Raw genomic sequence first — 144179 nt, forward strand, 5'->3', positions numbered from 1 at the left:
ACGAGCGTCTACCAAGGAAGGAAGGAGCAACGCAGTGACTGAAACACGACCGACCGCTAGCCGCTATATTTGCAGCGCGCGCAGTAGAGGGAGAGCAGTACGGGAGGGAGAGCGCGCATGCGCAAGCAGCGCGCGCCCTTCCACGCCCCACCGCACTGCTATCACGCACATGCTACGCCGAGACCGCGAAGGAGCGAACGGGATGACTACGACGCATGCGAGCGCCAGCTGCTGTTGAGAGAGGGAAGGGAAGGAGAGGCGCACCTGTTGCGGACGCGAAGCTGTTGACACCGTCCGACGCAGGAAGAGGCGAGGCTAAGAAATGCTCTGCATTTAAAAGGATGCTGGTGTGAAGCCGCGCGCCTTACCGGGAACAACTTGTCCCAAGTAACAAGCGTTGTCGGCAGACGTAAACGAAAAATGGTGATGGTGCCAACGAACCTTTGTAGAAAACGCACCGCCTTGTTTATCGTGAAGTCGATATATGCTATGATCTCCTCCCTAAACGTGTGCCTTCCCGCAGTTATCGACCACTGAATTCTCCCTTTCTCTCGACTGCATACCTTTTTCCATCCTTCCCGTTTGTGCGAAGTGTATACATGCAAGAATAACTTGTTATTTATTTTTGTGGTAATGAGGCTGGATGAACTTTATTTCCTATCGGCGTGTGCTCGCAACCGGATTAGTTCAGCCGGAGGACGGACAGCACGCTGGACAATAGCCTTTATTGCAGAGGTAGTTTGTGAAGCAACAACTTTACACTGTGGAACACACACCTAGTGACTAATATTGTCTTGTGGTTAATATCTAAAGCGTGCTGTATTCATAATAGTATAGTAGAAGCGTGATAGTGCTTGCTGTGAGTAGTTCGCAGCGCTATCGGTAACCCATCCTTAACACTGGCAACTGAGAGTAGTACCTACGAATATACAGAAATGGAATTTTATCAACGAGCGATATTTACAGGTATAAATGGCATTTTATAGCACCTCACCAGCTTAGGGATATACGGGATGCTGACGACAGATATGCCCATCGTGTGGATGTTAGATTGGTCACATCGCGTGACGTCACCAGACGATCAGTCTCACGGCTATCACTCACGACGATCAGTCTCAGTGGCTATGCTGTCAATATTAATCCCGAGCCCCCCACTACGGCGCGCCTCACCGACTTCGTTGAAGCGGCGTGTTAAACCCTACAATAAACCAATCAAAGCAAACCGAGCTTTCAGCGAAGACATAACCGTGGAATAGTGACAAAATTTCGTGAAAACTTATGTGATAAGACGCTATATAGTTGGCTTTATTTTAGCTATTTCAGCTTATAATATATGCCTTTCTTGATTTCTTTGAGACCGGTGTTATTCCTTTGTGCCTTGTTATAGTTAAATCACCCACTGTTGGTGCCGGATTAAGTCCCGGTGGAAAACTTAGTGCGGTGGCTCAGTGGCTAAGGCGTTGCGCTGCTCTTCCCAAGGCCGCTGGTTGAATTCGCGGCGGCGGCGGTCGTATATCTGATAGAAGAAGAAAACAAACAAGCCTTGTGCCGAGATTTCGACGCACGTTAAAGATGATAAAGGAGTCAAAATTTTTCCAGGGGCTTCAACTACGAGATGTCTCGTAACTAACGAGTAACCTCGGGGTACTAATTATAAGAAATTTATATTCTTGTCCTTTTGGTGGAAACCTGCTATTGTGTAATGAGGCAAGTTGCTGGCACGGGTGGAGACCGTGTCAGCCGAGCATGCTGCCACCGACTGGGCAAAGAGCAAACTTCATCGCGCAGGCACGGCACCTGCTGAAAACAAGTGTCCTTTATTTCGTATCCGACTTCGTGTTATTGCTGTTTTCCAAACCTCTGTTGTCGTAGCGCCACATTACAGGTTCAGCGGAGTCCTGGAATCTTGCTCCCTCAGTCGTACCTTCCGGGTGGCAGCGGTGACGTATTTGACTGGACGCCTGATGAGCACGGCTGATAGCGGAAGGCTAAGAGCCATGGGGGTATCGGAAAATGAACCTAATAAAGCGGTGGCGTTAAAAATGGTGTCATTTTTTACTGCAAAGAAATATATGTCCCCCCCTCAGCCCTCCTCCAACCCCCCCGCCCGCCCTCGGTTTTCGTTACGGTGCAGGCGATTTACTCGGCGACCTTTTGAGGCTATTCCGCGTCGCCGGCAAACCATTTTTCACAATGGCTATCACAAAGGTTATTGTCCTCGCAACCAGCGATGCCTCTTTCACAAATTGCGCACTCGTCGGACAGCGTCCGTAGCGCCGTTATCGGACGGTTGCGGAGGGTCACCAGCAGCGCGAAGTGTGTTTAAACACCAGAAGCCGCCGCCACCGCCACAGCCGAGAATGTAGGAGGGGCCGTTGCCATGATAGAGGTATTTACCATGGGCCCTATTCTGGACTGCACAAATTCACTGTGAATTTGCAATCTTTTTTGCATAACAAGGTAACAATCAGTGACGTGATGCACATAAAGCTATGATGATATGTAGTGTAATTTCAGGCGTCACAAAGAAAAATCCCTACCAAGATATAAAATATTGCGCATAAAAATCATAAAAACCCTTGCCATGTATTATAAAAATTTTAAATTAAGACGAAAGCTGTGGCTGTCAAGGGAAACACATTCCTTCAGGTCAATAATGTCGTCAACAACACCAGGCGATCAAGTACCTTCTGTCGCGATGACACTTTCTGAGTCAGCTTTTTTAATAAAGAAGTTTGGTGTTTGGGGGAGACGAGTGGGAGGATAGCAAACGAGAGAAAACACCCAAATACCGTTGAGAGTGAGACTTGATTGGTTAAGTGTGTTTCAGTATTTTGGTGTTTCATTATAGTGAAATATTTGGAATCGTATGCCTTGATATGCATGCAAATTTCAACGCCACTACATTAAAAGAAGTCAGCGGCGTAACAAACATGTTTCGGCCGCTCATAGGTATGGTGCTGTACTCCTTCTTAATGGTCGATGAGTGTATTCTCTTACCTCTGACCGTTCCCTTTTCGCGATTTTCCAGTAACCATTGTGGCAATAATGAAAGCCTTGTTTCAGCACGTGCATATGTCCTCAGATATTAAGAGCGCTTTTCAGTAGTCTAAATGGTCTATGAAGAAATGCATTAGTTTTTGAAATAACTCATTTGGTCCTATTAAGAACGTTTTCGCTTTAAAAAAATGTCACAGGGACCGCGCGGCGTGGCATGGTATTACGAATTCTGGAAAGGTAAAAGGCAAGAAAGCGAGCCACTATATCCGCGTTCCGTGCCAGACACCTCGCACTATCCTCCCAGATAGCCTTTTCACCACCACCGAGGCAAGACAATTTTGTTTGGTGCTACCTATACCATACATCTTCGTAATGGGAATGCAGGGAACGGTCCGGCATATGCCTGTTACCGAGGCATCGATCACTGGCAGTCACACTTCGTAACCGCCGACCCTATGGCGATGGAGCACAGATACCAGGAAAACAGCTGATGCGAGATAGCCGTCATGGCAATGTTTCTTTTGCGTCTTCTTTAATTTTAATATGCGAGAAAGCTTCGCAATGCGTCCATGAACTATGGGGAGAGAGTCTTTCCTTTCAATTACCTAAGTGTTGTTGGCATTTAAATATGGTATTCTGGGTACTTATTTCCGTAGCTTCTCTACGGAAAAGAGTGATGCGCAGTTTTACCGCTAAACAAAGAAGACATGCTTGCTATCTGTGTTGGTTCGTCGCTGCGAGCGAACTGCTCGTCTTTTCCAACAGCTGGAAGCGGGCGACTGGTTGTGGGTGCTTTAACTTGCCAATGCGAGTATTGTTTTGTTTCGCCCTAACGTTCTGGAAACGTTGGAGGGATGTCGGTCAATTTTTTACAAACACAGTAAGTGCCCACCCAGATATCTAAAGTTTGCTTTCCCAGATAAAGTGAGTGTCGCATATAAGCAACAAACACAAATAACAAAACTGTGGCAGTTTCATCTGTAATAAGACTTGGCAAAACACGAAAGTGAAACGGGCAGCGAAATCTGCTGGGAAAGGAGCATGATTTGTAGGTCGGCGGCTGCCTAGTGGGTGTGCTTGGCGAGTGAAGTCTTGTTGGCGGGTCGGTTCGGCAGAAGTCAGGCTATGGTCTTGCTCCGTAACGTGTGAGGGAGACGGTCACTTTGCGACGAGCTCAGCTTGTGGAACGCGAGAGGCGGAGTTGCTGGGTTGCACTGTGAACGCGCGAACGGGTTCCGCTTCCTGCTGGCGTTTCTTTTCGCACCAAATCAGTCACATTCGCGTCATTCGCCAATCGGCGCCGTTGCCTTTTTGCGGCGCGTAATGCAGTAGTTGTCTCACACGGGGCAACGCAGCCATCGCACTGAGACACGATGCAGCTTACACTGCTTGATCGGTGCGCCAATGCGGTGCTTGTTAGCGTCATGATGCTCTACTTTACTTAACCTCAGCCTTGATGGCAGCACCAGCCGCGTCTATGAAGCATTTCCTGCCGTTTCTCCGGTGTTCGTTGTACTGGCTGCATTTGCGTTACGGATATGAAGTGAGTGAAAAGTTGGTGTTTCCGAAAATTAAAACACTTTCGTGTTAAATAGAACACAAGAAATTGCGAAAGAGATAAAAAACACACAAACAACAAAAAAGTAAAAAAATACAACAAAAAGCTGAAGGATGGATTACCCAAAAAAGAAGAAAAACTTTTACTCAGGTAACAAAAAAATGAACTGATGATTACTTTATACCCTTTGGGCCCTATTCTCGACTGCGAAAATTCACAGCGATTTCCGCATGTTTTTCGCGTAAGCTAAAAGTAAGCAACCAGTGACGTGATACACGTCAAAAATGCCTTTCATTTCAGAAAGTTTAATCGAAGTACTCTTCGGTTTAATCGAGAAAAAAAAAATTTATATTGATCGCCAACTGTGGCCTTAAACGGCGCAGATTAAGCCCCCTTCACTGCAGCGACGGTTCCTGCGCGGAGGCGTAGATATTCGTCCGCACCGCAGTTCGCGTGCGTCTTCAGTTTTCGCTTTAAAGAAGCCTGGCTGGGTGGTACTGGACATCGGAAGACTGTTATCGGCTGGTAACGAGATGCTGGTGCTCCTAAATGAATTCCGAAACGCTGCGTCCATGTACGGGATAGAAATCTAGTAGGAAATGGTCTGCCAGCAAGCCTTAGTGCATTTAGTAGGCTACAGTTTTCATCGTTGTCGCCGACGTGGGTTTTTTGGCACTTGAAAAGTTAAGGTGGCATAGTTGGACGTGAGTTCAGCATTGATAGTTGTTAGCGGTTATAGTAAACAGTGCTGAAAGGTACCTTTAACAGGAATTGTCGACTGAAACCATCTTTGGAGTTCATTTCACCTCATTTCATTTCTTTCATCCTTAAGAGCCCGAGGACATTACATAAGGGAGGGCAAGGGTCGAGATACAGTGCAATGTTCAAAATAACGCGCACAGAAGCAAAAGAAAACACACAGAATCCAGGATCGAATACACAAAGATACTAGAAGAAAAAACATGAATGTTGTGTCGAAATTATAGAAAAATACACTTTTGCCTCTTAAGAACAGTTGCTCTTTGTTTCTCATCCATTTCTCCCTGACCTAAATCCCGGCCGCCGACAAGCCCGAAGCCAAGCACATGAGAATATTTATGGAAAAAGAACAGATTTCGCCTATACGGATACTAGTACCTACCCTAATGGTCAACACGAAGTATCCGCAGTCACCACAAAGGGCCCCCTCAATACCTGTGCATCAATCAAGACATCATCATCCTGGGTTGCGAGGAGCTAGCTATCGCCCTAACCCTCATACACACGAAGTACCCAATCATTATCATGGATTCCCAAGCTGCCTGCCGAAGCTTCTTAGCCGAGGGTGGCCCCTTCTACTTTAAAGCGACTTTTACCACATTTACCCTGCCGGAAAGGTAATATCATCTAGACTCCTGGCCATTCCTCCCTGACCACTTTGCTCATCAGCAAGCCTGCGCCCTTTCTCTCCAGGCTTCCGAAGAGACCACATCGTCAATCCCGCTCGTAACGTATCAAGACATCGCGCAATATTACCGGTCCGACAGACAACACTTCCCTCTCCCTTACCCTGCACTATCCAAGGTAGAAGAATCGCTGCTCCGCAGACTACAAACCAATACCTTTCCTCACCCCGTTCTCCTGCATCGTATGTTTCGAACTCAATACTCTGCTGTATGCAAGTTTTGTTCACAACCCGGAACTCTAGCTCATATTATAATACAGTGTGTGCGCAATCCCCAACTTCCACCTCTCCGATCCCCTCTTCCCACCCCTGAGCTGTGGGAGAACCTGGTGACGAGCGACCATCGGGACGTCCAGTAGCTCCTGGCATCCAGAGCGAAGGCTCTCTGCTCACTTGATAAATTCCTGGACTAGGGAACCACTCCCACTTTAGAATAGAACGCTCGAATAAATGTTCTCTCTCTCTCTCTCTCTCTCTCTCTCTCTCTCTCTCTCTCTCTCTCTCTCTCTCTCTCTCTCTCTCTCTCTCTCTCTCTCTCTCTCTCTCTCTCTCTCTCTCTCTCTCTCTCTCTTTCTCTCCTGGCACCGAGCGCCGGGGTATTTCTTTGATGATCGTTTCCGACATCGTAAAAAGTTTATGGGGTGAAATATTTGTCCATGGAAGCGTCTCTGAAGACTGGCACTGGCTGGAAATCAATCAAAGTGGCCACCAGCTCCGCCGCAAGCCATCCTTCCACGTGCTAAAAAAGTTTCACTCAGACGAAAATTAAAGTGGTTTTCGTGGTAGCTCACGTTAGAAAATTATGCTTGTTCTGACACCGTCATAATACCCCGTCTAAACATTAGTTATTTTTTTCAGTAGCTAGAGAATTTGTTTTCCAAATCGTTTAACTCGGCAGCTTCGGATGTACCGATGCCCGCAACCGTCTGATCAAGACAGTCCGAAAGGATGGCATGCAATCTTACCATAATATCCCTAATGACTTCTGAATGGTAGTATTCCACGAAGGGGTGTATATTGGTTTGTGGATTTACCCAGTGGTACGACTTGGGGGGTATTGCGCGAGTACGCAATAATTATCGGCGAACTTTGAAGGACAGGTAATGTCCAAAAAGTTTAGGCTGCTTTTTAGTTCTTTCTGTTTCTTTTCTTATTCTTACTTATGATGTGGTGCATTTTGAAGTCTTGACAAGCGTGTAAAAACTTCTCTGAATATTTGTTAGGGCTTCCTATCATTTGTTCTTGTTTGAAACAAACATTGCTATGTAGTGCTCAACATAAAAGTCCTAAATTGCGTGCATATATATTGTGCTCTCCAAAGTTCGCCGAGAGGCGTTTTTACGGGACACGCCGAGAGTGGTTGCCCCCGCAGTCTTTATTGGCGATGTTGCATACAATTGCTGACTTCAGTTCTTTGCAGTTTACCTGAAGACTGTGATATGAAGCATGAGCTTGAAGTTTTGGTACGTCATGCACACGAAAAGTGCAAAAACAACAGTATGCTGCAAAGAAGTTGTCCGCGCCCTATTGATCATTTTTATTTGTTATGATATGCCTCTTGGCATAAAATATATTTCAGGCGCACGTATGCACACGTCCCGCAAAGGATGGCAAGAAAAGAGCGATGGGTGTGTTCCAGCGCCACGGCTGGAGGTATGTTTTGTGTCCCAGGATGGAGGGTTTTGCATTTAAGGTGTCGACTTCTCGCTGAGTCTTGGAAGGACAAATCTGTAATAGATGAATCGCCTCCGCTTGTTCTGCATGAACTGTGCAGAAAGCGTAGGTGTCAAAAAACTGGGCATGGTAGTGTGAGGGCGACCCCTGGGTCATACAAGATAAAAGAGCTACTGGAGCGCGGAGTCTGCCAAGCAAAACCTTTTCCCAGCGAACAACTGTCCTGGCGATGCCTGTTCCACACGCGGGGATGAGCGCACGTGGAGCGCGCCTGAGACCTTGCTTCCGTTAAAGAAAGTTTTCTAGTGCACCTGACGTCAGCAACGCAGCAGCTCGATGCCCCCAGGGGCAATGGTTGAGGGTAGTGATCTTTATACGCTGAATCGTATTTCGCCGACGACACAGCAGCCTGAGAGGGAACGTTTGCGTGTATAGTAGGTTGTGGATGTCCCTTAAAATAGTGGAGCTCTTGCATACCTGACGCATATTTCATATCACTGCCTTGTAGTCCGTATAAAGATGCGGTGTGGAACCCACTGTGACGCGCCGGAGGGCCGACGTCCCGACCTCTTGGCTATCCCGGATAAACAGCTACAAAATAATAACACCCATCGTCTGCGGCACCACGGAAGGCCTGAATATGCGTTTGGAGTCGCTCCTACCTAGCAGGCACCATAGTTATAAACCACCAAACCTTGCGGCATGTCAACATGCCGCAAGGATGTACGGGCGGCCGTCTCAGCATAAAAATTATTTTCTTTTTTAAACTAAAAATACTCCGATTACACTTTTTGAAAGAAATTCCATCTGTGCGCCCTTTCAAATGAGCCTAAACCTGTATTTTTACATCCTTCACCGCACGTTGCGAAAAAGTGTTCGAACGAGGAATTTCGCAATTTCTTTAAAGTAAATGCCTTTAGTAAGATGAAACTTCCTACTTGCAGGGTTTTATTACTTTTTCACCGCTTAGCGTCAACTATATAAGAAAGTGTGTAGGTGCGTGGTTTATACAAACGGTGTCACAACATTACAAAACCTGTAAAAGGTGCTCTGAAACGCTGCTTTGCTTCACCGGAAAGCCAATTTTCAGACGCACTAGCAACTCTCCGTGAACTGTGTTGTATTGAACAGTTGTGTTTATGTAATCTAGATGGCGCTAGGCAAGCGCCTTGTGACGTCAGCTGGCACAAGGATTGTATATACTCATCACGGACTAATAAAAATTCAGTGTTGTTCGGGGCACGGCGACTGCGGTTTACTTCGAGGTGCCTCCGGCGTAGTCGGCAGGGCATGCAAGGCGATACAACAGTTGGCGACGAGTGGTGAAGTAACCGAACACGGGGAGCTATGAGCCTGCACCAACCGCCCGAATTCCTGCCGACGCCGGGGAAACCGGCAATTCCTTGGACGCAGTGGCATCGCGTTTTCAAGAATTATCTCCTAGCATCGGGGAGTGACGCCCACACTCCTCCGCGCCGGAAAGCTTTGTTGCTTCACTGTCTGGGTGTGGAAGGACAACGCGTTTACTACGCATTACCGGAGCAGAAGCCGTCGACGCCGCCTGCAGCGGAAAAGGAAGAAAGCAGCACCAGCGACGAGTACGAGGCTGCGGTGGCTGCATTGGACGCCTATTTCACGGCCAAAACGAACGTCGTCGTGGAGCGGCATCGGTTCGGACAACGCACACAACGGCCCGGGGAGACCGCCGCAGCGTTCGTCACGGCGTTGCGTGAGCTGTCATTGAGTTGCGCCTTCGGTGAGCAAGTTGACGATTTTATTCGTGACCAACTTGTAGCGAAAACGTGCAACCATGTTCTTCGGGAACGCCTACTTCTAGAGGGCACTTCACTGACGCTCGAACGTGCGCTGGCTATTGCAAACAATATCGAAGAAGCTACGAAATACTCACTTGAGCTGCAGTCATCGGCTGCGAGCATCCAAAAGGTGGAAAAACGTCAGACGCCATGCCGTACAGAATCACGATTACCGCTGCCGGAGCAGCACAAGTCTTGCTTTCGTTGCGGGTCTTCACGGCATTTCGCAGATTCCAAGTCATGCAAGGCGCGGGATAAAACATGCAGTAAATGCGGCAAACGAGGACATTTTCAGCGTGTCTGTAGGAGCGGCATGCCAGACGAGCGGGCCCTCGCTGTCCGAGAAGTCGATACCTGCAGTACAGCCGGCGACCTCAACGTGTTGCTTCTCGCCCGGCAGAGCAATGCAGGAATACACACAGAAGTCGTCGTGCTCGATGTACCCATAAGTTTTCTCGTAGAAACGGGCTCTGAGGTCTCGATTCTGTCGACCACCACGTATTCAAGGGTGAAATGCCCTCCTATGCAGCCGACATCAGCGTCGCTTTACGATTTTTCTCGCCGCAGAATAAGCACAGAGGGCTGTTTCACGGCGCCAGTCATCTTCCAGGGTCGGCATGCCGAGATACTCTTCTATGTCGACAAGGGAGGTACCGACATCCTCGGCATCGACGCCATCGAAGCACTGCGCCTGCATATCGACGGTATGTCATTGCAATGCACTCACATCGCGCAAGCGCCACAAGGCCTTGATCCTGAACTGTTTTGCCAATTTTCGCATTTGTTCGATGGGAAGTTGGGACTGGCAACAAAGTTTGTTCACAAGGTCAAGATAAGAGAAGGGATCACGCCTGTCGCTGCTAAGTTACGACGATTGCCATTTTCGGTGCGAGATCCGGTACGCGAAGAGCTGCAGCGCCTTGAGCAAGATGATGTCATAGAAAAGGTTGATGTGTCTGAATGGATATCGCCAATCGTAGCAGTTAAAAAGAAAAACGGCAGGATAAGGATTTGTGTCGATCTGCGCGAACCGAACAAAGCGGTTGTTGTTGATAAATTTCCACTGCCGCACACGGAAGAACTACTGCACAAACTGCACGATGCAAGCTACTTTTCCAAGATTGATTTAGCAGCCGCATACCACCAAGTACTGCTGAGCCCTGAAAGCAGGGAATTGACTACCTTCATAACCGATAGTGGACTGTACAGATTCAAACGCGTCTGTTTCGGCCTTGCATCGGCACCGTCAGCTTTCCAGAAAATGATGGTCACTATTTTGCAGAACTGCGAAAACACTTTGTGCTACATCGACGATGTCATTGTGTATGGAAGCACACAAGAGGAACACTTCAAGAATGTAAAACACGTTTTGCATTTGATTTCAAAGTCGGGACTGAAGCTGAATGACAAATGCATTTTCAATGTACAAGAAATAGACTTCCTTGGTCACAGGATCAGTTCCAACGGGATACGCCCCTTGCAAAGCAACATCGACGCTATCAAGGCTGCGCCAGCACCAAGAGATAGCAGTACCCTGCGCTCATTTTTGGGCATGGTAGGCTATTACGCAAAGTTTGTGCCTGATTATGCGGTGCTTGTCGAGCCTCTTCGCGAGTTGCTACGGAAGAATGCCCCATTCACTTGGAATGATGCGAGACAAGCTTGTTTTGAGCAGCTAAGAAGTTCCTTGGCCGCAGGATGTTTACAGCTATTCGATCCTGCAGGTGACATTATTGTCACTACGGATGCCTCATCCTTTGGTTTAGGAGCAGTGTTGCAACAGAAAAGAGGCGATGACCTTGCAACAATTGCTTTTGCTTCTCGCAGGCTTACACCACAGGAACAAAAGTACTCCGTTGGGGAACTAGAAGCCCTTGCTTGCTTGTGGGCTTGTGAACATTGGAGAGTATACCTTTGGGGTCGCCCATTCACACTACGTACGGACCACCAGGCTCTGGTCACACTCCTGAGTACAAAGGGAGTAGGTCGTCGTCCATTCCGAATTGCAAGGTGGCATGCCAGTCTCCTGGCATACAACTTTACGATTGAATTCCAGAAGGGCGATAAGAATACGGTGGCTGATGCTCTTTCAAGGATGCCCCTCCCGGGTTCTGTGGAGGAGGACGAGAGCGGGGAGAGCGTTTGTGTGGTCTCAACATGCGTTACTCATGCGGAGTTTGTCACTCTAACCATGCAGGACCCGCTGCTTCAACAGGTCAAAAATTGGGCGACTTCGACATGGCCTGCAGTGAAGATGTTGCCTGCCGAGGCAATTCCGTTCTACCGGGTACGGACTGAGCTCTCAGTCGTTGGAGACCTCCTGCTGCGAGGAGACAAGTTCGTCGTACCTTCGTCCCTCGTATCGCGGCTTCTTGACGCAGCCCACGAGTCCCATCCAGGAATAACAAGGACAAAGCAACGACTGCGTGAACAATACTGGTGGCCTGGTCTGTGCAAGCAAGTAGAGCAATTGATTGCATCTTGCGGGGTATGCCAATCAGTTTACAAGTCTGCAAAACCGTCGACTCCACCTCTGCAGCCAGTTGCATTCCCAACCGCACCATGGCAGAAGCTAGGGATCGATATTGTGGGCCCTTTTTCCAATGTGCCTGCAGATTGTCGCTTTGCCATCACGGCCATCGATTACTTCAGCAAGTGGCCGGAGGTTTGTTTTTCGGCGAAAGTGACTGCTGCAACAGTCATCTGCTTTCTGCGAAGCATCTTCAGCAGGGAAGGATATCCAGACGAGATCGTAACAGACCATGGTCATAAGTTTACAGCCTCCGAGTTCGACAGTTTTCTCAAGGAACGCGGCATCACACATGCGTATTCAGCAGTCTACCACCCGCAGGCTAACGGCCAGGTGGAAAGGTTCAATCGGGTACTCAAAGAGTACATTCAAGTCTGCACACAAGAACGTCGGCCTTTGAAGGAAGCTATCACCGAGTACCTGGGAGTCTACCGTTTCACGCCGCATGCCACCACAGGAGTAAAGCCTTCCGTACTTCTTCATGGCCGTCATCCCAGAACAAAACTTGATCTTGTGGGAGCGCCAGGCAAACAGTTTTTCCAAGACCCGCAGGCTGCGATGAAATCCGTCCGCAGCAGAGTAGCACAGAAGCAACAAGCAAGTAAGACCTACACTGATCGTCGACGAGCTGCGAAGCATTCTCCGCTAGCAGCAGGTCAACTGGTTCGAGTAAAGTTGCCAGGTCACGTGCCTAAGGGCGCTTTAAGCTACTCAAGCCCATTCACCATTGTTGACCAATGCGGCCAAGACAATTACAAGCTTGACGATGGCCGCACCTGGAATCGGAATCGGCTGGTACCCTGCCCTCGACCAGTTACACCACCTCCAGTTGCAAGAACCTCTTCGCCTGAACCAGTAACACCGCTTGGCGAGCCTCAGCAGGAAAACCAGGAACAACCGGTACAGCCATCTGTTCCGACACCAGTTGAAATTGACGTTCCAGAACTGAGGCGGTCGACAAGGCAAAGAAGAGCACCATCGTGGTTTAAAGACTATCAGTAACATTAAGTGCTTAGTAGTTCCAGTTGTTTACTTGTTAGTGACTCTTTTTGAGGGGGGCAAATGTTGTATTGAACAGTTGTGTTTATGTAATCTAGATGGCGCTAGGCAAGCGCCTTGTGACGTCAGCTGGCACAAGCATTGTATATACTCATCACGGACTAATAAAAATTCAGTGTTGTTCGGGGCACGGCGACTGCGGTTTACTTCGAGGTGCCTCCGGCGTAGTCGGCAGGGCATGCAAGGCGATACCACAAACTGTAGCGAAGAAAACCACTTCCTTTTGTATCCTCTGGATATGCTTCACTGTGCTCTTTTTATTATTTTATTTTTCCGAAATGTTTTTGCAACTTAGGTTTTTATAACCAGCGCAACATCCAAATTGCTGTAACAGACCTATGAAGCATTGTTTGTCCTATATCGCTGTGAGAAGGAATCGCGTAGTGTAGTCATAAACCCTTGATATTTACAGTGTAAGCGGAGATGGTTGAGTGAATTCTCTGATACGTTTGGCGTAGAATGACCCAGGTGTAGAGATGTTGACTAAGGATGCGATGAATGTATGACAAATGTAGCATTTCTTGTGCTAGATTACCTGACGAAACAACGTAGAACCCGTGTTTAATTTACAAATATTTCAGCAATGCGTCCGCAGAATATGAATTAGAACGAGGCGTTCTTTTGCGAGTGATGATCTTTAACCAATACATTCTCTTCAGTAGAAACAACATACAGTGTATGTTGCAACCTATCCGCGTCTGCCACATATTGTATCCTGCATAACCACTCGCTTAAAAACGTTTTTGGCTACAAAACAATAAAATTATTAAGTATTTGATACTAATACCTTATACTAAAGTTAGTAAAATATACCTTTTATTTATATAAAATATCTGGACGTTAACGTAAAACTATTGGCAGGGCTGCTCACGCCTGTGCGTTTAGGCGTTCCTGTAAGATCCCGTCTTTCAGATAAATGGTGGTGCTTTTGACAAACTGCAACAATTTTTTTTTTCAGAAAGAGCAAGGCACACGGAGGCTGAAGGTCACATGCTCCTTGTACATCGGTCAGCTGATGCGCAACGATGTATCTTGGTAAGACATGACGCTCAATTGTACCAAATACGTGGTGTTTTGATGTAAATGACTGGTAATTTGTAAGTAAACGTAGATAGTCTTGGTACTAGAATACAACCACATAATAAATATCTCCAGTGGTTTTCTATGATGAACGTTAATGGCAACCCAAAAGTGAGACACGACTTCTGCCTTCAAGTAAACGTTTGCACAACTGAGGGCACCGCCGATAATTGATTATTCGCAACTATCCTCGATCTCTTAATCCAAAAGAAAGAATGATAGAAGGAGCTCGCCAAGAGTGACAAAGATACTAAGGAATTTTCCTCAGCCATCGACATTTCAACATGCGGCAGACGTGATAACAAACGATTGATTTCCAATTGTAGCAACGGCATTTCACCCTACACACATAACTTGCTAGTCTGAATGAACGCATCATCTCGAGCGCTAGTTCTGGTGAGATATATAGCGTTTCCTTATTACGCAGGTTTGTTTTCTGTCTACAGGCTTCTCAGTTCTAAAACAGGTCATCCAAAATGAAAAAAATGCTTTGCCGTCCCAATAACCGGAATACAAATATTATCATCATATTAAAAATAACACATACATTAAGGAAAATGGTAGAGCAGTGGCCGCTCCCCAGCCACTTTGCAGCGGTTTTGCAAGACGACACGGAATGTTTAACTTCATGTGGCTAAGAAAGCAGATAAGCACAGGGAAACGTGACGTTCACAAGCGCTGCCTTTCAACGAGATCTATTTGAAAGACGTGAATTTTAGCACGCAAAGCGGGGATTATCCTGCACAACAAACAAAACAACCAAGCAAAGGTATGTCACATGCACTCACAAAATGGATAGCCGTAAGACGTGCGTTCCAAGAGAGGCAGTAGGAGAATTTGACAATAGTGGAAGCTTGCCCACTTTCAGATAGCCCATCTTTCTCTAACATACACTCATTGATGGTGAGCTCACGCAATGGTTATCCTGGCCTCTACTTATCAGCCGGCTCCATAATTTTATCCTGTTTTCTGATTGGCGTGGCGAGCAATGACGGTACAGCAATCAAAGAGGGTGGTTATTTGCAATCGTGGAAATAAATGCCCAAGTGGCCTGTGACAACCTCGTTTATGCATTAGTCCTCGTGCAACATGTTTTCAGGCACGATACTATTTGCTCACATCGACAATTCAGATAAACAGCCTAAGAAGGCTTCCCATACGTGGCACGAAGGAATTTTCGTGCTTCTTCTCGCACATCGGCTGACGTGGAGCTTCGCGTTCATTTATTCGACTCAGGCTTATCAATTCTAAGTTGGTGAAAAAAAAAAACATTTAACACAGCAATTACATATTTTGTTAGAGTCTGTTGGAGGGGTAACAAACGTACGGCATCACTGCAAGCCATTGTTTCTTCACATGTCTCAAACGCCATTCTAAACAATCTGTCAACCTCTAACGGCGTGCTTGACCTTCCTGAGAAGGTACTCAGTAAGAGCGAGGACCACCTTTTCCGGGAACTCCGCTTTGCGAAGGCGCTGCACCTGATGCAAGAAGCTTTAGTGAATCTTATGGGGGAGGACATTTCCAGCATTTCATTAACCCTACATTGCCACACCCGTTTTACCAAGCACGAATGCTCCCACGGGAAGGGTATCCATTGATTACAGGGACGTGTACAGTAGCACCAACCAACACCGTACCCCATTAAAAAGAGGTTCTTTTCTAAAAACTTTAGCATGCTTGTTTGAGTCAGTTTGTGGGTAACTTAAACTTATTGAAGCAAGATAACAAATTTTGTTAGGGCATTACGTATATGAGCGGCAAATGTTTTTGCGTCGCACGTGATGGACACCAGAACATTTTTTCAAGCCACTGACCGCAGCCACCGCCACCGAACTTGGCTTCGGTTAGTATTTGCCCTGTAGTCCTGTGTCGTCCTATTGCTTGAATGCGAACCAGCAATCAAACAAGAAGCATTTATTAGCGATGGCCCATTATACGTGACGACTGTTCAAATTACCTTACTGTGGCGCGACTTTTATACAGGGTTTCAATAATTCCATCATTTTATATTTACACCTGAAATGCGTCTTTCAGGATTTCACTGGACCTGATTTATTTACAAAAGCTAGTTCTTTCAAACTGAGAAACGTTGCATTTTATACGTACGGCGCTTCACCGTAGGCGTTAAACGATATTTTATAAGCTTGCTGGCAAATTCCCTGTTCAGATGCTCCTCGGAAATGTAGAAAATAGGTTCGTTTCCTCGCGGTAGGCATGTTATACGGCTATTTTGATTCCAGACAACAACGTTGGTGTCTTGTCATTCCGAATGTGAATAGAAAATCTATTCGAGATTTTTCCAGGTGCAGTGTCCCCGCGCTCTCATATTCAGTTTGGCAGCAGGGAACTTGTGGTTAGCCCAAGACAATGCTCTCCTGACAATGTGGACGTTGCGAACTTTCAACTCTAGACCTTCTAGGTAGCCAATGTTCTCTTCTTCATACTTCAGGTGATATGCCGTAAACGACACGTCATAGCGCGTCATAAACGACGCGTCACTGACTGAGTTAAAAATTAGAAAATATGCTTTGCATCACCTTAAACTTTCGACAAATTTAATCAGGCTAAGCCATTTCGATATAGGGTACATTCCTGACGCATATACAATGGTCGGCTTTTAAACCCGCAAGTTCCTTGCCCTTTAAAAACTATATATCCTGGTATTTCCTTTACACCGTTAACGTGTTCCTTGGTCATTATATACTAAACATTGTTGTTGCTGCTAGCTTCCCTCTTGCCTGTTTCTTGAAATTGTGACACAGATCACCCACATACAGATGACGAAGCATGTCCAATTATGTCCAACGATCCGCAGCTATTGCGTTTGTTCACATCTGTTTTGGATGCCGTCTCGTTGTACAGTTTATAAAAAGATGTAAGGCAGTGCGATGTCAGAGCGATTGTTTTATTTGCATACAAAGGACTTAAAAGCTCGACCGAACTGGGCGGTGCATATGAGTTGTCAAGACAAAACCATCATTCGTTCTACGTCAAGCAGCTCGTTCAATTGCGTACCTTCTCCTCAGAGTTTAACGTCAGGGCTAAGCGAAGCAAGTTAGACAATCGTGGCTTCCCAAGCTCCACTTCTTCTCAGGTGTAACATGGCTTATTAGCAAATCTCACGCCCTTCATTATAAGTTTGACTTATGTCCTTAAAAATTAAGGGTGGCTTTGTTGAATTGATTTACAGAACCACAAACCTTGAATTCCATATAAATCTGTATATTCAAACGAAAAAATACTTAGAAATTTAGTACTCCAGTTCTTTGTTGGCTTGTGATGTTGGCTGATCGAATTGTTCAGCGTCACAGTCACGCTAAAAGTGAAACAAAATAAAATCACTTGCAAGTTCCTTGTTCAGTTCGTAAACGTTATTATGACCCAAATGCTTAAGAGAGAAATCATAAACCTTTTTTTAGCATACACACATATGGCTCACTTAATTGTGGCTTCGTGGCCATTTCGCTTTAAAAATGAAACTGCCAGCAGTTTTAATGATTTACTATACCAAGGGCAGAAATGATAGACGTAAATAGCATATTGAATTGCATGTAATGCATTGCCACAGGCATTGAAGGAAGCATCGGGGGATTCTGTTGGTTCTTTAGCGTTCTCCTTAAAGAGGCCCTGCAACACTTTCAATAAACGCTTTCACTCTTTCCTTAGTGTGTGGAAGCACTGCGAAAGCTACACTTATCGCAAGCACGGAGAGACACTGCGTGATTTGGTGTTTGCACCAGGTGCGCCTTTCCTTTCTGCTTTGTTGTTCTTGGTGTATTTTTAAATTTGCTATTAAAAAGCTTTCATTGCTGCAACAAAAAGAGACGAGCCAACAGCCGCTACATGGCCCCAATGACGTATTTCAGGCCATCGAAGAACGTCAAGAGCGGGAATGAAAATAAATATCTCTTGAGCGAGTTTCAAGTTATCTGATGGGCATAGAACAGTTATTTTTGGCTGAGGAACTTTGCGACCCCCTAATCAAAGTCGTCATTTGTTGGGCACGTACGTTCTGCAAGCATTGAAGTTTTCAAAACAGTTGGAAAAAGTGTTGAAGGTTCCCTTTAAATGAGATATCTCTTACCTTCGTAAACGTAAAGAAGTTAAAAGCTGAGCAGCGAAGCGTCTTTTGTACCTTTACCGAATTTGCTACATTCTTGTTAGCCGCGGAGCGGTTTAGGCTGGAACTCTGTCCGTGCGGATAGTTAACACAAAACTACCGTGATTGGCGAGGTACAGAGGTGGTAAATGGTAGGCCGGTAAGTATGAGAGAAACTGTAGAGGAATCTAATAGGCCACGACCAGCTGTAGGGATCGCGCGCCCCAAGACGAAAATGGGGTTTCGAAACTGAAACGGGAATCAAAACTGAGAACTCTAGGCCATGAAACCGCTAACTTAACCACTGGGGAATCAGAAAGGCCCGAGGGCACGGGGCACGAAGAGCCAGATAATAGCCACATGTTCAGCCAACTGGAAATAAAAAAAAAAAAGTTCTGTTCGCTCGGTGTGCGGACCACCTACAAAGAAAGAAGGCCGAGACGAAAATTTCCACAAGTAATGGGCTCGCCGCTCTCTTCCACCGTTCAGACTCTTACTCTCGCCTCTTCTTCCCACAGTGGTTATTGCAATAAAAACATGTGCCAATTTCAATATCGTTTGCGGCCTTCTCACAAATCGTGGACACTCGCAAGGGAGAGCGCGCAACTGGCCCTATTGTTTAACGCATTTCTTTTGTTTAATTTCACAAAAAATTTGGAAGCTTCTCACGTTTGGCCCAAAGACTGGACAAACAGCGAAGCTATCGTCCCTACCGACATTATTCCTGGTTCTACAAAGCTTATGCGTACATAGGCTCGAAAACTCGGCCACGTTTTTCCTTGGTTATGCGTCAATAATCAGTCAACCTTTCTATATGGTGTCCTCGTTAGCCCCTGAAAAAGCAATGGACACTCTTTCATTGAAGTATGTACGATGTACACCCGCCTACAGGCTTTGCGGTGCAGCTCCGCGAGGAGCGGAAGGCGGTGCGGCGCGAGTGTTTTCTCAAATTGTGTCTACTCCTTTGGCAGCCGCGGTTCACCTTCTGTGGTGTGTCACGCGGGACGCTAATTGGGAGATTGATTAACGTTATTGCTTCTCAGTATTTTGTCTACTGCTTTGAAAATTTACTCTTCTCTTTGCTCCGTCAAAACTGCACGTGTCGTAGAATCAATTGATAGATCGAGTCACCCCGCCACGGGTTACCAAAGCCGCGTATCAGTTTTATTGCTCCAATGACGTGCGGCCACACGAGTGCTGCCCTAGCGGGGTGAGGCAAAGCTACAAAAAAGGAACGGTGCCTCCGCGCGCGATTATGTCATACCTTGGCGGGGAGTTCCTGCATACGACCACCGGCCCAACCACCAGCATAATTAGCAGTGCTGGTAAAAAGGTATAATGTGTATTCGTAATATAGGTGCATCTCTTCTATGGGTCACGTACTGAAATCCTGCGGAAAACACGCCTGCGTTTATTAGGCGCTAAGTGGAGTGAGTGTGTAGGAGCAATGGCATGGTTCAAGTTTTTTAATGATTCTCGGTAGTTTTACTGTTTGTTCAGTAGTTGTTTCAACTTTTTCCCGCTCGCCCTGAGCCAGGGACTGGCCGTTGACCGGGCGGTCAGGAAGGCACAGATGCAGGCACGCAGGCAGGCTAAAATGTTCGTGTTAGGGTAAACTAAGAAAGGTTATCGTCTTTAAAAACGAAACAGTCGAAGTAGCAGCTATTTGCAATGCTGAAAACAGGTCCCCATCTACCAGTGCTTATCCAGTAACATAAACATTGGTAGCTCCAGCTAGTGTGTGCGACAGCACTGTCTCGAAAATTTCGGCCTGTAATAATCCAGCATATAAGGTGAAATACTAGAAACATATCTCTGCTCACGTACTTTAAAGACAAAAGGTTGCTGATGCTTACTAAGAATTCTATACTGCTGAACTATGTTTTCTTCCCTTTCTTGGCTATGAGTTGCTGCTTTTTGGCGCCAAAAACTTTGACCAGACTCCTTTCTTCTAGTTACATGACGTCACCTTTCGGTTCAACACTCCACGCACTCTCCTACAACTTATAGGCTTCAATTTCATCATTTTTTGAATTTTTGTAAAGTGCGAACATTGGCCGCTCCAGTCTCTCGATTTATGGAAAATCGGTTAGTGTGTAAGGATAACTAGATGACAACAGCATCTTGTGTTCGCGTTCATCGATATCAACGTATATCACATCTCTTGCAAGAGATTTTAAACTTACAAGGGCATCCAAAATCGAGGCAGTACGTTACCACACAGGTTGGAACTGGTTTCTCACGAACATAAATCATGCTGCGAACGCTAAGAACACATGTTTATCTCTAAAACTAGTTCGATGGAGCTTACGTAACTCACTTCTGCTCTACGTTTTTATTTAGTAAGGTACAAAGCTTCTCATACCTTTTTTTTTGTTGTGTTTGCTTACAAACACTAAAGTTCAAAATGCAATACCTGCCAAGTTTTTAGGGGCGTAAGTGATCCCCAGGTGGTGAAAAGTAATCCCGATTCGTTCACTACTGATCGCCTCTTAGCCCATGGTGTAGCTTCGGCGAGCTAAATCCCCCAAAACCATATATACGAAATACATTTAAGGGGCGTAGACAATTTACTCGGAGTAATTCCATTGTCACCGTGAAGGTCACTCAGAATGTTTCAAGAGAGTTTCTCTTTTAACTAGACGGTGTTCTTAGGCGCAATATTCAATTGTTCCGTGCCTGCAAGCCGTCCACTTTCAGCCGTACTCATCGAAACTCCTCGGAAATGCGTCACTGCTGACAACAAGACGCAATGACTGAGACAGTCAAAGGCGAGGCGGGGGCAGGCGGTGGTCTTGCCCTCTTTTCTCACATTCGGCCTTTGGAAAGCATAAATGATAAATGCAGGAACTCCATTCCACAACAATCCCCGGGGCGTCGATGAAACGCTGTCGCTTCGTACCTTCTAATACCGGAACGTAGAGGTCATGATTAGGAGAAGACAGCGCGGTTTACACACGGACACAGGGAAGAGTACTTGACACACACGAGCGCTGAACCAACAGTTTTAATGAAAAAAAAAGACCCACCTATTTATACACACAGTAGTCGCGCTTATCTGGATTTTACACATGGCGCATGCGCAGAACGTCCAATTCGTTCGTAGTAAGGGCTAGTGACGGTGAACTACGGCATGCTTGCCCAAGCCTGTGGATTAATTCAGCTTCAATAATCTCCGGTGTGATACGGTCTGAGCATTTTTTTACGACAGCAGTTCTATCAAGGAACGGCACACGTCCGCGCGTGTGGCAGTGCTGCGCTAAATATCCATCGATCACGTTCTTTTTCTTTTCGAGTGCGTTGTTTACCTTATTTGCATGTTCCCTTAACCTGCCGTTCAGACAACTTCTGGTTTGCCCTACGTAAAATCTGTTGCATCGAAGTGGAATTTTGTAAACGACCTCTCCCATGCATTCAACATATGCCTTCCTGTGCTTCGTGTTACAGTGCCTTCCCCGCACGGCCTCTGGGTAGCTCAATCTGCATAGCTTCTGCAGCTTGTTTGGGGCGGAGAAAACGACCTTCACATTTGAGCGCTGGGCCATTTTCCTCATGGTATGGGAAAGTTGGATCATGTAGGGGATCACCGCAACCTACTGCCTGCCCTCCATAGGATCAGCACGAGGCTGAGTTTTCCCACGCAGTCCTCCGAGTAACCCCTGTGCAACGGAGGAGAGCACAGGTGAGCACGCATGTACAGGGACATCTTGACTGCCCAAGTGTTGTGTCGAACTGGTTCATCAAGTACCCAGCGCCAACTTCGTGAGTACCACCGACTCGCTGACCAGAGCACCGAGTTCCTGTGGCAACGCGTCTTCAAACAATTAAGAACTTTACCCGTTGTGAGAAAGAGCGTCCAGAAGCATTCCGTGTACACAGCGGACGGTGTCACCTTGCCAGAACAAGTTGCCGATGTGCTTTCCCGGGGACCAAAGTTTGCTGTAGAACCCAAGAAATCGGCTCCCGAGTTACTGTCACTAGTCCGAAGTGGTTGCCGTCACGTCAATGAGGAAGTTGTTGGAAACTTTGCATCAGAAGGCGTTGATGTACTCATTCGATGTAAACCAGCCGGTTGTGAGCTTCCTGTGAAGCGAGTAGCTTCATATTTCTTGGGGCAGTCGTTGCGTGTCTTACCGGTGGACAAAGAAGGAGGCTTTGCAGTGTTTCCTTCGGATGCGTACAAATCTAAAGCACGAGAGGCGGTGACGTCTGTATTGGCTCCCCACCCAGATGTTTCCCTGGTAAAACTAAACACTCAGGAAACAACCTGTGCAATACGCTAAGTCTTGCAAGTGTTGTAAAAGTGTTGGATATATGCAAAGATGACTTTTAAGGTTGTTTTTTCAGTGCGAAGACCGACTAGGTCAGAGTACCTTTTAGAACCATTGTGTCTGAAACTGGAACATGGGAACGATGCCTAGCGAAGTATTTACAAACTAATCTTAATCGTTTAGCCCTTGACGACCGTTTTATAGTACGCAACTCGGACGAAAGTTTAGAGTTTATTAACACAATCTGTGACAAAGGTTCATATCAGGCCTTCTCTGTCGACATCAAAGATTTATTTTATTCCTTACCCGGTGACGCTTTGCTCCACTGCGTAGAAGAAAGCATTGACAGATTTGGTTCCGTTCCCTTCCAGAATGCGTGTTGTGTCCCGGTTGATGGTTTTTTAGAACTACTGTTCTTTTACCTAAAGTCTACGTATGTGCAGTTCGAGGGAGTGCCTCATCTCCAAAAGCAAGCAGTTTGAATAGGGTGTTGCACAGCTCCTGTGTTAAGCGATTTATTTTTAGCGTCTTGTGACAGAAACCTCTCGGCAGGACTAGAGGCAAGCAATGCCATGCGGGTGTTTCGATACATGGATGATTTCCTGATTGTCGTCAATTGTGAGGCTGATGCCGTGGAACGCGAGTGTGCGAATGTCCTGACTGTGTTTCGAGAGGGTTTTCATCCACTTGACCTGACGTACGAACTTCCGGTGGGGGGGCAATTGCGCTTTTTAGATATCCGGATTGCATTTGACAATGATGGTGTCTGCTGGTGCTAAGAACCACGCGCCAAGAAACCCCTTCTACCATACAACTCCGCCCATTCGAAGATTGTGAAAGGGGAAAAGTCACTCTGTGCTTCAAGAATGCCCTTGAAAAGTCATGTCCGCACCTCACTGCCGCCAGCTTCTACGGCCAGGTGGAACGCCTGCAAAGCGCTGGCTACCCGGCGCCGGTGCTCACCTCCGTTGCAGAGGGGTTACTCGGAGGAATGCATGTGAAAACTCAGCCTCGTGCTGATCCTATGGAGGGCAGGCAGAAGGTTGCGGTGATCCCCTACATGCACCAACTTTCCCATAACTTGAGGAAAATGGCCCAGCGCTCAAATGTGAAGGTCGTTTTCTTCACCCCAAACAAGATGTTGAAGCTGTGCAGATTGAGCGACCCGGAGGCCGTGCGGGGAAGGTACTGCAACACGAAGCACAGGAAGGCATAGGTTGAATGCGTGGAAGTGGTCGTTTACAAAATTCCACTCCGCTGCAACAGATTTTACGTAGGCCAAACCGGAAGATGTCTGAACGACAGGTTAAGGGAACATGCAAATAAGGTAAACAACGCACTCGAAAACAAAATAAAAGTGATCGATGGAGATTTAGCGCAGCACTGCCACACGTGCGGACGTGTGCCGTTCCTTGATAGAACTGCTGTCGTAAAGAAATGCTCTGACCGTATCACACGGGAGATTACTGAAGCTAAATTAATCCAGAGGCTTGGGGAAGCATGCCTTAGTTCACCACCACTAGCCCTTACTACGAATGAATTGGACTTTCTGAGCATGCGCCGTGTATAAAAATCCAGATAAGCGTGACTAGTGTGTGTATATATAGGTGTGTCTTTTTTTCACTAAAACTGTTGGTTCAGCGCTCGTGTGTGTAGAGTATTCTTCCCTGTGTCCATGTGTAAACCGCGCTGTCTTCTCCTAATTATGTTAAACCAGCACGCCCAGACAGCCACGTTAGTGCATTCCATTCGTAGAGGTCACTTGACGTGGGTTTCAACACCGGGCTTTATAAATGAAATATAGTGTGGAACATTCGTGTATTTACTTGATATTAGATGTGAAGCATCTTATGGTTGGCGCTAAGTCCCTCGCTTGTTGTTGTTGCGCAGTCCACGCCCGCATTGCGCATGCTGCATGCTCTGCTTGCTGAACGCCCGGTGGTGTGTTACCCTTTAGTGGGTCCTGGAGCGACAGTGTTGAGGGTGTCTTCCTGGGCCGGCACGAGACGAGCACGCTTCCCATTTAAGGGCTCCAGGAGCTTCAGTGTTGGCGGTGTCTTCCTGGGCTGGCACGAGACGAGCACGCTTACGCACCTTCGACATTTCATCGTCGTCCGCGGCGGCGTGCGTCGCGTGTCTCGGCAGGCCGTGATTACAAGCAGCCCACGACCACCCACGGAACCTAAATCAACCTCGTCTTCAGCTACATTAGGGTTGATCCACTACAACAGCCCTTGACTATACATTTCAGAGCCCGTAAGACGGTCGCAACCAAAGAAGAACGCCAACCACAGCTCGAAGTCAGCTACGTTGAACATGATCATGATAATGCCTTAATAAAGACAAACTCATACCACGTACAACGTCTCTCTCTCTCTGTCTCTCCTTTTAATGCCTCTCCCCTCTAACACCCCCCCCCCCTCCAATAAAACTACACCATCTTCCGGTAGGATGCTTATAGTCGAGTATTTTCCCTCCCTTGTTGCTGCGCGGTCCACACCTCCACTGCGCCTCCATTCTCCTCCTCACAGCCGTATAAACCAGGGGTGCGCACAGGCGCTGCGCGCTACTCCACTGCGCATGCGAGTCTCTCCTCCATTCTCCTCCCTCACCCTACCGACGCGTCTCCTTACTCTAAACCCACACACAAATTCTACTCATACTACTTCAACTCTACTTACAAACCAACCAACCCGCACTGCTGCTTCGCATCCTCCTCAGGGTTTCCCCCAAGAGAAGATGGTGAATTTTTTTTTCGATGTCTCTTGTGCAATAAATCGTTCTCCCATTTGTGCATTCGATAAGTCAATAAAGGCTACTTTACAATTCCTTCGTGTGTAACACAGAACAACCTCTTCTGTGACCTAATTTTTCGACACAAGATGTAGAATGTACAGGCGCACTACACCAACGTTCAAGATGAACCACACCAACAAAGCGAACTCTACCTGACCTCTGGTGCTCACTTGATACGGTCTATGCTGTAGGTATGCAAGAATGGTTACCAATACCATAAAAAAACTTATTTTTCTTTTATATATTTGCTGAACGTATTTGATGTTAATACAGTATATGATCACATATTTTACGTTACACAAACATTTTAGGAGGGCCTAGGCCACGAACGTTCGTAGGGATCACTTCATGTTCTTATAAAATATTAACGAAAGGCATTCTGTGCGGTAGTTGATTATTATTATCAGTATTGTCGCACACGTGTTGAAAAGAGTTTGTGCTGTCGATCGGTTGTTTGACAATACAGGCAAAAACCATAACGTAGTGAAACATTCAGAGTCTGGCAAATATGACAGAAAGCCAGTTTTGTGAGAATTCGAGAGATTATTCTGTTGTGCTTACTGAAAATACATGCTTCGGAAAACTGACGGTGAAGGTGTTTACATCCAGCCCCTCGGGCACTTCCGTGATACGGAAATGAGAAGCTATCCTCTCCACAACAAAAATGGAGGACAAGAACGTGGTGTTGCAGCAGCCGAGGGGCGGAGAGGGTGCAGAATAACGTCACTAAAAACATTGGGTATAGAGGTTACTCGCGCTATGCAACCGCAGGCAGGCAGACAGGGTACGGTGCACCAGCCGAGGAAACGACGGGAAGAGGGCGCAGGCTGTTGTGGAAAACGCATAATTAACTGGTCCCACTTTAAAACATAAATAACTCAATGCGTAAAAAAAATTTTACATTTTTTTAATTGCAATTAAACAAAACATGTGTTTTTTAAAAAAAACGCTGTAAATGTGTAATTGTAAACTTTGTTTTGTTTTTGTTGTTACCTCTAAATTTTTTTTATTCAACATTTTTTTTAAGTTTGCGTTTTAAGTATATTTTGAAACAATGTAAAATGTATAGAATTTCAATTTTTATGTCTTGGTTTATCTATTATCATACGCCTCACCAGTTTTGAAATTATGGAAATGATATGTGGTATCATAATACATTTTCTTATCACTAATGAGGTGTAAATGTGTTCAACGGAAGTCAGGTTACCTGCGCATTATACAAAAATGGATGCTGCTGTGAAGCCGCGCACCTTACCAGGAACAACTTGTCCCACTAACAAGCGTTGTCGGCCGACGTAAACGAAAAATGGTGATCATGCCAACGAACTCTGTAGAAAACCCACCGCCTTTTTTAACGTGAAGTCGATATATGCTATGCACTTCACCGTATACGCGTGCCTTCCCGTAGTTATCGACCGCTCAATTCTACCTTTCTGTCGACTGCCTACGTTTTTCTATCCTCGCCTGTGCGAAGTATATACATGCAAGAATAATTTGTTATTTTTGTATGTTAATGAAGCTGGATGAATTTTATTTTCTATCGGCGTCTGCTCGCAACCGGATTAGTTCAGCGGGAGGACGGAGAGCCCGCATGACAATAGCCTTTATAGCATAGGTAGTTTGTGAAGCAACAACTTTGCACTGTGGAGCACACACCTAGTGACTAATATTCTCTTGTGATTAATATCTAAAGAGTGCTGCATTCATAATAGTATAGTAGAAGCGTGATAGACAGCGCTTGCTGTGGATAGTTCACAACGCAATCGGTGACCCATCTATAACAGTGGCAACAGAGTCTAGTACCTACGAAGATACAGAAATAGAATTTTATCAACGAGCGATATTTATAGGTGTAAAATGGCATTTTATAGCGCCTCACCAGCATAGCGATATTCGGAATCCCCAAGACAGACATGCCCATCATGTGGAGGTTGGATTGGTCACATCACGTGACGTCACCAGACAATCAGTCTCACGGAAGCGCTCACACGAAGGATAATGCGGGTATGCGACAGCGCGGACGCACAGTGAGTACTCCTTACGCGTGGACTGTCTACGCCGCTGCTGAGCACGAGGTCGCGGGTTCGATTCCCGGCCGCGGCGGCCGCTTTTCTGATGGAGGCGAAATGCAAAAACGCCCGTGTGTACGAGATTTCGCCGCACGATAAAGATCCCCAGGTGGTCAAAATTAATCCGGAGCCCTCCACTACGGCGCGCCTCATCGTCTGCGTTGCGTCGGCGCGATAAACCCCACAATCAATCAATCAATCAATGGACTGTGTGCGCGCTTTGAAAAGCCCAACACGTTTCAGGGCAGTCGCAAACGCGGGGGCGGACCGAAAGCATCGTTACTCGGATGTTACGAAGCGCTGCCGTACCGTTGCCAGAGCTCGACCAGGATGAGACATGTACAAGCTAAGGTACGGGCTTTCAAATGACGTATATATGCAGAAACGAAGTAGGGCCATGTTTTCTGTTTCTGAGTTTCATGAGCTTCTGCTTCCTTCGATGTTGCTTCAACACGTCTTCATCGTGCGTTCCTCGGCTGTCCGACGTACCTCTTTGCGTGGCGAGATTGCGTTAGTTGTCAATTTGGTGTAGCTGCTAGGGAGGCAGTGCAGTTGGCGAACACTGCCGTCAGTGATTCCCACTCAAACTGCTGTGGAACCCGACTGCGAAAATTCTGTAACGCTGTGAATAAGGGCACATCTCCCCGCGAGCGGGACTCGAGTAAATGCGTCGCATAGGGGGTGGGTGTATTGCGTTAACGTTTAGTGTTTGGGGAGTTGGTGTTAGTGAATGCGTTGTATCAGCAGCTTTTTGACGTAGTTTGAATGAGTCAAGGATATAAGGCTCGTTCGTAGCCTTTCATTCTGTGTCGGTTTTGTGGCGCAGTGGGAAGAGCACCATGTACCTCGCGTTCCGCCCACAGGTAGTGAATGCGTTGTATCAGCAGCTTCTTGACGTAGTTTGAATGAGTCAAGGATATAAGGCGCGTTCGTAGCCTTCCATTCTGTGTCGGCTTTGTGGCGCAGTGAGTAGAGCACCATGTACCTCGCGTTCAGCCCGCAGGGTCGTGGGATGGAAACGAGGCGCCGGTAAGTATTATTTTTTTATATAGTGTAGGGGGAGGGCTGCGGACCGGTTGTTGAGAGCGAGGAGGGTAGCGTGATGCGGGAGAGGAGGAGTGGGGGAGAGGGCGCTCCTGGAACGGCTGTTGCGGACGCCGAGGCACGCCAACGCCGGGTGACATCGTGAGTTAAAGAAATGCTCTGCATTTAAAACCGCGCCGTGACGAGCATGCGTCCCGCGGGAAAAGAGACTAGAATCAAACAGAAAATGCCACCACAGGAAGCGTAGTTGCGATCTCAATACTCCTGCTGGTCAGACAAGAAATGCATTGTGGTTCTATGCCAGGTTTTGCGTTAGGAAAAAAAAACTGCTTGTTGCGGTTTTCTTTCGCCATAATAGCGAACGAAAAAGAAGCTGAGCGTTCTCACCCCGTGGCATCCGCCGTTCGTTATCTAATGTCCCCATTCGTTGACTTTGCATCACGTTGCAAGCATTTCGCTGTCCGTAGCAGTGATTCACTCCACTGTGTGAATCGGTAATCGCAATGAAAAGAGGAGCTGCCCTTGTTCACTAAGATTACCTTGAGTTCCCAGGAGTTCGTTTGCTGGACTTATGCAGGTACCTAAACTAGTGCTTGATGTCATTGCTTGAAAGCAACGTGTAGTACTTTAAGGTGTTTTTGATTGTCAAAACGACAAAACAATGTTCTTCCTTTTCAGAGTATTTTTTGTAAGGAACAGGAGCAGCAGCTCGGCAAGAATGGGTGTCCGGAAGAGTTCAAATTACTGTAAAGGTGAAAACAAAAGTGAACCCTTCGGATCTTAACTTTTGTTTCACGCTACTATGCTCATAGGAATCAAAAGTGCCGCAAGCGTCCCATCCTGCGTAGCGTGGGCGGTGGGCCCACAAAAAAAAAAAGCATTAACAGACGATAATTTACCCACTTAGGCATTGGTGTACCTCTACGGCGACTGATAATGACATAATAATCGCAATATTAGGCATCTCTATACTTTATGAACTGAAATATTGCTGTCGCGTTCGTCTTTGCATTGTTACGCTGAAGCATGGTTAAATTTATATGCAGATTCATGAATGCGCCCTGAATAATCGAATGTATCTGGAAGACCGACCAAAACATGGCGCTGCAAATGCCTTTCTTCCTGTTATGTATTATTTGTCTGTTCGCGCGTTCACATTTATGTCTTTGTATTCTTGTCCTTCTTACTTTGCGTACAAGTTTTAGAGCCCGAAAGCGAGAATAACCCCGGACAAAGCTTAGCCTTTATTTCTTGCTTGTGGGCTTCTGTATTTTTTTCACACGTTGTTCAGGAAAGAAGAATTTGTCGGGTCCGCATTTCCACTCAGTTACATTGTTTTTTTTTTAGAACCTTTCAATAAGCTACTTACATTGTACTCATATGACCGCGACGACGCCGAACATTATTTATTTGTGGCTTTCTATTTTATGTGCTAAAACATTAAAAAGCAATCTTGCCATCGATACGTCCAATTATTAAGAGGGTATTTCAACTTGTACAAAAAATAGAAACTACACATGGCACGCAATCAGAATAAACCACTAAGCCAAATGGGCATGCTCTTGCGTATATTTTAGCAGGAGTACTGGAGGGTGTAGAGCACCTTTGCGTGGAAGCTTTGCGCCACAAGTAGCGGCAAGCTTGAGGCTTTCGTCATTAAAATTTATAGCGCCAGCTCTCTACAAAAAAAAGCAAGATTCGTTATAATTGAAGATTCGAACAAAGTTATCACTAGAAACACCTGGGGTAGCACCCCTAAAGAAGAGGCATATAAAGTTGCGGCGAAGCAGCAATAGGTAGCCTGAAATTCCTAGTCTCCTTTTCACCGCAGAGTCTTCACGAAGCAAAACATTAGTTTTTTTTCTTTTTTTTTTGCTTCTGGCATTCTCAGGTTTGTCCCAGGTGATAGTCATTTTTTACCGTCTATTCAAGGTCCTGGCAAAGTGAACCTTAGATAAAGATTTGGAGCCTTTTCCGTTGGGAGAAAAGCTAACCTTCGCAATCCCGTCAGGGCCGCTGTAGCATGAGAAACATACCTCAGTGGCGTAAACATGAAAGTAAGTGGCGGCGTATAATAAAGATGCCTCTTTTATTGCAGAGTGGTTGAAAAAGGTTCAAGATTTGAGCACCGATAAGAACCAACAGCACAAAGTAAACATCAAAGGGCGCCTTCACAGCGCCTCAAATTAGCGTTTTTGTGAAGACCAACCGTATTTGATTCGCCCAGTTGAGTGCCGCAGTTGGCACAGAACGGAATAACTTCTCTTCGCTGGGTACACTTCTACAACAGAGCCTGACATTTTAGAATGACGGATACTTTTTTTGGTTGCTGCTATCTGTAAAAAATATCCTTTCGTTCAGCATGATTGCTGAAACATTTTTCTCCTTTCCATTTGGCTTTTAAAATGCCGAGGGTTTGTGTAGGAGTAAATGAAAAAATTATATCCTTGCCCTCAATTGTTTAGTTTCTAGGGAAAATAGCAATGAACGCTTAAAGGGAACTCGTGAGAACGCCAGTTCTTGTGGTACTCGTTCTGGGGTTCCTGTCTTCTTATCTACGTGATATCGTCTGATACGCTCGGTATAAATAGCCCTTATTTTCCTCTTAATTAGTTTCAGGCAACCTTTTAATAAAACAATTTAGAGGCCTACCCCCCTTTGAAAATGGAAGGCAGCGCAGATGCAGCTGTGGTGGGTTCTGGTATGAAGGAATTTTGCTATGGCTATGGTGATTTGCTTATAATAATTATTACTTAACGTCCGTGTTTCAAGCGGGCAAGTTCTTTTTCGTCCGGAAGGTATTCGCAGCTTCTCGACGAAGTTCATTGTGAGGCGGCGCGCGCGGCGGCTTCATGCTGCGCCGAGTGGCTTTCTGTTGCTTTTGAGTCCATTCCCGCGTCTAAGTGCGCTGACTCTCCATCAATTCCTGTCTCCATTCCTCCGAGCGAAAAAAAAAACAGGTACTTACCATAAACATCATACTTCCAACTGATGATAAAGCAGTTGCAGCTTTATCAGCATTGCAACTACTTTATCAACAGTGCAACTTAAAGCCATTCCGCAACTACTAAAGACGCATCAGCGGGGACGCGGAGGTGAAACTTCTAAAAGCGGCGTCGACGGTGGCGAGGAGTATCGGACAGTCCGTGCCGAAAAATCGTGACCTGCGCAATAGAAACCCAGTATCCCAGCCATATGCGCCATCGCAGTAAAGGGTGGCCTTGACTTTTTGGCACCAAAGTATTTTTCGCCGAACAAATCCACCCAAAGCTGAATGTACTTTTTGAACTAGACAGAAAACAATTTTGGACAGTGAAACGGAGATACAATGCATTTTAACATCACTCGTTTTAAATCCTAAAGGAGAAGATAATACTCTTTAAAGCTCATCCAAAGGTATGTGTATGGGAGCAATGATTTCTATTTGAGCGACAGTCACACTGAATGGGAAGGCTGTTGCGTATATTACAAGGTTGCCCGATGTATTAAAAGCTGGTTAATGGGAACTTCAGAAATTCGTATTTATAGATAATTCATTCTCTACGATTCAGAGCGGTACATCTTTATATAGTATTCGGTGTAAAGAGCCCATAATTCGGTGTAAAGAGCGATCATGACGTCCTACATACCACTTTTTCTTGCTGTATACAACAGGGTAAAAAAATAAGGAAAACCTTAACCCTCTATGATGAAGGCGATTGCGAAGGCTACACTCGCGAACTCTCGGCTTTTCCCGACACCTTCATCCCAAGCTCTCGTCAGCGCTCTGTTGAATCGAACTGGCAAATGTTCAAGTCCGAGATGGTGCGACTAATGAAACTCTACATCCCCAGTCATAGCGTTACCGAGAGGCCTCAGTCACCGTGGTTTAACAACACACTAAAGCGACAAAATAACAAAAAGAAGCGCTTGTTTCGATCAGCAAAAAAGGCTGGATCTGAAATCGCATGGGATAAATACTACAAAGCTACAAAAGAGTATAATACGCTGACCACGAATGCCAAAGAAAAATTCTTTTCCACTACCCTGCCTGCCATGCTAGAAAATGACCCAAGCATTTCTGGAAAACATTTACCCTAATCATCTCAACCTAATTTCTTTGCTCAACAACTCTGGCAACAGCGTCTCAGAAGTGAATTGTGCTGACGTTCTGAACAATTCTTTCTGTGCCGTTTTCAACCACGAGCTTGCTAATAATCTTCCGGACGCGCCTTACCTTTCACATACCCCGATGCAAAGTATTATATTCGATCCTCATGGCATCGCTAAAGTAATTGACTCATTATAGAACCCGTCTTCAATAGGAATTGATGTCATCAATGCAAAAATCTTAAAGAACACTAACGACATAAGCAGCATCCTTTTATCACACATATTGCAACAGTCACTTAACACAGGCTCTGTCCCAGAAGACTGGCGTATCGGGAAGATTACTCCGGTGTTCAAGAAAGGCGACCGGTCATCACCTAACAACTATCGCCACATTTCCAATACCAGCGTATCTTCTAAAATAATGGAACATGTATTGTACTCCCATATAGTTTTCTTTATATCATCTGTGAACTTTTTCCATCCAAATCAGCACGGTCTTCGTAAAAGTTTATCTTGTGACACCCAGCTTGCCCTTTTCACGATTTCCATACTTAGCTGGACTGAAACGTTCCCGTTGATGCACTATTCTTGGACTTTGAGAAGGCCTTCGATAAAGTACCTCACGCCCGGCTCCTACTCAAACTTTCCCGTTTAAACCTACATCCGGATGTTCCTAATTGGATACGAAATTTTTTAACCACCGAAAGCAGTTTATTCATGTAAATTCGCACTCTTCCTGCTTATCCCCTGTACTATCTGGGGTTCCCCAAGGAACAGTGGTCGGCCCATTATTATTACTAATTTACATTAATGATCTGCCGCTTACTGTCTCATCTAATATCCGTCTTTTCGCTGATGATTGCGTAATTTACCGTCCCATACTAACCTCAGACGATACCGCTACCCTTCAACAAGACGTGTTTAATATCCAGGAATGGTGGCTGAAATGGCTAATGAAAATTACCGTTAGCAAGTGCTCATTAGTTTCCTTCAACCGACGTCGCAATTATACCAATTCCACGTATGCCTGTAATAACGCCGCAATTGTTGCCACTGACGCATTCAAGTACCTAGGTATTATCATTTCCCATGATCTAACTTGGACCCATCATATCACCTACATTACTAATTCTGCTAACCATGCCCTCGTCTTCTTGCGTAGAAATCTGTCCTCTGCTCCGACTGCAATTAAATTACTAGCTTACAAAACATTTGTCTTGCCGAAATTAGAGTACGCCAGGGCTGTCCTTGACCCGCATCAAGCTAACCTTTCGCACTCCATCGAATCCATTCAAAATCATGCCGCGCGCTTCATTCCATCACTATACTCTTTCCGTTCCCGCATCTCAGCATTGAAACGTCAGCTCCACCTGCCGTCATTGGAATGCCGCCGCCAAATATCTCGTCTCTACCTTTATCACCGGTTTTTTTACTCTCTCCCCCGCAATAACCAGATCATAGTTCCAGCGCACCATATCTCGCACCATTCTCACCCCAACGCCGTGTATGTCCCACGCACCCGGAACACAACTTTTCAACGTTCATTTTTTATCTTCACAGCGCACGAATCGAACGACCTTTCAGCCAACATTGCCGTTATTACCAGTAACGCCAAATTCAAGAGATCCATTGAAAATGCTTATCTTGACTGATCGTTTTCTTTGTATTTGTTGTCATGCTGCTGATGTGTTTCCCCCCCCCCTCCTCATGCAATACCACCCCGGGGGGCCTTTGAGGTACAAACAAACAAACAAACAAACAAACAAACAAATAAATAAACAAACAAACAAATAAATAAATAAATAAATAAATAATTAAATAAATAAAAAAATAAATAAATAAATAAAAATAAATAAATAAATAAATTCCAACGTGTTTCAGCTCCTTACGTATAATGCAACTACCCTCCCCCACGAACCCGGCGTCGGAAGCTCGGGGCCGGGGGTACGCCTAAAGGAAAGCAACCGCTTCCCACACAAGGGGGTCGTCGCCTCTAGAACTAGGGGCAAACTGGAGAGAGAAAGTAAAATTGGGCAAAAGCAATGAAAACACCCTTTACCGATGCTTTAGCAGACAACTTCTTTGCGTACTACGGCGGTGTTGCCGCGAGTGCAGTGCCTTGTTGTGCACTGACCGGTGAGAAGATCACTTCCTACATCATAAACGCCAAACCTTTCGCAGCCAGTGGCAACGACGGAAAGGGGGACGACGCAGCCGCAGTATGGCGGTACGCTGGAATGCCGTGATCTGATGGAATACCGCCGGTGTCTTCTGTAGTTTTTCAATACGTCAAAAAGGAGGCCTTCCGCCATATCCGCTGCTTCAGCGGAAATTGCTTTCCGGTGCTTCTAATGGCAAAAGGTGGGTGGCAATCATTAAGTTTTCAAAAATAAATCATTGACATGTCTTAATGCTTTCCTGTCACCTTGTAATGTTGGTATTATTGACTTTCTTTAGCTCTAACTTGAATAAATTCGAACGGAGACGGCATTCCCTATGGATTCGACGTAACGAGGTCTCATTATTGTCGAATTTGAAACTACTCGTTGCGCCACAATAAAAACCCGTTTAGAGAATTGTTTATGCACAATAGCAAATTGGCCAAATCCTTCAAAAAGCTTATTAATGCGGGAACAATTTATGCTTCTGTCAATGACAATATTAGCGCTTACTCTGCACTTCGCTACATCAGCGGTACTGTAGTGGTCATATCATCTTCATGCATCGCAATATTCGAGGATGGAAGAAATAATTGACATTTTCGATCATTTAAACACTTGTTCAATGTGAAAGACGAAGCTTTATTTGTACGGCTGAAAAATGCTCGTTAAGGGGAGTTTTCTCCATGATTTCAGAAGGATAGATCAGTTCTTAAAACAACCTTTAGCCTTGTGAGACATCGAAATATATAAACGATCCTTGCAAGTGCTGCATGATTGGCTGCATTTCGAAGACAGGAGTCATTGTTGTCCTACCTCAACAGAAAAATGTTGGTCTGCCTGTTATTCTCTACTTCTGTCTGTCACCCAGTGCAGCTGTCCGGTCAAATATCAGAAAATTCTTGAACTACACATAGACAGGAAAAAAACTGCACAAGCCACTGTAAGGAAACACAGAAATAGGCTGAACAAAGAACTAAAAAAGGCAAACGCATCGTATTTTGAAAATATATTCTCGAATGTACCCCTGCGAGTTGCGTGTCAAGTATCATTTCCCAAATAAATTCTTGGAAATTATAACCAAACGTTACAGATGTAAGCGCAATCTGCCAATTTGGAACATATTACTATAGACACCAAAAACATATCTGCTCTTGCGTTAGCCGAAGGTTTTAGCACACATTTGGTAAACAAGGTCGATCTCTAAGATAAAACTACGATGTGCCTGTTAGCCATTCTTCCAATGAATATAATTTCCTTCAACCTACAAGGAAAGTAGAAATTTGCCAAGAATTTAATAGTCTGAAACAAAGTTCTTCCAAAGATATGACCACTATCCAATTAAAGCCAATTAAATGTTATTACTCTCGTTGCTCCTTACCTCTTAGATAAATTTAACCTCATTCTAGGGCCTGGTTATGTTCTAGATTCCATGAAAATAGCGAAGGTTTTCGTAGTCACGATAGAAATAACTACCATGCATGTTCTTACCTTTATTTGTTTTTGGAAATAACTTGACAAAAATATTTTACTACGTATAAACCACTTTCTGCCTAACTCTTTAGAGTAACAGAAAGACATAAATGGTTCGATATTGTAAAGTCCACGTAGAGAGCGCTTTTAACCAAGAAAGAACTGATCATGGCAGAAAAATGTTTAAAGCAGAGACATTGTTCTTCGTAGATTTATGTATCCAGATTGCTTGAACCATAACATATTGCCAAAAACATTACATGCGAATGCTGTTTGTAGTGCTGCAAATACTCTGTTCCAATCCTACCTCTGTAATCGGATGCAATCTGTTCGCATTGATAGTTGAGCTTCCTCGCTGAACATCATACGTTCTTGCATACCACAGCGGAATGTTTCAGGAACGTTTCTATTTAATGTTTACGTCAGTGACCTTGTGGTTCTGTTCAAAGTTCAACAGTTATAGAATGTTTGTGTAGATGTTATTCACTATAGCAAACATATTTCATGTTTTTTGAATGAGGATAGAAAATGGGCAGAAGTGCAGAATAGGTGCGCGTAGGAGAGATAAGGGTAGGGGTCGCCACGTATGGATCGCGGGTCGCATCCGTGCCGCACGGGTATATATAACGCTTCTGGCAGGAAGTCAGTATTCCCTCCGTCTCTTGTCACTTCCTTTGATAGGCGAACATGCCAATTCGGACCTCAAGTGGGATTAGACTGAAAGAAAGAAGCATCGCCTGCAGTTGGCATTGTCGCCCATCTTTGTACAGCCACATTACAGCCACTTATTGTCAGGAAATCCAAATTCACCGAATGTTCTTCACTTTGGCTGAACGCATAGATCTGACGTCTAGTCCTCACCGTGTGGGCTTCACGCAAGCCGACCCTCCGCCTCAAAAGTGCGCCAACCCCGATTACATTCGAAACGAAAGAGACGAGGGTGAGCATACCAATAATCGAATTAAAGGCAAGACGAATATTTATACAATTAAACTAGCTTGTTACTGTTCATATCTTCTGTGCAGTCCGACACGCTGTTGCGAGCCTACGATAAGAACTATATCAGCAGAGCGCGCAAACATTCGCAAACCGATGGTTTAAAGTGGATGTATCTATGCATTATTGGTGACGCCGTTGGCGGCGCATACCACACTCAACCTTAAACTTCGCTTTCAAAGGCGCAATAAACGCTTCAAGAAAAATGAACGGTTTCCTTCGTCGAAATGGCACCTGGCCATTTTGTGCTATAAAGTGAACCTGTTTCTGTATGCACTTTTTCCTCCTTCAAGCACCCCACGTCTTATCTTTTCGGGCCGCCGGTTTCTTTTCGTTCATTTTTCTCTTGATCTTCCTCGAACAGCACTAATAATTGATTGATTGATGGATTGATTGATTGACTGATTTATTTATTTATTTATTTATTTATTTATATTTATTTATTTATTTTTTATTGATTGATTGATTGATTGATTGATTGATTGATTGATTGATTGATTGATTGATTGATTGATTCATTCATTCATTCATTCATTCATTCATTGAGAGATCTAAAGCACCAACGCGACACAGACTTTGAAGCACGCTGTAGTGGAAAGCTCCGGAATACGTTTCACCACCTGGGGATCCTTAACGTGCGAATTAACGTTTTTGCTTTTCGCCCCCATCAGAAAAGCTGCCGCCGCGGCAGAGAATCAAACCTGGAGCAGCCGAATGGGAGCTCTCAGCTCTGCTGTGTTATGGGCTCGCTTTCGCTCGCATGATGTGGAGCCTATAAGAGCTATTTTGACACATTGTTCTTCGATTTGTGATTGTAAAACAAATCATATGTGTACCCTGAACAGAAAACTTGAAATTTTAGTTACGTAATCACGTTTTGAGTCAGATGTGCTTCACGATTTGTTTGCGCTGAGAACCTGGCACATGCACGATGAAGTCCACCAGTTTTATTAGTTTGGAATATTTGTGCCTATATATACTTTGTTTAGGCGATTTGTTTCAACTTTTGACATAAAAGATGGAAAGAGGGATAGACCGGTAAACAGACCAAAAGTTTTGTGCTCAATTAACCCCAGGAGCACTGTTGTCTGTCAAAATTTTCTGCGCAAAGGTATGTTTTGGCAAATGTGCGGAAGAGCGCACAACTAGTCAGCATGCGTGAAACGCGTCCAGAAAAGCCTCTCTTAGAGATTTGATTCATTGAAATGAGTTCCACAGTGCTAGTGTATTTTACGAAACCTTTTTGTGAAACAAAAGAAGGAATGCCACGCCGCAACTGCTGCTAATCTTGCCCACTTGTACAGTGGCTTTCTCTATTCAGTTCTTTTGCCCCCTTTTTCTGGTTTAGTTCGCTATATGTCGGAAACGAGAATCGACGACTAAATAAAAATATTTCTTAAGAATGGTGCAATTCCGCAAGTCAGGGGTCGGAAATGTATTGAGGGGCGAGTTGCATGAAGCCGACATGGCAAAGGCGGGAAGGCAAATCGCGGGGGGGGGGGGGGATGGAGGAGGGGAGGGGCTTGGGTGGACTGGCACAAAGAAACTAAGTGGAAATATTATCTGCCTAAGTGTGAAGATAGGCTGAAATACCAACTGAAAGCGATCTTGTTTTGTTCCTGTATAACCTCATTTGATGTTAGACAGCACCCCACGTCCGCCTGCCATGTGAGCCTTAACTTAGATAGGGAGTGACAATGGCAGGGGGCTTTTAGTTAAGGGTCCGTGCGGTACTTTCCCATGCACCGCAGGTTGCTGCCATCTTGTCTAAGGGGTACATGCTGGTTACAGAAGGAACAGATGATTCACATTACTACTTGCAGTTTTTCCCACGACGCATGCCTCCTTTACGAAAGTCCTTATTGTAAGCAACGTCCCTTCACCTTGGTTTCTCGGGTATGCTAATTCCGAGAGGCTTCGTAATAACGAAAGCTAGTGCTTCTAACGGGTGCATCCCAGTTCCGGCGAATACCTGAGCAGATGACTGATGGTCAGTATATCATTTATTTCGAAATCTCTTGAAGTTATGAACGACCTAAGATGCCGAAAGAAAAGCGTCACTGCGCCTGCATTGGGCCGTTGGTTTGGGAAAGAAAGACATCTTAAAGTGGCTATGAAGACAAGAAAGAACTGTGGTCAGTTTGAAAGAAGTAGACATTGCAAAACGACTCAGCTGCATATTTAAATGAAAGGTGTTGTTTAACCACAAAAACGCAAAAAAATAATGAAGAACTTTACATTTCCCTCCACAGCTGTCCAATATGGGCACTAGGGGCGGAATAGAGGCCAGCGATAAAAACACTGTTGTCCGTGTGACAATTTCGCCTTACCTTTTAACTGGTACGGCAAAACAGAAATAGAGGCCCCACTTCAATAACGCAGTCGTTATCCTTGGAGGGTGGTTTATTTGGCGGCCGCCAAAACGCAGAAAGAAGATTAAGTAACGTAATATATAATCACCGGAATGTGTCTATTGAGTTGCCGCCACAGCTCCAACTGTTGTCTTTATATATCAATTATTTATTTAATGTTTTATATAAAGTGAGTATCCCAGATATAGAGTAAAAGGAAGCTCTTGATGAACCAAACTTGTGTTTCGTCTTGATGGCCCCTTCAAGTTTGTTAAAATATTTATAGGGCTTCCCGAAGGTCCCAGGTACTCGGTGAATGAATACTTCGAAGCTTCCCCTTTGAAATGTTCACGCGCTGCCTGCGAACATATGGGCTGTGCGATTCTCAAGCTTTTGCTTTGAAATGTGCACGCAAGGTTCTCCTCCAATAAATACATAACTAAGTTTGTCTGTTTTAAGCGGAATATGTATACGCCTAAGTTTTCATAATTAGCGTGCGCGGATAGATAGGCGTTGACGGGAAAATATTTCGTGCCCAGACGCCATAGCGTTTTTCATTTCTTCATGCACGGCTCTAGGTCACAAGTTCTTCACGGCGTTTTTCCTAGCTATCCTGAACGGCTTCCGGAACGACACTTTAGGCTGTGCCTTCCGTGTCTATGGAAGAGCACATTACAAGTTGCCGGTTATGCGTCTCAGGATCGAGATCTTACCCTCCGATCTGTAGTGGCGCCCGACCCATCCCACGGCGCAAGGTCATCCAGAGACAGTCTCCTTAATAATACCGATATTACGGAACATTACCGCCTCTGCCGCCGAAAGATAGCACCCCGCGCCCGGGACTCACGACAGCCCAAAAGCAAGACTGCAGGCTCATAAAAACACATACCAACACCCAACCCGCCTGCACCTAATCTACCCAACACAAGTCCCATCCCCGAACTGCACCCTCTGCACAGCCCCAGCCACCCTATCCCACATTCTGTGGGCCTGCCCCCAAAACCCCTATCCCCGAATCACCACAGCTGAGCAGTGGAGAGAAGCACTGGCATCCCATGACAGGGTGGTACAGACCTCCCTGATCGCAGGGGCCGCCTCGGTCGTCGTTGGGCTGATAACAACGACCACCAACTTCTCACGCTAAAGACTAGCTCAGTTTAATAAAGTTTTGTCTCTCTCTCTCTCCGCGATGGGCGGGCAAGGTGAGGGAGAGTGCAACCACAAACAGGCTACTCCCTCTCACCAATGACATGCCCGTTATGCTGAAGGGAGATTTCCTCGTGGAAGCGGGAAGTGTGGAGTCATCCTGACTGCGATCCTACCTGATCAAGCGGTTTGGGTTAATATGTTACACAGACGAATTATAGCCCCGGCATGGCGGAGGCATAAACATCCCCTGATTGTCAGCTAGATCGAAACTCAAGTTCTTCCAAGTGCCGGTCAGCTTTTTGCTACGAAGTTTGCTGAATCAAAAATTACAAAAAGTGCCGCGTTTTATCATTACAAAGACTGCGCCCGAAGTCACCCGTTATGCTGCGTCCAACAAGTGATAGGGAACTGAATTTTGGCGTATTTTCATTTGTAGCATCCGCTTTCACTTCTAAGGCATGTGTTGTACTTGGGGGGGGGGGGGGAGGCGCGAGGGGGGGGGGGGGGGGGCATTCATTTCCTTGTCTAGGTGCAACATTTCTGATTTGATGTAATTAATTTGGCCCCAGCACTGTAATCGGGCATGGCCAGCGAGTGTGCAAGCATTGCCGATACTCGCCTGGTATTGCTCGGCTTCACAGCCTCGCGTCACCGCTCATATCAGGGCAGGGCAGGATTGTTGCTAAGAAGCGGAGAAAGTCCAATCAGAAGAGCTTTGGGGGCAATGGAATGGGTTTGAAATGTAGTGAAGGCGATATACTTTATGAAGTAGTTTTTAGAGGGCGCGCTTTGCTTCATCATAAGGGCTCTATAGTTGCTCAGAGAGATTAGGATGGCCCAATATGGAGTAAGATTAGAACGTTAATTTACCGGGTCAACAAACCTCCAGCACACATTTGTAAAGAATCAAGGAAGAACCAAAATCATTAAGCCTTATTCATACGCCTTTCACTATAAAGTGTGAAGCCTGGCTACATTATGGTCCCCATGCTGTTGTTTTTGCACTTGAAAAGAAATATATTCCGAGTTCTTCCTCATATTATTTGCGGTAGAGCCAACATAAGCTGAAGTACTGTTTCTTCATCAGTTTACTTTCGAAGAGTCGGTTGTTGGGTGAATTTGTTTTTCCAATATTTCCATCACTGCAGCATCATGACTAAAGGTTTTAGTATGGCACACATTTTCGTATGTTGATATCGTGACACCATTTTATTCCATTTATGTGCGGGGGCTGCAATTAAATATTTTCTCTATAAATCACCCACCCAAAAAATTTGCATATGTTGAAACATTTCTTTTCCGGAATATGAAACCTCGGTTATAATTTCGCCTTTCAAATGTTTCACTAGCCTACAATAAGGTTTAGGGGAATATTCATAGACCAGCGAGACTCAAATCTAACAACAGAATAAAGTGATTTAAAAGATTCTGACGGGACGTGTTTTTAACATGAAACGGTAATGTGGCATCCTATTCGTCACCACAAAATTCAGAGCCTAATCGGTTAACAACTTCCCAAACTCAACATGATTTCTGGATACCTTTGGAGACAACTTTGACTTCAACCCATGCTCAATTTATTTCGTGCAGCCTAGTATGAAGTGTTTCATAGAAACCTTCATTTTCTCTGCGACTCAGATCACCTCAACCACCTTGAACAACTACAACGTGGAGAGCGATGCAGTCGTCGTTTAACGCAAAACTATGGCCGACGAGTGGATGACCAGAATGATACTTCGAACAAATGAAACCTTATACCAGAAACCATGGGTGCCCAGAAAGAGAGAAAGTTCCAAAGCAGTGATTCACGTCGCTGTATTATTCGCTTGGGCTTTCATTGCGAAGAGACCGTTTCAACACTACTCATACACTCATTCTGTGCTGTGCCGTGGGTGCAGCCAGGATGACATTGAAAGGTGCAGCCAGGATGAAAGGTGCAGCCAGGATGACATTGAAAGGTGCAGCCAGGATGAAAGGTGCAGCCAGGATGAAAGGTGCAGCCAGGATGAAACGTTCAGCCAGGATGACATTGGAGGTTCAGCTCCCATGTGTACCGTGTTGCAGAGCGTTCGGGGACCCGACTTCAAACGCGCGCGCGGACAAGGGCCAGGTTGGCAAGCCCTTAACGGAACGAATAGGCGGGCACGTCGGTATGGGGGCTGCCTGTAAGCATAAAATGAGCAACCCTAGTGGAACGAATGCGCACATTCCAAATCGGGTCCTGTCAAACACAGTACACAGGGTACGCACGGCATGCTCAAACGCTCCATTGTCGCTCCACGAGGTAGTGGATGAGCTGCAGCGGTAAGGGTTGCAACCGTTTCTCCTTTGTTCGGTTGCTTTCGGGCGCTGGTTTTCTGCAAATGGCCGTTAATTTAAAATATAACCTTAAAAAATAGGTAATTGTTGAAGAAAGTGGTTATTATTTTAAATTCATATTTGTATTGTCTTTTTTGTGATGCGGTTGCTTGGGACTTCACGAGCATCACTGTAGATATCGGGTATGGCGGAGATGGTCGATTTTATTGGATGTACAAAAGGAGACAATTTGAAGCACATTAGTTTTTACCAGAAAAAAAACGACTCTGTTTATTCTGTTGTGTAATTCGGATATGCCGTTTGATTATCCAAATTGTGGCACAATATGAACAACGGGTAAACGGCATAATACGTCAACGCTCTGCATCCATATTATTACCCCACAGCTAGAACTAACAACTGAGAATAATTAATAGCCCCTACAACGAAACCGCGTAGCATCCCTACGAGACAATATGAGATATACAAGAAAATTCCGTTTCCTCCTGTCGTTTTAATCTATATGTAAAATCCACCAGTTAAATTCCGTACAAAGAGCAGAGGCCACTGGAACCTTTCCTACATAAGTGCTCTTCGATATACACAGAACTAAGAAACTCCGTTTCGAAATACCGCATCGCCATGAGCACCGCCTTCCGAGACTTCCGGAATGTGGCGTTACCTAGTACGAAGACCACTCTTAGCATTGGAGGGAATGGCCGCAAGCGCCAACCGACAGATCTAAAGAGGCATTCGCGATGTGCACCGCTTTATTATGTGCCAGCGTTGCTTTTGCTTGACTCTTACGGACACCTCCAAGGATCATGTACCCAATTTAGAGTTTTTATTCACGGCAAAATGAGGTTTGACCGGTCATAATGGCGCTGATTGTCACAGAATTTGTATGTTTCGCTTCAGTACTATGCGTTGTGCGGCACGCCAAGTGGGCTATTGTATAACTAAATTTGTATCGCTATGTTTCTAGAAAAACAAACATTTTTCATTTAAAACATTGCTTACACAGCTACATTGCTGCCTTTACCATATTAATAAAGCTTGCTGCCCACAAACGTTATGGTGTTTGAATAAATTGAAGTAATGCATTATGCGTCGGTCTGTAAAACACACCCCAGTTCCAAAGAAAGAATTCTCGTTATCATTAGTCATCACTTCCGTGTCTACGTACGCCGAAAAGCTTGTTTAAGGCCTCAGATTTAATTTAACGCCTCTCTGTATGCAACAGTTCAATGGTGAGTAGCACAGATGACCACCTAAGCAGCACGCGTATGCTAGCGACGAACAAAATTTCTCTAGTATGCCAGGAAGTACATCAAAAGAAAAAAATTACCCCACCTTCCCGCGAGGGTAACTATGTGGAGATGCGACGCATCTTGGGGGTTCACTTGGTGTTTCCGTTGGGTTGATTCTCTAATTGCGGGAAACGTGTGAGGAACGCGTATGATGTATTCCTTATTTAACACGCGGCGTAACGTTAACGATGACGGCCTTGTAGTCGCTGAAGTGTGCGCGCTCGCCTTCGCGGGTAGCGTCCGGAGCAGACTTGCGTTGACGGTGTTTAGCCGAAGCTTCGACCTGCCTACCGGCATGAGGCTTCGCTGCCCGCCGTTTACGTTGAGCAGCGGCTTCGGTCTGACGAACAGTACTTGGATCAGCAGCTCGGCGTTGGCGTTTAGCAGCGGCTTCACGTTGATGAAGTTTAGCATCGGCCGTTCGCTTCTCGCGTACGGCAGCGGCCTCACGCTGACGAAGTTCAGCACCGGCCGCTCGCTTCCACCGTTTGCGTTCGGTATCACGTTTACGAAGTTCGGAATCGGCTGCTCGCTTCAATCCTTTGCGTTCAGCATCACGTTCACGATGCTTCGCAGCCTTGTCTTCAGTGGTGCTAGCATTCCTGTTATCACAGTGATCGGTGCTTGTTACGGTTGCGCGGGCGATAGCAGAATTGTTAGGCTCCATTCAACGCATCGATGGAAATCAGAACGCCGGTGCTGGAACGACCGCGGCTATGACGCAACGTGGCGCGGCTATGACGCAACACAATCCACCACAATCCACTTTAATTCAATCCAATCCAATCCAAATCCAATCCAAGCCAAGCCAATCGAATCCAATCCAATGCCCCTCGCGAGAGAGTGTTCGCTATCGGAGAGGAGAGGGGGTGAGCGGCGGAGAGCGCAGCTCGCGCGGCGAGGAGAATGGGGAAGTGGTGTGGACGGACAACAACAACGCCGTATGGAGGGACAAGGCGAGTGAATGAGATGCAGTCGCATTTAAAAATCCCGCCTTTACTACCCACAACGGTAATAACTACACAATATTAAATTAATAAGGATGGTGAAACAGCACTTCACTTCTACATCGAGTGTCCGAAGCTTCACGGCCCGCAGTTGGCAAAAAAAAATTAATGTAAACTTATTACTACGAGGTTTACGTAAACCACTGAATCTCCTGGTAATATTAGTTCCCTCCAATCAGAATTTAGGACTGGAGCTGCACATAATTTGCACGCTAAGTGAGCTAATTTTTTTTCTGTACATTCAACAGAGCAACTTGTATATTTCGAGCTTGCAGCCGCGAGTAGCAACGCCTCCCAGCGGTGGAACGCCGAGCGTAGGAAAAAATGCTGTTCGCGCTTTTGCGATAGATGACACGACAATTCTGCAACATCAGACCGACAGGACCAGACAGCTGATCAAGAGGTACGGAAATTCGGTCGGGAAAGTTGGGGTAAACACAACAGTTGAAAAGCAGGTAAAAGCAGCAGAGACGACCAATTGGGTGCAGATAATGTAAGAAGAAAAAACCTTGGAGACTTATAGAACAGAGAAAGTAGAAAACAGGAAGGAAGGTTTCTATGGCAATACGCGAGGCAGTGCATTGCTTTTTGAAGCACGGGCGGTGTGTCTAAAAAAACTGGCATGCACGGCTAACTACAGGCAACAAGACGAAACTTGTGCATGCTGCAGCAGAGATCGGGAAACAATAGTGCATAATGTGATACACCGCACAAAGGTACGACCTCGACGGGGCAAAAGGGAAGCGACGTTGACGGAGGCTTTGTGATTTGGCGTGAGGGGAGCCTCAACTTCGGAGCCATAGAAGTGACGAAGAGGAGGCAGGAGTGGTGGTGGAAGAAAAGTAGGGAAGGAAGTGGGACGTAGGATGAGTAATATATAGAAATAGGATCAGAAGGGGGCCGCTAAACAGGAGTGCGAGGGCAGGAAGGGGGGGGGGGGGGCGATGGGAGTTTAAAATTGGGGGGGGGTGGAAGGGGATAACCCATTAAGTTAGAGAAGGGCAAACAAGTAGCATAGCTCAGACAAGTCGGTTGGTGACAACCGACATCCCGATAAAAAGGGAGGGCCTCCAATCATCATCATCATCAGTGAAAGTGTACACTGTAAGCCAGTTTTTCTATGCATGGGGCTGGTAGGGATCTCCGCTATTCCTATATCACGTAACTCGGCCTTGCACGACATCCTGTTCGTACAACACAACGCGAAAATGCAGTTACGATGGATTCGGGCTCATGCTGGGATTTCAGAGCACTCCCCTTGGACGCAATCCCGAGAGCTGGCTTCCTCGACAAAATCGCTCTCTGTCCTGTCAGCATGAGCCGTGTGCACTCAGCGAAGATTTCGAAAAGCTATAAAGACAACCAAAAGTCCTTTTTTTCTACTCAGCATGTTTCAACCAACAACAAAGCAGCACACATAGTTTCTTAATGATAAACAAATGTTACCCTAACCCCGGTGAGCACAAACTGCTTTCGGACACGAAAAAACGTCGCTGTATCACCAATGCTAAGATTTATGCGCCCATGCCGACCCTTAATCACGCAGTCACCTACCATATTTGCCGCCAATTTCTGCTTCCTCATACAGGTTCTCACTTACCTCGAACTCAATGCACCTTCAAAGAGGCTTTGAGGATAAGCCTGACTTTCCATGGCGCATTACTTCAATCTAAATAACGTTGCTCTCCTAATTCGGAAACAGTTCCCTGGGCTACGAAAATTTCAACTCACCGCCGTAGCAGTACCAATTCAGGCAACCTTGCGCATTCGGAAGACAATCAGGGCCGTCGTACGTACTACGCGATCTCAACAAAAATACACTTCTGCAAAGGACATGCTAGTAAGTTGAAAGCGTATCAAGGCGCAGGTGGAGCGGCGGTGTAGCAGCAGCCCAGCAACACATTTGATGTGAAAACAAAATATGCAAACTATTTATTCACGGGCAGCCTATAGATCGTACTCGAAGATGACAGCGCAACGTGGGACCTTCTGGTCACGACGAGTGGGTCTCAAAGCTGCAGGTGTAGTATCAGCTTTTGTGAAAACAAGCTATATTTCTATATGGATCTTTTTTTTTGCTCCGTACGCACAGAACGGTAATTTATACACAGCAATTTAGCGCCGTTTAGGCTCAAGTCAATATTGCCGCGAACCATACATTGGGTTTGTTTATTTGTGTTTTGCTTTTACCGCCCGGCTGTGCCGGTCTGCGTTATCTCTGCGCCAAGGGAAGCGCGTGTTCCATTCTTTCTTTCTGTGCCGCATGTGTCATCTGTTGTGATAGGGAGAGCATTCCGATTTAACGTGAACAGCCCAGAATAATCTTCTTGGATCTACTATGTTCTCGATGCGAATCGACGTTTCGAGAACCACGCGCGCCGAAAGATAAAAAGCCTGCAGTGCGGACGCCGGGGCATTCGATTCGACGACACTCGCCTGTGCAAGTCAGTTTGTTGACCGCTGCTTCGCCGCCTCTGTATTCTTTTGAGTTGATAGGGGAGCAGAAGTTCGCTCCAATAAACGCGTTTCTCATTCAAGACAACTGCATCGTCCTTGTCTTCGCGACATCTGGTAGAGGTGCTGGGTACTAAGCCTTTATGCTCTCTACGTCATCTCGAAGCCGCCAAGCCAGTCCAACCAGAGAAAGCCCCCGACTGCAAGGATTGCTACCCGAGTTCGGTCTTCTGCCAGAAGGGCCCAAGAGAAGGAACGCTGCAACCAACACCATGGTGCAAGAAACAACGTCGCCAATCATCCTGCAGCAGCCCCGAGAACCGCCATCGATCCGGGGAGCCCCCGCTGAAGACCCCGAAGAATGGTTGGAGAAGCTGGAGCGCGTCCGCATCTTGAACAGGTGGAACGACGAAGAAACTTTCCGGCATGTCTTCTTTTACTTAGAAGCTGCTGCTCGAACTTGGTTTCGAGAACCATGAGAGCTCTTTGACCGACTGGACTCAATTCAAGAGGGAGTTCCTTAAGACCTTTACTACCGTGGTGAGAAAAGAGCGAGCTGCGCTTTTGCTTGAAACTCGAACGCAGCACCCCAACGAAGGAGTCGTGATTTTCGTTGAGGAGATGAAGCGACTTTTTCGTCGTGCAGACCCTGAAATGACCGAGGAAAAGAAGCTCAGGTTTCTAATGTGAGGAGTGAAGGAAGAGCGTTTTGCTTGTCTAGTCCGTAACCCTCCGAAGACAGTGGCGGAATTCGCGTCTGAGGCGGCCGCGATGGAGAAGACGCTAGAAATTCGAACGAGGCAGTACGACTGCCCTGTCAACGCGCTGTTCTCGGAGACCATCGGTGCCGCAAATGGAAGCTCCGATACATTGCGAGAGACCATCCGAGCAGTGGTCAGGGAGGAGCTTCGGAAGCTTTTTCCAACGACGCCGCAACCTCAAGTGGCTTCCTTGACCGACGTAATCCGAGAAGAAGTCCAAAACGCACTGGGAACTTCTACGCCGTTGGAAGCACCCCGCGAACCACAAGCCATGACCTACTCCTCGGCTGTTCGTCAACCCCGCGCTGCTCCAACCAGTCGTCAAGAGGCCGAGCCATACCGCCGTCCAACGCCGCCCGCCCGACGCCCTGTAGACCAATACCAGACGCCAAGGAAGACCGACGTGTGGCGAACGCCCGATAATCGCCCGCTGTGCTACCACTGCGGAGAGGCCGACCACATCTACCGTCGCTGTCCCTACAAGAGGCTCGGTTTGCGAGGGTTCTCCGTCGACGCCCCACGCCCCCGATACGGCCAGCGCACTGCTGAGATCGAAGAATACCTCTCCAACACCAACCGAGGACCAGCCCGCTTCAACCGCTCACCGTCGCCCTACCCGTCTCAGTCACCGAACCGCCGCAGCACTGCTGACTTCTCACGTGGAAGGTCTCCCAGCCCACGTGGGGGAAACTAAAAGCAGCAACTTCGGGAGGTAAAGTTGCACAACAGCGGAAAAATGAAAACCCTCCAACGACGCAGCGACTCGCTGAAGACCATCATTCACGACATGCCCTCATCCCGACGACCCGACCTAGCCCTAACGAGACTCCTGAACACGACGACAGCTACACGGCGCGACGCGTACCCGACCTGACCGAGACGTCCGTTGAGAAGACGACGACAACGACGATGCACACTGCCCGACCGTCAACACGTACAAGCAGAGATACGACGCCCCGACGAACCCGGAACTCGAGGAAGACTGCATCTGACGTCAAGGTGTCCATCGACGGCTTTGACGTAGTCGCCCTCGTAGACACGGGAGCTGACTATTCGGTAATGAGCGGACCATTTGCCTCTAAACTGAAGAAAGTTATGACCAGATGGGACGGTCCGCACATACGCACAGCAGGAGGCCACCTCGTGACGCCAAGTGGAACGTGCACATCGCGCGTCACCATAGACGGCACAACGTACCCTGCGGCGTTCGTCAATCTGCCTAGCTGATCCCGCGACGTAATTCTTGGAATGGACTTTTTGATGGACAACGGTGCAATAATCGATCTGCAGACTAAGTCAATAACTTTTTCCCCCAATCACTCCATGACGCCGGAACCGAACCCCGAACGACGGGCTGCTGTAAGGATTGCCGATGATCATGTCACCCTGCCACACCGCGCAAGCTTGATGGTCGCAGTCTAATGTGAAGATGCTGCTCCTGACGTCGACGCTATCGTAGACACTGATCAAAGGGTGCTTCTCGACCGTGGTGTGTCGGTCGCAAGAGGCATTGCGCGCTTCAAGGAACACCAATCCCACATTCTGGTTACTAATTTCACCAAGGAGTACCAGCATTTAAACAAGGGCGCGGCAATTGCATTCCTCGAAGAAGCGCAAGAAGCAAGTGACGTAATCGCGGTCGCCGACTTTGAACGCACACCCGTAGAAACCTTCAAGCTCCCGCAGCCCTTCGACGTGAATCCGGCGCTACCGCAAGAACAACGGAACAAATTATTGGCTTTGCTGCGTCGCTATAGCGAATGTTTTTCGTCGAGCGCAAAACTACGTCAGACCTCTCTAGCGAAGCACCGAATAATAACCGAAGACGGAGCCCGACCTACCCGACAGTCACCGTACCGCGTCTCTTCACACGAACGGGAAGCCATCCGGACTCAAGTCGACGACATGCTCAGCGACGACATTATACAGCCATCGAAAAGCCCCTGGGCTGCGCCCGTCGTACTCGTAAAGAAAAAAGACGGCACATAAGGTTTTGTGTTGACTACCGGCGACTGAACAAACTCACGAAAAAGGACGTGTACCCCCTCCCCCGAATCGACGACGCCCTCGACCACCTCTGCCACGCGAAGTACTTCTCATCGATGGACCTGAAGACCGGCTACTGGCAAATTGAAGTGGACGAGAGAGACCGAGAGAAGACTGCATTTATAACCCCAGACGGCCTATACGAGTTCAAGGTGATGCCGTTTGGGCTGTGCACAGGACCAGCGACGTTTCAAAGAGTCATGGACACTGTGCTAGCTGGCCTTAAGTGGCACACCTGCCTCGTATACCTCGACGACGTAGTGGTATTCGCCCGGACTTTCGACGAACACCTTGCAAGGTTGGAGTCTGTACTAGAGGCCATTCGTACGTCGGGGTTGACGCTGAAGCCTGAAAAGTGCCGTTTCGTATACGGGGAACTCAAGTTCTTGGGCCACGTCGTCAACGCCGCGGGAGTCCTACCTGACCCGGCAAAAACTTCAGCCATTGCGAACTTCCCAAGGCCGAAAGACAAGAAGGGCGTGCGAAGATTTCTCGGGCTGTGCGCATACTACCGGCGTTTCGTCGCAAACTTCGCACGCATTGCAGAGCCACTCACGTGATTGACGAAAGATAGCACCCCTTTCAGCTGAGAAAACGACCAAGAAAAAGCATTCTGCGAGCTGCAAAAACGCCTGCAAAGCCCGCCCGTGCTGGCTCATTTCGACGAAAATGCCGAAACGGAAATGCACACGGACGCCAGTGATATAGGCTTGGGTGCCGTCCTTGTCCAAAAGCAAAGCGGCTGCGAAAGGGTAATCGCCTATGCCAGCCGTGGTCTGTCGAAGGAGGAGAAAAACTATTCTGCCTCTGAGAAAGAGTGCCTGGCTATTATATGGGCGATTTCAAAATTTCGCCCATACGTGTATGGAAGGCCATTCAAGGTTGTAACAGACCACCATGCGCTGGGTTGGCTCGCCAATTTGAAGGACCCCTCTGGCCGTCTTGGGCGGTGGAGCTTGCGCCTGCAGGAGTTCGACGTTACAGTCGTTTATAAATCCGGCAGGAAACACTCCGACGCCGACTGCCTGTCCCGCGCCCCCGTCGACCCACCACCACAAGACGCTGATGAAGACAGCGCGTTCTTCGGGATCGTGACGGAGAGCGACCTAGCCGCCCAGCAGCGTGCCGACCCCGACTTACGCGTCATAATCGAGTACCTCGAGGGATGCAACGTTGCCGTTCCTAGGATCTTCAAACGCAGCTTACCAGCATTCAGCCTCAGAAACTCCGTCCTCGTGAAGAAGAATTTCAGCCCCGGAACAAGAGCGAATTACCTTCTCGTCATCCCCACGGACCTTCGTGACGAAATTTTGGAAGCGTGCCAAGACGACCCGTCTTCCAGACATCTCGGCACAGCCCGCACTATTGGAAAAATCAAGGCGAGGTACTACTGGCCCGGCCTTACCTCTGACATCACCCACTACGTCCGGAGCTGCTCTGACTGCCAGCGACAAAAAACGCCGCCGACAAGACCCGCCGGACTTCTGCAACCTATCGCCGTCCCTTCGAGACCATTTCAACAAATTGGAATGGACCTTTTAGGCCCGTTCCCTACGTCACGATCACAGAACAAGTGGATTGTCGTAGCGACAGAGTACATGACGCGCTACGCAGAGACCGCCGCTCTTCCGAGGGGGACTGCACAAGAAGTAGCAAAATTCTTTATAAGCCAAGTTGTGCTGCGACATGGAGCCCCGGAAGTCCTAATCACCGACCGCGGAACGGCATTTACTGCGGAGCTGATGCAAGGAGTATTACGCTACAACAACACGGATCACGGAAGAACGACGGCGTACCACCCCCAAACGAGCGGACTAACAGAACGTCTGAACAAGACAATCGCAGATATGCTGTCAATGTACGTTGACGTTGAACATCAGACTTGGGACGAAGTGCTCCCGTATGTCACGTTTGCGTACAACACGGCTATCCAGGAGACGACGCAGCTGACGCCGTTCGAGCTGGTCTACGGTAGAAGGCCGACTACGATGCTCGACGCCATGCTTCCGCACGTAGAAGACGACGACCTTAACGCCGACGTCCACGGATATCTTCAACGTGCGGAGGAGGCCCGCCAGCTCGCTCGAGTTCGTATAACGGACCAGCAGCTGGTGGATGCGGGCCGTAACAACCTCCGACGCCGAGACGCCGAGTACCAACCAGGGGATCGTGTGTGGGTTTGGACTCCCATCCGACGACGCGGACTCAGTGAGAAGCTCCTGCGACGCTATTTTGGACCCTACCAGATTCTACGACGTGTTGGCCAACTTACCTACGAAGTGATCCCTGATGGTGACTCCGGCACATCACGACAACGCAGGCGGCCTGAAGTCGTCCACGTGGTTCGCTTAAAACCTTTCTACGGACGATGACGAACTTTTATTTTCATTTGTTCGGACTGTCGCTTATGTTAGCATCGGGTCGATGCACTCTTAGAGGGGGGTAATGCCGCGAACCATACATTGGGATTGTTTATGTGTGTTTTGCTTTTACCGCCCGGCTGCGCCGGTCTGCGTTATCGCTGCGCCAAGGGAAGCGCGTGTTCCATTCTTTCTTTCTGTGCCGCATGTGTCATCTGATGTGATAGGGAGAGCATTCCGATTTAACGTGAACAGCCCAGAATAATCTTCTTGGATCTACTATGTTCTCGATGCGAATCGACGTTTCGAGAACCACGCGCGCCGAAAGATAAAAAGCCTGCAGTGCGGACGCCGGGGCATTCGATTCGACGACACTCGCCTGTGCAAGTCACTTTGTTGACCGCTGCTTCGCCGCCTCTGTATTCTTTTGAGTTGTTAGGGGAGCACAAGTTCGCTCCAATAAACGTGTTTCTCATTCAAGACAACTGCATCGTCCTTGTCTTCGCGACAGTATATACTATATTTGTGTAATATTACATCCAGGAATAAAATCATTGACGGCATTTAGTATTACTAATAAAAAAGTGCCTGGTGCTACTTTTGATTCGTCAGCCTTTTGTGCCTGTAGGCAAATATCATTAAAGTTATTAGGAATCATTCTTGGCGGTTCTTCGTCTGTTGGAATAGCTTCAAAATAATTCCAGATTTGCCTGTGTAACACACACATTAACAAGTATTTCTGTCTGCTACACAATTGTAACCTTGGCACGTGCATCGATACTCCATAGAAATGTTGTAGACCCGCGTTTTAAGCGTGAATGCAACTTCATTATTTTTGCAGCATGGCTACAGTACACCTGAATCAGCAGTGTATATTCGCATTAGGAGACTTCAAACTTCAAACCGGCTAGAAATTAAAATATTATCGGAAGTAACAAGTCGCCCAGGCGTTAGCCATTTGGTCGTAACTCCCCGTTTTGCATCAAAAGCCGGAATTCTTCTGAACATGAAAGTTGAACGGAGTGAATGACCCTGACAACAGCCCTGGCATTGGGAATGAGATGCCAAATCCGTAACATGCATGCAATCAGAAAATGAATTAGCGGAATTTGTTCTCTGTACCTACTCTTGTTGATTAACCCCGCCATAATATGCAAGAAAGGGTCATTATTCGTTAAATCTTCTTTAATTTGTATCGCTATTGAAAGGTTAGAATCCGGTACTTTTGTGAAGTCGTTCAATTTTTACGACAAGTTAAGGTTTTTACAAGTCAGTGTGCTATGGAAAAGGCCTAAAATTCTTTTCAGCGTACTAAAAGCTTGCCAAATCAGTAAATTGAGAGTTTACATATTACCGTATGAAAGTAGGGAAACCTTCCAAATTACCCCAAAATTGCTGCAACTCATGTTATTACGTAAAATATTAGGGAGGATGTTGAAGGGCGCATTAAAATTACGAATTCTAGTGAAATTATTGCAGCAAGATGAGATGTGTATCTGCTTTCCCTGAGTTACGGTGTGGTACTCAGCTGATATTTTTGAAAAACGTAAAACATAGGCCAAATAAAAGAAAAGAACATTTTGCAGTAGCTCGCAGAAATACCTACGTGTTTAAAAATACAAGGAGCGCTCCTTGCCTTTTTTAGGCTTGAAATCGACCCCGCCTTTCCGCTACAAAATGTAGTTGTATGCAGGGAAGAAAGGGCAGGGAAGAAAGGGCAGATTTTCCTTGAAGCTGCTAACATCCGGAATGTCCTGAGGTCCTGGGGGTCATTGTACCATATCTCAAAATTCCAGGTCAATGTCCTGCCAGTTTTCCAGTAAAAATGCGAGTCATTCAAGGCCGCGAAATGAGGATGCTTGAATAGAACTTTCACTCTCTGCACTTCGCCAATTGCGCTGAATACTTCCTCTGAAAATTTAATATAATGTGTCGATATTGTTACGGGGAAAATGTTACGGGGAATTTAATTACCCCGCACCTCTACCAAAAGATGTTACGGGGAAAATGGTATATTGCAGAGGTAATTAAATATGCCACACGGTGGGAACACAGTAGCACACAGTCTCAAGTGGGTGCAGCCAGAGAGCGAGATGGTTCGTCCTCTTCCTCCTCGTCGGTGAACCGTCCACCGCACCAGCTGTCCGGGCTGGGCCCAATCCCTCGGTGTCCATATTCCTTTCAGAGGGTACATGCCCAACCCGTGACAATATGCACAATCGGAATATAAAATTCTCTGTACGCAAAAAAAAAGGAAAAGTTCCAAATGTTCGTTCAGACTCTACAAGCGGTATGTTACGAAACCTGCCCGTACTTTCTTCGTGAACTTGCCTCAATCTCCATTCGTTCGTTGCGAGTAATCTAATCATTATTTTGATTGTAAGACCAAAACATGAAATACTTTCGATGACCTGACCTCCAAATAAGCATTGAAAAATTGATTGATTGTAGGATGCAACGCGCAGACGCAACGGTGGCAATGAGGCTCGCCGTAGTTTGTGGCTCCAGATTAATTTTGACCACCTGGGGATCTCTAACGTGCCCCGAAATCTCGTACACACGTTTGTTTTTGCTTTTCGCCTCCATCAGAAAAGCGGCCGCCGCGGCCGGGAATCGAACCCGTGATCTTGTGCTCAGCAGCGCAATGCCTTAGCCACTGAGCCACCGCGGCGGGTAGCAATAGAAACAACTATAAGCGATTCCATGTGCTGCTTTGGATGTAGACTATGCTCCGTGTTTCTACGTGTGAATAAGTCTTAATGCCTTATTAACAAACTCGTACACTGATTGATGTGTTGTACACGGTGCAGTAGTAAATTATTAGGAATCTTGAAAAGCGCTGCGTTTATGAAACGCAATTTTGTTGGGACACACTGTTTCGAAATAGGTTGGCAAGTTATGAGGCATATGAACCGAATTTCTATTGCTTGTCTTTCTTTGATCATCGTGAAGTTATAAATGTGTCTAGTTTTTTCTCCGATGAAACCATGTGCAATACAGTGATTAACAAACTTCCACAAAACATAGTCAAAGCTGGATGTAGGGATTTGTATAAAAACAGAAGAAATACCGGACAATAATTTCGGCCTAGAATTTCCGTTTCATAATTATTCAGCAGTCGTTATGCTCTTTCAACCTATAATTCAGGAAATTTCGACTCTGGCGAAGTCTTAAATCACAAAAAATGTTCGCCTCAGCAGTTCATAATATACGACGAAATAATACTTTCGACATCCACTCTAAGAATGTTCACAAAATACTTGTAGAGCGGATGCTCCAGGTGACTGATTAATATAGTAAATGAAATAAATTCAAAATGTCGCTAACCTGGCTAATTTTTGTTATGTACATAAGTTGCCTATTTGCAAGCACCCTACAACGGCTGAGGAATTGAGGCCTTCGTTAGGTCAGGTGGTTTAGTTGTTCCACTTTGCACTATGCAGGAACCAGCCTTGAAGTATCCCGCCACACGGCGATAGCACCGGGCTGTCCTTTAAGATCTTGTCCGAACTAGCAAAGGTACTCCGCATTGCCACTATAGGAGACCATGAAAATTTCGAGCTTCAAATATAAAAACTTGTCATTAAAACTTTTGAGCTGTGAATTCGCTAGTTTGTTGTGTACACATATGGCACACGGAGGCAAATAAGAAGCGGGATTAAATAAAAGAGGGGATCTGAGAATATTGTATGTTTGTAACATGGAATGCATAAAACACACGGCGCAGTTCCGCGCAATAGTTCCCGTGCAACACCTGCGAATACACTCCCGTGCAAGAATATGATGTGGTAACACCAGTTATAAAAATTTTTGGTTCACACAGACCCAAAAGCACGGACGGCAAAAAAGAGGGCTTATAAAAGTTTATTTCATTTTTTGTGACGACGATCGCCTTTTAACAATTGAGCAGTCGCTAACGCAATATATCATCATACTTCAGTCGTTTCCATCAGGACTTGTTGCCGCCTGAAAAGAGAACAAATTGCAAAAATATAAAACCAACGTTATTCAAGTGGTTTTGGTTTCACTAGATCAATTGAGCTTTTTCTGTATTTATGAGATCCACTTCAGAAGCCCAAAAATTAATGCTCAATGACAGAGGACGAACTCGCCATTACATAATAAACATTTTCTGAAGTGCACACTGTACATGAGATTGAAAAAACGCGCACAGATGTGCCCTCACCTTTGCATGCGTCTTCGCATTCCTTAATAGTGCCAAACCTGTTCTTTTTTGTCGAAAATGGTGAGTATCTTGATGGCTTGCAGCTGTCAGCCTTTAAGTCGTAGTAGTACTTCGTCACAATCCCGAGACCATTTTTTGGCCCAGGTTCCACGCACTTGCTGCCGGAATCCGCTGAAGGAAATTTATTATATATGAGAATGAGCTTCCAAAGGAATCTCCAAGCACAGTAGAGATATGTCTAACATTGTAGCTAATTTTCACCCGGATTCCCTGCTAACATTTCTTGTAAAAGCTGCTCTGCACAATGCTGAGCTTCAGCTTCGACAGTTTTGTCCGTGTACTTGACATACAAAAACACCATTATCTGAATGACTAATGTGGTATAGTATTCAAGTACATATTGCTTCGATGAGAAGCAGGAAACCGGTTGAACCAGAGAAGTGAGAACTGAAAAACTTGGTAAATGTTGTATAATATATTTTGGATCTACCGAGAACTTAATAGGTTGCGTGCTTTTTTTATTAGTACTTTTACTTTATCTTGCGTTCCCATGTATACGGGTGAAGAGTGCAGTGTTATTTATCAGAGCAAGTGGGAGCCAGAGAACTGTTTTGATACATGTCCACACCGCCGTTCACAAAATACATTCACCAATGTAAATGTGCACTAACTCATTAGTCTATCTATTTGTTCCCAATGTACCGGAAGGCCCAGCGAGAGGAAATTTCTTAGAGCGGTGAGGTATGTGGGACCCAGAAGAGAAATAAAGAACTAGCCGACGGACAAAAAGAATTTCACAACACAACTTTCTTTTCGCGACAAAAACCCAGACTGTAAAGAAATATATAATCGGAATTTAACGAAGTGCAGTCTTTTTAGAAATAAATGTTCACTACGGAATACTTATAAGCGCATAGTAGAATGAAGCTTACATGAAACTCATGACGAGTGTTTCTCTGCACTGAATATTTACCACAGCTTAAGAAATACTGCCTACAAATTGGCGCGGGCGTAAAAAGGGAGAGAGCTACCATAGAGGTCATTATGCACAATGTATTCTTCCCTTCCCGTTCAAACCATATGCGCCTGAAACGATAAAGGCGAGATTAGCGGGTGGAAACACTCAAAACAACCAACAAAGGGATGCTTGCTCTACATCGTGAGAGGTCATGGAAGCGTTGCTTACGCAATGATTCCATTCATTTTGTTAAAAAAAACACTCTAATTGTGCCTGGGCTTTCTGGACCCTGCCTGGCAAGAGCATCTTCTTGCAATAAGTAGCGGTTCATAGGTTTAGATACCACAGCACAAGAAAAAATGCGCTAAATGGTAACTCTTCACGCGGATTGCTTGTTTCCTCACACGGTTATCGACCACTTGGGCTGGTTTCCCAATAGCCACACGTAGAATGAACTGGGTTGGTGTTGTATAGGAGGACTGCCATCTGTTGAGACGCCCTTGAGGTAAAGGAGCAAGAAATATAATTAAGGAAATGGCTGGAATCGATAGCTGTGTGTGTTATTGTTGTCGTGTGCAATTTGTGACAATACTGGGCGTGTTTTTGTTGCATAAATATACAGTTGATAGTCTCATCTTGTCCCTTCTCTTCCGTACGTCGCCGCGCAACTTTTGCTCTGGTATGTGTTCTGTGGGTCAGTACTGATGGGCCCAGGAACATGGTCTTATTCCCAAACATTGGTAAAGCTGGAAAACATTGTACGTTATTTGTTTTGATCCAAATAAATCGTGTTTCAAATTTACTAAAAATACAAATTCATACTCATGAACATAAATATGAACTGTGTATTGCGGCCAGAAAGTTGCGCAAGTGGTACATTTATCTTTTTTAACCGTCTGAAATACGGATAAAAAGGCACTCACCTCCACACGCTTTCCAACATTCGCTTGCGCTTCGAAACCTGTTCGGGTACCCGCCGCAACCGGCATAGGTATACCTCTCACATCTCTTCGTCTTCCTGTTAAAGCCGAAAACCTCTTGAGATGTTCCATTGGGGCACGCATATCCAACTCGCAGGGGGTAATTGCAAGGATTTTCCACAAACTCTGAAAAAAAAACTCCGCCTGTTTGATATTTTTTCACAAAGTATCTGCAGGCATTTCTTTTGTTTAACTATACTGGAGAAGATGACTGTTCTAATACTTTTACAAATATTTGTACCTCTTATATTTGTTCATTACTTTCATAAATCTTTCGCGTGGTTGGTTGATACTTACTTCCACATGTTTTCCAACATTCTGATTCTTCCACAAAGTTGTTGCCGTTTCCGCCACAGCCATTGTAGTCGAACAATTCGCAACTTTGTGTTTGGGCGTTGAACCAGTAGTTTTGCATAGGCTGCACTTTGGCACACTTCAGGCCCCCGTCTTTTTGGAGGGAGCAAGGGTTTTGTTCGAATTCTGGGGAAAATAAAGAAATAATCTTTTTAAAACGTACCACATAAAGAAACTGATATTGTTTTCAGACCTCGTAGGCTAAAACAAGGCCTTAATCTTTGTCATCTATACTTTGTCTTCCTAATATGATTTTTTTCATAGTTTCAGAGATTTTTTTTGCATTACTTCGGTCCGTAATGATTACATCATTGCCACATTACTTCTTTGCCACATTTTTTGCCCTTCACATTATAAAATTGTCAGTGGGAAATTGTAATACTTACGCTGTAAGAACGACTTGCCCAAATACTATTTCGGGCAATGAACAATTTGCCCTTTTAAAATTTTAGTATCTTCAGGAGACGCTTAGCTACGCATGGATTAGCTTCATTCACATCATTTTGCATTCTATGTCATGAGGTTTTATATTTTCTCAATAAAAATGCCTTCACTGTGTTTGCACAATAAAATTAACAAGCAAAATATGCATTTCGTTTAGGTTCGTGACTTTTGCTCCGATTGATTTCAGAGGATTTCCTACTAGATCGAAAAAGCTTCTGGATACTCTCAAGTAAAGTACATCTTACGCATCTGACATCAACAACCGCAAGTGTCATCTCTAAGCTAGGTCTTTATTTTTTGTTTTTATGCCAAAATACCTTACTGTTTCGCTGCATTGTCTGTGAACGCACTCCAACCACGTATTGCCATTTTGTGATTTGTAACCCATTAACCTTCATGATTTGGTTCGGCAAAGCGTTTTAGGTGCAATTTGTTTTGACGCCAGTGAAAAGGACCTCGGTTCACTGGTGAGCTCAAAGCTAATGAACCCTTAGAATGTGCTGGCGGCGATTTTTTCTGCACCGCATAGCAGCTGAGAGTAAAAACAAGACAGAAAAAAACGCATGAGTACTAGCCAATAAAACTGCGCAGGTTCACATAGAGAGTGCTTTGGGCAGTTAGCTTCGAATATTGCCTATGCACAGAACTGGTCCCAGGTAAAACCAACCGAAATGGTTGAAAGGCATTTAAAAAACCAAAATGCCTTCGCAATTGTTGTATTGATGGTTTTAAGGACTCATGGAAAAAGAAGAAAGGGTCAAAGGCGCCACCTTATCCCAACCAACAAGGCATTTTAATTCTATGCACGGGGATTGTGGACATGCAATACAACAATTGGTCCTGAATTTTGTAGCTGAGGCTGCACAGAAAAGGGTAATTTTGGGAATATGGGGGTTTACTTATATTTTCTTATCTATGGCATGTTTAGTATAAAATGTAGGGCGTATTCGTTTTTTTTTTTTGTGGAATTCGGAGCCCGTAACGCATGCAGGGGGTTTTCTAATCATAATACAATTATACACGCATGCTGCGTGTTATAAAACCAGCAAGACAGCTGTACGTAGACTAACAGCGTATCGACCACATGGATATAGCAGAGATGACATAAAAAGGGATTACGTACCTCACAGTAACTCATTTCCTGGTTAAATATAATACCATCACCATAAATTCAGGTATTAACCAATCAGGACGTGGCGGCGAAGGTTTAAATACAATTGTATCGTAACAGCGGTGTAGTATTGGACTGTCGGTCCTGATTTTTCTCAACCGACCAAGCCGATAACACTAACAGGCGGCTAGAGAAAATGATTATTCAAATTTAGCAGTTGCTCTGGAGACGAAACGAGGGGACGCGGTTTGGTAGGTGTGATATAAATCATTACGTAGGGGTCCACAAGACGGTGACTATGATGCAACTCTGCAACTACCGTTGCCGCATGTGGGTACCATTGCATTCTGCGCGCCCGGGCAACCGGTGGCCTGTACGCTCTAAAAATAGGTTTCCAGAGCTACGTTGGGTTACTTTGTAACAGAAAAGCACTACATTCCGCGAGAGAGCCTTCATAAATACCCAACCGACGCCTTTGGCACCGCTTCTTGTTACCAGTATATATATCGGTGCGGCATAGGAAAACGGTGCGGCATAGTAGTTATATGCTGGCATGGTGAAGTGGCGCCTGGTGTCACTAGATAAGGGGTCAGAGTACCGGCGCTCTTTTCTCCTATTGTTCCTTGCCGACACAATGAGAATTGCTCAGTTCGCCTCACGTGACATTAGCTTAGATGGCGACCTTGCATGGGCGCCGCCATTTTGTTGTTTATGCGTTTTACTCGGGCAACTCCCGTAGACTTATCTTTTATCCCAGCCCTGCAGCTGCGCGCGAGTGACTTCGTTCCGAACGCGAATCAAAGATAACGCGTGTAGCAGGGTTTCCGTAGCGGACGTGTGTCCGAAGATGTCGCTCTGCTGCATCAACGGGAATGGTTTTGACAAATGATCCGGTTGGAGTTATCGGCGGGGCCGTAGGTGCGGCAATCTCGCATCACTCGTAAGCACCATAATGGCCGCCGTTAGTATTTTTCGAGCCTTAGTGGTGGTGCTCTGATACGTTATGTATTGACACTAGCCTCACTATCGCCCCAGAGCGCAAGATCACGAAGCCCACGCGCTGAGCATTCCTATTTTCGTACTGAGGCTAGAGGCGATCTGGCGTATTCAATTTCTAGTGTGCATACACGCCCTGCACCCAAGATGAGCAGCATTTCCTGAAGCCAACCCACTCGGATGTTAATTTCTGAAAGCACCTTTATAGTGCACGCGTGACGAAGGGTTAAACGTGAAGATGTAGCTCACGGCAGGAAGTCAATAAACAAGCGAACAAGCGAACATGAACGCAACGTCATTGTGATGCTTAGGCAAATCTTGTGCCACAAAGGCCTATGGCAATGTAACATGCCGCGAAAAAGAATTTTGGTTGTAGATTGATTGTAGGGTTCAAAGCGCGGACGCAACGCAGGCGATAAGGCACGGCATTGTGGAGTGCTCCGAACTAATTTTGACCACCTGGGGATCTTTAACGCGCGCCAAAATCTGGTACACACGGGTGTTTTTGTTTTTCTTCGTGATCAGAAAAGTGAGCCCCGCGGCCTCGCATTGAACCCGGATCCTCGTGCTCAGCAGCACAACGCCTTAGACACTCAGCCAACACGGTGGGCACATTTTTGGTTCTTGATTTATGTTTTGTCATACCATCGCTAACTCCTAGGCATGATATTTTTCTCAACGCGAATTTTTCCCTCATCTTCCAGGATTGACGAGAAGGTGACGCGCAGGGAGTTATTGCGCTTCCATCGCTTTGTCAGTTTTATTTTGTGGCTGCCTGCATTTTAAGGGAGGACTGCGCAGCATAGAAAATATAGAGTCTCACAAAACTTTATGTCCCCTCAGGTATAGTTGTAAAGCGAAGCTTCCTACGCATCCCTTGCGCCGTGGATCGTAATACCAAATGCACTACAGGAAAGTCAACTCTTCATAGCAAGTTTCTAGAAGGCACATGATGACGACGTGATGAAACGGAAAATGCCTCAAGAAAAAGTGAAGGAAGTTCGCACTAAAGCGTAAGACTTGAATGTTGAAAAGCTGCATGCAACCTTAACGAACCTCACTACCGTTTAGGTCAATGATTACTACCAATTTGCTCCCTCTTCGCAGCTGCAACTGCCTTTTTCCACAATTGTATCTATGAGAGCGAGCTTCGTTGAATGCTTTTGTTTTTTTGAAAGTGCTTTCATTCCTTCTTTTCTTGTTGGAGGACCCCCCCGTACACTAAGACGGGTCTGTCCCGTTCCGATAAAGTGTTACGCGACTACGGCGAACTCTGGATTTTTTTTTTGCCAATCTTGGCCAATCTCCCTAACTGGATATAGTTGGCTTGCAAACGTGCTGTGGGGACGCTGGGCCGTCGCCGCGAAGCACGCACATACGGGCCCTGGGCACTTTCTTGGTTTTTATTTAATGTTCCGGCCCGTTCTCGCAATCTTGGCCAATCTCGCAAAATGGGTATGCTTGGTTTGACTATAATGCGCCCGGGACGTTGTTCGGTCGGCGCAAGGCAGGACACACGTGTGCTCCGCATTGTCTTGGTTTTTTTAGCGGTCTAGACGCCACCGCGCGTCCCGCGCTTCCGTGCGCACGCTCGGAAATTTCTCGGTATTTTTAACTCCGAACACGAAAAGTTACGATTTGCTAAACGCCTTAAGTGTTAAAAAGCCATCCCCGCGGTATAAGGCGAATTGGCGTCTTAGTGCAATGAGGCTGACCTCAATCAGATTTGCCGATGCCCACATGCTTCATGCACATCAAATTTTATAATTTGCTTTTGACTCACGTTGAGTAGGTGAAGTCTATGCGTTTAAACCATCATTCGTGTGAAAAAGGAGCTTTCATTTTTTTATATTTTACTTTAAATATGCCGCTTTCTGCAAGTCCCCGTATTTGACATTCTATGCCAGGGGTCTGGCGCACTTTTTCATGCCGATCATACACGTCTTTTTGGTGGCGCCCGTAACATTCCGGACGTGTTAGACCTGTCGTACTGTGTTACTACCCTGTATGTCGCAGTGTCAAATCCCGTAACGTGTTTTTCTCTCTGTCCGCATCAGAAGGATGCTTCATTTTTGCGTGTCCTGAAATCTCCATTTATTCATTTGTTCATTTGGGCTAAATATTTTCTGCGCAGAGAAACAGTATTACTTTCTCAGTACGCCTGTGGTTACGCCCCTCCGGATTGGCTGTTAGATGATCAAGTAGGGGAGAATCATCATTGAATTGATTTCTAATGTGATGTGGCGATCTACTACAAAACCAACTCTTGAGTGAGGACAGCTATCGATGTGTAACTAAATTGAAGAAAACACATTTAGTGCTTCCTAACGCTTATTTAAATACATGTTCGAATACCACGCCTTTTTGGACTTAACTGTATCACTTTATTGTTATTTATAGAGAAAAAAATGATAACAAAGTTTGTTTTGTAATTAAAGCAAGAAATAATATTTGTGGCAAAATAAGGCGGCGCGGAAGCGGGGCTGCGCGCCGCTTGGCTGGTTCTCAAGATGATCACCGATGAATAAAGGACGCTTTTGTCAACCAAATATATAATTTTTGGTGTCGGGTAACCTAGGCAGATAACCTGTATGTGCGTACTGAAGGAAGTGTATGCAATATTTTGTAAATGTTGGGCATATTTTTCTTCCAAAGTAATTATCTGACAAAGACAATATTGATAACATACTTTAGAATGTAAAACAAGTGAATGAGAGGTATTGCACACGAGCGCAGCCAAATTACGTTTTTGGAGGATTTGAGTAAAGAAAAAAACATCGTAGTTCCTCATTTTGCCCCTCTGTCGGTAAATTGTCTAACAGGTGCCAGCTCAAATCTCCCATTGAGCCACAAGCCACCGGAGGTTTGAAAGAGAGGTTCCCGTTTGAATACAATCCCATTTCATCCTTCGCGCGTGTTCCCTCGCGTCTCAACCCGTGGAGAAACGGCCTTCCTTTTTCTTACTTTCCCATTTTGCCGGTTCCCATTTGAACCAATTCCCTTTTGAACATTCTCGTTTCTTTCCTACCGCTTCAACCCGGTACAAAACGCCCTTACCGTTCCGTAATTTCCCATTTACCCCTTCCCGGAATAACGGCCCCATTTTCGACTCGGGAGACTCGGACCGATGCGTGCGGTTTTTGAAATTAAAGTTGCGCCCGACTGTATTTTAACCTCATGATTTGGGTTACGTCTGTCGTAACCAAAAGGAAAAAATTACTTTCGTCTGCCGTAATCTGAACAAAATGGAAGTTAAGTCAAACGTATTCCACCGTAAAAAAAAAAAAAAAAAACTTTATGGCTGGCGGAGCCAAAGTATGCAGACGCTTAGTTGTTGCGGAACGTCCGACGCGGTACAGCGTATACATGAGAATTACAGCGGAAACCGCAGCCTTCCGTCTGCTTCTGCGTTGATCGAGTGGTCTGGAACGTGTTGCTCGCATACGTACTCCACGGCAGCGGTGATGGTGCTAGTCCCTATGGTTGCATATACGAATGCACATGCACTTATATGCAGCACACACACACGCGCACACAAAAGGACAAGAATGAACAAAATAGAATCTTTCCGAGGTCTCAGTGCCAGTTTGTAGCGTCCGTAGCTCTTGCCGCGAATCAGGTTAGGTGTTTTCACAAATGCAACTATTAATTTATTAGGGGTAGTACAGGGTCACTGTTTTATTTCTACGGAGGAAAAAAGATATCGCGAATTATAATTATCACATCTAACTAACTACAGAAAAAACGTATTTTATGAAAGCGGTAACTACTATGGGCCTAGCTAGCAAGTGGTACGATCCATTTCAATGTGTGGCTAATAATAACGTTATATTGAGATGTCTGTAAAAGAAATACCATTTAAGTCTAAAGCTGAAATTTTGCTTGGGGGAAACAGGTGATCACACAATTTTCCTCCAGGCCTTAAGGAACACGTCCCCAAGCTGTATTCTCTGGAGTGTACCTTTTTACCGATAATACATAGGCGGGCACGCAGTACGTAAAGAGCAGAACCAAAAATTAAGGTAGTTTTCCGTCTATAATACAGAGTTTTAGCATATCGTTACCGCGTTTGCGTCACCATTTACTCTGTTACCGGGAACCGGAGTTTCCGTTTGCCGCTTGCATTTGCGGTTTGCGGTATGCATTTACGGTTTGCGCTTTCCGGCAGCCGCGGCGCAAGTAGCTTCATCTGATGAATTAGTCTCAAAGCAAATCACGCATAACTTTGTTCCTCATATCTATTTGCTTTCGTTTAAGGTAGCTGAAATATTTCCCTTTTCGGGTGAAGTGTTCACCATAACTGTAGTTGTTTTGAGAATACTGTAGCCATTACCTTCAGGGCTTTAAAAAGAAAACGCGTCGGTGGCGCCATCTACCTAGCAGAGTTAGAGTCAATGGAAAATAGAATTTGCCTCCGCGTAAATATTCAGTCAAGAAATGAGTAACATATGCTGCAGCAATTACTCAGTAACCTACACTACCTTGCCAAGCACAATTTTGGAGGCTTAAAAGTACACTGCGAGCTCAAAAACTTATTTCAACTATATGAGACGGGCGTTTTGGGAGCGGGTTTAAACGGGAAGGGTGTTTTGGGAACGGGCTGAAACATAAAGCTGTCAAACAGGAAGGGCATTTCGGGAACGCATGCACACGGGACGGACCAAACAGGAAGGGCGTTTCGGGAATGGGTTCAAGCGTGCGGGTTCGAACGGGAGTGGGTTGTTTCGGGCTACACCCGTTTGACCCTGATGTTCTGGTTAGACTTTTGGATGATAGTAAAAGTAGTGAATTGGTACAAGGCAAGCAGGCTTGGTGCCTAATTCACCGAGTTGACTATATGCTCGGTTTAACTAAGACAGTATTCTGAAAATGCCCTACAAATGCAATAAAATATCCTTCACAACATTTGGAATGTTTGCGGCAGTTTTTTGTGACATAGTTTTATGACATTGTTTTGTGACATTGTTTTAATATCGGGTCGTAAAAGTCCTCCCATAGCCGTAGTATGTACAGTATATGAACATAAGTGGTATGTTCATTAAGACATATGAATTACCAAAACTGAGCCCCGTCTAAGTGCCCTAACGTTGTTTTCGATGGAATTTTATGCTGCGAAAAGTACTGCTATTTATGTTTTATATACTAATCAATACTTACGTCCGCATCGCTTTTGGCATTGTTCGATGGTTTCGAAATGATTTTCGTTGTGTTCACAACCCAGGTAACGCTCGCATCTTTGCTTTTTTGGATTAAATCGGTACGCCGGAAATCCAGCGCGACATCGCTGGCTCAATTCTGGTAAAGCGCAGATTCCTAGAAGAGGATCTGTAATAAATTAAGTATGGTGGCAGGTGAATATCGGATATTTGTAATGGTTGCATGCAGTGTTGTACACGGTCCTCTGAAACAGAAACGAAAGGTTGTTCATCCTTGCTTCCCAGTTTTGAAACGAGTTCCCGTTACAAGTTCCTTTTTTTGCTAAAGGAACGTGTTCCAGTTCCACTTCGAACATTGGAACGAGGCCTTACATTAACGGTATATTTCAAGTTTTTAAATTAAAATATGATTGCGATAATCATGAGGCAAAATAGAGTAAGAAATTTAAAACTCACATCGAACTACGTTTATTATGCGATTATGAACATCGCCCGCATCGGATTATCTGGAGGCAAACTAAATCCAAAGAAACGCTCCTAGACGAATTTTTCTTCAGTCTGAGACTGACTGAAAAAAAAATTGTCTAGGAGCGTTTCTTTGGATTTAGTTTGCCTCCAGATAAGCACCGTGACAAACTCCAGACATGTGTAACTGCGACTTTGGTGCACCTATATTATAGGTGCAACACATATGGCACTTTCCAGTTCGGTCTTACAAATGCGCCGTAAAGTTACTGCGATTCTTCAGGTGTGTAAATACAAAATTACTCACATCCAGGAACATATTCAATTTCTTGTCTAATAAACAGAGTCGAAAGAAACTGTACATAGCTCTTTAATGTCATTCAACGCGAACGACATTAGCTATAAATAACATTCGGTTTTGCCATGCGTGTCTATATGGCGCAAAAAATGTCCTTCGGCAATTATACCAGTGGCGATTAAAAACTCGCAGAACATCGTAAATGCACACAGAATATCTCTAACCTTTTACTCTTTTGAAACAAAATCAAATTACTTTTAAAGAAAAAATGCATCTCTAATTTTGGTAACATTCACATCAGAAGCCGAGGCAAGTGAGTAATTTAGACGGACTTGGTTGTTGGACGAGTCTGTGCACATTATCATAAGGTGTAAGCGGCGCTAAGGAAGACAACACACACAGAGAAGCAAACAAGGACCGGTGCAGATCCCCAACTATTCTTACACGCAGAAACATACATAAACACAGACGAGCATAGCATTGCACATACGTGAAAACAAAAGAAAAAACGAAACAACAAAAACTTGTTGTCAGGCTTGTCGTAAACGCTCTTCGATTAGCAACTGTGAACGCTGGCCGTCGACCTTCGGAAGGCCACTCTCAAGCATTGTCCAAACGGCGCGCGACGAAATGAGGCCCAACAACGAAGGAATTCCTGTCATTTGTCGCAAGACAGCAGCGGCTCAACTAACTCCGTTCCAACTCGATAAAACGTTTTCACCACCACCTGTCACCAAGTCGCATGGACTACAAAAAGTACACGGCCCCCCGTTGACGGATTCGCATCAGATCGGCGACATACCACGCCGTGACGAATTGGGCGCGTACTCTGTAACTTCGAGCAGTACAACGTCCCGAGACACTGCGGGATGCCAATAAAGATTGATCTCTCTCTCTCTCTCTCTATTGATAGCCGATGACCATTCGAATGACCTCGCAGCAGCTCAACTCTCGTGACAACAACACGCCCAAGCCTTCCGCGAACTTATGCGGTGATTACCCCTGATAATATACAGATACGGCGGTTTCACAAGGTACCTGTCGCGCCGCCCGGACTTAGGCAACCTTTCTTCGGCAGGGAACAATGCTATCAGCCACAACCGCATCCTGGTCTCCCCAGACAAACGATTAAAGGTGAAAAGCATTCTCGCGGCTGTGCTATTCACACGTCGAACGCCGCGTAAGGCCAACCAGCATAAAAGCACGTACAAGCTGCGGCCCGCGGCGTGGTTACTCTGTCATTGAGCTTCGAGGAAGCATGTTCCGCCGAAGGGTGGGAAAATTGGCCACCTTACAGGAAGAGAAACACACTAGCGACTAGTGGATTTTTGTGCTCGAACCTTGACATCAAAATAGCAGAATCATAGCGATGTAACATTTGCGGAAGGAACGCCGTTCCTGCCTTTCCTTTAAAAACCTAACGAGTTACCGTTACAGTTCCACCGACCGGTAATGGCACGGTGGCATTACTCCGTTCCTCTGAAAAGGAACTAGTTCGAGGAACTCTGTTCCTTGGAACGCCGTTCCTTACAATGCAGGCTGCATGCCTAGTATTTTTCATAAACAATTTCCTACGTTGGTTCGATTTTGTCGTATTTCTTGCGGACACAAATAAACTGCAATGTGGCGTAAATGTTTCACAAAGCAGTAGGGGTAAATGCCTTCAAGATTTTCCCTGCTTTGTGATGCAAAACCCCCACGTTTAACTAGCATGTAAGAGCGTGTTTTTCATTTCTTTTATATCACGGGGCTACAACCGTATAGTATAAATATTTTTTGTCGCATTGAAGAGAAAATGTATTTGGTTATTACGTGCGAATTTCGTTAATGATTATTGGGCGTCTGCCACAAAGAAGTATGCAATATAAAGCGCGACTTACCCCTGCACTGCTTGATACACTCGGCGGCCGTGTCAAACCTGTTATCATTACCAAGGCAACCGCCGTAGGAGAAAACTTCACAGCGGAATGACGTGGTGTTGAAGAACCATTTTTTGAACATTCCTCGGCACACACCGGGATCAGGTTCAACTTCGCAAGCCTGACTGATTGTTCCAGCTTCTTTTGTGGCGTACGATCCTGGAAGAAAAAATAAGACAGAGGGGAGTAAATATATCGTTTGTGTCTCCCTTCCGAATAGTTGCAAAACATCTTTAAACTTTTTTTTGCCCCTCTAAAATGTTTGCCCCTAAAATCACTACCCCTTAGACTCATTTTCATGTCTCGTGCGCACAAATAATCATCCGTGAACTTGATTAATATTAAAGGAGCACTAAAAAAATACTTCGCCACTTTTCGCTGCTAATCCGAAAACAAAATAAGGGAGGGTGTGTGAAGAGGGGTGATGTCAACGGAGTAGGCTGGCGCATTCAATGTTTTGGGGCTAGGTTTGCAAAAGAGAGGATGTCGAGTCGAAGTCGTGGAAACTCGCCTCCACCTGACGCGACGCGCACGAGCCTTGCCTGTCCACGTCATACGCTGGACGTGTTTCTGAATGCAGTTGTTGAGGCACACGGAGGAGCTGGTGAAAAGGCGAATAGGTTGAAAATTAAAGAGGCAAATGGCAGATAACGGCCAGTAACAATACTATCTAAAGGCACCCAGTGTCGCTAAAAACTGAATGAACATGTCCGGCAAAATTTCGAAGCCACGTTCCAATCCGAAGAAATTAGAGGCGACTACTTTATTTACACTTTTTGTAAGAACTGCGCCTGTCTCAGGAATATTATCGCTACTGACGTGTTGATTCTAATGACTGACAAAGCAAAACCTCCGCTAATCTTCGTTAGAACCTGTTGCAAAAACACAGGAAGGGTAAAAAAAAGTTCTCTCGTAGTTGTGCCGTCAGATACTGACTTTCTCCTACAAAAGATTAGTTACGTCGTACCATGTGTTTGCGTCGCGTGACATCAAACTAGATACAACTGGCCAGCCTTCAAATCCCGCGTCAGTAGTTATTTCCCGTCGTGGTCGTATAACAGCAATGTTCAAACTCTAGCTCACGTGGTGCTGGGAGAAATAGGGCGACACAAAACACGCAGCCACAATTTTTCTATGCGTACCTTGCGCCGCTATGGCTGCAACTTACACAGACATAATTGTTTGATGCCATTCCATTTGATTATGCGACTTGGCTACCCTGTGATTCCGTATAACTCCGGCTCAGTCTGTAACTAATAGTGATCAGCGGAACCTTGTCGTCGCGTATCGGAGTCATCGGTAATTTTCTTTTTACCTAACAACGCTGGATAGCAGCATAAGTGTAGCATTTGGAGCGCAGATGAATATTTATGTAGCAAAAGCAAACGAATGTTCTCAGATTATGAGGCAAAGAAGTTCCTTTATGGGAGTAACATTTTACGTTGTTTATTAAGCTGCCGCGGTGGCTCAATGGCTAAATTGTTGTGGTGCTCAGACAAGCAGGCAGATTCATACCGGCCGCCGTGGTTGCTTTTTATGAAGCCCAAAAGTACAACGCTGGCGTAGCGAGATATAGACACATGTTGAAAACACCTAGGCAATCATGACAATTTCTGAAACCTCAACCACAGCACGCCTTATAGCCACAGTATACAGTCGGCGTGATAAACCCATAAAAAACCAATCAATCAATCATGGTGTCTACATATGCAAACTCTTTCTGCCATTAGAAGTATACCTACTCCCAGGGATAGCGATTGTCGGTTATTTTATATTTAGCCACGGTAGTCAAAAGCACTACTCGCACGTGAAGAAAATAATTTTTTAAGATGTCGACAAAAAAAAAATAAGCCAGGCCGTGTTTAGGGGCTCGACAGGGGTGCATGAACTACCGGATGTCGAGAGTTGGGAATGAGGAAGGTATATTTTAAACCTCCTTGAATTTTCGTACCAGCAAAAAAGCTTTCCACTTTTTGTAATAGTATATATCTCAAGTTAAGTTTACATTTATTATTCATGTAAATGAAAGCATTAAAGGGACACTGAAGTTGTAAACATTGCGCGATTACTGGCGCAAATTGTAGTCCGAAGTCCCTAGACCAGTTTCGGCACCTATGGCTGCGTTTACGCGAATTTATTGAGTAGAAAAATCAATTCGAAAATGCAGCCCTCCTCTCGGCATCCTCGACCATTTTCTGTGGCGTTTTTGTGCGACTTGGCTTGACTGCGCTACTGCACGGCTCGCCGAAATTCCGACAGAGTCACTCGGTCCAGCGTTTAGTCCACCGGCCACATAGGGGTCGTCGCAATTTGATCGCTCAGTTGAAACGAAGTCAGGACACGTTTGTGAGTGGCAGAATGTGCCTTTCTTTACTTTATTAAGTTTTTACACTCCATCGAGCTCTAAGTCCAGATCGCTCCACACAAGCACTGCACAAACGCACATGCGACGCTTCGCTGGCTGGTACGCTAGCAAAAAAATCTTAGACCAATGGAAGGCGGGAGTAGACTCAGCGAAGTTATTATAGGTACACAGGAAATAAAATCAGCAGAAACTTTTACCATACAGCATAAGCTAGGGTGCAGGAAGCACTTTTTTTAGGATGGGGGAAGACGCACAGTGGCAAGTTCGCTACCTCAAATCTGCAAACGTTTTTCCGTCTAAAAAATGCCATTGCTAGACGTGAGATATTGAGCAAATTTAGGGAACGCTTAGTGCACGAGCGCTATACAACAAATAGTGATCTCAGCTGCTTGAAATGTTAAACATAAATAAAAATGTGAACTGGGTATACATTATATACCTTATATTTCCACCATCAGCAGCGCTTGCCCATGGCCGAGTGGTCTGGAGCGCTAGATATGTTATTTTGCAAGCCGCTAGTTGGAATCGCTGATGGTGCATCATTTATTTCTAAGTTGATTTTTTCTTCTTCCGCCGATGTTTTATATACCGTATTCACCAGTTTTGCTCCACGAGCGAAATCGCAGAACGTGGGCAGACTGACACTGACTCGCTGGCGAGTTCTCATTGAAGTGCTTTTGCGATAAATACCGACTGCTTGATGGCAGTGGGCACAGGCAGAATCACCAGATCATTGGGATGGTGCGAACATGCTTTTTACGATACAGGCAGGAGTGACGCAAGCTCCAAATATTTGGGAAAGTGCATAGGATTTGAGCATCTGTGGTGATGCGAAGGGCGTTCATGCACTGCGTAGGCCTCGACTAGTGATTGCTACGATTCGAAGCCGTCCTGCTAGGCTTATCTAGGGCGTTTGACAGCCGATAACGTGGCAGAAGCGCGGTATGACGATTATTGCAATATCTTGAATGCCCATTCAACGATAACGTCGGTTGCCACGTATGTTGTTTCACAGAATGGAAACGGATCCTTATTTTAATTCTAATCTTGCACACCGTCCAATCACGCAGCACCTTTACCTGACGTCACTGCGGTTAGTTGGTACAGGCGCCGCAAACCGCGCATGGTAGTTTTTCTTCCTTAAGGCTTTATAAAACGAATACCGCCTTATCGCTGTGATAAACGATGAAAAGTGTGTTTACTGGAGGCAGTCTAGTCAGAGCAATCAAAAACGAGAGCTTGGCAAATTCCCTCTAGTGTCCCTTCTACCGCGAATAAAACTCGCGTTATTGTGACGCGTGCAGCATCAGGCGTCTTATTTAAGGGGATCGTACGGTGCGGTATCCGAAGTGAACCTTTTAGGTTAATATTTGTGTAGCTGGAAGATACAAGAATTCGGAATCACAAGCACGCAAGAAAATGTACAATATGAAAAGACCAGACAGATAAGGATATTTAAAACCGTTTACCTGCTAACAGGAATGCAAATACCACCGTCAGGGTCCACATCATCATTCTGGTAGTCTCCAGGTCTGCAAATGAAGTCTGTACCGAACCTGTGTATAGAATTACCCCAATGAACTCAAGGAAACCGTCTGAGTTTTTTTTTATTCCATAGAAGTGTAGATATAGTCATCGTACCACTTACAAATTTCGCAAATTTGCCTAAACCTCTAATGATTCGCTGATGCTTCAAGCATTTTATATAACCGTTCGACCAGTCGCTATTTTTGGGGGGTTACTTTAGGATATTTCTTACGGTGGCTACTGAGGGGTTTCTAAAGACAGGTTTCTATGTCGTGTAATGATTTCCAGTTATTTCGCCTCCAATGAATCGTAGTGAGGTACCTGGACAACTTCGGTTAACCCAAAGATGGGAAACTGAATTTTTGTACGACACCTTAAGTCCTGTGGTGCTAGTTGGTGACGCTGTAGTTAACAGGACGTCACAACTATACTTATATCTTATGTCGCTTTCATTGCTTAACATTTAATTTAAAAATTGGTTAACTGTACGGATTTGTCCATGCCACGCCAGCTACGTTTGGACATATATTTTTAGAATCCAACAATATAATAAGATCCACTGAAAAATACAAAAAAGTGTATTTGTCTCAGGGCACCAAACATATACACGGAAATATTATTATTCCGCCCCTGCATAGCTTTTGCACGTACGCGCCCCCGATTCCCACTTCTCATGCGGAAAATCAATTAAATATGCCTGAGTTCGAGGTGGAACAGCACCTAGGCTACACAGATTAGGAGCCGACTGCTTTACCGTGGTGCTATCTCGGCGCTATGGCAGTGGCGGAGCAAGGGTTAACCTGGTACGTGCAGAGATAATATCTTACGGTACCGCGTGATACTGGAACAAATTTCTAACCATAGAGATCCAAACATTTTCTTTGTTACAGATAAATCCATATCGATGACAGAAAATGCATATTAGCAATTTACAGCACGCATTTGTCGTTTAGAGAAAGACGCCTAGCCACACCAGCGTTACCTCAACAAAATTATGCTAGAAGGTTGCCTATAGAAAATAGATAAATATATATTCTTGTGCCGCCGACTCTGTGTACACCCCACATGTAGACAATATCGCGTGCGAAATTGTTTTGAAGAGTAGATAGAACGGTGCAAGTAATATATAATGTAAATTACGAAATTTTATTTCAGATAATTGTGAGAAAAATATTTTTTGACAACTCATGTGCACACTAACTAAAACACCCAACACAAAAGATATCAGTAGCACGTTAGAAATCCCATATTTCAGTTTAAAAATAGTCAGCACCAAATCAGGAATAACACAACTATTTACCGAGAATCAGGCAACATTACGAGAACAAAACTGTAATACAAATGTCAAAGTTGTGTCTAAACATTTCGTGCTGAGTTTAAAAAGTAGATGATAGGGCTGAAACATCATAACCTACTGCGCTCTGCATTAAAGCAGATGACAATAAAGGAAAAATAAATCGCGGACTTACTCTTTCGATGACAAAGTTTCTCCTCCGTAACAGCGGTCGAGCAACTCCTATTGAACGGAATAGACGGTTCCGATTCCTTGCGTTAATCAGCCCAGGTTACCGGTTTTTATGCACCTTTTTATCAGAAATATTGTGTTTCACACAATGCAATTTCCGGCAGATAAGTCGCGTTTGACGTGAACTAGATGGCATACCATTTGTAGGGAACAGCCAACGAGCAGGTGTTATCTGACCGTACGTCTTCCGCCACGCCCTGGAGCCTATATGATAAGCTGAGAGGTCTGTTATCTTAAAAGCCCCACACAATCAGTTCCTTTGACCTTTTTATGCCTTTGCGTACGTATTACTCGCTATCATGGAGGAGTTCTTTCTGTTGCTCTGGCAACGACGATCATTCCCAATAAATGCCTTGATGTAAATGTCATTTAACCTCCGATAGGCCTCTTAAATGGCATGGCAAGCATCACAATATCGATTTTTTAAGCCTTAGCATTTTCACTGTCCTCCCAAGTAGTTGGGTTCTGTAACAGATTCCCATAAATGCGTAATTTATCCGTGAATAATGCAACTTGTGATCAGGCTATTTCTTTTCAAGAAGCCATATGTTAAAAATAATAATATTGAAAAGCCATAAATATTCAATGAGCCAACTTTTTTACCTGATATAGATCGATGTTTGAAGGATTATTTCTCAATTCCTCTTTAAATACAGAACGTTAAGCCCTTTGGATTTTTTGGTTTATACATTTCGGCAATTATTATTGTTTGTCGTGTAATGAACACCACCATATTGTCATTGTGGTAAAGCAAATATCCCTTTATTGCAAGCTGATAATCAGAGCTTTCAGGGAATTTCCCAATTCCGAGTAATTTAACAGAGGGAAGGAACACAGCATGTTTACACAATGAGGTAAACTTTGTTCATTCTATATAAAGTGAGAAAAACAATGAAAGGGGACAGCTTCTTACAAGTGGCGCGGCGGCTGCGCAAACAGAGGAGCTGGCGGCTCCACCTACCTCATTGTGGGTTAGGTGACGTTTATGCGTGGTTACACTTGGAAACGCGGTGAAGTTTTCTCCGTGATGATGCTTCCAGAGTCGGCCAAGATTCCTGCATGGTGTCGTCATAAGCCATGCGAAGAGCAATCAACACTCGGCTCCCCTCGTAACCACGATTCCGAATATTACGCGCTGAATCTACGAATGAAGAAACTACTGAAGAATCTACGAATCTACGAAATGAAGAAACCAAACTGAAGAAACTACGAGGTTGGTCAGCGTGCCTAGCAAACAGATATCGACATTCGTCGTTTGAATGGTCTGATACGGGGTGCCTGCCGTCTGTTTGCTACCCTTGTGGCGTGACGGGGCACATGCAGCGATTCTGCCGTCGTCGACGCCAGCCGGCAAGATACAGACCCCGGACACGTAATCTCATCTTAATTCATAGGTTTCAGCCACACAGAGCACCGGACACATATCCTCAACGTACTTTCTACAGGCTTCGCTCGCCTTGGCCTCCGGGAGTACTTGCGAACCCCTCCGGGCAAAGTGCGCAGCGAAGTGGCTCTTCGTAGGATCGCAGCTTGACACCACCCGCAATGCGCCAGAGGGGCCCTTATCGCCTCACCGCCACCCGACATCACCACCCCCAGGACACTAACCGGTGCGGCCGATGGGGGTGAGGTCGCGGGGATATCTATAATGGATAACTCTCTAGCTGTATCTATGAACAAAAAAGTCACGTTTATGTCGATGGTGTTCCAACAATGGCTTTAGTGGACACTGAGCCACTGTTTCTGTAATAAGTTATGCGTTCAAGGAAAGACTTGGTGGTAAAGCAATGTTCTACTGGAATCAGCCTCTTTTATTCCGGGGAGTTGGTGGCGAATGGCTCCAACCTATGGGTGCAAGCAGTTTGAACGTCTCTGTGGCTGGGAAAACGTTTAAAGGAGAATTTGCGGTGCATCCATGTTCTACATTCTACACACGACATCATTCTCGTGATGGAAGTTTTACGGGCTTGTGGGGAAGCTTTGATTGTGGCGCCGGTGAACTTTCAGTTAGCAGTCTTGTCTTTCCCTTGTCTGACGACGATTCTCCAGCTGAAGAAATTCTGATTGTTTGTGACGACGTGGTTGTGTCAGCACACACAGCATCGCCCATCCCGCTGACGGCTTCTGGCATCCCTCACAGCTCCCTGGACGCGTTTGTGGAGGCACTGGCCGGGAACTGTGCGCAGAAAGACACTTTGCTGCCTCGGTGCCTTATTCGCATCAACAATGGTCGCAATTCATTGTGGGCGTTGAACCGGTCTGCCCATAGCGTAGTTCTTCCTACAGGCATGAAACTTGCTTGTTTTGACGCCCACGCGAGCGCGCCTGTCGGTCTGGTGTGTGAAAGTGAGCCTCAGTTTGCCACTAGCTGCGGGCCTGATTTTACATTTCTGGATATAATTAACAAATCACTCGCCTAAGCTGAGCGTTCTACGCTGGTAAGTGTTCTATCCCTTCACAGTTATTTATTTGACTTCGCCCAAGATGCCATCAACAAGCGAATTCCGTCTTCACGTGTGCGTCACAAAATTGAAACTTGCTCGGCAGGTCCCATATGACAAAAGCCGTGCCGATTGCCCCATATGAACGTAGTGTTATGGCGAATCAGGTAAAATAAATGCTGCAAAAGGGGTTTATACAAGAGTCATCTAATCCATGGGCAGCACAGGTCATTCTTGTCAAGGAAAAAGAAGGTTCGTGTGGATTTTCCCTGGACAATCGGCTCCTCAATTACATTGCGAAGAAAGACGTATACCCGCTTCCTCGAATACATGACGTAATTCACTGTCTGCACTGGGCGTCCTACTTCTCATCCGTGGACCTATGATCCGGGTATCGGCAAATCCCGTTGGAACCTGCTCATGAGGAAAAAGGGCCGTTCGTTACTCCTGCAGAACTTTTTATTTTGAATTTTGACACTGAGATCACGGTGGGAGCAGGACCACAACGTGCCCCGCGTCAAGGAAGCTACGCTCCCAGGGGATCAGGCCGCACCAGCAGTTTGTTTTCGTACTTTCAAGGAATTTTAAAATGAGGCACCTTTGTTCACGTTGTGGGAGAACACTAGGCGAAAATGCTCAAGAATTTCTGTTTACCGCGATGTCGCTCCGTGTACAGCGGTAGAAGCAAAAAATTCGCGTCGTTTAGTTTACGAACAGACTCCTATAAAAAGTAGAACAGAAAAAATGAATATCGCGTAATTAAATTCTCGACAGTTCCTTTTGCTCACAAGACGTTCGTGTGTGGGGTAGAATTTCATCGCCAAGGACGTTGTTCGAAGCGACGACGTTGACGTAAAATGGCATTCTGTGTCCCTTCATTGCCAGAAGCCTCACCTGCGTCTCGGCGCCATTCCTGGGCTTTTCGAAGCGCCTTCCCATCTTCATGCTTACAAGGCATAAAAAGACAGGCACGAGAACATGTAGGTATGCAAAAACGGGGAGCTACTCATAATTGAAATCTGTTTCGACGAGAAAACATATATGTATACACGCTCTCGGCGCATGAAACACATCGATGCTATTTGTCACGACACGTGCTTTCGTCTAAATACGCTGCTTGGCCTTTTCATAGTGCGAGGGACGAATGGATAACGCATTTGTAAGCTCGTTTTCTGATTGGGTGCGCTTCGAGTGTTTCCCTGGTTCCTTGTATTTTATCTTTTTATAAGCACGTGGTTGCGAAAAGCCATATCGTGCATCCAGGCTCGTCAAAATGGGTTGCCAATAGGGTGAAGTTGCCTTTATTATTATTGACCCGTTCATGTACTTTTAGTCTTATATTGGCCGATCTTTGCGTTTGTACGATATCCATTGCGCGAGATGACAATCCCCTATCAAAAACCTCCCTTTAGCCTTAACATACCAGCTCGGGCCGATATCTTGTGCCACAGGCTTCGCTTCTCTTTGCGCCCCTTGTTTTCACTCCCTTCTTGTTGACCCCACTTATGACTCCCAGCTATCTCGATGAATTAAACACCACCCTTACTCCATATCTTGCCTCCACGTTATTCAGCCCCTGAGAAAGTCGATGTACATACTAAATCAGCGCGTCGGCCACTACTTTTACTTTTTTTTCATGATCCAGGCTGAACGTTTCCGCATCTGCTACAACCTATATGGCTGATTTTTTACACAGGCTGGCGTGAGTGCTTGTTCTGGATACCAAGCTCGAATCATACGGGCCAACTGCTCTGTAAGGCTATTAAACATGGCGTGCCGGTGTCACTTGATCGCCGCTTGTCTTGTTTGGCGAAAAAAATGTAACAAATAAAAACTACTGCCCGTAAGATCCATAAAAAAGGATGTCCTGTGAGCTGGGCCCAGTATGTGAAATTGACAAAAAATAAACGTTTGTTTATAATTTGCGGTTCAGCATACTTCCCACTCAGTCGCGAAGGATCTGAGATTTATAGTAAAGAACAAACACGGAGGTGCCTTTTACCTACCGCGTCAACCAGTGGACGCATAAACAGGCAAATTGTTATTTGCGCGTGCTTACAAGAGGCAGACAGCTTTACAAATGACGCTTTGAAAGCAAACAAAATCAAACCAGAAATGAAAAGTGTAGCTGCTGGGAAGTGAAAATCTCGGGGTACCGCTTCGCGCAGGTGATAACTAAACCTTTCTAAATGCTTCTAGGTATGAGACAAACAACGCAAGCGTTTATCAAAATTTCGGCACAGTTCTTTATGTCTTTAATCAGAACTAACTCGGCGTTTGTTTGTGAGCATAGTGCTGCTATATTGCTGATTTATACAGTAGAATAATTAACATGCGTAAAAATACGCCAATTCGGTCAGGTTGACGAGGTCAACCTGAGTTTAGTTTTATGTTTTCGGCAGGGGCGGGCTCTCGTGGAAAGGTTCTGAATCGGCGACATTTACATTATTGCCTCCAGATTTTGTTCGCTTTGGGTGAGTGTGTAGTCAATCTGGTGACCGATCCTAATATTGCTTTTTCTCAGGTGTTTCTTTTGGGCTAGGAGAGGAACTAAACATATAACACAATTTCAAGATTTTCACGGTAATGAAAATATGGGAGGTTGAAAGCTTGTCTTTGTTATGTTATGAAATGCTGCCTTCATCAGTGCTGCTACATTTCAGATACCGCGGGCTCGAAAATACCCGGCTGATGGTGAGTGCCTGTATAGGTCTTGTCGTTGGTTTTATTCTGCGCCTACCAATTTCCAACTCAGTGTACAGGCGTTTTACAAAGTGGTCAGAATGGCCACAAGTTTTCGGATGTTTAATGATCGTAGGGTCGTCCATACCGCTTCTCTGTAGTGTCATGCCACGCATTCTAATGTGGCTGTTCTCTGGGATCACGTGCTAATCTCTTTCAGGGGTGTTTTCTAACTGACCACGTGGTGCCCATCGCAGTTTGCTACACAGAGCTTGCACCGTTCATGTTGCCACGAAACATTCCAAAAGCGGTTTTAAATTTGCAAATACACGCAATATTACTCGGTTTTATTTAATCTTGGAGCATAATGCGTTCCTTTTATGACATACCCTTTTTTTCTTGTTTCTTAAAGCCTGGCTTTATTATTTCGGTCCCCTTTCTTGCTAGTTGACACAGTGTTGGTGCCGACCTCTTTTTCGGTCATCGTAGAGTCGCTTTGGTGGTGTCCCAAGGTCCGAGCGTACCTCGTCACTATATCTGTCGAGCATGAGACTGTACACGGTGCGTCAAAAGCACATCACCGCGCAGGTGTGGCCCGTGCTCGAATTGCGTATCCTTATCCTTTTGTCTACGCCATTTCATCACTGTTCTCATTCGGCTCAAACAAAGCCATTTGTTTAACAATACCGGCCCACGTCGTAGTTCAATGCGGGCAAGTTGCTGTTAAAAGGGAGGAATTCGCAGCTGCTCGACGAGCTAAAAATTGAAGCGGCAACCGCGCCTCCAGTGTCTTTCCTTTGTTTTCGCACGCATTTGCGGTTCTGTTGGGCACGGCGCTTCTTCAGTTCCCGCTCCTCTTCCTCCAAGCGAACGACATACTTCCATCCTATACGCAGTTAAATCAGACAAACAAAGGGCTGTCCATTTCCGGCCCCGTCCTAGGCATCTTGCTGTCTTTGTGACACACCAACCTAGACACAAACCGCCAGATTACGGAGGTCAGCCGAGAGGGCTCATTGGGCCATGAGACTTCTAAATATAAATTTCCCACCAGCTAAATGGTCATTTTAGCGGCAGTGGTATGAAGCCCAGCTTTTCCGGCAGGCTCTCTGGCCACCTTCAATCCATGCACGCATCAAGCGGCCACGGGTATTGCCCGCATACTTACGCGTGAAATGCACCTGCGAAAATTCTACTCGGATAGCCTCTAGAGGTGAAAAAAATCTAGTGAAGCTTGCACTGATGCGCAAGAATTGAATCGCGAGCTGTTGTGGGTGAGCATTGACGGATACATAGGCACTTTCAGTAGAACGCCCTGCCTTTCAGTTCCCGGCCACTTCCATGGCCATACAAAGTATCCACGGCCGGGCCATCCCGAGAACTGCGAAGTCGCTGCGCGCGAGGTATTTCGTATTAAACTGAGCGCGTGCGCACGACGACGCGAGTTCTAGCGCGAAGGGCTCTCCTACGATAAAGAGCGAATCTGCGTGCTTTTCGAGAATGTTGCGGCGGTCGATATTACGTGCCTTTTTTTGTAGAGTGGGTAACGTGACAGCTGCGTAATGCCTACGCGATAACCTTCCTTGCCAGGATTTTTAGGCCCGCACGAATCCCGAACACACGGCCAGTAACAATAGCTCCGCTTTTAAAAGACTTATGGGCTACTAACGGCGTTGGAAATCGGCGAGTGGTTCTTGAACCGTTAGGAATCCGCAGCTACTAGGCGAGGCGGAATTTTAGGCGACGAATTTCGCGGCTGCAAATTCGGCAGTGCTGGCTTGATGGTAGCTACTGAAAATTTAAACAGCGCTTAAACGCGAAAGAAGAGTGAAAGAACATGACAGAGCCCTGGCCTGTCAATCTGGGTTCCGTTTGAGTGCTGTAGTTTATATTTTGTATTTGAGGCCAATCACGCAATTGTTGGTTCTCCACATACATCTGATAACAGCGGTGTCGCTGTGTTAGCTGATCGGACAACTTGTCCCAGTGGCGTCGGTGGTGGCGGCGGGATTACAGTTGTGAAAGGTTGGTCGGCTATGGGGAGGAGTTGCAACCATACGGCGCCGAGTGAAGCGGCTTTACTAGAATGAATGCTGGGGACACGCCAAATAGTGCTTCGCTGTAAAGACAGTGGCGCGATGCTTAGCATCAATGTGTGACATGCGCCTAGAATGCATATATGGTTCACCGCGATAGCCTTATTAGACATATTTTTCAAGTTTACCTAGGCATGTTAGCCGTTCGCCATCAGCCGTGCTAATAAAGTGTCCGCGGAAGTACGTCACTGGTGCTAACAGAAAACTACAAGTCAGACAGCCAGATACAAGGGCTTGCATCGAGTGCAGAGCTGCGGAAGAATGCCGAATGAGAACAGTGATGAAATGGCGTAGACAAAAGGATAAGGATACGCAATTCGAGCACGGGCCACACCTGCGCGGTGATGTGCTTTTGACGCACCGTGTACAGTCGCATGCTCGACAGATATAGTGACGAGGTACGCTCGGACCTTGGGACACCACCAAAGCGACTCTACGATGACCGAAAAAGAGGTCGGCACCAACACTGTGTCAACTAGCAAGAAAGGGGACCGAGATAATAAAGCCAGGCTTTAAGAAACAAGAAAAAAAGGAAAAGGAACGCATTATGCTCCAAGATTAAATAAAACCGAGTAATATTGCGTGTATTTGCAAATTTAAAACCGCTTTTGGAATGTTTCGTGGCAACATGAACGGTGCAAGCTCTGTGTAGCAAACTGCGATGGGCACCACGTGGTCAGTTAGAAAGCACCCCTGAAAGAGATTAGCACGTGATCCCAGAGAACAGCCACATTAGAATGCGTGGCATGACACTACAGAGAAGCGGTATGGACGACCCTACGATCATTAAACATCCGAAAACTTGTGGCCATTCTGACCACTTTGTAAAACGCCTGTACACTGAGTTGGAAATTGGTAGGCGCAGAATAAAACCAACGAGAAGACCTATACAGGCACTCACCATCAGCCGGGTATTTTCGAGCCCGCGGTATCTGAAATGTAGCAGCACTGATGAAGGCAGCATTTCATAACATAACAAAGACAAGCTTTCAACCTCCCATATTTTCATTACCGTGACAATCTTGAAATTCTGTTATATGTTTAGTTCCTCTCCTAGCCCAAAAGAAACACCTGAGAAAAAGCAATATTAGGATCGGTCACCAGATTGACTACACACTCACCCAAAGCGAACAAAATCTGGAGGCAATAATGATATTGTCGCCGATTCAGAACCTTTCCACGAGAGCCCGCCCCTGCCGAAAACATAAAACTAAACTCAGGTTGACCTCGTCAACCTGACCGAATTGGCGTATTTTTACGCATGTTAATTATTCTACTGTATAAATCAGCAATATAGCAGCACTATGCTCACAAACAAACGACGAGTTAGTTCTATTTAAAGACATAAAGAACTGTGCCGAAATTCTGATAAACGCTTGCGTTGTTTGTCTCATACCTAGAAGCATTTAGAAAGGTTTAGTTATCACCTGCGCGAAGCGGTACCCCGAGATTTTCACTTCCCAGCAGCTACACCTTTCATTTCTGGTTTGCTTTTGTGCCTTCCTTTTTCAAAGTCAGTCTTTACATCCTTTTTTTCAGAAGGGAGGGGGCAGCCGCAAGAAACCGCTGGTGGAGGCGGCTTGACGGGGGACTGCCCCAGACACAAACGCAAGGTTACATACCTTGATAAATATGAAACTCTGAAAAGGCCCTTGGGAGCTATCATGTGCATCAAATTGCATCCTCTCAGCCAAAACGTACACATATAGTAAAACACACATCCCTAAGAAAAAAGAAACATCTTGTGACAAGTGACAAACATCACCACTTACCAAGTTCAATTTACACACACTTATACATAGCAAAACTTCTTTCTGCACAGGTTTATAAAATAATTTGTATAGCCATCATGACCTCCAAGATCAGCAATAACGTGCGGAAGAAAAATTTAAAAACGAATAAAAACATACTATCCACTGCAACGGTAACAGTGCCAAAATACATACAATGATATTCTACGAAGTATAACATTGGTTTTTTTCTGATATGATATATTTATTTCTTTATAAGAACACCACAAGCAACAGAGAGATCAATTATTCCTGTAGTTTCATTATTTATCCTGACGCTTTGAAACAACACGGTTCGCCTGCCGTACTTCGTCCTCGATTTGGGAGCATGCCTTTTTGTGCGTCGGAGTACTCTCTTAGAATCATAGTATTCCCTTGAAGCAGCATGGCTGCGTTCCCAGCCAATGTCGGAAATTTGTTTTACCATGCCTTCATTGGCAATGCGACATTACCTTTCTCAAACATTGCACTGCTGCTTGCAATCCTTTTCAAATTTACGCTGCTTCCATTAGTTTCCATTCATTTTCTCCTCAAATCCGGTAATTAAAGCGAGGAGTTGGGCGAGTTGGTTAATGACTAATGAACTCATTTTGCTAGCGAGCTCTAACACTGGACGAAGAAGCAAAAGACGAGCAATACGTTGCGGTAATATTCAAAGGCAAATTATTGCACTAAAAATATCCGGAGAGCATCTCAGCCAAGATAGCGAATTAGGAAAACATTGGGATACCAGACGGGAGACCAAAGTGAACAGATACAGTAATACCTTGGTCGCTCAAATCTCATACCTCGAAAAAATCGGCTGAGAGAAATTTTCCCCGGCACCTAACCATTTTCTATACGACACATGTGTTTGCTTCCCTTTATTTCGATGCCAAAGTGCGGATTTTTCTCAATCATGACTAAGAGTGAAACAAAAATTTCGCCGCCACAGACCGTTTCACACGATTCGCGCGATGCTGCAGCGCCTAAGCCCCTCCATTTTTCCTCATTCAGCCGCGCCTACCACAAAGCCCATGTATTCCCCGAACGTTAAGTCTCACTCTAGATGCATAGCAATTTCGTCAAGCTGCCCTGTGGCACTTCTTGTGACGTTATGGACATGCGCAGAAGTACAGTGGCCTAGGAGACAGAGGTATGTCTTGCGGGAAAAAACCCAATGGAGGGGGCGGTTAACTTTTGCTATGAAAAAAAATTGTATTGAGCCTCCATGCATAGAGCGCAGGCTTTCATCGGAGAACTACGGTTGCAAAATCAACCAAAACCAAACTTAACAGTAATTGGAGGATTTGGAAAAACATTAGGCCATAAAATAAAGAAGTAGGACAACTTGAGGGATTTCTTTAAAAACAAAAGCTCTGAAGCAAAACGATAAGCAGCAGCCGCGAGGGGCGCTGCTTACAACAGAAGTTCCTCAGCAGAAATTTTCATCGCAAAATGAACCCCCCCCCCCCCAATCAGCCCCAAACGCTTTCTTTCTTGTTTCAAACTGTTATGAAACGCAAGATTATAAGCTGCTGTGGAAGAGCTGGTAAGTAGGAGGATCCTTGTTTGAAGGAACTCGATAATTTATGGCGATTCACGCGATTTTGTTATCTGGAAAATCCGCCTATCTCGAAATATTTCCCCATTTTTACTACTTCGAGTTAAAGCGGTATTACGATATTGGTTAAAAGCAAAGCTTTGTGCCTCAACCAGCCAGGGGTCCTCTCTCCGCCGTCGGAGTGAAGAGAAAACTCCCGTGAACAAATGAAAGATGCTAACGGCACTGCCAGGAATCGAACCTGGTCTCAATTGAGAAACGGAGCGAGTTCCCGTTGTCTTAGCAACTGAGGCACTAGCGCACGCGAAGACGAGGAGACAGACGGTGCATTCATCGAGTGCATCTGTGGGTTTACCCCTTGCGTTCTCGCTGAATGCCACTTCATAGCGTCACGCTGACCTCTCGCGCCGCTATGCGCTCCGGCCATAGCACGTGTAGCGGCCGCGTGCGCACCTTGCCCATGCTGCAGGAGTTAGTAAAACGCGGGTGCAAGTAGGGAGGCCGGTCGGGTGTCGGCGTTGCAATACGGTGACGTTAGCAAGGGATGACGTTGCAATAGGGATGACGTTAGCAAGGCGTCCAGAAGCCGACGCTCGAAACTTGGGACCGCGACTACGACTGCGCCGTCGTGTGTGCCGTGTCTACGAGAACTGGCATTGTCATTTACACAGCCCACGTCGCGATAAACACTCCAGATACCAACGTCGAACTTTTCATGCGAACGCACTGCTTCTTTACTACCAACGACAACACTATGCCCTTGATCGTCGTTGGTGACTTTAACAAGGAAATTGAGTAACCCAAAACCAGGGGTTCGTTTATGGCGCCTTCGACGAGTTTGGACTCGTGTGCACCACCGATACCAAACAACCAACTACTATCCGTGTAGCGTGCATCGGCTTAACGTTGATTAAAAATACATTAGCGAAGAAAACGCAAAGCCTGAGTGTGTCTCACACCGATCATGAGGCTGTTCTGGATGTCGCACTAAGGTGGAAGAATGAAGGACTTCTTACAGGCACAATGTAACCACTTACAATAAACAATGTAATGGTTTATTGTAAATGGTTACGTTGGTTAGAATAAGCAATGTAATGTGCAGGTACTTCCCCCTTAGGCTGTCGGGGTTAAAGCAATTGACAGTTGTGCTGCGGCCTCATCTCCATTGGCTGCACCGGCTACTTGTCTGGCGGCGGTGATCGATGCCATGGTGAAAGTGAATGCCGTTGTCGTGTGGCAGGTGGTGTTAAGCGGCAGTCGGGTGCCATTGAATCTCGGCGCCGTGGTGCCTCGAAGAACAAAGCTTGCGGCACGCGATCGTCTTACCGGACATTTCGAGCATTCGGGTGGTTCCACATGAACGGTTTGTCGTATCGTGGCACTTGGCGGCGACTACGGCAGCAGCGAGAATTGTGGGCCCCGAAACCACAATTGTAGTATCAAAATGGTTTTCACAAGCTGAATGCTGAAGACGGTGAAGACTCCGAGATAACTGATGAATGTCATTAGTTTAGCATGAAGAGTCTATGACGTCAAGAGGATGCGGGCGTTCAGTGCGAGGCCTAAAGCTCGCATCACGGAATTGAACACTCGAGGGCGAGGGGTGTTGGCCTGTACATCTTGCAGCACGTATACTTCGCGAACGCCCATGCCGTCGCTATAACGCCACGGCTGTTTGTGGCAGAGCAATTCAATTTAGTCTTTCCTACAGAGTACTTTGATAAGTGTAAGTACTTCCAGGAACGGGGAACTGTGACACATATATTATTCAACTGCTCAAAAACCTCAGGCATTCCGCCCCTGCCTGAACTCGTCCCCTTCCCTTGAGCAGTTGGAGATACGGCTGTCCAGCTGTCGACCTGAAGACCTACTCCTGCTTGTAAAGAGGGCTATCGCAGCCTGCACAGCCCATGGGCTCGTGGACTGATGAAGCACTCTCACATTATTGCGTAATAAAGCTGTCTCTTTGCTCTCTTCTCCCAGACGATGCGCCGGATAGTTTCTGTGTAGTCCAGCGGTGTGTTCTGATGAACGCTTGCTATAGTTGTCATGTTAGCCAAGCGACCGAACTTTGGCGTAATTAGGCGCATCCTCAACGCCTCGAAGGTGTAGTAATTGTGGCAGCGTCTGACGCCTATTCCTATACTCAGCATCCTATTATAAAGTTCTAGATGTCTTCGGTGATACTTTTAACACCTGATCGGCCTTATCAGCTTCCGACCTTGTCATTCTCTGATCAGGTACGAGCAGTCCCAGCTAAAGAAAAGACGGCGTTCTAGAACTGTGCAGCGGTATCGCAGCCGTACTACCGCTCATCCATTGAAAATATGTCATCGATTCATCAACGGCTTCATTGGCGTTCCCAACCAAGGTTCGGTCTCTTGCTCGGGATGATAGCAGGCATGGGGGCTTGCACGAGGTTTCCTCAATAAGGCATCGTTGGGGACAGCTGTGGTATAACCGCGATACGTGGCAACGATGGGAATCCGATAGTGCCGACGTGGCGTACCAAGCTCCCCTACGTACTAAACAGTTACGAGATGGATTGATTTACTGTGAGGTGGGAAGGCGCACAGGGAGTGTAAATGGTCGAGCCGTTCATGGATGATAGTTGCAAGAGGAAAAGCAATCGCGCTCTCTTCTCGTGTCCAGCCTGGTCAGATATCACGGACGGAATGTAAAATACATGGAGCACAACGTTTGAGTAACAATGTTTTCTTAAGAACAGCACAATAAGAAGTAAAACTTCCTACAGAAACAACACGAGGCACTACATACATAAAATAATTAGCATAAAGAAGCACTAGTAGCCGACGTAAAACACTCCCCTGTGGAACCCCATCTAACAGAAGATTGAATTTAGGGTTTAAAGCGCCGACGCAATGTCGGAAATGAGGCGTGCCGTAGCGGAGGGATCCCGAATAATTTTGACCACCTAGAGATCCTTAACTGGCGTCAAATTCTCGTACATACGGGCATTTTTCCTTTTCGCCTCCATCAAAAAGCGACCGCCGTGGCCGCGAATCGAGCCTGCGTCCTCGTGGTCAACAGCACAACGCCATAGCCACTGAGCCACCGGGGCGGTTCCCGATCTGACAGAAAGTGCACTATACGGGCAGTTATCAATTTCCACAAGCTGCATTTTATCGTCAAGCTACGAAGGAATTCACTGAATATTGTGCAAAAGTAACCTTATAACCTCTAGTTCGTAGAATAATTTTCCATGAGGCAATCAATACAAGGCTTGGAACAGGCCTAAAAAGAGAATGTCAATTTGACTGGACTGGTCAAGTATATTCTAAATCCCCTGCACCGTTGATATAACCTGTGTGATTGTAGATATGCTCTTTTGAAAGCCGTGCTGAAGGGGGGACTAAATATTGGTTTCACTGAAGAATTTCTGAATAAAACACGCGACTACGGGTTGGAAAAGCGTGGAACAGGTACTATTAACAGAAACCGGACGGTAAATTTTAGGAAGTATCTGGGCACCGGTTTCATGAACAGGCGCCATACTGGTTACAATTTAGACAGCTGGTACGTTACAAGAAGTATTGAAAATCTTAACATTGTGAACAAAACATTTTGAGATTAGTTCACCATAACGCCTTCAAAATGCAGCTGACCTTCCGTAATGGCCAGTGGACTTCTTATTATCTAGCTGTAGTAGAATGGCAAGAACCCACTCACTACCTTTACCACGCCATTTCCTAATTCAGGAGAAACATTAGGCAAGTTATATTCGTCATGTTTTGAAACAAAACAAAAAAAAAAAACTGAAAGTACAGGTTAAACGTCTCTGCAATAGAAGTCTGCTCATCCAGAACTTTATCCTTTCCTTTGAATTTCTTAATTTCTTTTTTACTTTGAGGAAACGCAAGAACTGTCTAACGCCATTTTAATAAAGTCGGCAATACTAGTGGTAAAAATTGCTTCTTGTTGCCTTACATAACATTGCAGATCATGCCTTTGGTTCATCAATTTTACAGCGAACTTTTTGTGATTCCTTCTAGGGCGCTTAATTTTTATTTTGGTCTATATAATTTTCTCTAAATCCAAGTGTTTGTACGTTGCCTTTACAGATTTTTGATGGTAACAAATGTAGAATTGAGAAATACTCTGCAGAATGAAACTATTGCCATAAACATTTAAAGTTATTGGTGTTAACAACACGATGCTCTTCTAAATAGTTGATTGCTTCTGTGTCCACAGGTCGTTTGTACTTTGTCACTATAGCTGTATAATTTTTCCTTCTGCATATTGGTATTTCTGGTCCTATAGAAATATATTAGGCTTTGGTTATGAATTACACATTGAACCTGTACTGTTCTCGAGTAGAATTTCTTAAAATAAATAGGAGATCCAGAAGAGCATCCCCACGGGTTAATCTCTCACAACCTTGTCAACATTATACGTAAGCATTACATGAATCAGAGCTGCAGTAGCCACAGAATACTGATGTTGCAAGTTATTTCAATCAATGAATGGAAAGTTAGAATCTTGTGTTATAATTGTGTTTTTGTCCCGGACTTTTAGCAGGTGATCATATCGCGTACACAAAAACGTCGCCAGCCATCGGAGGTCGGTGAAACGCACGAACAAAAAACATGTCACCGAGTATTGACACGCTTATAAGTAGAATTTAATGATTAAAGACTTACTAAGAAACATAAACTCTAATATCATTCTTTGTTATCAATGCAACTCCTCTACCACGGAAATGCCTATCGCTTGTGTACAGCCTGTGGCCTGGCGAGGGAACCTGTCATACCCAATTTAATCACGAGGACAAGTTTCAGTTATCACGCACATTTGAGGATCACGTGACAAAACAAGTTTTTTTCAAAATTTTCTACTTTAAGAACAATGCTCCTTGTGTTATGTACAACCAGACGAAGCTCATGCTCCTTTAATGGATAGTTCGTTGAGGTAATGTTGTTAATCTTCAAAATTTGCCTTGCGGAATTTGAAAGTGTCGAAGCAATATTGAAGTAATTTGTCAACGCGAATCTTATCCTGTACAAGCGACACCTCCTTGCCCATTTGCCGATATCCTCATCTTCCTTCGCACTGTTTCAGAGCAATTCTTGTTTTCGCACTGTTCCTCCGCCGTAGTAATTTTAAATGTTTATGCTAGTTCCTTTCTTTTAGAATTGCTCAATACTGTTCCTTTTTCAGATTAATTATGAGAATAAATAATTATAGGTCGCTCCTTTAGGAGGCTTTACCAGTCGGCGTATTCTACAGATTGATATGCTCTTTTCTTCCAATTTCTGCTCGTAGACGTCTTTAGTCACTTTTTTCACAAGACATATGCAAATCTTTTGGGATCATCTAGAATGCTGAACACAACAAGATTACTCCTCCTGCTCAGATCCTCGAGGAAAACTATTTTTATTTGTTTGGACTTGTGTGCACCATGTCTCCTGGTACCAAATGCATTCAATTCACACCCGGCATTATTGCTAACTTGCTACTCCTTCACCGTGTCTTGTAATTGTACTAATGGCTCACAAAGTGCATTTAGGGCTGAATCTGTCTTGTCCAGGCGAGTTTTTAATGTCAGCATTTTTTAATGTCAGCATATTTTTAAACACGCCTTGCAATTTCCGTCCAGGAACTTCCTAAACACCTTCGCATGCTAGAAGATTTCGTACCGTGAGACACTCATAACAAATGCGTGTACATCCACGTGGGCACGGCTAAATCGTCAAGAACGATTATCTCTACGGATGGAAGGATAAAGAAATATCCTAAAAGAAAAAGAACTGTTGCATAGTGAATGCAATGCTCCCGACACTTGTGCCGTACCCACTGATACCCTCGTCAAAGGGTATCTCTATTATAGCTACGCTTGGTGATGTTACAAAGCCATGGTTCGAGGGTAGCATAGTTGGGCCAAGGCTTATGCACGTGCTTTTTTTGCCGCTGATTGCAGATCCGATGTGACAACCAAGTTATTGCGCAGGAGTTGGATATTTTAATTAGATTCCAAGCAGCGATCTCAGAATGGCGATTGGCAAAATAGGTCTGAATCTCGAAGGATAAGCTACAGTGCTTGTGAACATTCAGAAACCCGACATGGAGTCAGCCAGAGCCAGGACGACTGATTTTAAAACAACCCTTCCCAACTAATTCGCCCTTCTTACCGAGAAGCACGAATATAGTGTCGGCATGCTAAACGACAACCTAACAACAGGAATTGTACAGTAGGAAATAGCTGTGGGACAAAGGGCCGGTAGAAGAAAAAATCAATAACTAAAACAGAAAACAAAGGAACTAAATGCGATGCATAGAATATGAAAGTTTAAGGTGCGGCGGATGAGATTCAGTGAGTTGAGCTGTAGAAACTCATTAGCAAAACCAGAAAAAGGACATTCCTGCGTTCAACATGGCAGTGATTGAAAAAGAAAACGCTGGAGAGAGGACAAAGCTTAAGATCAACTAGGAAAAAGTAACTACAGGCAAAAACTGAATGTAGGCACTCTGAGAGCAGCAGGGTAACATTACTAGAAACACGGAGAAGGGGGTCAAATGAGCGGAAATATTTTCCACCAGGCTATACGCGTGCGACGTCAGACCGGGAGATACTACTAAGTGCACAAGTTAAGCGCCAGAAGTCCCACTGGTGACCAAAGCCGAAGTTGAAAGGTCACTAAAGTAAAGATGAAGACATCACTACATCACAACATCATGAAAGGTCACTAAAGATGACGACATAACCCTACATGATTTAAAAGAGATGGGAGATAATTTACTGAAAAATGTTGCTGCCCTATTTATTGAACGGTAATAGAGTTTAATGTACCCATAGCCCAGAAAAAAAGCCAACAAACAAAAATAATTAGAGAGACACAAAACCATCAGCCTACCATCACCCTACACCATTACCCAACTCTGAGTTGTATACAATCTGTTTACCAAATTACTAGATAGCCTAATAAGTTACAGCCTAGATGGGCATCAACGCAGAGAGCAAGCAGGGCCCTTGAATTTATACCCAACAATGGACCACACCACCTAGACCACCAACAAAGTGATACGAAATTCCGGAGTGTGATACCCACAAGTACGTGAGACTTCTGGACTACAGAAAAGCTGTTGAATAATTGATCACGGCAACAGGGGTGGAAGCATTGAAAAAGCAGGGGTGGAGGAGACCTGATGCTCCGGGCGTAATTCTTGTACGTACTATGACACACTTATGTAGTAAACTCTTCATACATATTTTTAGGGGCCCAGGCAGGTCACAGTAACAAATGTTTCCATAACTCGTCATTTTCTCTGAATAGGTGTAAATATTTCCTTTGCCTTGTTTCATACATTTTTCGGTAATTGATGCTTCATCCTATCGTTAGGTTCCGGAATGATGAGTTTTGGCAATGTACCATAATTTACAGTCTCTGGTATTTCTGTATTGTAGGTTGGAAACCACTTTTAATTTTATTCTCTGTAGTACTTAGACATTTTATTGTGGTCCACTCACCAATCTTTTTAGTAGCTGTTTGTTTATGCTTAGAAGCCGCTGCTGTATTTTAATGCGCAAATTTGTTCCCCTTCAGTGCGCGAGCACGAAGTCTTCGGCTGTTCCTGGGCACTTTAATAAAGGTTGATTGATTGATTGTTTGATTGATTGATTGATTATTGTTAATAATGCCGGAAGATGGCACCTAGCAAGGATTGCTGTGTTGTGTGCTCGCCTGCTTTTTTGGAAAGCGGAAGTTTTGCGCGGATCTGCCTGTCAAAAACGAATTCACGCGAGGTGTGTTCTGGTACAGGACACGGAGCTGCAGCTGCCGAAGTCTGGAGGGCTGCAATTCAATTAAAATTTAATGCCTGTGAAACGGCCGAAGCGCTGGCTTGGCCGAGCAACACCAGCGACGACATCGGCCCGTCCGTAAGCAGGGAATCTTCCCCCTGATCTTCGGGGGAGGTTCGTCGAGAAGGCCTTCCTGCCACCGCCCCAAACGGTTAACCTTGGTTCCGGTACTGCCCATCTTCGTGCCCTCCTCACGTAGGCACTGGAGGGCATTTCGTTCCTCAGCGACCAAGTAGAACGGCTGCATGAGGAAAATGACCAGCTCCGCCGCGAAAAAATTGAGGGGTTTGACAGCCTTCGGCGGGAGGGTGAGCGGGAGAGGCCCAGGCACGAGGCGTTCGTCGGTTCCCTCTGTGACGAGCTACGGAGTCAACAAGAGGAGCACACCGCGCGACGACCGGTTATGCTGCCGGACCCGTTGCCGCTTCTTCTGCTCCTGCTGGTGCCGCACTCCCGAAGACCGCTTTCTATCGGCACCAGCCGGGGCTCGAATCACGGCAGTTTCGATCTCATTGCTCCCACCCGACTGCTGTTGGCGCCGGCCGCATCGAAGCGGGTTCCGCTACACGAGGGTCAGCCGGTGCCCTTACCACCACCGGTGATGTTACGGGCAAGGTGCACCAAGCCACTGCTTCCTTTGGAACGTCAGTGAAACAACAGAAGAGGCTGCCGAAGGGTTTCTTCATCACAAAGCCTTCCTTTGAGACCACGGAAGCTCAGCTGTCATCATACTTGTCTGCCAGAAATGCGGCTCCCCTTACCTGGAAGCGCTCAAAAACAAAGTTTGATACCTTTTCCTCCTTTCATCTTGCAGTAAGCTTTGAGAGCTGGAGCCTAGTGCGCGCTCCTCGTCTGTGGCCAAAACATTGTCTCTTTAAGCCCTTAAACGGCGTACCGCATGAGTGTATCCTGCACTTGTCTGAAATTTCCTCTCCCGCGCAAATATTCGGATGCTCAATGTGTAGTACCAAAATGTACATCGAATCAGGAAGAAATGTGCTGACTTCGTTGTCTCTTTGGCACCGTCCACATTTGATGCTAATATCCTTACTCAAACTTGGCGCTCTTAAGAAATTTCATGTAGTCAATATTTTACAAATAAATATGGTGTCTTTCGCAGTGGCAATGAAAGCTCTACGTTCAAAAATTTCGAGGGTGGAATGCTCATTGCTGTGGAGTAGTCGTTTAATGGCTTGTAGTAGGTCGTGGCTGGAAAGCTTGAGGAATCAGTGATGCTGGAATTTGTCGGTGGGAGCAAAAACAACATGTAATTTGCACATTTATATGGCGACATAAAATACCTCTGCCCAATTTTAGCGCTCTCTCAGATCGGTGGAGGGTATCGTTGACACTTATTCCTACAGTAAATTCCTAATCTCTGGGGACTTTAATGTCCCGGTGTGGACTGGGATGGCGGCACTGTTATCCACAATATTCACTATTTTGCCGAGATAGGTTACTGCCTATTGGACGTTCTTTCTTTCAGGGGTCTAGAACAGAGAAAAAGTGATGAAAACATCTGCGGTTATGTTTGAGACCTTTGCTTTTCTAACAAGCCCGATCTTACTATTCCTGTAGCTGATGTATTGCGGGTTTGAGCTGACAAATTTCACCCGGTCCTTAATATTTCACTGCCGTATGTGTCGCAGCACTCAATATGTTCCGGCAATTATACCCCTCCCACATTCAACACTGCTGCAGGATTTTGTATTGCCTTCTATAATTACCTGTGTGACATTGACTGGTCTTTTCTGATAGAACTTCCTTCTGTTGATCATCAAGTCCCTAAACTTTCCTCAGTTATCTAGCAAGAAATGCGGACGTTCATAAATAAAAAGTGCTAAACGTAAATTAAATTCCCTAACTGCTTTTCTACATAATTGCGACAGGCGCTTGCACGTAAACCCCGTGGTCACAGGCAAACTCGAGCCACGCAGCTGGAGTTTATGTATTACTGGGCCCTGTGTAAAGAACTGTATGCACGTGATAGGCCTAATTAGATAGCTAGGTTAGAAATAAGCCCTAGGCGTGACGAGAACAATATCTGGCACTGCATTCGTTTCCGACCTGCTGGTACGACGGCCAGAAGCGTCAACCTTTCAGATGACGATGGCAACCCTATTGAAGAGGTTGCGAATGCTTCTCGCAGGTAAATTCAGCCATCTGTTTCTAAAAGGTGACATAGACCTCCTGTCGAACTCTTCTTCTGAGTCGTCTAATTTCTATGTTTTCAGAATTACTGAGGATGACGTTCGTGAAGCCCTCAAGAGCCCTACACCAACATTTTCCTGCCGCCCTAACGGAATTCCACCTGCAATATTCACAACTTTTGGGGAGATTCTCACCCCTATACAAAGAGGTATATTAATTAATTCAATTCTATTTCCTACTTTTTCAGAAGCCTTGAAGACAGCACGCATGGTCCCTGTCTTAAAAAGTGGTGATAAACCTAATGCCAGTAATTACTGGCCTATTTCGCTTCTACGTGCTGCGTCGAAGCTTTTTGAGACTGTTCTGAACATTGTTTTTTCATCAAATGTTAAATGCATAACACTTTCCCAACAGCACGGGTTTAGGTCTGGCTGTTCAACAACCCCTAATCTTGTTTCTTTCATGCAACAAGGTTCAGAAGCGGTTCATTGTAGTAAGCAGCTCGATACTGTGTACTTCGACCTAAGCAACGCTTTCTATATCGTCAGTCACCGCTTGCTAATTACTAACTACTCCCTCTTGAACATAACTCAGTTCTTGACCTATTGAAGAGTACGTCGTGGGCGCTACTGTTACGTAAATATAAAAGTTCAGCAGTCTTATCGCTACTGTTTCTCGAGTGGAGTGCGGCTGGGGTGTATTCTTGGGCCACTATTGTTCTCTTTGTAAATGATGTTTCTGCCACGATAAAGCAGTCAAACGTGTTAATTTACGCGGATGACTTCAAGATCTTCACAGAGGTGTCGTGTATCAGCGACCGCCTGAATTTTCAAAGAGACGTCAATGCATTTGTTCACTGGTGCATGGAGAGCAAACATAGTGAACGCAGCGATGAGAAACGCGTTGTCTTACACGCATAAAACAAATGGCCTGCCTTTTAAATACTCTGGTAATGATGTTACTTTCCCTAGCATTTCAACAACGACTGATCTAGGTGTGCTCTTTGACAGTCAGATTACCTTTACACCGTATTTTAGATTTGTTAAACAGACAGGTATCCGCCGCCTCGGCATAGTGTGTAGTATGTCTAAAGTGTTTCGATAGGCAGCACCCTCCATGAAACTCTACACCACTATTTGTCGTCCCTTGCTCGAATATGCACCGGTTGTATAGAGCGGCACCTGCCGATGAAAAAGCGTGGCTATCGATACAGTGCAAAATAAAGTTCGTCTCCATACTTAGATATCGCTTTGCTCACGAGTATCACCGTCTTTGTTCAGGACCACGGTACTCGGGAATGCTGCCTGATCTAAAAGTTAGGCGAGATACAGGTGACCTATTATTCCTCTTTAAACTGATATATGGACAAATTAACAGTGCCCATCTTCTTTCTAAGCTACATATACAGTTCCTATAGGAGCCACGAGAAAATGTCTTCCTTTTCGTAGTCTCCGCGCTGTAACAGACAGTCCGCTGTTCCGGCTGTAGAGCACAGGTAACCTCTTTACTGCTGACATAAATATTTTTAAGAGCTCACTCCACCAGTTCAGTTCAGACATCAACAGAAGTGTCACTCACTTGGACACTCGGATATACTGTCCTTCATAGAAAATCACTGCATTACTACTACTACAAAATTACTACTACCCTAGCCACAAATTCAACTTTTTGCTCTAAGTTTGATGCTTGTTATGCTGCAAGTTTTTTTACGTTTTCGTGCTCTGCGAAATGTATGTCGCCCCAGGAATTTTATTTAGTTCTCCTTAAGGATTGATGTTCCAAGTCTACACACCCTTCTCTTGTAAGAAATGTTCGTTTTAAACTGTGGGTTCTTTACCTGTTCTGTTGTGTCATGTCAGCATTCTTGGGTTTCTTGTGTTGCTTGTGGGTGCCGTGTAAATTATCCAGTGCGTTGTAGTGTTTCCTACTACTACGTTGTTCATATATAGTGTCAAATTTGCTTTACTTCTCTGTTTTTTCTTATATCATCCATGCATTTGTCAAAGTTCTGTTTTACTTGTTATCTCTCTTTATCGTCTGCACATTATCGTGTCTTGTCTTCGTTTGCAGTGCACTGTTTTGAACTCTTATCCCTCTGTGCGCCAGTACTAAGGCATCAAGGGTGTTTCTGGGTACAAAAAATTAACATGAAATATTGACTGATTTATTGATTAAACATGATTTAATGCTAATATTGTTATTATAAATAATAATCAATCAATTATTCCATCACTTTTTTGCGTGTCTAGGAGCAGCCTGGGGGCCTTTGTGCTGGCGGAAGGAAAAAACAAGAACACACGAAACGTGATGTACACTTCTCTCAAAGAAAAAATAAGACGGTAATATTAGTGGTAACACACGGAGAAAAGTATAAATTTTGAAATAAATTCACACAAACGCACAAACACAATAGTAATCGTTACACACAAAGAAAATTCCACATTTTGAGAAAAACACACACAAAAACACACACACGCACCCTTTCATACACACCAGTAATGCCTAACAGTGACGCATGTCTGACAGAAGCAAACAATACAAGTGAAACGTGAATAAAAAAAAAGAACAAAAGGTCAGGTTAGGCTAAAGTCACAGAATAAAATTCAATCAACTGCATGAACACGCGGGTAAAAGACAAATAAAGAATAAGTAAAGTTGACAGTTTCTTCGATACAAACTCCCAGACGTGTTTGCGAAACAGAGTAGGGCAAAAATTAAATATGGCCAGGTAATCAGAGTACCGATTATACGTGCATTGCAGTCGGAGCATAGAGAAAAAAACACGCAGACATTTGCGGTTGTAACAGGTCTCTTGTTTTCTGGTCAACTTTTGCGGCACGTAGTGAGGAACATGTTGTAGCAGCTCCTCACAAGACACTACGCCGTGAATACGTTTATAGAGGAAGAGAATATCAGCCTTATCTCGTGTGGACGTTAAGCCTGATAGCGTCAATGAAGAAGGGGATCCAGGGTTGTATTTACTACTATAGCCGAAGGGATGGTTGAAGATAAATATAAAGTTATTCTGGGCCTTTTCGATAGGGGTACGGTTTGTTTTGCACGTGCCATTCCAAACTATAAATGCAAACTCCAGCTGAGGACGAGTTATAGTTGTGTAGAGTTTAATTATATAATTTTTCTTCATAAAATAAACAAATCATTAAAATATTACTAGTAATATTATATTCATCATCATCATCACCAGCCTGTCTACGCCCACTGCAGGGCAAAGGCCTCTCCCATTATTCTCCAATTACCTCGGTCCTGTGCCAACTGTGACCAATTTATCCCCGCAAATTTCTTGATCTCATCTGCCCATCTAACTTTCTTCCGCCCCCTGCAGCGCTTGCCTTCTCTAGGGATCCACTCTGTTACCCTTAATGACCAGCGGTTATCTTGCCTTCGCATTACATGCCCTGCCCAAGTCCATTTCTTCTTCTTAATTTCTACTAATATGTCTTTAACACCAGTTTGCTCCCTGACCCACTCCGCTCTCTTCTTGTCCCTTAATGTTACACCTATCATTTTCCGCTCCATTGCCCGCTGAGTCGTTCTCAATTTAAGTTGAACCCTCTTAGTGAGCCTCCAAGTTTCTGCCCCGTAGGTGAGTACCGGTAAGATGCAGCTGTCATGCACTTTCTTCTTCAACGACAATGGTAGGCTGCTATTCATTATCTGATAATGTCTGCCATATGCACCCCACCCCATTCTGATCCTTCTAATTATCTCTGCCTCATGGTTGGGATCTGGGGTCACAACTTGGCCTAAGTATATATATTCGCTTACCACTTCCACTGCCTCGCCATCTATCTCAAACTGCTGTGCTGTCCCGAGGTTATTGATCATTACTTTAGTTTTCTGCATATTAATTTTCAGGCCCACGGTTCTACTCTGTTCGCCCAGTGCGGAAAGCATGCTTTGCAATTCGTCCCCCGAGTTACTTAGCAAGGCAACGTCATCAGCAAATCTGAGGTTACCGAGGTATTCTCCATTAACCCTTACTCCCACCTGTTCCCAATCCAACGTTCTGAATACTTCTTGTAAGCATGCTGTGAATAACATTGGAGAGATGGTGTCTCCTTGTCTGACACCCTTTCTTATAGGTATTTTACTGCTCTCCTTATGGAGGATGATGGTAGCTGTAGACCCATTATAGATATCCTCTAGTATTCTTACATAATGCTCATCTACCCCCTGGTTCCGTAATGCCTGAATGACTGCTAGGGTTTCGACCGAGTCAAATGCTTTCTCATAATCTATGAAGGCTATATATAGGGGTTGAGTATACTCAGCGCACTTCTCTATCACCTGATTGATCGTGTGAATATGGTCCATTGTTGAATAACCTTTACGGAACCCTGCTTGTTCTTTAGGTTGACTGAAATCTAAGGTTGCAGAGATTCGGTTAGCGATTACCTTGGTAAATACCTTGTAGACGACTGACAGTAAGCTGATCGGCCTGTAGTTTTTCAAGTCCTTCATGTCGCCTTTCTTATGGATTAGGATGATGTTCGCGTTCTTCCAAGATTCCGGTACCATTGCGGTCATTAGGCATTGCGTATACAGGTTTGCCAGTTTTTCAAGTACAATTTCTCCACCATCCTTCAAGAGGTCTGCTGTTATCTGATCCTCACCAGGTGCTTTGCCCCCTTTCATTTCTTTCAAAGCCTTCCTTACTTCTTCGGTCGTTACTGGTGGGATGTCTATCTCCTCTGAGCTACTGTCTCGTTCGGCATTATCCTGTATGTCCCGGCTACTGTACAGATCCCTATAGAACTCCTCGGCCACTGTGACTATTTTATCCCTATTTGTGATGACATTGCCTTGCTTATCCTTAAGTGCATACATCTGATTTTTCCCCACGCCAAGACGTCTCTTTACTGCTTTCAGGCTACCTCCGTTCTTTACAGCGTATTCGATCCTCTCCATATTATACTTCCGTATGTCAGCTGTCTTGCGCTTATTGATTAACTTCGAGAGCTCTGCTAGTTCTATTCTGTCAGCTGCGGTAGAGATTCTCATGGTTTGCCGTTTCCTGATTAGATCTTTCGTCTCCTGTGAAAGTTTACCAGTATCCTGTCTAGCCATAGTGCCCCCGACTTCTACTGCACACTCCGTGAGAATGCGTGTAAGGTTGTCGCTGGCTTCCTGTGTCGTAAGCTCGGCTTCCTCGTTAAGGGCGGAATATCGGTTCTGCAGCGCGATCCTGAATTCTTCTACTTTACGTCTTACTGTTTGCTCATTTATCGGCTTCTTTCGTACTAGCTTGTTGCGGTCCCTCCTCAACTCTAGCCTAATTCGAGATCTTACCATACGGTGGTCACTACACCTTACCCTTCCGAGCACTTCCACATCCTGCACGACGCCAGGGTTATCGCATAATATGAAGTCTATTTCATTTTTGTGCTCCCCATTCGGGCTCCTCCAGGTCCACTTTCGACTCTCCCGTTTACAGAAGAAGGTATTCATTATGCGTAGGTTATTCCGTTCTGCAAACTCAACTAGTAGGTCCCCCCTGCTATTTCTACAGCCCAGACCATAGTTCCCAACTGCCTTGTCTCCAGCCTGATTCTTGCCTACTTTAGCATTGAAGTCCCCCATAACTACAGTATACTGCGTTTTTACTTTAGCCATTGCCGATTCCACATCTTCATAGAAGCGTTCCACTACTTGGTCGTCGTGGCTGGATGTGGGCGCGTAGCCCTGCACCACCTTGAGCTTGTACCTCTTATTGAGCTTAATTACAAGAGCTGCTACCCTTTCGTTAATGCTGTAGTATTCGTCTATGTTGCCAGCTATGCTTTTATTGACTAGAAATCCCACTCCCAGTTCTCTTCTGTCCTCTAGACCACGGTAACATAAGACGTGTCCATTTTTCAGCACCGTAAAGGCTTCGCCTGCCCTCCTAACCTCGCTAAGCCCTATTACATCCCATTTAATGCCCTCTAATTCCTCGAACAACACCTCGAGACTTGCTTCGCTAGATAAGGTTCGCACGTTAAACGTTGCCAGGTTCAGATTCCATTGGCGGCCTGTCCGGATCCAGTGATTCTTAGCACCCTCTGCTGCGTCACAGGTCTGACCGCCGCCGGGGTCAGTTGCTTCGCAGCCGCTGGGGACTGAGGGCCAAAGGTTAGTTGGCGTATTCATGGGAGGTTGTGGCCGTTACTACACCAGGGTGGCCAATCCTGCTCTGGTGAGGGAGTGCATTACCGGCAATGGTCGCCGGGGTCAGGCCGCACCCCAAGCCAATATTATATTACCGTTATAATAATATTATAAAATCACTCAATCAATACTGCTTATTTAGGAGCCCAGGAATAGAAAAGACCGAGTGCTGGCGCACAGATAGTTACATAAAAACAAGATGCAAGAAATCTCTTGCAAGAAACAAACAAGCGACAATACACACGCCAATTGAAGTAGTTAAAAATTACATAAATAAAAGACAGGTGGAGTGAAATTTGGGCACAGGTAAAAAAAGAAAAAAAATGACGCCTTTTGTTCTCTTCTTGTTCTAGAGACAGCATAAGCAAGACAACAAAGTTCGACAGTAAAACGACAAAAAGAACTACAAGAGCATAGAGACAAATGATAAGACGACCAAATAACAGGAAACAATTTCAAAAATAGGCAACTCTCAGCTGGTTACAACAGAACCGCGGATAATCTAAATTCCAGCAATCGAGAGAAAAATGAGCGGCATAGACATCATACATGCCTAACATAGTGTATTGAACAGAAGGGTACGGTAAATGTTAAAGGAACTTTGAAAGATGTCAAGGCGTTCAAATGAGTGGTTTTAAGAATTCGGTATTCTGCGCAAAGGAGAATGTCTCGAGTTGCGCGTAGCGCTAAAGAATGGGCGATGGGATCTGGTGGGCCTTTGTGGAACACTAAACTCTAAACAGCTGAGCAAGTCTGCGCAAAAAGGTTGCCATGAGCAATTTTGTGAATGAATGTAACATCTGAGCGCATACGCCTGCAGTTCAAGTAAGGAATCGGCGGAGGTATGAGTAACTCAGAATACGAGCCCAGACTAAGAATGTGATGACGGTGCTCGATATGGCTAAAAACTTCTCTTTTGCGCATGTCCTGTTAATTCACTGCTTGATTTGGAGATGCCGCTCAAGGCTACAGAGGCACAATCTAACTTGCGGATACATATTGTTTTGTATAGCTTTTGAAATGAATGTGGATAAGAGAATTCCTTTGAAATACGGCACACATGTCCAAGAGTGCGGAGCGCTCGCCGGGTGATGAGCCTAATATGACGAGAAAAAGACAGGGTACTGTAGAAAACCACCCCGAGGTAAGTAATCGCCTATACCACTTGCAGAGAAGCTCCCCCAATACTGTAGACAACAGTAGACAATGGGTTTTATGGCTGCATGTGATAAATTTTGTTTAAGCGGTGTTAGAAATTAGACAAATTAGACAGATAATAATAACAATAATAAAATATTAATAATCAATTAATCAATGAACAGCCTTGAGGCCGTAGTACTGGCGCACAGAGGGATACAAGTTCAAAACAATGCACGGCAAACGAAGGCAAGACAAGGTATAGTGCACACGATAAAGGGAGGTAGTAAAGTCGACAATAAAAACATGGAGAGTAAAGTAGAACTCTGACATATATATGGACGACATAATAAAAAGAGAGGAATAAAGTAACTTTTACACCGTATATGAACAAGGTATAAGTAGAAAACACAACAACGCATTAGATAATATACACAGCACACAATTTGAACACAAGAATACTGACATGACACGACAGAACAAATAAACAATCCACAAATTAAAATAAACGTCGCTTACAAGAAACAGGCGTGTAGACTTTGAACGTCAATCCTTAACATGAACAAAATAAAATAATGGGGCAGCATACTTTGCAAAAAAGCCCGGCAACGTACGAAACAGGCAGTCTAGCAAGCATCAAGCTGAAAGTAAAAAAGATGAATATGTGGCTACGGAAGAGTATGCAGTAAGTTTCTATCAAGGACAGTATGTGCGAGTCTCCAAGTGGGTTACAGTTCTGTTATTATTGCAACTGAACTGGTGGAATGAGCTGTTAAAAATATCTATTGGAGCAGAATAGAGGTTGCCGGTCCTCTGGAGCCGGAACAGCGGAAAGTGTCTGTTACAGGCGCGGGGAGTACGACTATGATGTCATTTTGTCGTAGTTTTTAGAGGAACTGTTATATGTAGCGCAAAAAGAAGATCAGCACTGTTAATATGTACTTGTACCAGTTTGAAGAGGAATAATAGGTCAGCTGTATCACGCCTAGCATTAAGTCAGGCAGCACTCCCGCGTACAGTGGTCCTGAACCAAGACGGGGATACTCGCCAGGGAAGCAATGTGTAAGCATGAATACGAACTTATTTAGCACTGTATCGATAGCCTTGCTGTTAGATCGGCGCGTGCCGTTCCATACAACCGAGGCGTATTCGAGCAAGCGACGACACACCATCGAGTAGAGTTTCAGGAAGGGTGTTGCACAACTGAACTCTTTAGACATCCTGGACACTATGCGATGCGATGCGATGAGGCTTTGAGGGGGGGTGCGGGGAGGTAGGAGGAAAGGGCCCGAAACTGTCTGGCGGAGGGTGCCGACACCTTATCAGGCCCTGGACACTATGCCCAGGCGACAGAGAGCTCTCTGCTTAATGGATCTAACATGCATTGTAAAGGTCAGCTGATTGTCAAACAGCACACTACGATAAGTCGTGGTTGAAATGCGAGGCAAAGTAACATCATTAACACAGTATTGAAAAGGCATGCAACTGGTTTTACGTGTGTAAGACAACAATTTGCTTTTCGTTGCGTTCACTATAAGTTTGTCCTCTATGCACCAGTGACCAAATGCCTGGACGTCTCCTTGAAAATTGTTGCAGTGGCTGATACACGACACGTCTTTGAAGATGTTGATGTCATTCGAGTAAAGTAAAAAGAATCAGTGCTTTATTGCAGCAGAAACATCATTTACAAACAAATAGAAAAGTAGAGGGCCAAGAACAGACCCCCGCAATACTCCACTCGAGTCACAGTAGCGATAAGGCTGGTGGCCGTTACTATTTACGTAACAGTAGCGCCCGCGCAAGTAACTCTTCAATAAGTCAAGAAACGAGTTAGCTATGTTCAAGAGGAGAGTATAAAAGTTAACAAGCGGTGACTGACATCAAAAGTCTTGCTTAGGTCGAGCTGCACACTGCCATAAACCGCTCCTGACGCATGTTGCATAAAAGAAACAAGGTTAGTGGTTGTGGAACGGCCTATCATAAACCCGTCTGTTCGGAACGTTATTATGCCTTTAACACTCGATGACAAAACATTGTGCAAAACAGTCTCAAAGAGCTTAGATGCCGAACAAACAAGCAAAATAGGCCGTTATAGACTGGCATTACCTTTATAACCGGTTTTAAAGACAGATAGACAGATACTATGCATGCTATGTTCCAGGATTCTGTAAAATACCTCATTGAATTGAAATAATAACTATGGCCGTTAGTATTGGAGTCAGAATGTCCCCTTACAGTTATTAATATTTCAGGATTTCAGGTGGAATGCCACCAAGGCCGCATGAAAATGTTAGTTTGAGGCGCTTGAGGACTGTAGGAACGTCATCCGGACTAATTCTCGGAACACAGAAATTAGATAACGCAGAAGAGGAGGTGAGCAGGAGGTCAACGTCAACTTTAGAAACACATAGCTGAATTTGTCTGCGAAAACATTCGCAAACTCTTCAAAAGGTTGTCATCATCATCTGAAAGGCTGATGGTTCCGGCCGTCTTGCCGGCAGATCGGGATCGAACGTAGTGCCAGAAACTTTTCTCGTCGCGCGTAGCGCTGATTTCTATCCCAGCTATGTAATTAAACCTATGAGGAGCATGCAGCCCTTTACACAGGGCCCCGAAATAAACGCCCGTCCCTAAGCTTCAGAATGTACGGGGCGAGTTTGCCTGCCTGCCCGACTTTATGTTTTAACGGCGGTAGCATAGCAGTTCTGTAAATAGCAAGTTAGAGCATTCAGATTTTTTGCAGGACTTTTTAGGTATAAACGTGCTCATTCCCTACTCAATAACTCAGAAAAATGTTTTGACTTTGTCATCAACAGGAGGAAGTTTTATCAGAATAGACCAGACAATGCCAGAGAGGTAATTATAAAAAGCAAGTAATCTCCACCAGCAAGGTTGAACGTGGGAGGGGCAGATTCACCGGAACATCTTGAGTGCTGCGACACATGCGGCAGCGCAATATTCAGGACAGGGTTAAATTTGTCAGGTTGGATCAATACATACGCGACATATATATTAAGATCGGGCATGTTTGAGGAGGAGAGGTCTAAAATATTACCGCATATGTTTTTATGTCTATTTCTCTGTTTTAGACAACTGAAAGAAAGAAAGACTAACAAGCAGTAACATTTTGTTGCGAAGTAGTAATTATTGTGGCTAACAGTACCATCTTACCAGTTCATACCGGGAACATTAAAGTCCCCAGACAGAGAATCGCAATTTATGGTCTGGCTAAGCGTTAGGATACCGTCCACCCCTGTGATACATGATGATATTTCGCATAGTTAACCCATTCGTTTCCAAAGGCGGCGATCCGTGGGCCGCATTCTTCAAGGCGAAATTGCGATAAGCCAGTGGCTCGCGTACCTCCGGAAAAAATGTTGCTTTTAAAACACCCCGGTAGAAGGCGCTACCATCTGCCTCTGTCTGGTTGTTTTGTCCTCTTCACACCAGATGGAAGTAGTTGTCGAGTATTCTTACGCTTGGTTGTCGAAAAAAAATTGTCGGTTCTTTTGGCTCCCGTTTCTCTTTCGTGATGCTCGTCGCTTTGGAAGCATGGCCTGACGAAAGAAGAAAAGCCTCATGTGCCACAAAATTCTCTAGCTGGTGTTCGAAAGTGACGACGAAAGCGACTCTGTGCACAATCGAGGAGCTCTCTCGGACCAAGGAAGTAGCAGTGAACAGAGTGTCGTTGATAGCGGCAATAATTCTGAAAGCGATATGTGTGCAGCGCAAGGCGCTCTCTCAAACCCACCATCTTCTACATCATGGACATCGCTGTTTACAAAAGCTACGTCTTGTTACCCAAGATTACAGGAAGGCGAGACTCCTACAGAGACTGGAAAGATGACCTGGCGGAGCAGATGATCGAAGAGGCTGGGTTGCCACGATACCGGCTTCGAGGCCAATTGCCTATTGGTGACTCACCAATGTGACTAGAGGCCTGTGAGTGGTCTCACTTCCCTCGGCAAATACTCCCGAATGCCATCAACCCAACCCCATCCAGGCAATGTGACCTTTGCAAAGCTCAGGGCAAAAACAGTGAGAGCAGGTGGGAGTGTGAGAAATGTGAGGTGCCACTTCACATGCCCGTCTGCTTTAAGATATTCCACACACACAAGGTTTTCTGACTGCAGTGCTTTTCAAACTGTTTCTTGAACAATTAAAACAAAAAAGTGTTGATGTGCGATTTAAATACCCGGAGTTGTGGAGGTTTCTTTACGACGGCGTAGAGGGCCGCCCGCAGCGTCGAAAGTTGCGCGGTACAGCACTCGCGGAGGGTCGTTCGAGCTGCGGAAGCGAATGCGTTAATGAATGGCGTCATATAAAAAGTGAAAAATAACATGTCTTTGCTCCCACCGGCAACCTCTATCCACACGGATTCCTCAAGCGTTTCTAGGTCATGGTGACGACGGCAGTACAACTTGTCCGCAGCAATGAGCACTGAAGCCCCAAATTTTTGGACATGGACTTTCACGGTCTCTACGAAAGACAGCATAAATATTTGTAGAATGATCACTAGATGCGACTTCTGAAGAGAGCCAAGTTTTAGTAAGGATAATGGCGAAAAGTTTCCAGGATGCTAAAGAGAGAACGAAATCAGCACATTTGGTCCCGAGTCCACGTACATTTTGGTACTACACATTGAGCTGTCGAATCATTGCGCGGGAGAGGAAAATTCGGACGATTGCAGGATACACTAATGCGGCGCGCCCTTAAAGGGCTTAAGGAGATAATGTTTTGGCCACATACGAGGATCGCGCACTACGCCCCAGCACTGATCTCTTACTGCTCCATGAAAGAAGGAAAAGGTATCAAACTTAGTTTTTAGGCGCTTCTAGGTAAGGGGGGCCGCTTTTCTGGCAGACGAGTATGACGAGAGCTAAGCTTCCGTTGTCTCAGGGGAAAGCTTTGTAACGAAGAAAGCATTCGGCAGCTTCCGCTTTTGTACCACCGAGAGATAACAGGAGTCAGACGTTCCAAAGGAAGCAGTGGGTCGGTACACCTTGTGCTTAACATCAACGGTTGTGGTGAGGGCACCGGCAGATCCTCGTGTAGCGGAAACCGCGTCGATGCGGCCGCTGCCACCAGCAGCCGGGTGGGAGCAATGAGATTCAAGCTCCAGTGATTCGACCCCCTGGTGGTGACGCTAGAAACCGTTCTTGGGGGGTGCGGCACCAGAGTGAGCAGAAGAAGCGGCAGCGACGAAAGATGATTTCTTGTGGATGACCGGTGACCCGGCAGCGGACGACGCCGCGGGTTGCTGAGGCAGGCTGGCAGGAGAGACGGCATTGTGCGGGTCCAGCAGCATAACTGGTCGTCGCGCGGCGAGCTCCTCTCGTTGATTTCGTAGTTCGTCACAGAGGGAACTGACGATCGGCTCGTGCCGGGCCCTCTCCCTCTCACTTTCCTACCAGAGGCTGTATAACCCCTCAATGTTTTCCCGGCGCAGCTCGTCTTGTCCTCATGCTGCCAGTCAACTTGGTCGCTGAGGAACGAAATGCAATTCAGCGCTTCGGTGAGGAGGACACGAACATGGGCAGTACCGGAGCCAACGTCAATGTCAACCGGTTGGGCGAAGACAGGCAGGCCTTCTCGACGAACCTCACCGAAAGATCAGAGGGAAGGTTCTCTGCTTGCGGACAGGCCGATGTCGTCACTGGTGGGGCTAGGCCAAGCCACCGCCTCGGGCGTTTCGCAGACAAAAAATTTCAATGGCCGCGCTCCACACTTCAGCCGCTGCAGCTCCGAGTCCTGCCACACCCCACACTTCGCGTGCACACGTTTTTAGCAGCCCGAGCAGCGGGAAAACTTCTACTTTCCGAAAAATGCGGGCAAACAGATAACACAGCCATCCTTGCTATGCGCCATCTTGCGGCCAATAATAATAATAATAATAATAGTAATTTTAATAATACTGATAATAATAAAAATAATAGTAGTAATAATATTAATATAATAATAATAATATTATAATAATCAATCAACCTTTATTTTCGGTGTCCAGGAACAACCCTAAGGTCTTGGTGCTGGCACACCATATACAACACATTATTAAAAGAAACGTAAGACAGCACGGCACAACACACGAAATCCCCGATATGACAGAAACGCTAAAAAAAACAGCGTTGCAAGCGGTGACACTCGGCCAGCGAAACTTTCAAGGTACTTGAGAAAAGCAAATATACAACAAAATACACACTGCACATCATAGAGACAGAGTGTACATATAAAACGAGAGTTTTGATTTTTGAAAGTTACACTGCAATAAAGTATTACCGTAAAACGAGCGATGCCTTTGCAATGTCCCATCTTGTCGAGACACACAGCAAACATGGCAACAAGTTTGACAGAACAATAGCGAAAAAAAACAATGGGAGGAGTATAGACATAAATGATCAGACCAACAAATCGCAGAGATAATAAAAATGATGAATGAAACAAACAATAATTGTTTATTAGTGTGTCCAGGAAGGATGGGCTAGTGCGGAAAGAAAAGGGCATATCTCAGAAAAATATAGAAAACAGCATTGTCTAATCTGAACGAGAATGAGACACTTTGAGATACACACACGCCGACACACGCACATGACCCCAGCACATATGCAAACAAGGCATTGCAATCACTGCATAGCAATAAGACACAGTTCTGACTGCTATGGAGACTACAAGTGTAATACAACAAGACATGCTTAAAACTCTGTACACTGAAACAAGTAAACCGGAAAAAGATATTAGCTAAAGATCACGCCACAATGAAGGCATAAAACTTAGATACACAAGGGAATATTGAAACAATTAGCATACATACATTGTTAACTAATCCCGGCAGCATAAAGTGTGTGAATGAACGTTACATTCTAGGGCAAGCAAACTACTCCTGGTTTGTCAAGCAACGCAGTTTCTTACAAAAGGCTGGAAAGGGATGATGGAATACGTCCAAACCCTCTGCGTGCATATTGTATAGGTTCTGAATGCGTGCCACGGGACTCTTGACACGGGCGGAGACATGAAACGGTCTAGGTGCCCTGGTGTTGCCTGTTCGGGTACTCAAATTTATGGCACCCAACAACTCTGTACAATCAATGGGGCTGTGGGCCAGTTTGTACAAGAATAAAAGGTCAGCCTTTGCCCTCCAACTGTGTAATGGGTCCATTACAAGCAAACTGGCGTCATCAACACCAGGATCATCTTTATCCTTGGCAGTACCGTACCTATGCTTTAGTATTGAGAGAAATTTAGTTTGCACCCTCTCAATGGCTGCCGCGTTGGACCGGCACGTTGCATTCCAGACCACGGATGCGTATTCCAATAGAGGGCGACTCATAGAGGTAGAAAGCTGAAAAAATGTGTCTGGATAGTTAAATTCTCTGGAGACACGACATGTTGCACCTAGTGTTCGCAAAGCACGACGGCTAATCTCATTATTATGGGCTGTAAATGTGAGCTTAGAGTCAAACAAAACTCCCAAGTCTCTGATTTGGCATACCCGATTTAGACCTTCTTCACTTATGCGATAGGTGAAATTGATATCATCTGTTTTACGGGTATACGACACCACTTAGGTTTTTGCACTGTTGAGTATCAACTTATTTCTGGTGACCAGCTCGAAAACGCGGCGATATCACATTGAAATTGTGCACAGTCTGAGATGTTGCCAATCTCTTTGATTATTTTTATAGCGTCTGCGTATAGCTAGAACGATGAGTACTGAATTGTGGTCGAAACATCGTTGACAAACAGCGAAAACAAAAGTGGACAAATGACAGAGCCCTGAGGCACCCCGCTAGTGGCTGAGTACTTTCCGGAATGTTGGGCGTTACAGGGAACGTAGCAGTGACGAGTGGTAAGGTAGCCATGAAGGAGATCCAGCAACGGATCAGGAATGTCAAGGTGGGGAAGTGTTCTACACAACAATGAATGGGAAACCACATCGAACGTCTTGCTAAGGTCACAGTATACACGTCAAGTTGGCCTCTGTCTTCCACTGCCTTTGACGCATGTTCCATAAAAGAAAGTAAGTTTGCAGTGGTCGAGCGGCCACGTATAAAACCATGTTGATTTGGAATGATTTCATATCTTACTCTGGATGTACTGAGGGAATGAATTATAGATTTAAAAATTTTAGAAGTACTGCACAGGAGGGAAATCGGTCTATAATTTTTTGCATCTGTTTTTGACCCGGATTTGTGTACAGGTACAACTTTAGCAATTTTCCAGCAGTTATGAAACCTGCCAGTACTAATACAGTTGTTAAACACGCATACAAGCACTGGAGCAAGCATAGGACTGAAAGCCTTGAGTAAAGCCATGAGAATGCCATCTGGGCGACACGCTAGCGAGGGCTTCGCGTCCCGTAGGCTTTTCATCACGCTTTCCTCACCGACAAATGCCGTGCTCGGTGCCATACCGCAACAATTGGAGATGGGAGCTGACGGATCGTCGCAGGTATCCCTATACACCGTTTTAAACGGCTAAGGGAACGCGGCAGGGAGGTCATCGAAGATTACTGCATCGGAGTTAAGAAAATTAATGCATTCATTGTTATTCTTGGGTGACCTACTGCGGACATATTTCCATAAATCTTTAGGGTTCCTTTTAAGATTGCTTTCTATGGACGTAATGTATGCAGCCCGATCACGATCATACAGTTTTTTACAAAGTGACCGGTATTCTTTAAACTCTAACTGCCATTTTGTCTTCCCGTTCTTTTGAGCTTTCTTGTGGGCACGCTCGTTGCCTTTTAGTGCCGACCGGAGTTCACTCGAGAACAAGAAAGGAACTTGAAAGATTTGGATTCTTTAGGGGTATATATCTGCGCATACCCACTTGCAGTACTTTGGTTATTTAGGTGGCCTGAAAAGTTGGGTCCTTTGACGCGAGGATTGCCCGCAAACAAAAATTTCACGAGTACCGGTAAAAACTAATGTAGTAACCTGCAGCAAAATTATAGCGGGGGAGTTCGGAAACACGTCGCTTGGCCTTCGGCACATTACTTTGAATACGTAGTACTATAGATAAGGGTGGATTGTAATTGTCCGGGGTAACCAAACCAGTATGGCGTATGTTGACACTGAAGTTTTAGATGTTTGAAAAACAAAGGTAAAGTAAGCTCCCAGCAGAGTTCACAACGTGGTTGTACTCTACGAGACCAGTAAATGAAATAAAGTCAAGTAAGGCTGAGGCCTTTTGAAGAACGTAGGTATTGTAATGAGAAATACTAAGGTCACCCCATTCTATTCCCGGCTAGGTAAAGTCACCGAGAATCACGATACGGTGTATAGGATGAGAGGAAATTACATATTCTATCGATGCTAAACAAGTTTGAAAAAAAAAAACCGGATCTATGTTAGGAGCTAAGTAAAATGCACAAGCAGGACGCGTTCGCACCCGATGCAACGCAAGTCAACCCAGACAGACTAATCCTCTGTCTCCAGGTCTGCGCGCCTCACGCATCTGAATGAGCTATTGACGGCTATCAAAGCTCCCCCTCCGGTGCGTTTAAGGCCAGATGTGGCACGGTCACTGCGGAACACGTTGTAATAAGGCGGAAAATAATCTTTTGATGAGATACTGGGTAAGAGCCAGGTCTCCGTAAGAACAACCACCGAAAAAATTGAGGAAGATACATTTAAAAAAAACTTGTTCGCTTTAGTCCTTAGACCACGGACATTTCGATACAAAACGTTAAGGGACCTATTCATCAGTGACAAGTTCATTTTCTAACTCAGGTATGTGCAGGTGGCGATCATGAAGAATTCCCTGAAAAGGTTTAAAGAGGCAGTTTGTCGGCCATAGGCCCGGGTCATGCATCTTCTGAAAAGTTTCGTCGTCTACTGCAACATAAAATGAGGCATAGGATTCGTACTTGGATTTCAGTTGTTTGCACGATAACGGTGCTATCGCCATGCTGGAAACATATGCCGACAACTGGGAAGACGATGTTTCAGGAGCCAGCTTTGTCACGAAGAGCGCCTTCGATCGCCGATGTTGACTAGCGACCGACAACGTTGTACTTGTTGCCAGCCTGTTCCTCCTATCTAACAAACGCTTCCGCAATCAGAATATTATATTTACTCGGTCATGCTGGCTGTGCTGAACCCAACAACCACGAAGAAATATGGTGCAGAACTGGTGTGGGCTAGAGTGCACTCGGAAAACTCTCTGAAATGCCAGAAAGCATGCTATCTCTATCACTGAATCGGATAATATACAAGCAATGGGTCCGTCCTGTGGTGACTTAAGGAGCGAAAACATGGGGCCTTACTAATGCAAACTATGGTAGCCTCAGCCGGGCATGTATAGAAGAATAATAGGAATTACGATAAGGGAGAGGAAAGTAGAATATGGGATTAAATAACGAATAAGAAAGTTACATACAATAAAAACAAAAAGATGTAGACTTGTGCTTGCCGCCTAGTATGGCGAAACGGAAACCGGACGACTACCACGGAGGCTAAGTAGATAATAAGAGATGTGTCAAGAATAGGTAAACGACCAATGTGGTGATGGAGGGAAGAAACAAGTAGTTTCAAGGATAAATAATGTACTCGGGCGATCCAGGACAGGAGCAGTTCGAGGTCGGTGGGAGAAGCATTCGTCTTGCAGTGGAGCTAGTAGGCTAGCTGTTGAAGGCGATGATGATTGTCGAGGACAAGACTTCTTTGGGGCAAACTGCCAACATGCGACTTCCTCACGTGAGCTCTACCACTGCTTTCGGACAATTTTGTTGTCGCTTCCAGCAAAGCGTAGAACATATGTCCGACTGATAATTTAAAAGAAATAATATTGCAGTTAGGGTATTCCATGTAGGCGGCATGATTGTATTTGTGCTTACAATAAACATATTTACCACTGATTGAAACAGCTCTCTCTCTCTAAAGGAGTGCGCCGAGTAACAGCATTACTTATCGTCATGACATAAGTTAGCTTGGTGCCATTATTGACACTTTTCCTGTACCGTTAGAACAAGTGGTACAGTTAATTATGTTCTGTTACATTAAGAAAAGAAATAATTGTTGGTGCATTTAATAATGAGGTAAATAAATAGACAAAAACAAAACAAAATAAAAAATGTTCTTCTAAATAAATGTTGATGCAGTTGTAATAAAAAAGTGAGTGGCTTTTTTGCATGTTACGTAGATTGTTGTTGCATACAGTAATAAACTGAACAAATGTTCAGTAAATGATGGCGAAAGACGGCGCGTATTCAAATTGTCAGTCGTCATGCTACGTTAAGACGCATTGAACACTTCTCGGTAGCGCCGTCTTCAGCCGTTACGAATCTCGCCGCCGCGATGACATCCTAAATCGTCGTCCGACTGTCAGCATTATTGGGGTTGTCCACGTAAGAAAACCTTTAGCCACAATGCGACGCCAAGCCAACTAAGAAGCAATACAAATTTACTCCGAATGCGTGTGTCCTCCTTAGTGTTACTTAACCGGGAAAGTGTAATGAACGCGGTCATATCAAACAGCAAAATTCTCAACGGGTTTGATGTGTTCATTACCATTGTGCTTTGAACACAAGGGGTACAATATTACCAGCAATGTTCGCGGAAGAACGTCACGCTGGGCGAAGGTACCTTGCTGGAACGACAAACGGCGGCACCAACTCGACGGCCGCCCAGACAAAGACACTGTTACTGGGCCCACAGATGGCGCCACCGCATCGACGGCCATCTATTGCACGATCTCGGCTCGTACACCGGGCACTGGGTGCACCCAAAGACCATATTTATGCGCTTATGAACTAGTAGACCTCCTTGGGTGAGCTTATTCTACGTACATACCGGGGCGAGAATTGTTATCGATCCCCGCAGTCTCTCGATGTAGCCGCCAGCGTGGCGGAGTGGCGAAATACCACTAACGTATAGTCAAGCCGTAGATTTGTATGGGGGATCGTGAGGGGCGTAGCCAGTCGGCCGTACGCGCCCACTGCCTGCCCGTCATTTTCGGACCCTTACCGCGGACGCATAACTTCTTCTTAGATGATGCTACTCACGTTCTGGGAGCGATCTCGTGGCGTGTTGCCAGGCCCGCGGCGCAATGGGTTCCGTGCGCTGGTGTTTCGAGCGCGACCGCCGAACAGCGGCGCCGTCGAAAATCGGATGTTGGTCACCTAGAAACAGCGGCTTACCGGGCGGAGATTCCGCAGTCATTGTGAAAACGTCGAGCTAGTAGTGCGCATTTCTGTAGGTATTGCTCTACGGCTCCGCAACATTTTAAAAAGGTCGCGAGGAAGCTTACGAAAAAATAGTTTATCTCGGTTCCCTTGAAATGCAGCGGAAAGGCGGCAGCGATGTACCCGAGCAGTGCGACGGGCAATGTAAACAACGCCGATCGACTTCTGGCCATAAGCGTTCGTTTTGCTGTTTTGTGTGAATGCGGTTTACACTCTAGGATCTTGTTTCTGTGCACACCTGCTATCAACTTCGCAGGGGACCTGCGACAGCCGGCACCGCCCGGCGAAATTTGCATAGGTAATGCGAACTTCCTCAGGAACAAAAACAGCGCGGCAGCATACACCCCAGCAATCTTACCTGAGTGCTACGGAATATGACGCACAGTAACGGTTGACACGAAACTGCACAGGCAACCACCGCAGCCAAACGAATGGGGCATTAATATGCGCGTCAATCATCTTGAAGCAGTGACGGTGTCGGTCGTTTTCTTTTTTCTTTTTGTCGCTGAGCCTATATGCTTCTCCGGCATTTTAGCATTACGTGTTGCTTATGCTTTACCAATCTGTATCGGTTATGCCTCTTCTGTATTATGGTGCTCATCGCTGCTTACCCCTTCCTAGGTGTACGCGCGGAGGTTCTGCCCGCGCGGCCTCGGCGGCTGCTTTGACGCAGATATCGCGACCAACTCTACACGACTAACATTTCGTTGATTCGGACAGAGCTGGAACACCGGCGTTGATACCGGCGCTAAAATTTGGCAATCGGTGCCCAGTGCTCACAGTTATGAGTCGACGAACATAGCAACTGCACCAGCATGTTTACGCGAGCCGTGGCACCCGACCTTGCGCGTGAAGCTTCCCCCGCCTACCTCGCTTAGACTCACTGAACTCATAATAAAGTGCAGAGATGTGTGAGCCGCGTGTTTTGCAACAGAACTCACAACCATTCACTGTGCCCGCTTTTAACTAAAAGTCGCAGCCCAGGGTCACGTCTGTCAGTGCCCTACGCCATTGCTGGAAACAGCGGACGGCTCGGTTGCGTTCGCGCTCCTCCCAGATGCAGTAAACACGTAAACATCGTTTGCGGCGTGTAACTGGCAACCACGTTTTGAGGTTTTTTTATATGAAAAAGACAGCAAGCCAATATATGCCATCTCTCTAAAACCGTTAAAACGAGCGCGCTGGTTTCAGCAGTCGCCGCAGCGTAGCACGGGTGGTACAGGGAAGGGCGCAAGCAATGACAACAACATCCGATGAATGCCTCCAGTGGCCGTAGATGGCGCTAGTTGTTCAGGTGCTGCTGTCGCCACCATACCAGCGCACGGAGTCTATACTACCTCATATACATGCACCGTCCAACTACCAGACCTACGTCGGTCTGCTTTGAGTGCGTACATTCCACGGCGAGTGGAGTTGGGAGCGACCTCCGCCTCTACGGAGTTAACCGCAAGATGCCTAAGTCCACCCCGCTCTTTCAGCAGATTTCCCATTCGTGGAACCTTTTTTAGTTTTTCTAAGTACATACCGCTTATAAAACTTCCGAAGTACTCTTCAAGTTGCACTTTATTACGATTTATAATAAGGCGCGCATTCCTTCACGCACTCTTCAACAGTTTTGAAACGGTTGTCTTTAGGCCAAAACACACTCTTGCTCGTCAATGTGATCGTTCGCTTGCAGTCGTCCGTATCAACATCGTAATAGTAGTATTCGTGAAGTAGTCGGTTAGATTGAGTTCTTGGTTTCAGGCAGGCCGTCTTCTCTGCAATGTGTGTAATGTAAAAAAATGTTTATTGCATAGGCAAGCATATCTTATATTACGGAAGTGTTAGGGTAATGGAGCCCCTAAATATACATACAAACACTTAAATCAAACTACCCAAGTAACAAAGGTAATGCAAACTTAAACGTGGTCTCGCCTGTTAAAAGTGCGCTAAAGTATATGAAGGAAAGTACATCTTTAACTAGTACGTTAAACAACGCCTGAATTGCAAATATATCTAATCACCCATTCAAAATCACCAACATGAGATACTTAATTGCTGCTTTTCACTAGGAATATCACCGCATTTGCCGTACACCTGAAGGTATTTGCGATTGTAATATCGGAACTGAACGTCCTATCTTTGGCTGTGATAAAACAAAAACTAAATGATATAAAACTAGCGCATCAATGTCCACGTAGGTTACAATTGCACGTATACCCCCGAATGTAATTAGGTGCTACTATACAAGAATTAGAGGAGCCTACACTGGTGGTGCTTTCATGAAGAAACAGCGCAGCTCAGGTTCAAACTTTTTCCAGTTTTCGTATATTTTGCCATGTTTTGCTAGGCTTTGCTTCAGTTTTTTTAGGATTTGCGATGTTTTCGAGAAGCGAGTGTAAATTTTGAAGATATAGGCCTAGTGCAGCCGGATTTTTTAAGGCCGTGCCGGTCAGTCCTTATGGTGACAGCGGATCTCAAGGGGAAGCATTTAGCTGAACCTACAACTTCGCTGTTTCCCTATTACTAGAAGTACGGGTTCGTTTTGGCGGTGATTCCGCTTGCATTACACATCACGAGCGCGATATCGCGGAAACTTTCGCAGCCGCTTAGGCGTGGCGACATCGTCGCGACACTCGGGGTTGTACCCTACTCGCCTCATCCGTTTTCGAGCAGCGACACGGCTTTAGCGCTGTGCTTGTACTTCATCGGTAGCTACATACTTCTTCGGCAGACACATGTTTTGCAGGAGCGTAAACGTTGTGCTCGGCGCGGAGTCACGAGGCGGTGTGTGCCGTCGAAGCGGCGACCACGTGGGCGACGTGGTGTCACAACTAGGCAAGGGTTGGCTCCGCATACACAGCAGCGCGAAGGTCGTGCGGAAACCTGGGGCCGGAGCAGTTTTTTCCTTGCTATTTTTCGGCGAACACGTCGTGAACAACCTCGAGCTTGCACAGCCCCTATGTAAAAAAGCAATGATTCCACGAACCACACACCTATCTTCTATTGGACATGGCTACATGCGAACAACGTAGGCATGCTCCCAACCGATTTTCTTTATAGCTCAGTGCAACAGTTTTGCTTCTTATACATAACCACACTTGAAAGATAGTAAGCAGTGTTAAACGTATAATAAAACATTGGAAATTTTAAAAGAGACCGCTGGGTAATAAGAGACTGCTAGTGCATAGCTTTCTGGGCAAGAATACAAGTACACCTCAATGTATTATGGTCGGCACAATGGCCCACGCAGAAAACGAATTTATACTCGAGAGCACAGAAGCCTAACCAAAAATTGTTAATCTCTTCCTTAATCATTACAATCTAATTGTCCTACGCGAATGTTTAAAGCAATCGCGTTAATGAAGCGGCAGTCACAAAAGCAATGTCGTCAACGTTCTAACCTTGGTAGAATACCAATCCTGGTTTTTTACAATTTTCCACTTGTACGTTGGGTTTATTAGTTTCAGAAATATTTGGTGATATGTACAATTTGCGTTACTTTTTTTAAGCGATCGGTAACTAAGGGTGTGTAACTATTATTTCACTTTTAATGTAAAACGTAATTTTAACAATTTTTGGGTATTTTTTTTCTATACATCGCAAAACGTTTATACGTAACTTGACAGAGCTTAGTTTAATGAGTAAAAGTGATAAAAATGCAGCCGTGGCATCCGCATAAATATGTAAAAAACAAAGCGGTAACCGGCGCAAGATCGGCACGGCGGACACAAGCCCCTTTCAGTTCTGGGTGACGGTGCAACTGATTTACCCTGCATGCGTTTCAGAAGTGCATATGACACGCGGCCTTCCCGTTCGAAAGTAACCGTTAGTCGCTGTTTGTCATAGACACATCAACGCTGCTCCGACCGCCCCACCCCCGCCCCCTGCTTAGTGTGGTCGCTTGAGCTGTGCTCCACAAAAATGCTGCCCACGATCGCGCTTTATTGCGAGAAAGCCTGTTCTCTGCTCCCTCCGATACGCCAGTCTTTCTTACTAATGTGAATATATGAGAGCGTGCGCGTACGTCACCTATAAAACCAAACTATCTCGCTGCCTTTCTGGCAACTCCGCAACTTGGTCTTTTTGCCCAACAGCATGGTGCTGCGCGGCATCAAATTTGTTACACGGTACCACTGTAATTTTTTTTTTACTTCTAGCAACATAGAGCTTTGCTATAAAATTTGGTTTTAACACCAAATCCCAGTGCTGATATAAAATGCTTGGGGCCCTCTCGCGACATCTTTCTGTGGGCATTGTAGGGATTCACCCCTGTGAACGATGGCGGTGTTGCGTTCGAATCACTGCGCACTCCCTCTCTTGTCATCTAGGAGCGAACGTCGAAACACTGTGCGACGGAAGGGGCGCGGCACCTCCCATGCACGCTAGATAAGCGAAGTGGCGCTTGCCAGAGAGAGTAATCGCCATCCCTTAGGGCCTTGAGCCAGGAGCGGCGGTATGGAGCGGCGGCGAGCCACCTTCAGGAGCCGGCACGACAGCAAGCGTACAGCCGTGCGCCCCGCCGTGCCGTAAGCCTCCGGACATTGACGTGCTGTGGCGAATGCATCCCCGGTTCTGTTTATGCTTCTTTTCGGCTGCTTAAGTAAAGCCCCTGTTACCTCTTCAACGTTACGTGCGGTAGTGTTGTGACATGAGTGTTGCCTGAACGCCCTGGGCAGCAGAATTACCTCCAGCATCTATGAATCTTGTACGCCCTGAAAAGAACCTAATGTTCTCTGAGGCAAGTCTTTACGACTAAGGTCGTCAGGTACCGCAAGGGTTTATTACACAAACTTCGGTGCGCGTTCACTCGTCCTATAGGTGTTCACAGCATACCACATGTACCAAGTGCTACATAAACGAACTGACGTATATCACCACGGGAAAAATTTGCGCAGGAATTTTGTTTCCCCAGATGCGCTCTCTATGGCGTTTTACGTTTCGGTTTGAGGAATACCGAATGCACGCAAAGTAAACCTTATCCTGAAGAAAACAAAAAGAATAAAAGCAAGAATTGTACTCGTCTTCTTTCTATTTTTTGTTTCGCCATTTCAATTTTTAATTCGGTTCTCTCACAGGAGCAGATGCTTTCCCTCCAAACGATAGAAGTATACCTGCTCACTAAGTGGAGCGGCACACCTTTCAATTACGAAGTGGGTGTAATGATGCGCCATTTACCTTGCGCCTTGTTTGATCGAACTAAAAAGGATAGGACATATTCGACGTACAAAAGCTTTTTACTAACTGTTGTTCGTATGTTTCTCTTGTGTGACGACGTTGGAGTGATTCCACGAGATTCATCTATACATTTCTTCCGAGAAGAGAAGCGGGCAACACTTCTGAGTGATTGCTAATAACTAGTGTGAAAAGAACCTTTCCTAGAAGTTTATTACAGACTTTCAAACAACAGCAACACATTTCGTGAATTATTAAATGGGGATTGAGCTCGTTCATTAAGACATACGATGAAATAAAAATTAATTTTTATGGCCGCTGCTTCAATATAGAAAAACGTAGGCATGAAATTAGGCACAAATAGCAATATATTTGTTACCATTGTTATTCGCCTGCTGTGTAAAGGAGAATTTTTTAACTAGAAATTTTCTTTTTGCCTATAAGTTAGTCAAGAAACTGAAGCCCTTGTAGAACTGTAAGACTAGAATTTCAACACTTTTGTGATGTCAGGTGGTAAGCATGAACAAGTCACGTGTTTTTTCTTGCGACCTTTGTTCTTCTTCATCGAACCGTGGCATGTGGGATTGAGTAAACTCTTGAGACGCCAAACCCTCAGACACGTGAACCGATGGTGAGGTTGTCTTTCCCAGCTCCGAGAGATGGACGCAGGAAAGCCGTGACATGTTTAACAGAACACATATTTAATGCACACAAAACAACCCTCAAGCAAACCACTTAAGAAATCAATAGTACACACCCGAGAACAATCAAGCCTCAAACTCAAAATAACGAAAACAATTCTAAGCAAACCTACCAAGTATCTACAACAGTCCTAAACAGCTCATATCCGCTCATTACATTAGGTCCAACTCAACGACTTTCCCTTCACAACTCCCTAGTTGTCTCTACGACTGCGTTCCTACTTGACTGGGCTACCCCGCTGTCGTCGGCGCTGACGTGTCGCGCCCGCGGCGTGCCGCGACTCGGTAGCAGCCGTCGTCGTCTTGCTTCGGTGCCGGCGTTCGATGCGCGCGGTCACTGCTTGGACGGCGGGGGCTCCTCGCGTCCCGAGTTTTTCTCGGCACGAACGTAGCATTTTGGGGCCGTCGAGACGAACGTCGAAGGAGCGTGGACGTTGGCCGTTGGCGCCCAACCGATGCCGCTGGGGCCACGAAGACGCAGGTTCGTGGTGCACCTAGGATGACCGCGCCGATGCGAAGTCGGCCCGCTCCCTCCCAGGCTCGGGTGGCACGGTCGATGCCCTGGCCACGTCCCCCTGCCTCATTTCTCGAAGCGCACTTGCTCCTGCCTCCTCCTGGTTTCGTCGATTTGTTGCCTCCCGGTCGCTTGCCTCCAGTCCTCTTTGTGTGCCCCGCTTTTACCCTGTCTGGCTTCTGTCTTGGCGCACTCTCATAGGCTGCTTGACCTTTTCATGCCCATATATGGCCATCACGCCACTGGTCGCCTACGCGGCGTTCTTTCATTGGATTACCAGTGCGCTGCCATATTTTACCATAATGCCTCGGGGTTTAGTTGCTGGCGTTCTCTCATTTGTGCACTCCCGGCGCGCACTTCAAAGTTCTATTCCATTGTACTTTTTTCCTTTTTTTAAGGGATTTGATTATTCCCTCTCAGGGGGTGCCCTTTACACATGGCAATTACCCTTTGCTTTAGGAGCTTTTCTCAAAAAAGTGCTTAATCTTGGCCACCGAAGACTACTTGTCCCACGTGTTTAGGAAAGTTTGTCGGCAATCGATGCCCTCTTGTTGCATCACCACCATCGCTCACTTCTATCGACGCACTTTCATTCGAACTTCTTTCGTCGCTCTACCACAACACACAGCTTGCTCGTCACTGCTGTAGGTCCATCTCATTCAAGTCAACTGCGTGTTTTTAATCCAGTTTGTTGACCTTTGCCTTCATCTTCGACTTCTTGCGCCTTAACCATTCATCATCCGTAACTGCACTGTCGGCTCGGCTTTGACATCCAACTTTCCTAACCTTAATCGCGTGCCTCTGGCGCGTAGCCTGGCGCGATGTTTTTGGTAAAAATGGATGGCTTACTATTTCACCCTCCATTCTGTGCTCGCGCGCTGCTTTTAAATGCGAATGCATTTATTAGTCGGGGGTGTTCTTGCGTCCATCGAGCGGCGTGCGCCTGCATTCCTCCAGCGCGAGCGCACGTGAGCGCGCGCCTCGTAGTTCTGCCTTCCTCGTCGTCGTCATCGTAAATGCGAATGCATTTCTTAGTCGGGGGTTGTCGTGCTCCGTCGGCGTGCGCCTGCAGGTGTTATCTCTTCGCGCTCAATGCCGAACGCATGCGCTTGAAGCGAGCTGTACTAGTTTGCTCGAAGCGGCAAGGACGGCGAGTACTGCGGTGTTAGTCTCGTGTCTAACGTGTATGGGAACTTGATATCGCACGCCGTTGCCACGTCTCCCGTTCGAGACACGTCTCCGTACAAGGACATGTACACCCTTGCCTACACCGGAGACGGAGTCTTTGTGGTGACCGTGTACCTCGCGCCCAACCTCACTCGAGACGCCGTTGCCGCGCAGCTCGACGCGGCTATGGAAAGTGTGCGCGTGCGCTCCAAACCCTCTGACCCCATAGTCTTGGTTGGCGACTTCAACGTTGACGTGCGCAAGAAGAGTGGCGAGTGGCTGGTCGAGTACATGCAGACCAGGCACTCTATGCATTGTCTCTCTGCCGGCTTCGACGCGTGCCCCACTACCATTCACGGGAGTTGCATTGATCTGGTCTTTACACGAAACTGTGACGCGCGTATGCTTCTCAAAGACCCTTTGACCGTGCACTTTAGCGATCACAAGGCAGTGATTGTGGCCGTCAGGCACAACGATGACACAAACAGGTGCTGATGAATAAATGATTACGTTCACACTCCCGTCATTAATTACGCCATTACTCGCAACACACTCATCGGTGCACCCAATGCATTCGCATTTCTGCACGATTTCCTTCGGGGAGGTGCGGGGGAATTTTTTTGCCCCTCACGAGCTCGCAAACCGCTAAGCACATCCCCTTTCTATGACGCGAGCTAGCTGGCTCACCGTGCTCGCTCTGGGCGTTTTGATCACGAAGTCTTACCTTGGTCCATCGTCTGATAATTAGCCCCGTTCCGTACCTTATCTGAAAAATTTTCCGAGACAGACCGCCTTTCAGCCTGGTATTGCCCTGGCATTTCGCCACCGGACTACTGCTTGGCGACTCTGCCTTTCGGCACCGCCTTCTCTTTTGCTTATGAGTTGGGTTTTCCTTAAAGGAGTGTGCGTCCATTTGCTCTCGGTTCTCGGGTGCGCCCCAGTGACCACGTTTCCAAACTCAGACGCTGAGCTCACCGCTTTACTGTCTAAACACTTTGCGCAAGCCTTTTCCGTGATGGGGCTACTCTCCCTAGCCGTAGGCATTTCCAACGGAGCAGGATTCCAGCCTTCTGGCCGTGTGCAATTCCTACCCGTGAACGGAGCATCAGGTACCTCGGTCTCAATTACTAAACTTTCACAAACCGTCAAACCAACGGCGTCACCAGCGCAACTGGGCGGCAGCAAGCTGTCCTCGCCCTGCGTGTTCTCAGCTCGCTCATCTCTAAGCGTCTGGCCTACGGTCGAGCCATGCCCGGCCAGTTCAATGACTCGCACTTTGAACGCGCCTTCCTCCTCAGCGAGCTGTTCAAATAAATAATTGTTTTCTTTGGCCTCATCGCGATCTGCGACCTGCGTTCTATGAAGCGCACGTGCTCCTTCGCCTTCGCCGATCGGCGTGCTTTCTTCCTTACGTGCCTCGTAGAGATCAGCGACCCACCTGTTTTCAGTTTCACGTGCGGTGCGTTCACAGTTCTCTTTCGGTCTCTTTTCCTCAACTCTCCGCTTTACTTCTGCATGTTGCCTTTGCAGCTCTATCATTTTTATTTTCCGCTCTCTTTCCTCAGCCTCCAACCTTATTTCCTCCACCTCAAGCCTTTCCCTTGCTTTGCAAGATTCTTCTATCTTCGCATCCAATGTTTCATGCACTTTGCGCCACTCTTCATCTAACAAATAAAAAAATTCCCCGCATTTCCCCGAGGGGAAGAATGTGAAAGTGCGAATGCACGAGTTGAATTTGCGCGGTTCGGTAATGTTCGCGAAAGAGAGATCACACACACACACACACAACTACAAAGAAAGAAAGATGCATTTATTCACAGACACCTATTTGTGTTGTCGTTGTACTTGATTGCTAGAGCGGATCTCAGCTTTGAAATTTCGTGTCAGTACTCCTTTAAGCGGGTGCATTAGCCCTTCTCCCGCCCGATTCCTGGCCAATCCCCCACGTGGGTATGTGCCATGTCAGCGGCCAGGCAGCGCGCGCCCATCTCCCCCCGGATCCAAGGAAGACGAGGAGAGCGCGCACCCGCAGCTGTTGCTATGCGGACGGCGGCGGACGCTTCAGGCTCGCTTAAGAAATGCATTCGCACTTAAAAAAACTGCTCTTTGTTCAAATCTCGCGTTTGAACCAACGTGAACAACCTTCACAATTTATTCTCACAGCTGCTAAGACACGTGACTGGGCCCGATAGAAATATTCTGTAGAGGGATAAATCAATCCTGCCAGGCTCGCCGATTGTTCTTGGTACGTGTACCGAGGGAAAGGTTGGCTTTACCAGCTCAGAGAGATTGACGAAGGAAAGCCGTTGACATGTGTAACAAAACACACATTTAATGCACACGAAACAACCCTCAAGCAAACAACTAAAGAAATCAATAGTGCACACTCGGGAACAATAAAATCTCGAACTCAAGATACAGAAATACAATTCAAATCAAACACCAAGAGTATTTAAAATACAGTCCTACACAGTTAGTTCATATCCGCAAATTATATTCAAGTCCCAGAATATGACTTTCCCTTCACAACACCCTAGCTGTGCCCATTACGACTGCGTCCCTACTGAACTTGCCTACCCCGCTTTCTACGGCGCTCACGTGTCACACCCGCTGCGTGACCGCGACTCGGTGGTAGCCGTCCTGGAGTTGCTTCGGTGCCGGCGTTCGATGCACGCGGTAACACTTTGGACGGCGTGTGCTCCGCGCGTCCTGACGTTTCCCTGCGCATACCCCCTGGTATGCGCTCGCGCTGGAGGTCCTTGATTCCGGCGTTCTACGTGCGCGGTCATCCCTTGGGCGGCGTGCTTCCTCGATGGCTACCCCCTGGTAGCCGCTGCCGATGGAGGTCCCAGGTAGGCTCAGCGCGAACGTAGCCTTCGGCGACGTCGAGACGAACGTCGACGGAACGTGGACGTTGGCCGTTGGTGCCCGACCGATGCCGCTGGGGCCACGAAGACGCAGGTTCGTGGTGCACCTTAGATGACGGTGCCGATGCGAACCCGGCCCGCTCCCGCCCAGGCTCGGAAGGGCACGCGTCGATGGCCTGGCCGCATCCCCCTGGCTCGTTCCTTGAAGTGCAAGTGCTCCTACCGCCTCGTGGTTTCTTCGGTTTCTTGCCTCCCTCTTCTCTTTGTGCGCCCCGCTTTTATATCTTCTGGGCTCTCTCGTGGCGCACTCCCATTTGCTTGTTGCTTGTTCCCTGTCCTTATATGGTCGATACGCAACTTGTCCCATGCGCGGCCTTCCCTGATTGGCCGACCAGTGCGCTTCCACCTTTTCCCATGATTCCGCGGTGCGTCGGCGCTGGCACTTGCTCATTGGCGCGCTCTTGGCGCGCACTTCAAGTGGCAGTTCCTTTGTTCTTTTCTTTCCTGATTTTCGGGGGATTGATGCGTCGCCCTCTCAGGGATGCCCTGAGACATGACAATTACCCCCCGCTTTAAAGGGACACTGAAGTGAATTTGTCAAGCTCCCGTTTTTGCTTGCACTGCGTAGACTGGCTCAAATTAGCACACTTTTCATAGTTTATTCGGTTGACAAATCGGTAATTATTTTACAAAGCGCGAAAGAAGAAAAACTACCATGCGCGGTTTGCGGCGGCCGCACCAACTAAAGCTGTGACGTTAGGAGGAGCGGGCACCGTGATTGGACGATGCCCAAGGTGAGCAACCAAACAAGTTTCGGTTTCGGTTTCGGTTCTGTAAAACACAACCGTTGGCGTTGTTGGATGGGCATTCTCAATAACTCAGTAATCATCGTATCGCGCTTCTGCCATGTTGTCAGCTGTAAAATTGCATAAAGATAAGCCTCCTAGGACGGATTGGAATCATAGCATTCACTAGCCGAAACTTACGCAGTGCATGAACGCCCTCCGCGTACCCGCAGACGCCCAAATGTCATGCGCTTTTCCCCCATATTTGGAGCTTGCCTCCATCATGCCTGTGTCGTAAAAAGCGTGTTCGCACCAGGCCAAGGGTCTGTTCATTCTGGCCTGTGCCCACTGCCTGCAAGCAGTCGGTGCTTATGACAACAGCACGCCAACGAGAACTCGCTAGCGCGCCAGTGCCAGCCTGCGCGCGTTTTGTGAACTAGTTCGTGGAGCCATGAACGTTGCGGCCCAAAAAAAGGTGAACTCAATATAGAAAACATCGGCGGAAAACGAAAAAGTTAACTTACAAAAAAAAGCACGTACCCGTGGAGATTCGAACTCGTGACTTGCAAAATACTTGCGATGGCATAGCTAGCAACCCAGACCGCTCGGCCACGGAGCGGGCTCCGCTGGCATCAGTAATATAGGGTATATATTGTACAACCAGTTTACACTTTTCTTTAGTTTTGGCATTTCAAGCAGCTTAGGGGACTATTTGTTGTATTGCGCTCGTGCAGTAAGCGTCGCCCGAGTTTCCACAATAGCTCACGTCTAGCAATTGCATTTGTAGACGGAAAAGCGTTCGCAGATGCGTAGTCGTGCTGCTGACCGCTGTGCTTGTTCGCCCAGCGCAAAAACGTTCTTCCCGCACCCTAGTTTTAGGCTGTACGGTAAAAATATCAATTGATTTTATTTCCTTAGTACCTATATTGACTTCGCTGACTCTTCTCCCGCCTTCAAGAGACCCCTCATCTAATACCCCTACTCGGGGCATTTGAGGTACAATAAATAAATAAATAAAAAAAATAAATTATATTTTCCTACTGGCATACCAGTCAGCGAAGCGTCGCATGTGCGCTTGTGCAGCGCTTGTGTGAAGCGACCTTGACTTGGAGCTAGATACAGTGTACAAACTAACCAAGTAAAGAAAGGCAAATTCTACCATTCACAAACGTGTCCTGGCTTCGTTTCAACTGAGCGAACGAATTGCGACGACCCGTCGGCGGCCGGCGGACGAAACGCTGGGCCGACTGACTCTGTCTGAAGGCCGGGGAGCCGTGCAGTCGCGCAGCCAATTGCCAGCTTATCCCCTCCTGACGTCACACGAAAACGCCGCGGAAAATGGGCGAGCGTAAAGAGAGGATGACAGCATTTCCGAATTAATTTTTCTACTAAATAAAATCGCGTAAACGCGCCCAGGGTGGTCGAAACATGGCCTGGGGACTCCGGACTACAATTTGCGCAAGTAATCCCGCAATGTTTACATATCACTTCAGTGTCCCTTTAAGAGTTTTTTCTCGAAAAAACCCAAGCCATGGCGCAGGCACTAATGCTTACACAATTACAGTAACCGAAAAAAGCCCCAGCGCGCGCACTAGGCTTCTTGCGTCTGCTCTCTCCCTGCATTGACCACGTTAATCCATTCTGCGTGTGCGGGTGGGGCCTGTGGGCGGTTTCGACCGGTCCGCGACGAGATGGAACACTCCAGGCATACGGAGTCAATGTACCCCCCGCGACAACTCTACTTACAAACTGTGACACTGCACTTTGTCATGCACTGAAAGTCTTGGTATCCTCTCAATTCTAATGTTCGCTGCTAAGACTGCATACAGCTGTTGCATGAACTTTGTTTTATATTCTTAGTTTTCAGATATATTTTGCTTCAAACACAGATACATACATTCTTCAAACAAATGTACATACCGAAATGCCTCGAAAATGTGGCAGTGCATTCAGGTATATACAGTTTATCATTCAAATCGCGCGTTAAAAAGTACGCGTACTGGATATCCTATTTTTAGGCCGTTCACGTTCAAGACATTCTGTCTTTACATTCGGCTATGCAGTAATCCAGTCCTGGTGACCAGTGCTAAGAGGGTGAATAAAAGTATCTACGCGAGTTTTAGTTGTTATTAACAACTGTCCTAAATTACCTAGCATACGCGCCTTGAAAACACAGAATTTATTACCGTTTGAATATTGAATTAGTAGTATTCATATATCTGTTATACTGAAGAGCTCAATAACTGTATAAAAATGTATACATAAGAGCGCAATTGTTCCTATTTGGAATAAAATGGACGTCATTTGAAATAAATCTGTTTTAGAACTCACTTGAGCATGTCAGGAAGCATTCTTTTCTTGACTTAAAGTTGTTTTGGTTCGCGTTGCAAGTTCCGGGGAAAAATTTTTCGCACCTTTTTGTTTTTGTGTTATAACTGTATCGATGTTCTTTGTGGCTGCATGAGCCCTGTACAGGTACAATTGGAAGCAAGCAAGGATCTTTCACAAATTCTGAAAATAAAAGGCATTGCAATTTAGAAAAAAAAACATTAGATATTCTATATAATGTTTTTTTACGCATGACGGCAAGTTACAAATAAAGTTGCTTCTCCTTGCAACACTACATTTTCTTTGTAGGGTTGGCATTTTGATTGCTGAACTACACGCGCGCATATGAACAGTAAGGTAAACCAAAATGCCAGCAACTTTTTTGTGTGGGTGAATAGTATTATTTATTCAATGTTTGAAAACTACAAGCCGTTATTTATAAAATAGCTCATAGATCACCCAAATTATCCGCGTGGTCACTCTTGCATGTCTGGATTGCCAGCCATAGGTTCATACATCAAATGTCACATTTTATAAATGCACATCAAATGTCAAAAGTCAAATGCATTATAAATGCACATCAAATGTCACATTTTATAAATGCAAATGGCATGCCGCACCAAGTGAAGACAAATAAACATTCCGAACCCACTAAGGCATCTTTTCCAAGAATTAAGTCTGTTCATTCGCTCTACACTGACAGCACTTGCGTCGAAGTTATCAATCGTACATCCCTGCACTTGACTACTTGGTGTGGTTCTGAAATCGCAGAATAAACACATGATATAGAGCGAAAAAATCGCAACATGACAATAAAAATGATAATGGAATCTTCTCATCCCGCGGCGAATGTAGACGAAACACGATATTATTCTGCCACGATTGCATGTAACAGTTGTTTCTCTCACCTCCGCCAACATCTCACGCTGTACCCGTCAAGTCTAGATACCAAGTTGATAAACGCAGTAATCGGTAGCGAAATTAAGTTCAATTTTCTCGCGTGCACACGGCTGGTGCGCCACATGTTGGACGTTTTGTTATTTTGGGAATTGATTCATTGGTTGATTGATTGTAGGGTTTAACGCGGCGAGGCAACGCAGGAGATGAGGCGCGCGTACTTGAGGGCTCAGGAATAATTTTGACCATCTGGGGATCTTTAACGTCCGGCGAAATCTCGTACAAACGGGCGTTCTTGCTTTTCGCCTCCATCAGAAAAGCGGCTGCCGCGGCCTGGACTCGACCCGCGACCTCGTGCTCAGCAGCGCTACGCCTTAGCCACTAAGCCACCGAGGCTGGCTGTTTCAAATGGAACTGAAGCCAAGAGTCCAAAGCTCGAAAGCAAGCCTTTGTCTGTATTGTTTACAAAGCAAAAAAAAAAAAATGGCCGGGTTCTTTTGGTTTTTAAGCACAATAATTACTGCAACAAAAACCGCCAAAACAAAAAAAAACACTTTTGTATTAGTTATGTAGTGATATTTTGCTTGGAAATGTCTATCAATTTGTTTCGTAGAAAATATGACAACGTTACCTAGAGTACATAAATTATTATTGTGTGAAATGTTTGCATAAATATCGTCGGATTATGCAATTCTTTCCTTTTGGCGAGCGCTAAGTTTAGAAGCAAAAGACAAACATAATAATGCATTCGCATTCACGTAGCCAGAACAGGCTACCGTCGCCAAAGCGAATTTGTTGCTTCAAATACTATTCGACGTTTGTAAGTGCCGAACAAAAATACCCCTATTAAAGGCATTAACGCAGTTGGGTAGCCGCACCAATGCGGATGCCCCCCCCCCCCCCAAAAAAAAAAAAAACAGAAAATACAAGCGGTAATTTAAGGTTAGATGAAAAAAATATGATTATTTTATTTAAACTCAAAGCACACTTCTGAGAAAACTATCTTGAAAAAAAATTTATAAACTGTTATTTTGCATTTCAGTCAAATATAGTAGTATTGCCGCGAAGCATGCAATCTGTTTGCATACTTCGGCTTTGTTTTTACCATCTGGCAGCGCCCGGTAGTGTCATCGGTGTTTCAAGCAAAGTTCCGCACGACTTGGAATGCCGCACGGGCAATCTTATTTTCATCAGGAGACTGGAGCTGACGTCAGCAGCCTGGAATAATCTTTTTTGATGTCCAGTGTTCTCGTTGTAATTTGGCGTTTTGAAAAACAACCGCAACGAAAAATGAATACTCCCTGTGCAGCCACTGTCATATTCAATACTGCGACACTCGCCTGCGCCGGTCACTTTGTTTATTACTGCTTGGCCCCCTCTGTATTCTTTCGGTTGTTAGGGGAGCACAAGGGCGCTCCAATAACCTTGTTTTTTCTTCAAGGCAGCTGCATCATCTTTAGCTTCGTGACAGCTTGTGGAGGTGCTTAGTACGCGCCCTTTATACTTTCTCCATCCTCTGGAAGTCAACAAGCCAGCGCAAGGCGAGCCAGCCTCCGACTGCTAGGTTTACCGATTGAGTTTGGTCTCCTACCACAAAGAACCGAAAGAAAGACCGCTGAAACCCGGCAACATGGTGCAAGAAGCCATTCCTGTGGTGGTCTTGCAACAGCCCCAGGAACCACCATCGTTCCGCAGATGCCCCGGTGAAGACCCTGAGGACTGGTTCGAGTAAGTAGAGAGCATCCACATGTTTTAAGAGTTGTGATGACAAAGAAACTTTCCGCCATGTTTTCATCTATTGAGAAGATGCAGCTCGAGCTTGGTCCGATAACCACAAAAGATCTCTGACCTACTGAATTCTATTCAAAATCGATAGCTTTAAAACCTTCCGCATCATTGTGCGAAAAGAACGAGCCTCACTTTTGCTGGAAACGTGCAAGCAACAACCCAACGATGGAGAGGTGATCTTTGTTGAGTAGATGAAACAATTGTTTCGGTGTTTGGACACAGAAATGACTGATGAGAGGGGCAACGCACGAGATTCTTGCAGGCCCTCCAAAGACTGTAACTGTAACCCATCAATGTGAGTAACCCAATTCGCCTCTGAGACGGCCGCGATGCAGATGGCGCTCGAGATTCTAACCAGGCAGAACGATCACCCTGTCAACGCGCTGTTGTCGGAGACAATTGGTGCCGGGGCTTTCCACCACGCGTGACGTAGCCAGGGAGGAGCTGCGGGAACTTTCCCAACAACGCCCCAACCCCAAGTCGCCTCCCTCACATACATTATATGAGAAGTTCAACGCGCACGGGGAACTTTTACGCCATCGGAAGCACACCGTCAGCGAAATAAGGCCTACGCCGAAGCTGTTTATGCCCTACGCCAAAGCTCCAACTCGTCGTCAGGAGGCCGCGCTCTACTGCCGACCACTGTCGCACACCCGACCCCCTGCAGGCCAAAGCACGACACCGAGGAAGACGGGCGTATGGCCAGCCCAAGAAAATCGCCCTCCTTGCTATTACTGCGGAAATGGCGACTACGTCTGCGGTCGCTGCCCCTACACGAGACTAGATCGCGAGGGTTCCACATCGATACACACCTCCCCCGACCCAATCAGCGCCCTGCTGAGATCAAAGAATACCTGTCCAACACCAACCAAAGTCCAGCGCACCTTAGCCATATGACGACGCTCTACCCATACCGATCGCCAAGCCGTCGATGCAACGCAGACTGCACGAGTGGGATATCCCCTGGCCCACCAAGGGTCAAATAAAAGAAGCAAGTTCTGCACATAGATTTCCTCAATGGCGAATAACCGGAAACCCTCCAGCGACGGAAGCGCACAGAAGACCATGCTTCACGGCATGCGCTCAAACCAAGAACCTGATGTAACACTGACGTGACTGCCGAAAACGACGACAGCCACGTGGCGCGACGTGCATCCGAGAAGACCGAGCCTGCCGCTGAGAAGACAGCAAGAACGACGACGTACAGTAATCGTCAACATACACAAGCCGAGATAGTACGCCTTGACGAATACGAATATCGAAGAAGGCGGCGTCCGACATCCAGTTGTCTATCAATGCGTTTGATGTAGTCACCCTCATAGACATGTGAGCAGACTACTCTGTAATGAGAGGATCATTTGCGTCTAAGATGAACCAATTAAAACCAGGTGGCACGGTCAAAACAAACGCACAGCAGAAGGCTATCTCGTAACGCGAAGTAGAAGGGACACATCACGCGTAACCATAAACGGCACTACGTACCCTGTTGTGTTTGTCATTTGGCGTAACTGCTTTCGCGACGCAATTCTCGGAATAGTCTCATTGACGGACAACGGTGCAAAAGTTTATCTGCAGACCAAGTCGATAACATTTTCCACCGATCACTCTATGACGCCGCAACCAAACGCCGAACCCCGTACTGCTCTAAGGATCGCCGATGATAACGTCACCATTTCAGCATGTGCGAGCTTGATGATCACCGCCTACAATAAAGATGCTTACCCTCACGTCAACTCTATTCCAGAGAGTGATCAAACTTTGCTTCTCGACAGCGGTGTCTCCTCCACAAGACGCATTCCACGCTTTGTTTTGGTCACTAATTTAACCGAGAAGCACCAGTGTCTAAACAACAACGCTGCAGTTGCGTTCCGCGAAGAGACGCAAGAAGCAAGTGAATTCGAACGCGCACGACGTACGCACCGAAACCGAAATACACATGGACGCCATGGAGTAATAAGGGCTTGGGTGCCGTTCCCGTCGAGAGGCAAAGCGGTTGCAAAGTCGTAATCGTGTATGCCAGCCGCGTCCTTTCGAAAAAAGATAAAACTGCCCAGCCTCTGAGAACCAGCGCATCGCTTATATGGGCCAATTCAAAGTTTCGCCCATGAGTGTATGGCCGACTGTTCAAGATTGTGACAGACCACCATGAGCTGTGTTCGCTCGATAATTTAAAGGACGCCTCTAGCCCTCTCGGTACGTGAAGCTCGCGCCCACAAGAATTCGGCGTTACATCATAATCACCATCACCGTCATTATCATAGGCAGCAGCAGCAGCATCAGCAATAGAAGTAGGAGCAGTAGTAGTAGCAGTAGCCTATTTACGCCCACTGCAGGGCAAGGGCCTCTCCCATGCATCTCCAATAATCCCGGTCCTGCGCTAACTGCGACCAATTCGTTCCCGCAAAATTCTTGAACACTATTTGCCAACCCTTTTTGGGGATCCCTTCTGTTATCAATAATGAATAACAGTTGTCTTGCCTTCGCATAAATGTCCTGCCCACACCCATTTCTTCTCCATAATTTCTATGTCCTGAACACGCATTTGTTTCCTGACCCTCTCCGCTCTCTTCTGCCTTAACGTTACACCTATCATCTTCCGTTCCATCGCTCGCTGAGTCGTCCTGAATTTAAGTTGAACCTATTTAGTGAGCCTCGAAGTTTCTGCCGCGTAGGTGAGTAGCGGTAAGATGCAGCATTCATATACTTTCTTCTTCAGGGACAATGGTAAGCTGCCATTCATTATGTTACAAGGCAGAAGCACGGAAATGCAATGTATTGACTAAAATTACAATGCTTAGCAATGCCGTCGAGAGAGTACAGACACCGGCAGCTGGAAGCGCTTCATCCTCTTCTAAAGTTCAGCCCTAACAGCAGATAGCCGTAGCTGCCATCATCGTCTTCTCCCAACTGTTCCGTGACAACCCTCCCTCCGTCTTCCCTCCCCCATCATCTCGGCGGGAAGACACCTACACGGCGTCTGGGGACCTAATGTTTTGGTTTTGGGGTGGTAAGTCTTCAGCGAGGCCACGTGAACAAGATCCGTCTGAGGCTGGCCAGGCGGGACTGGTGCGGCGTGATTTCGTACGTGAAGTCGATGACGAGGGCGCAACACGCGATAAGGGCTGGTGTGAGGGGAAAGTGGTTTGGTAGAAAGTCCTACATAACGCTGGGGTTACAACAGTAGCACCAATAAACTTGGCTGGAACTGGACATCGGCCTGGTAGCGATCATAGATTGACTTCTGGGATGCTTGGGACGAAGTGAGGCGTGTGCGAACGATCTGACGAGCGAGATCAGCCTGTGCGATGGCGTCGCTGACGTACTGACTAGGAAGAGTAGCGGCAGGCGAGACAACGGTGTCCAAGGGTAAAGCGGGCTCCCTGCAGAAGAGCAGGTAGAAAGAGGAGTAACCAGCTGTTTCATAGAGGGAGGATTTGTAGGCGAAGGTTTCAAATGGAAATGGCGGCATCGCTATCCCGATGATCGGAGGAAAATGCATAGATAGCATGTTGAGCGGCGTGCGGTTTACGAGTCCGTGAGGTCATTCGTTTAAGGGTGGTAAGCGGTAGAGAATTTATGCTTATTGGAACAGGAATGAAGAATGTCGGCAATGACTTCAGAGAGGCAATTGCGCCCTCGATGGGTCAAGAGCTGTCGCGGTGCTCCATGATGCAGGATGACGTCGTAAAGGAACAAGTCAGCCGCGTCAGTGGCGCAGCTAGGGGGTAGGGCCCATGTCATGGCGTAGCGTGTCGCATAATCTGCTGCAAAGGCAACCCACTTATTGCCAGATGTGGATGCAGCAAAAGTCCCTAGGAGGTTGATACCGACGCGGGCAAAGGGTTCGTGAGGATAGGAAGGGGCTGATAGAGTACAGCAGGCAATTTGCACTGAACCTTCCGCCATTGGCTCTGGTCACAAGCTTGAACATACTTCTTGACCGAACGATACAAGCCAGGCCAAAAGAAACGGCGGCGTACGCTAGCGTATGTACGCGTGACTCCACGGTGACCAGAGAGTGCAGCGTCATGAAGTTGTTAAAGGACGGTGAAGCGCAGGTGAGTGGGCATACCAGGCAACAGTTCTGGGCCATCGTATTAAAAGTTTCTGTTGGTGTAAGACGCCGTCCTGCAATACGTAAATCCGGGAGGTTTGATCCCGGCAATTTGTACGGAGGCGATCAATTACTGATCGGAGGAAGGGGTCCCGGTATTGTTGCAGAACTGTGGAGATAAAAAATATACATGCTTCTGTGTCATTCCAGGCTACGTCTGAAGGATCCACGGGATAACGCGATACACAGTCGGCATCACGGTGCAACCGTAAAGATTTGTACGCGACTGAAAACGAGTATTCGTGTAAATGCAAAGCCCGGCGACCAGGGTGCCCCGTAGGATCTTTTAGTGATTGCAGACTGCACAGGGCGTGATGATCCGTGACCACAGAAAACGGACGGCCAAAGAGATATGGGCGGAACATCGCCACAGCCCACACTAGGGCGACACACTCGCGTTCGGTTATGGAATAGTTGCGCTCGGCGACCGAAAGGATGCGGCTGATGTACGCTATCACCAGGACTTCGCCAGACTGGTGTTGCACTAAGACCGCTCCTATGCTGTGACCACTGGCGTCAGTGCGTAGTTCGGTTGGAGCGGAAATGTGAAAGTGGGCTAGAATAGGAGTGGTAGTAAGCCTATCAATAGGCGACAAAAAGGCTTCAGCTTGTGGAGAATCCCAAGTGAATGGAACATAGTTCTTGAGGAGGTCAGTTAAAGGGCAGGCAATATGGGCGAAATTTTGTATGAAGCGGCGGAAGTAGGAGCATAGCCCAAGAAAGCTTCTGACGTCTTTTGCCGCGTGCGGTTGGGGAAAGTTTTTGACTGCGTGTATTTTGGCTGCATCAAGCTGAACGCCGCGGGGCATCCACACGTGACCGAGAATTTGAAGTTGACGTTGGTCGAATCGGAATTTAGATGGACTGAATTGAGGACCTGCGCGGCGGAAAACAGAAAGTACAGATGATAAACGTTCTAAGTGCGTTTAAAAGGTAGGAAAGACAACGATGACGTCATCGAGGTAGCACGAGCACGTGGTCCATTTAGGGCCGTGAAGGAGAGCGTCCGCCATTCTTTCGAACGTGGCAGGCGCGTTACATAAACCTAAAGCCATTACCTTAAATTCGCAGAGACCTTCCGGTGTAATAATAGCGTTTTTTTCTCGGTCCGTTTCATCCACGGCGATTTGAAAAAAAAAAATGATTTGCGAGAGCAACGAGGATCGTTACCCCGCACCTTACCAAGATGATACGAGACACAAGCACAGAAATACAATGCATTGACTAACATTACAATGCTAAGCAATGGCAGGGAGAGAGTACAAGACCGATAGCTGGAAGCCCTTCGCCCTCTCCTAAAGTTCAGCCTAAACAGCACATGGCCATAGCTGATGTCATCGTCCTCTCCCAAATGTTCCGCGACAATTATATGAAAATGCCTTGCGAATGCACTGCACGCCATTCTGATCCTTCTAATTATCTCTGCCTCATGGTTGGCAGCCGGGGTAACAATTTGGCCTAAGTGGATATATTGGCATGCCATATCAATTTACTGGCCCCCTATCGCAAACCGCTGAGCATTACTTTAGTTATCTGCATATTAATATACTGGCCCACGGCTCTACTCTGCTCCTCTAGTACGCAATTCATCCCCCTTGTTGCTTAGCTCGGAAACGTCATCAGCAAATCTGAGATTTCTGAGGTATTCTCTATTAACCCTTACGCCCACGTGATCCTAATGCAATGTTCTGAATAACTCTTGTCAACATATTGTAAATAACATTGGAGGGATTGTGTCTCCTTGTCTGACGCCCTTTCTGATGGGTACTTTACTCATATCCTTATGAAGGATGACGGTAGCTGTAGACTCATTGTAGATATCTTAAAGTATTTTTACGTAATGCTCGTCTCCACCCTGACCTAGCAATGCCTGCTTGACTGCTGAGGTTTAGACCGAGTAAAATGTGTCCTCACAATCTATGATGGCTATATATATAGGGGCTGAGTATAATCAGCGCACTCCTCTACCAACTGATTGATTGTGTGAATAAGGCCCATTGTTGAACAGCCTTTACGAAACCCCGGTTGTTCTCTAAGTCGACTGAAATCTAAGGTGCTAGAAATTCTGTTCGCGATTACATTGGTAAGTACCTAGTAACCGACTGAGTCTGAGCTGAGCAGCCTGTTATTTTTCATGTCCCTTATGTCACCTCTCTTTTGGATTGGGATCCTGTTCGCGCTTCTTCCAAGATTCCGGTATACTCGCGATCATTAGGCGTTGCTTATACAGGTTTACCAGTTTTGATAGTATGATTTGCCCACCATACTTTCAGGTCTCTGCTGTTGTGATCCTCACTAGGTGCTTTTCCCATTGTATTTCTTTCAAAACCTTCTTTACTCATTCTGTCGTTACTCATGGATGTCTATCTCCCTTGAAATACTTCCTCGTTCGGTTATCTATCTCCCCTGAAATATTTCCTCGTTCGGTTATCATGGATGTCGAAGGTATAGGACAGATCTCCACAGACTTCTTCGGCTACTATAAATATTTTATCCTTAATTGTAATGATATTGCCTTGCTTGTATTTAAGTGCATACTTGTGATTTTTCTCCGTGACAAGGCGCCCCTTGACTGATTTCCGGCCGCCTCCAGTTTTTACAACCTGCTCAATCCTCTCCATATTGCTTTTGGTATCTGAGCTCTCTTACGCTTTTTGATTAACTTCGGAAGCTCCGCTAGTTCTATTTATTAATCTGGGGTGGAGATTGTGATGCTTTGCAATTTCTTTATTAAATCTTTCGTCTCCTGGGAACGTTTATAAGTTTTCTGTCTAGCCATCGTACCTCCGACTTCCATTGCACACTTCGTAATATTACATGTAAACTTGTTGCTAGTTTCCCCTGCAATCAACTGTGCTTCCTCGGCTAGAGCTGAATATCGGTTCTTCAGCACGATACTGAATTCTTCAAGCCTCAGTGTTACTGTTAGCTCATTGATCGGCTTCTTTAATATGAGCTAGTTGCGGTGCCTCCTGAAGTCTAGCATAATTCGGGATGTAGCCTACGATCGTCTCTACAACTCACCCTTCCGGACACTTTCACATCCTGCAACACGCCTGGGTTATCGCATACTACGACGCTACCATAGCCCATAAGAATACGTTATAATAGTCTACTAGTCTAATCGCTAAAATATACGTTATAGGCACCGGAAACGGAAGTTTGCACGCGACAGAAGCGACGTTTCTCGCCGGCACTTACCCAGGCGGCACAGAAAGTGTGTCCCATGACCGGCCCGTTTATGGCCGCTTTCTGGCATGTCCGGCCAGCATCCAGGTTCTGGCCGCCAGTGATCATACGTTTAGCAGCTAATATTAGGCAACCAGTGCTTCGGCGTTTCTCCGGCCGCCGGTGTTCCGACACACAACGGCAGGTACCCGGCGGCCAGATATTCAGTTCACTTTAGGCTGGCGATGTTCAGAAGGAAACCGGCCGAAGTACGGCCTTAAGACATCCGTTTTTCCTTTGGGAAGCGGTGTTCAGCCGAAGCACCTCAAGCGACCTGCCCCAGAATATTCGTATTCTTGTGGCAGTTGCTGTTCGACAGAAAACCGGCCGGAACGCGGCCGCCGCGCATTCGCTCTTTCAACTGTGAACCGCGCGTCCGGCGCCAGAATATTCGCTTTCTTCGTGCAACCGGCGTTATGATGGAGACCGGCCGACGTACTGCCCCAGAATGTACGTTTCTCATTTGGTTAGCGGTCCTCGGCCGAATTACGGCAAGCGAACGGCCGCACAATATTTCGCAACCGGTGTTCAGGAGGAAACCGGCCGACGTAAGGTCTCAGGTTATACGTTCTTCTTTCGGTAAGTGGTGTACAGCCAAAAAAATTCCCGCGCCTTCCCGCGAGGGGAACACGAGTAAATGCAGAGCATTGGGGCCTCAGTACTGGTTGAAGGCAGTGTTGCTTCCATCGCTTCTTCCGTGATGCTGGAGTAGCAGACACGAGTAAACGTGGAAGCGAGCGTTAACCAAGGAAGGAAGGAGCAACGCAGAGACTGAAGCCCAAGCGACCGCTAGCCGCTTTATATTTGCAGTGCGCGCAGTAGAGGGAGAGCAGTACGGGGGGGAGAGCGCGCATGCGCAAGCAGCGCGCGCCCTTCCACGCCCCACCGCGCTGCTATCACGCACCTGTTACGCCGAGACCGTGACGGAGCGAACGGTCTGACTACGACGCATGCGCGCGCCAGCTGCTGTTGAGAGAGAGGAGGGAAGGAGGAGAGGCGCACCTGCTGCGGACGCTGTGGACGCCGTCCGACGAAGGAAGAGGCGAGGCTAAGAAATGCTCTGCATTTAAGAACGGAACTTGTCGGCACGCCGAGAATTCATGCACAGACGTGTTGGGAAAGAGACTCGCCAGTGTGGGTCAGGTTTTTTTTTCAGTGAGGAAAAAGCCGTTAGGTAGCCCAGCGTTGCAGTCGCGTTTATTCCGCTCGGTGTTTCTACGTTTTAAATGAACGAACTTTGTTTGTCAAGCAGTAATGAGTGGTTATAGGTGAACGGGCGAAGTTCCAGGACTGGCTGGAAATTACCAGTTAACGTTTTAAACCATCGGAATGCCATTTCCGGCCACAAGAAGACTGTGCCACACGGACGGGTGAGCTGAGCCTCGCCAGTCATAGCCGCTACCCCACCTCGCCAGCCGGCTTCGTCGTCGCACCAGCTCGAAGCTGTTCGCCCCCTCAAGAAATGAAGACCTTTGGAGAAATCGACCCAGCAGAGATGTGCGATCCAAGATTGCGGTGGTTCAGCGAAAATAACTGGCCTTAAAGGGCGCCAAGCAAGCGGCTACCACGCAGGAGCTCAACAGGTGATATCTCGAGGACTCCACACCAAAGAAAGGTGATGGCCCACAAAAGCGCGAGTTTTCGGCTATTCTTCTTACAATAATACGGCGAAAAACAAGTTGCACTCTTTTGTTGGTGATAAATGTAGAAGAGGCTAAGATTGTGCTCACCGTCTTGCTCTGCACTGATACTTAATCGGAGTTATGACTGCCTATTTAAAAACAAGTGTCATTTTAAAAAATGCGATAACAACAGAGCCTTGTCAATGACGAAGTCTGGATGTTAGTTCAGTTGCAGTGTCGGAAGGTGAGCTTAGCCACACTAAGGATATGACTCATTTGGTTAAACATAATCGCCAGCATCGTAGCAAATACGGATTTTGTCAGGTTTTTCTTGCTCAACGAAAATTGTTGAGTTCCGGCACGATTTGGCTTTAGAAATAGATAAGCTTAAAGTAATTGACTGTATTTTCTTGAACTGCCAAAAAGTGTCTGACGGTGTTCTATATGAGCTTCTTGTTAGAATATTGCAGCTATAGAGTAAATGAATCGGCTATTGAATGGATAGCCCAGTATCTCTGTCTAAGACAGCAGTCGGTCGCTATCAGCGGTTGTTCGTACGCATATCTTTCCGTGACCTCAGGAATTCCCCAAGGCTCAGTTTCGGGCCCTCTTTTGTTTCTGTTATACATGAATGATATCACCATTGGCCTCAAATGTTTGTTGATGTGTAGTTTACAGAACGATAGCGAATCAATTTGATTCCGAATACCTGCAGCATAGTTTGAATTTAATAACATCCTAGCGGGCTGATTAAGAAAATATGTTCAATGTTAAAAAGTGTGTTAACGTTACCTTTAGAAGAAAACTTCGATTCCAATTAAATACGTATACCGTAAATTACGCTGCTTTAAAAAGGGCAGGGAAATATAAATAACTAGGAATGTATTTAACGAGAGGTTAGAGGTTAAAAAGGCACGTTCAGAACCTAAAAGGTACGGCTGCACGAGTTTTTGTATTTTTGGGCCCAAATTTCAAGGAAATATTATTTTACTTTAAACAACAACCGCATTTCACTCATGTGCGCTCAGTGATGGAGTACGCATGCGTTTGTGTTGATCCCTACACCGAATATCTGGTTGACACTCTTGAAAACACACGGAATAGGGCAGTGCGATTCGTGTTAAGTAATTGGCACCGTCAACTTAGCATGAGGGAAAGTAAAAGTAAACTTAAAGGAGTACTGACACGAAATTTCTCGCTTTCAGTTTTTATGTTGTAAAGAATACCTATGGTCCCAGTAATTACGAAAATCGAACCGAAAGGCGTCAGCCACCAACATATAATTAATTATAGCACGTTTATTGCAACCACTTTCAAATTCGGTCGCCGCGCGGGAAAATGGCCGTTCGAAGGAGAGCCTGCAAGCGGACTGCCTGACGTCACGGTCTCCGTGACGTCGGACCGTGACGTCATGGTCTCCGTGACGTCAGGGACGTTCGCTGCATCGTCTGCTACGGATTGCACGCGGTTCACACTAAAGCGCTGGACACATGTACGATTTGTACACTCGATTCGCATGCGACTGATCATTACGACTGTCACCACGACTAGTCGTACGCGTGAATTTGAGACACATGACCCGATGCGTGCATGCGATGCGTCGTCGGCGTCGCTCCGCCCACCGTTTTTGCTCCATGGTCAACTACGACTATCGCTGAGCTGAATTTGTAGATCCCGCGCGTTTAATCGCAAAAAATGGTTAAAGCAGGCAGTCGTGAAGCGTTTCCTGCCTTCGGAAACAGTTCGCGCACACGCCAGCCGCGCCTGCCAGCTCGGACACTCAGCGGCTCGATCCGGCGCAGACCACGGTAGCAAGACGGTAGCAACCGCTTGTCGCTGCTCTTCTGAATCAATCTGATAGTTAAAATGAAGTTCCACATGCGAGAAAGTAGGTATTAGTGTGGTGAAAAATTGTGCTTGGGATTGTTATCAGGGCTTATTTTAAAAGCGGCGATCAGATATCTGCCGCGATGCAAGCGTATACGCTGACCGGCCCCCCGCGGCGCGCGGCGGGCGGTGCGCCGACCGGTCGAGAGATGGCAATACCTGCGCGGAAACGTGAAGTACGCACTTCGCAAGCCTTGCTCACAGCGGTACCGCAGCCAAGCCAAACCTCCTATCGAAGCGAGACCGCCCACAACAACAGCGCAGGCTATCGCTTCCGGTTCCGGAAACAACTGTATGACGTCATGCTGAATCGGCCGCAAAATCGCGGATAGCCTGACGTCACACCCTAAGCGATTTCGCTAGTGCTGCCGATTTGTAATAGTTCGCGGCCAGGGCAATTAAAATCGATTTTTGATGCGTTTCCAGCCTCGGATCGCTCCAAAAATTTCTGTGGGTAATCTGTACAAACTACTGAAGCCAATTATATCGTTATTTAGGCCTCTAAATTTGGTGTCAGTACTCCTTTAAATGGTAAGACGTGAAAGATCACAGACAAAAACCTCAGGTTGAAATTTTTTCGTAACATCTCTTATTAGAAAACTGGAATCGAAGGGGAGAAGTATATTCAAGCGCCATGCTACATATCACCAAGTAGGACCGCAATCTTAAAGCAAATATTACTTTCCTTTAAAGCTGACGCCTTGCCTCATTCATTTTATCTTAGATCAATATGAGAGCGTAATTATCTTCCATGTATGATTTTATCCACTGTTTATATTGACGATTTTCACCTTGCTTTGTAGAAATATTTTTTATTTGGTCTAATATTTGATTCTTACTATTATGCATATCCTTGCTGTAATGCATGGAAAGGCGAAGCCGGTATCAAATGGCATAAATAAATAAATATATGAATGAATAAATAAATAAATAAATAAATAAATAAATAAATAAATAAATAAATAAATAAATAAATAAATAAATAAATAAATAAAAGAACTTGCGTAGCCGCAAGTTCGCCTTTGACGGATTGAGAGCCTTACGTATTCAAACTGTATGTAAGGTTGGCCGTATGTATACTACCATTGCGATGTTATCAGTTTGAAACAAAATATGAAACTCTAGTCTTACGCCTTTCATTGCGAGAACCCAGAGTGATACAAGTGCAACCACCAGAAGCAGGGCGCCATTCGCCACGCTACTACAATTTTTTTTTTATGAAGTACGACATTAAAGTAAAATGAAGTTCTTTTGGTCTATTAAGTGGTGTGCACGTAACTCATGAAAGCAACATCCAAAATAGAATTAAAACGAAAGTTCTTGTTCGATCTGTCCTAGGATCAGCGCTGTGAAAGATCATCAGCAAAGTATATCGAGTAGAAAATTTCCTTGCAAGAAAAGTGGTCAAAAACTAGATATAATTTTTGTGCGAAAGAAATTATGTTAAATGCTCCTGAGTGTTTGAGGAGTACCAAAACGCTTCGTAACGGCATTCGCGCCGGTTTTGTATACAACAAAACTGGTCGAGCAACTGTTGTAAAAATGGTTGATTTAGTCAAAGCATGGAAGTCTTCAGGAAGATTGTCCTAAATAAATTTGCTGAAATCGACACTTTCATCTTTGTGAAACTCAACCCACTAAAGAATGCACCTTCCGACCCAAGCCCCCACTCCTTCGGCGTTTATTACAGGTAAGCCGCCCCAAAGAAGATTTGAAATCCTGGACAATACATCTATTCCTGCTGTGCAATGAAACGAACATTTTCTGCATCCCACAGTAAAAGAGGCACAGAAAAAAAAGGAACGACCAATTGTGAGTACTGTTTAATAAATGAATTTTGCTGTCAACTGACGCTGATAATTAGGCAAGGCTGTGCTGAAGGCTGGACGTCTGGTGGTGGCTAACTTTGATGTGGGCGCAGTGGACCCAAAATGG

General features: G+C 45.9%; 2 protein-coding genes across 3 annotated transcripts; one reads left to right on the plus strand and one right to left on the minus strand.

Annotated features, from left to right (window-relative positions):
* Positions 1–9023: 9023 nt before the first annotated feature.
* On the plus strand, positions 9024–42830 carry LOC144148371 (uncharacterized). Its single transcript, XM_077679915.1, has 3 exons — positions 9024–10466; positions 23398–23717; positions 42560–42830. The coding sequence occupies exons 1-3, from the start codon at positions 9024–9026 to the stop codon at positions 42828–42830; spliced, it is 2034 nt and encodes a 677-aa protein (XP_077536041.1).
* Positions 42831–56742: 13912 nt separating this feature from the next.
* Positions 56743–75250, minus strand: LOC144148827 (carboxypeptidase inhibitor SmCI-like). 2 transcript variants are annotated; one of them, XM_077680344.1, is made up of 8 exons: positions 75126–75250; positions 73599–73685; positions 69726–69923; positions 67084–67251; positions 59319–59501; positions 58965–59147; positions 57084–57254; positions 56743–56863 (listed from the first exon to the last, which is right to left on the minus strand). In XM_077680344.1, the coding sequence occupies exons 2-8, from the start codon at positions 73642–73644 to the stop codon at positions 56847–56849; spliced, it is 966 nt and encodes a 321-aa protein (XP_077536470.1). In that variant the 5' UTR covers positions 73645–73685; positions 75126–75250; the 3' UTR covers positions 56743–56846. The 2 variants fall into 2 exon arrangements, with proteins under 2 accessions (XP_077536470.1, XP_077536471.1); XM_077680345.1 differs by lacking the exon at positions 67084–67251 and having other exon boundaries at positions 75126–75249.
* Positions 75251–144179: the final 68929 nt, after the last annotated feature.

This window comes from Haemaphysalis longicornis, unplaced genomic scaffold, assembly GCF_048455015.1.
Source record: "Haemaphysalis longicornis isolate Haplotype H1 unplaced genomic scaffold, Haemaphysalis longicornis Haplotype H1 scaffold_8, whole genome shotgun sequence".
NCBI lineage: Eukaryota > Metazoa > Arthropoda > Arachnida > Ixodida > Ixodidae > Haemaphysalis > Haemaphysalis longicornis.

What these genes read in the sequence shown, in the direction of transcription:
- LOC144148371 (XM_077679915.1), top strand. Translation starts at nt 9,024, where the DNA reads ATGAGCCTGCACCAACCGCCCGAATTCCTGCCGACGCCGGGGAAACCG. An exon ending in CTGAATGGATATCGCCAATC is followed by an intron (nt 10,467 to 23,397) that starts GTAGCAGTTAAA and finishes CTGTGCTTCAAG; the next exon opens with AATGCCCTTGAAAAGTCATG. An exon ending in CCGGAGGCCGTGCGGGGAAG is followed by an intron (nt 23,718 to 42,559) that starts GTACTGCAACAC and finishes CCGTGGGTGCAG; the next exon opens with CCAGGATGACATTGAAAGGT.
- LOC144148827 (XM_077680344.1), bottom strand. Translation starts at nt 73,644, where the DNA reads ATGATGATGTGGACCCTGACGGTGGTATTTGCATTCCTGTTAGCAG. An exon ending in ATTTGCATTCCTGTTAGCAG is followed by an intron (nt 69,924 to 73,598) that starts GTAAACGGTTTT and finishes TTTTTCTTCCAG; the next exon opens with GATCGTACGCCACAAAAGAA. An exon ending in ATGTTGGAAAGCGTGTGGAG is followed by an intron (nt 57,255 to 58,964) that starts GTGAGTGCCTTT and finishes AATTTCCTTCAG; the next exon opens with CGGATTCCGGCAGCAAGTGC.